This window comes from Xiphias gladius, chromosome 21 (assembly GCF_016859285.1).
Source record: "Xiphias gladius isolate SHS-SW01 ecotype Sanya breed wild chromosome 21, ASM1685928v1, whole genome shotgun sequence".
Lineage (NCBI taxonomy): Eukaryota > Metazoa > Chordata > Actinopteri > Istiophoriformes > Xiphiidae > Xiphias > Xiphias gladius.
This window is the reverse complement of record NC_053420.1, coordinates 22,106,215-22,231,407: the sequence shown is the minus strand read 5'-3', so window position 1 is coordinate 22,231,407 and position 125,193 is coordinate 22,106,215. Positions and strand designations below refer to the sequence as shown.

Below are 125,193 nucleotides of genomic sequence, written 5' to 3'. Positions count from 1 at the left end.
GTATGTATATGTATACTGGGCTACGATAAAGCCTATATGTGTGGCTTTATTAGATATTCAGATAATGTGGAATTCTGCTAAAAATCAGACCTTTTTTTTAATCAGACAATTAAAATGTATAGATTACAAGACAATATATGTTTATAGTATATTTTATTTCATAAACAAACAAATAAAATGAAAATAAATTAAGAAAAACTCAGTATTGTTTTCACTTTTAGGAAGAATAATGAAGATCAAAGCTTCCACCCACCCACAACGTTAAAAGGGTAAAAATAAAAAAGTCTACCTCACTTGGCAGTGGTATTTCAGATGGAAATTTAGTGGACCCTATTACCAGTTTCTGAAGTAGATAGATATAAGCGCACAATTTGCCTTGTGTTTTATGAGCGGCACTAAATTTGGCTTTTATCAGTGTAAGGGAAAATCCTGATGTGCTCTTCGGGTTTCACTGACATTCAGCGCTTTCGGGGCTGAAGTCCAGCCATTCTCTCGTCAAGTCTCATCTGCTCCATGCTTGACCAAACAAAGGAAGAAGCCACATGGATAACAAAAGCTGCTATCTAAACACTAAACAGAGGCCTCATGTGTAGAACAGTCGAGATAAGTAGACAGGTGATCAGGCTGTGATCAAACACGCAACATTACTTCCAAGGAGATTCTTTCCTTTAAAACAACACAACTGATTGTACTAATTATCGCCTGTCTACTCGCATTCAGAGAGATAAGAACTCATTGCTCCATCTGTATGTAAGTAACTATAAGCGGTGGTGGAACTTCAACAGATGCTTTACCATCTTAAAATAATAGCAATGACTTTTTTTTTGTATCATCATAAAATGTCGTGTGCTAACATGCAAACTAAACACATGGTTGAAAGTCACCGTGAAATGACAATAAGACATTATGACTGTGACAGCATGTGGAAAAACAAAGAATAAAATAACAAAAACTGGACTTGCCACCATAACACTAATTATGCTGATTTACAGTCATTTTTCTCCATTTTCAGATGGTCCAAACTAAGCCATGAATGCTTTTAATTCTCTGTAATTTACAGAGAAAAACAAAGTTGTATTTTAAAATTATAAATTAGGCATAAACTGAAGACTCTGGATTATAAATGTACTTTTGGCCTGTGCCAGTTACAAGGCAAACAGAACCTGGTACTAACTCGCTGCAAATGTGAAAAGGTAAGTTGGATGATTATTTATACATACAACAGGTGAAATTGATGCAAGGAGGAAAAATCTATGTCAGTATGGCCATTGAATCTTGGCAGATGCTGCAATTTCTGGGAGTGTGTTGTAATTGCAGTACTGAATAAGCAGTTGATACGTGTTTAAAAAGACTATCATCACTTTTTCCTTTCCTCGACCTTACAAAAAAAGATTATTATCTCTTGTGTCACTGTATGTAGCATGAGTAGCTGTCATGCTAATTAAGAAACAGATTTAATATTATGTTTTGTTTGCTGGTTTGTTCACTTTTTCTCATTTTAACCATTAAAAAACTTTGGAGGTTTCTTTTAAGACTGTAATCAGATAGCTTAATGTCTTTGCACAGCAGGTTTTAGCCAAGATCCAAGTTGAGAGTGACCACAAACCACCACTCAGGCTTGCCGACTTCGGGAAGTTACTGTTCGGCCTGGTTGGAGTTTCAGTGGCCAGCGATAGTGACTAAACAGTGAGGTGGAACAAGTGGTGGCCTTTGTGCAAAGAGCCAAACCCAGTGTTGTCTGAGGTTAACTGAGTTGTCTGAGTGTTGTTTGCTTGCAGCGAAGGAGGCCGTCACTATGCTGCAAATCTCATATGCTAAAGGGCTGCTATCCAGGGGAGCACCATTAGTACTCATTGTTAAGTGAGTTGCTGAAGTGCTCACCAAATTAAAGGCAGACTTATATCTTCCAAGAAGTAAATAGGTGGTTTTCCTGATCGTTCCAAAGTAAATAAGTTAGAAAACTGTTTCCATCCACTCACAGCCCAATGGTCTGGGTCCTATTTACACCACAAGCTATTTAGCCATCTTGCACCAGAACATCCATGACCATATGCACAGCTGAAAGGTATTGTACACTTAGAGAAAAACCTTGAGAGAGGCCAAATCTTGTCGAGTTGAAATAACAGAGAGAGGATTAACAATGCGTGTGGCTATGTGGTTAAATGCCCAACCTCTGACTTGATAGTTTTAACAACTTAATAATACGTACAAAAGGGCAAAAGTGAGGCTCCAATTATGGTGGGACTGGAGAAAAATACAATCTGTTTGCAGGATTGCTTTAGGACTGGAAACCATTTCAGAAACCAACCAGCATGTTAAGTGTTTTAATATCACTTTTGCTCGTTTAACAGAGTCCTTAGAAATCAGTTCATGTGTCACTGGAAGAGAGAGTAATTGCATATTAATCCCATCTGATATGTCTCATAGCCACGTAATTAAACAATTAATTCACAACACCACCTCTTATGTCCTACGCCTGCAATCAGTGGAACATTGTCAAGCTTTCATAATCCCCTCAGCCCAAATGAAACTGCACAAGGAACTGAAACCTTATATCACTCTGCGCTTTGGTCCTCACATCATCATTTCAGTGATGTGCAGACTCCTACAGGGTGCGCTCTTCATACAAGAGTGTGCACTTGATAAGACTTACAGGCCATTTAAGAAGCTTTTTAGGCCCTGTCAGGAGTCAAGTGCAAATCCTTGGCTTTTTTCCCACCAGAACTCCTCTCACTAAGTTGATCTTGAACCACTCCAAAACCACGGAGCATGCGTCATGCACCCGCCAAAACTCACTCTTGTGTCAAGACATGGAGGATTAACTTCAGACCAATAACATGCAATTAGATTTATTTTCCTCTCTTAAGCCTATTAGGCGGCAGCTGAGCAGTCAGTGGTCTTGCTTTAGCTGAATTTAATTGTGTTTCTTATGCCCAATGAGCTGTGTGCTGCGGGGGGCGGAGGAGTGGTAGAGGCCCCTGTGTCAGCCTCAAAAAGCCTCGCCTGGAGGGTTCACGAGCAGCTGAGGCGATCTCAGTTCTGGGGCAGAGCTCCACTGAGCTTCTTTGCCTAGAAGGGAGACGGGGAACTCTTCAAACTGTAAAGTGAAACTGACACTGCCCGTAATCATGTCACTTTGCGTGCTGTCCTCTTTCATGAGCTTGCTAATCCTGTTACGCTAAAATGAAGACATGACCACATCTCCCACTCTGAGGCCTTCCGCTGTTCATTTACAGGCCTTTTTTTTGCCTTTGTATACATGTAGGTTTATCCACCATTGTTGCCTGAGTGGGTCCCCTGCTGCATTTAAGAAGAAAATAAAGACAGACAAGGGAAGGCACAAGCTCGCTTCCACGGTGAATTTGGCATATATGGCCAGCAGAAAATAGCATTGTTTCTTTGGAATTTAAAGGCTGAGGACAGGTAGTGTAGTTCCATCTCTGAAGTTTGCCTTTTCTGTAATTGAACTATTTTCTAGGCAGAACTAACACCTAAATCGCTTGTGAAAAATACAACTAGCTATTAACACATGCCAGTACAGTTGGTTATTTTGTTCATATTTTTAGACCACTTAATGGTTCAAAATCGATACAACAAATGAATAAAATACATAAGTAAGCTTTCCCATCACACTTCGTGCAAGTGCAAGTACCGTGGATGTAGGGCTAATGGTTTCAGGAGTGCAGAGTTCTAGCTTACAAAGAGAGGGATCTCATTCTGGCAGACAATAACCCTTCGTACCTATTCTTCTGATCATATTCTTAGTCATAACGAATGTAAATCACCTTCAAAGCCTCGCTTCTGTACTGGCTTTCTCTTCAATTCCCCTGTCTCTTGCTCTCTGTTCAGTTACATATGTGATGTCTAACTCCTGCACAATTAAAGAATTTGAGGAATGAAAGCTCCATCCTTCCTTGTCAGGTGGATGTAATACATTTGCCAGCAAATTGAATGAATCCATAAAGAGAGTTCTTAATTATATCCTCATCCATGTGGAAAGTGCAGCAGAGGCACCTCAATGGAGACAATCAGAAGAGGAGAAAAGAGGAAGTTATTGTCTGTGGCTGGGAGCAGAGACACGAAAGGCAGAAGGATATTCAGAGATTCCTGTAGTGATTTCTCCTAAACAGCAAACACGATATATAGTATTTCACCACGCCACAAAGTCAAAAAACATGATTGCTGTATTATATTACATGGTCCAAGAACTAAGTATGCCTCTGCAATCTAGTATACAGCCCATGACACCAATCCTGGTATAACCAACCAATTGCTGGCATTAAAAGTAGACTGCTACATCCATAATGAGAGCATTGATCACTGCGAGACACATCAAGCCTCACGCAAACCAATCAGAACAAAACAAACATGTGAAGCAGCAAACTCTCATTACAACATCATCCCTCCAGACCCACACTTCAGTTTGAAAAACTTCTGGATGACTGAACAAACAAATCCCAACATTTTTAGTGTTTGGCTTTTGGGGGGCAGATTAGTAATCATATCTCTGTCCTGTTATTCTATGTCTGGGCATGGGGGGGTGGGGGGTGGGGGGTGGGGGGAGGCTTTTGCTGAAAACATAATTGGCATGGCCCCAGTGACACTGTCCATCAGATTGTGCTGTGCCTCTCCGTGTGTATTTGCAGGGCCCCTGCGATGTTTCATTAAACAAGGAGCAGGGGCCTCTCAGGAGATGTTTATGCAGCCTCTGTGGCTCCACCACACAGTGAGGAGCACGCCTTGCCATCATGGCGCGACAAAGCTATAATTAGCTATGCAACCCCTCATGTACATTTGCACAATTCTGCGTATGTGTGTATAAGTTTGTGTGTTTTGGAATGTAAAATTAAAGTTATAATAATTTTCATCAAATCTGACCACATTCGATACTATTTATCATCAACAATTTTTCAGCAATAGCCATTAAATGTATTTACAGTCTGCAATTACCTCTCTGTATAGTAGCTTTCATTGCTAGTGGCGAGGCCTGCAAATTCAGTGCTGGATTACATTTTCCTTCACATACACAACAGATTAAATAGGAAACAAAGTATGCATGTAATCGAGCACTACTGTTTGTTATTTTATCTCATTGATATCAATGATATCATTGTTTACTGTCCACTCTCCTTCAGCTATATTAATTTACTGCAAATTCGAAACTGAACATGTCTTTGTAGTTAATATTAAAAGAGTTCAGCTAGCAAAACATGGTGTGGCTTTTATTGTGAAGCAGTCACAGGAAATGCAATGTATTTGTCACAGAGGTGAGTGGTGACAGTTGTGGTTATTAACAATGCGACTACTAACAAGAAAACAGTTATTTTCGGTATTATTTGACAGTGGATCAGTTTTTAAAATTGCAGGGAGTAAAGGAACAAGAAGGAGCAGCCACAGCGAGATGTTAGATGAAGAGCTGCAGGCTACAGGCTGCACACCTCCCAACGTCTCAGCAAGGTAACCGTGTACTTTTCCTGCATCCTGCTGTTGTGTCCAAAACTACCCATGTTGTTTGCAGCTTCATATCAGATTGCGGGTGCTCAAGGCATGACAGAAAAAGTCTGATTACTGACTGACTTCGTTATCAACACAACATAATTTTGTTTGGTTGTGTTGTAAAAGAATACACCAGTTTCTCTTCTGTTGTATTTCTGAAAAAGTAGCTGCTCAAGGAGTGTTTGCTGCCCATTCAATTCTGGGACCCGTATTATTAAACCAACACCGGTAACCATGCATGTCACCAAATCAACCAGGACTGAAATTTTAAGGATTCTAACTTTAAAGAGGTGAAAAATGGAGACCTTTCATTGTGACTCACTGAGGAAAAATACTGTTGATATATGATTTGATTAGCAAGTCAAGCAAGAATTAAAACATCCCTGAAATTATCTGGGTCAATAAGTACTTGCCAAACTGCTTCTGATTTCCAAGAAGAATTTCAGGCCAAGTCAGCTGAATATCATTATGTGAGACTCTGAGAAATGTGGTTATATTGAAGTTATTCGGTGATGCTGATTTTGATTTTCATCACCTGGCCAGTGCAATCATAACTCTGAAAGCATGCCTTCCTCTAAACCATCTTAACCTGTTGAAGCAAATACAATAAATTGTAACTATATCTGCATGTCTCCAAACAGACACCCCTGAGTTTGTAATAGTTCACAGTAACAGTGGACAACAATCTGCTGGAACCAAAACCAATTACACAACTGCTACACTATGACACAGAAAACATAAACAGAGATCCAGTTGTGCATAAAAGGACTGAGGCTCCTGGTCATGGCCCTCAACTTTAACAAAGATAATCATCAGAGATATTGAATAAGGGGGATGTGAAGATAATACGAAGCATACAAGCCAGAGGAATCCACGCTGCCTTATAAGGTAACGAGTGGTGCAGAGAGAGCAAAGGAGGTAGCGAGGGCACAAAATGGTGGATAGTACCAGCTCATCCATGGGAAAACTTTCATCTACAAATGTGGAACTAGCAAGAGTTTAATAAATAATATCACATCCAAAAGACATTCCATTGAAAGTGGATCACTTGTGTCATTTGTCTGTATTTAATGATTCAAGGTCGAGCCAACTTTTCCTCAACTTTTCATTTAAAAAAAAAAAAAAAAAAAAGGGTCGATATCCTTTCCTGAATTACCCTTAATTCCACCATTCAAGTGGTTCTTATTTTCCACTAAGCCATCCAATCCTGTCCTCCTACACTGTAGTTAACAGCTAGATCCATCACTAAATAGCACACTTGTACTTCTCACTATGCTCATCTGTCCATCAAGTGAAATTTAATAATCATATTTGTGTAAGTCACCCCATAATTCCTATACACTCAACAGAAGCTAAATATATACCACTTCAGCTGGTTCCACACGTCTAGTTGTGTCTGCTAGCAATTAGTATATAGGTTTGTGCCACTCCATTGTTTGGACTGCCGGCCTCTCAGAGAGATAATGAACCATAATCGTTGAGTGACGCTATAATTGCCAAGGTGTATGGTGACACGACAGCCAACGCAATTACCCTACTTTTGACATCAATGCTCTCATTAAATGATGTCATTGAAACATGACGCTCTTCATACACATTCACACCCAATCAGTCTTGCACTTGCACATGCCTGTGCACACACACACATCACAGTCTGTAAAAGGGTTTGAAGGTATTTTGTACACATGCACTTACAAAAATCACATTTATGGGATTACAAAAAGCTATGTTTCACTCATCTTTTGTGAGAAAAAAAACTGTGCTAAAGAGTTTCCCAAGAGTTTATTAATGATTGCTGAAGTCGACAATATCGGCTTTGTTATAAAGTCACAATCAGCAGTAATACTTGGATTTTTAAAAAAAGATTTAATTAGATTATTAATATTGGAGGAGATCTGGCAAAAAAAAAGTTACTTATACATTTTTAACATTTGGAGGATGAATACTTGTCGGCTTCCATATTTGTTGCCCCTTTTTGGATACAAATTTTAACTATTTTGCAATTAAAGATTTTTTTTATTTATTTTCATGCCACAAATGTGATTAGATTTAGATTTGTCAGAGTCAATACTTCTTTAAAAGGTGTGAAACTCTTTTGATCTGTCACTAAACTTGCTATGTCCAGGCAGTAAATGGATTCGGCACGTACTAGAACAAAGGTTTCCCTTAACTTCTTAATTCAACTCTGTGAACCTTAACCCATACAATGTGACTGCAATATTCATTTCTGTTTTCACTTAAATCTGGCTTAGAACTGCATTTACAAGGTGCCTGTGCAAAGCGTACAGAAGCATTTCTTTATTAAGTGTTAGAAACTACTGGAGTTTTAGTCACCACTTAAATATATGCTGTAAAAAGGTGTCAAGCAAATAGCTTGTTACAGTTTTATTGTCACACCAAACACTATTCATCCAAATCACTTTTCTCCACTACAAGCTGAAGAAACTATAATATGAGCGGCAGTAATAATAACCCTACGTCATTCCTAAACACACACATGAAGTTCTAAAATTTGCATACATGTAATTCTAAATAATAATATTTAAAAATATTTTGTAGTTTTTGCATTTTGTAACAATATTTTTGTATGTACACATATACACTTTATGCACACTTACACACCTCCTTGAAATACTGTACTTTACTTAACCTCTCTCTCTCTTACACAAATACACACAACACTGACCATAAAGCACTGACAAATAGAACACAAGCAAAAGGCCATGGCCATAAATAAACACAAGAATTTGTAAGGTTGACTTTTGCAATTAGAACTGCAAGGGAAAATATATCTCTGAGAAACATTTTAATGAGCTTCAGCTAAGCTGCTGTGCTTTCAAAAAAGAGCACACCAATAACAGTTCATCACTCAAAAACTGATGTAGGGAAAATTCTTGTGGGTGTGAGATATTTCACTGTGTCCAGTGATGGCTCAGTAAAGAGCCTCGGGCGTCATAAAAACCTGAAGGCAATTAAAAGTGGTTATTTTTCACCCGCGTTTCTAAATTCTGTAGCAATTAATCTGCCCAATTTGATTATGAACGGCACAAATTAAACAATAAAGACCTGTCTAATGAGGGATTAATTATGGGTAGCAGGAGGGGAGTGGGACCGAGGCAACGGCCATACGTCAGTGTCTTCTGCAGACAGCACAGGGCCATAAGGAAGACAAAGAGGCTCCTCGTCCATGTGGTCCCGCGCTGATAGGGCCCCCTCATCACAGATCAGTAGATCCACAGCCCATGGAGCCCATAAACGGTTGAGCCATAATTGAAAGTGCCAAAATCAATAGTGTTGAGAGGCCTTAATTAAATTAAATATGTCTCCCATAGGAGAGGGGTGGGGTCGTGGAAGGAGGAGGGTGCCAGTGCTGCTGCCCCAGTGAGCTCACTGTGTGAGGAACCGTGACTGCAGGGGCATCTTTGGTGTGTATGCATTATGGGTATTTGACAACACCCTCAAATGATTTTGTTATAAAGTCACATGCTATGGTGACATTAAACGGGCAGTGGCAGCTGTGCTATGCTAGTGAAGATGTCTTTTTAAATGCCATAAAAAAATCACTTTTTTTCTCCTTACTTCAGAATATAAACAGCACAAATTAACATGATCTTGCAACACCCGGGGCTTCAGATTTCCTGTCCGTCTCTCATGCCAAACTACAGGGAACACAATGCAATTGAGGAAAAGTGCTTGCACTTATTGCATACACATAAAATCTCTCTGCTTTTGGTCAGCAGTTAGGCAGAGCTTTACTGTGTATTTATTGCTGGTGAACTCATTCACTCATTCGGCCATTTACTGGACGGGTTAGTACAGTTTCACTGGCCTCAATACACTACCCAATACATTATACCGAAGCCACCACAAACCACCATATTCCCCACTGTGTCGTACCAAGGAGCCACAGCAGCTCCCACATAAGTATAATTTGAACACATATTGAACATTGAGCAGATATAACTTGGAAAGTATTTTAAAACTGATCAGACTACAAGGAGAATTCTCGTTTAATTACATTTGACAAAATGTTCAATGTCTACCTTGAAAAACTTCAGATTTGTCAAACCTTTTGGCCTCCTTGATTTTCAGATTTTCTCACAACAAACAAAGGGGATGTACTGTACCTACAGTAGTGACCTGCATGGCTGAATCTGACACAAATCCTCCTGCATTCCTGCTGCAGACTACTTGATGTGGGGTTTGCTGCCTGGCCCATTAGAACCAGAGGATCTCTTGTGACTTTGGCTGATACTGCTGGCCACAAGGAAACATGGAGAGGCAAAGGACATCACCTGTATAAAAAAGCCCCAACTCCTCATCATTTCAGGCTTTGCCCACATTTAAAGGATTAGGCAGCCAGAGTCAGCAAAGGGTCACTGACAGAGTGTTCCGCTGGGTTGAGGCGGGAGGAGGACAGGGGCGGGTTAGATGGGATGGTGATGGGGGGCTACAAGAGGCTCAACCCCCTCTGGATAAACTTGAGTTGCAGACTGTTGAGACTTGTGAGATTAGGATGGAGCCAAGTCTGCTACGCTGTGATCTGAGGGACAGGGCGCGCAGCGGCTCGCTGTCCACAGTACAACCTCCCAGACAAACCCCCCGATTCTGCCCCCCTTTGTTGTTTTGGTTTGCTTTTCTTTGGCCAGATCTAAAGTAGGAGGGAGCAGCTTGAAATGATGGGCTTAAGGTTTTTGTGAAGGATGGTTTATGTGCATGGAAGGGCAAGGCAGAGATTTTGTGGTGATCTTTTAAAAATGTCTGACCCATACACTAATGTATAAATCCTTATGATTGCGTTTCAAAACCTATTTGTATCCGATGTCAGGTCACACAGATTTAATTCCCAACGCAGTTACCTACAGTTATTATTCTTGCTTATCTCGATGAAAATGGGAAATGATTATAGTGTTCCTAGGAAAATTTGATTTACTGATATTATCTTCAGAGAAAATAGTATCTGTTGAAAACCAAAAAAAAATGCATTTATTTGATATTTGGTTCAATATTACGTGATAACATGCTGGGCACTGTCAAATAAAAGAGGCGAAACGACTTTATCACATGAGGAATACTGTAATCTTCATGATCTTTTTCATTGCAACATTAAACATGCTCACAAAGGATTTAAGTGTAGAAAGGAATTATACAGTAACTATGAATAATTTAATTAAATGTGCATAGTTGTTATTGTATAATAATAATAATAATAATAATAATAATAATAATAATAATAACAACAACAAGAGGAAGAAGAAGAAAAAGAAGAAATTCAATGTATGGAAAAATAACCGGAGCAATAACATGAATAGTGTTTGCAGCCATGTTTCTATCCTAAAATAAGACTGAACACGTTTTCATTATTCCTGCAATTTGTTTTGAGTGCTGGGAAATATTGGTGACAGCGTTTTGATGCTCTACATCATTTACCTCATCATTAAGCATCTTTTTAATCCCCGCATACCCGATGATAGAAATGATTTGTTATTGTTGCTTGTTATGCGCTTATTAAGCATTTCATTTAAGACTCTATTTAGTCTCTAATCAACGAGCGCACTCGGCGTTTGAAAAAAAGCCCAAATGATCGACTTATCAAAATAAATCCCGTGATTTGTCATTAGTTAAATCAATCCATTTAGATGGCCTATATCATATTAGCCAGGCCAGTGGTTTGCAAATGATTTTAGTATGCTTCCTGTTTAATGGCGTGAAAGAAATAAAGGGCCGATAATTCAATTTCACACCAATACCTCGGGTAATTGAGATGTCTTTGATTGAACGATGGAATGTTGTAAATTTAAAAAGCCGCAGTTTTATCTAAGTTTTACAGAGGAGTGAACGGCAGGCAGAAACACTGATACCGCCGCTCACATGACGAAATTATTATTTTGATTTTAAAGTCATGGAGAGGTCAGGCTGTGGGAGTGATCCTATCTGGGGTGTGTGTGTGTGTGTGTGTGTGTGTGTGTGTGTGTGTGTATGGAGAAAAAAGGGGATGAACAATTACTTTTCGTATAGACGCAACACAAAAACCTCTCCACCAACAGAACAGTAGCTACATGTGATTTTTAGCTTTTTCTAAGGATTATGAATTTACGCCGAATCAATTTCTTTATTTTTTAAATTTTATATATGTATTTTTTTGGGGGGTTAAATTATAAATTGGTTATTTGTATACATGAAAGGAAACATGAATTAGGATAAGACTGCGAAGTCACTTAATAATAATAATGATAATAATGATAATAAAAGTAATGTATAAATTATGTAATAATGTCTAAAGTAGGCATAATTTGAATAAATATCCTGTATGAGGCAGGTATATGCCTTGCAGTTTATTTTCAAATGCTTTTATTAATCGAACAAAACTTAAAGTAATTTGATGCAACTAGTTGTTAAGAATTACACTGCGCTGAAGTGAAACTGAATTGTTCCGTCCAGTTACAGGACCGAGGCCTGGAAAGGAGCTCTGCGTGCACTCTTGAGAAATGTACTGCTTTTTGCATGCCGTTCAAAATTAATATAAAACACAAATTCAGGCCAATGAGCCACTGATTAAAGAACAGTTAAAAGTTACTAGTCGAGAAATGATGATAAAACTGAAAATAAGTAGCCAATAAGTAGCACCGTTTATTTAATGTATTTATTCCAAAATTAATTAGCAAGCTTATTACCTTAAGTGATATTCTTGCCTTAAGTATTAGGACTGTAGTTCTTCAATAACCTTAATGACAGGGGGAGGACGCGGTTGTTAAATTGGCGCATTAATATTTCAACAAACAGTGAAGCGGTCACAGGTGTGTCAGGTAGCGTTGCTGCGGTTTCAGTGCAACGCAGCCAATCAGAGCGGGGAAGCGGAACTGTTTTACAATCCGCCGCTATGCCTACAAAGTAAAGTAGTGCACCAACCGAAACACGCTCTTTGTATTTATCCTAAAGAAAACACATGCAGAGGAAAACGGGACATCGGACTTTAGGCTATCTCCGACTTTCAACGGTCGTCCGCGTTGGGCTGCATCCGAGGCAGAGCAGTGCCGGGATATCGACAATCTGAAACCATCCTGCATCGTTTCCGAGTGACTTTGTGGCGATGCCGGGCAAATATTTCTTTTTTAGAGACTCTCCTCTAACAATGAGGCCCCCCGCTGAGCTGGCGACAACCGAGCTGAAACCCCCCACCCCCCCACCCCCCCCGAACCGCAAGAGGGTTTTTATCATCACCGTGGGACACATTCATCCTGCCTGTCGGCCGGGGAAAGGTGAGGGAGATGGATGGGGAATAAAGTTCACTAAGCGCTGGATCTGACTGACTTAGAGAGTTGGATCAGTCGAAAAACATCTATTTTCTTCTTCTCCTCCTCCTTCTCTCTCCGAGCCACGTGAAGTCGCTTAATCCCCGAAGCTCCAAGTGCATTTATCACCGTCATCCGGCGTCTCTTCACACTGGGAGTCGGTTCTCTCGCGGAGCTGCCGCTTTCCGGCCGTTCGGCGGGGCTCGCGTGGCTTCCCGCTGGACTGCTCTGGGTTCAGCTCTTACTGACTCTCTGAAAGGTCAAAACTTACAAATAAAACCGGATGTTGCTACTGCATTTCTGTTTCTTTACCTTACTAAATATCTCTTATTGTTGGCTTTTTTTTTTTTTTTTTTTTTTTTAATTTACACATTCACTTAAATACTGTGCTAAACTATGGCATTTTTTCCCCCTGATTATAGCCTAATAACTTGGTATGAAAAAATAAGCAGAGTTGAAGGATAAGAGGAACACTATAATAAATACAGGCTGCTGTATTAAATATTTATTATAAAATATTTTTTTAGACACGCCAAAGCTTGAGCTTAAAGAGCTATTATAGCCTATAGCATTATTAACTGATTAGCCAAGGGATACATCGATACATTTTATTGTTCAAATGGATGTTTAAAATGGCTCAATCTTCAGCCCATATCATACAGACAGTGCAGAGTTAATCAAAATAAGTGAAGTCTCGTCTTCTGCTATGTTCTGAATGGCTGTACAGGATTTAGGATTTACTCAGGCCTATTTATATGTAATAATATTATTATATGTGATAATGCTTTTGTTTGTTTGTTTGCTTGCTTTTTGGGGGGTGGGGGGAATTAACGTAACAGTTAGTGGCTTCAGCCAACGAGGCGACGACTTTCGGACTTTGGACGCATCCACCTGCCAAAGCGACTGGACCGCTGGACCGCGGGCGGACCCGTGAGCCAGACAGTGAATGGCATCTTGAGGCTTAAACGACCGTGAGCCATTGTTGCCTGACCGGCAGCCAAGTGATCCCGATCCGCCTGATTGCGCTAATTGCTTTGAAATGGGATACATTATGTATAATTACGCGGGACCTCGGGTTGGACCGAGCCGGGCGTTTCTTTCATCTCTCTGAGGTGCACGTAACCGCGCTCTCAAATGAACTTAAAAGTCACTCAGATGTCGCTCAGATTATTTCACCAACACCTCCCGACTTCGACTGACTTCATCACTACCGACAGGGGCCTAGAGGATTTAATGTCCCGTTGCGGGCGCAAACTCCGCCAGAAATTAAAAATGTGACCAAGATGAAGGAGTTATACTCACGTGTGCGCCGTCCTTGTCCCCAGACGAAAGTCATTTACTTGCACCAAGTGCAAATATTTTGCTTAAAAGGGCCTTTTGGCATCCACGCTGCCTTTTATGTCTTTACAGTCTAAATTGACAGACCTTGCCTCAAAAGGGTTAAGACAACTTTCAGAGGAGGCAACAATGGGCCTTTGTGTGGAGTCCCTGCCTCCTGACTGGGAATCAAAGGTAGTTTATAAAGTTAAATAAAGGCCCGATGAGCCTTACAGTTGTTTTGTATCTCAGCCCGGCCCTCATTTGTTGCCTCGGGATTTAAATAAAACGGTATGGTAATCGTCTTCTCCATGGCACATCAGGCCTCTTAAAGGCCAGTGTTTGGGATGCTAATTCCCACCGACATTGTTTTCGAGGACCGCTGGCCCCTCTGCTCACAGGAGGAACAGACCGCAACAGCCAAGGCCCGCAAATCAGGTTGAACGGACGCCCGTTGCAATCGACACGATCAAATCCTCCAACCTCGATGAGAGGCGAGACGCTGGCGGAGCGTGGAGCAGGCACCATTGCTCGCGGGGCGGTTCACTCGCTGTTTCGCACGCTCTCCGCCGAGCAACGCACACTTCAGGACACCTCAGAACGCACTGGTGTGTGTGTGTGTGTGTGTGTGTGTGTGTGTGTGTGTGTGTGTGTGTGCGTGCAGGGGTTATAATAATAGTAATGACAGACCTGCATTGTTTTGAGCGTCAAACGTGCGTCTGATTTATGAGGTTATGAAAGACAACACACAGACGCAAAAAATGAGCGGGCTGTGCGTCGTTGCCGCACCGGGCCAAACAGCGCACGTCAAAGCGTCCCACGTGTGACCATTCGTGTTAGGGCAGACTCGTTTAACGAGTTGGTGCTGGAGGACAGGTTAAGTGTTTGAGCCCCGAGCGGAGACTGACTTCAGAGGGCTGTGGGAGCCCGGAGACTCCCGGTGACTTCAAAGCCTTCGGAGCAATGCCACTCGTTCCAGGTTGGAGGCTTTAAGTGTTTCCAAACACGCCGCAGCTGCACACGGAGCCTGCTACCTGCACGAACACACACACATGCACGCACACAAACACACGCACAGGGTGCGCTGCAGAGGAAATGATAAATTAAGACCTCTGTGTTAAGTTTTTCAGAAACCGAGTGGAAAATGCAGGACAACCATTAAGGAACACCTGTGGCCGCCATTTAAATATTAATGTGTCAACCGGAAGTCACTCTGTTGTTCAAGACACATTTTTTAAAGGAAGAATAACTTTTGCAGCTTTATCGCTTGATCATTCGTAATAAAAGCAACCAACATTCCAGGCCTCGTTTCTTTCATTTGTTACACCTCCTTTAAACCCCCCCCCAATCATAAAACGGGGTCTCGCGCAATCTTCCTTAAACCGTGAACGAGCGCCCTCCCGGAGCGGCAAGGCGACTTCGCCTTATCTCGTCATCCGTGTTCGCTCATACATGCAAAACAGCGAGGTCCACCTGCGTCAGCGCCGAACCGGCGTGTCACCCTGAATGTTAACCACATTGTTCCCGTGCAGGAAGCCGCTTGAGAGGAGCTTTGTTATGATTTCCCTTCCCCAAGTTGCAGCACGGCGGCCAGATGATGGGGGTAAGTGGGTTGAGAGCCCCCCCCCCCCCCGTGTATTCAACACCCCGGATAGTCCCGCACAAAGTCATAACAACAAACACCTCCTCAGACTGAGGATCGTGTGGTCTAACGTGTATCTCGGGAAACACTTGCACCGAGGAATCCTTTTTCAGCGACCGGCTCTCTGAGAGCAACTAGTGGGCGCTGACCTTTTCTTCCGAGGAGCCCGCTACTACGCCGACTGTAGCGCTCATTTGAATAGATGGAAATGGCGTGCGATCGGCTGCGAATAAGCTAATTTTTCAGGCTGAATGGCTCAGTGTCCCTGGGCCAGGGAGGGTGTGGAGGAGGAGGAGGAGGAGGCGGCGCCGCGCTCTCTCGGTGCGGGTTCGACTTCTTCAATAGTCTCCCTAAAAAAAAGTGGTGGCGCTTTGATCCGGCCGCCGCTGGCGCCTAAAAACAACATAACTTGTCTGCTCATTAGGGAGACCTGACAAATCGTGACAGATTGTTTATGCCTGGCAATTAGCGACGCAGACGCTTTTCCCTGAGAACTGACCACACCGCCAGAAAAAGGTAATGTGTTTTCATGTGTTTGAGGCTCGCGAAGCCTATTTTAAAGCTGAGATTTATTGCGGCAACGTTATTTGATGCGAGATCGTACTCTGCGCCTGCATCCAACGAGATATAATGCTCTTCCTTATACACTTAGCCCAGCGATGTGTCTGATCTCAGCGACGGTAGTGACAAAAACGCCCCCTCTTCAGGGACTGCAGATAATGATAAGGTGCAGGGGGGGTACCGCCAGGTAAATCAGTGACAGTCCCGGGTTAAATCCCTGGCTCCACGCTGCCCCCTCCCCCTTGCTCCCCCCCATTCCACATAATTTTTGACTTTAATGGATGTAGTCGGGGGGCAGGTGACTCCCCCCCCCCCCCAATCCCCCCAAGCCCGATAATTACCCCCGAACGACTGCGAAGGCCTGTGTGTTTCAATCTGATTAGAGCCCCGCAGCCATCAATAAACGGCGCGCTGCGAGGGGCTCGTCGCATAAGGAGGGGAGTCAAACGGTTGTGCAATGTTCGGGCAGTGGAAGCACGTGGCCGAAGGCATCGCGCGGGTCGAACTGAGTAGAAGTTCGGGCCAGAAAAGTTGTCAAAGATGGCGCGTAAACATGGCGAGGTATAGTAGAAATGATGCCCCCGCGCCTAGAGCCCTAATCATTTGATGTCAATACGTTGGTGGTGGGATCATCATAGGTTACACTTTGGGGTAACAGGTCGTTTTGAGGGACTTAGTTTTGGAGCTTGTTGTGTCTATGTTTATCTGAAGTTGGTTGAGTTTTAAAAAGGTAACAATTGTTAACTTTCCAACTCTGACCCCCCCCCCTTGGAGTCTCACAGGGCCCAGCCCATCTCTCCCCTGATTGGCTGCCTCTCTCTCCACGCCTGCCTTATTATAGCCTCTCACTCCAATTTGGTCACATAAACATGAGGATACCGTCACCTTAGGGCTCACCGCCGCGACTTTCTGCAACTCTTGCCACGGTACCCACGAGAGTCAACCGGTCGCGTTACCACCAGTCCCAGTCGGACCTGTATGGCCCCATCGACCGCCATGTCAGCTTTAACCGCTGGTTTGAAAACTGAAGAACTTCCTCCCCGCTCAGCTCTCGGCGGCAGAGGCGAGATGCAGACCAGTCTGAGTCCCGCGGAGGAGACCGGCAAGCCCAAAGTTGCTATTCTGCCCTTCAGCGTCGAGGCGCTGATGGCTGATAGGAAACCCAGCAGAGAGGTGTCATCGCCGGATGCCCCGTCCGTGGCCGGGACGTCCCAGGCGCTGGGGAAGAGCGCGCGGATGGGCTCTTTCGGTAGTCTGGATACTCCACTTCCTGCTTTACCCATGAGCTCTGCGTTTTCAGTGGGGGAGATCATGAACATGCAAGAAGACGTACTGATTAAACCCGAGAGCCCGGACAGTAAAGAGAGAACTTCATGGATACAGAGTCCTCGTTTTTCTCCTACGCCTCCACGTAAGTTGAAGCTATGGTGTCATTGCATTGCCTCGATTACAGACATAAATAATATCTAGGTCAGATATGTGTAATCTTATGTTCTTAGTCTTAAATATGTCAGGACTTGTGTGGAAAATGATTACTTTCATAGTCAGCGTGGTTTAAATACGAGAACTTTGTAGCCAGTCTACTTGGCTTGCGTGGGTTGCGGCATTACTCACTGTAATACCATGGTTTTAAATGAAAGCGTTTTGTCCTCTGACAGGAAGGTTGAGTCCTCCTGCCTGCCCTCTGCGAAAACACAAGACGAACAGAAAGCCCCGGACCCCCTTCACCACGTCCCAGCTGCTGGCCCTGGAGAGGAAGTTCCGCCAGAAGCAGTACCTTTCCATCGCCGAGCGCGCAGAGTTCTCCAGTTCCCTCAACTTGACGGAGACCCAGGTCAAAATCTGGTTTCAGAACAGGAGAGCCAAAGCCAAGCGGCTGCAGGAGGCAGAACTTGAAAAACTGAAAATGGCAGCTAAGCCCATGCTGCCCCCAGCTTTCGGGATTTCTTTTCCTCTCGGTGCGCACGTCCCCGCGTCCTACGCGGGGTCGCACCCGTTTCAGAGGCACTCGCTGCCGGTTTCCCCCGTGGGACTGTACGCCGCTCACGTCGGATACAGTATGTACCACCTCGCTTGACGGGGACGCAGGACGGGGGGTTGGGGGTGGGGGTGTGAAGATTACTTTCTGCGAGCCCCAAACGCGAGGTGAGGGGGACGGAGGGAGGGGGACGGGGCAGTTTGACAGGTGAGGTGACACTGTAGTAAATACAGAGGCATCCTGGCGGTGAGCTCAGTGTCACATCTTGTCAGGGGGCCAGGGCCTCCTAATAGACCCCCCCCCTCCTTCTGAGGACCTTGAAGTTGATCCACTTCTCTTGACCTCGGCAGTAAGTTCACACACCGCGAAAAGAATCCGGCTTTATTAGTCCTCCAATCTTGAGTTTTAATTCTGTCTTTGCCCGTGGACTTTGAAGTGACAATAGCAACCACGAACCTATCGATGGCAGAGATCTTAAACATAAAGATGAGTGTGAGACTAAATGACTTTGAGATGGATGATGTTGTTTTTTTTTTGCGGTGCAGAGGTGGAAAACAACTCGGTACCTGTAGGGCCTACATCACAGACTGGCGGTCAAGTGTGGACGGCAGGCTGTGTGCCACAGTTGTGTCGGCGACAGCCCCCTCCTCGCCTCTTTTACAAGCCTCTACGAGTAAGTAACAGACTGTTGCGCGGCTTGACATTTTGTCACCGACAAACTCCGGCTGGGCTTTCGTCGCATTTGTGGGCTGCTGTCACACTGCGCAAAAAAAAAAAAAAAAAAGCCCATACTTTTTCATTTTTTTTTTTTTTTGCATTCGTATCAGTGCGTAACTGTAGTGGGTCACAGAGACCAGTTTCAATGAATGCTCTTTGTGAATTTGGAGAACCACAGCATTTGTTTTTATAACAGCACTGTCTGTTGTTGGAATGATTCCCTTCGGAAGGGATATGTGTACTGTAAAATAATGTATATTTGAAGAATATCCTCATTTATATTATGAATATATTTGTGACATAACTTAACAATAAATTGTTTATTCTTTTTCATTACGAAGTTGTTCGTTTTGACTTACACTTGCATGGTGCCCGCTGCACCGAAATTAGACTGTTTGATGGTCCTTAACCGTGCTTGAAAAATAGGTTTCCTAATGTTTACTGAAAACTTAAAGAGCTGTAGAAAACTCAATATTTCCTTATCTATTTTAGGATGAAGTTTAGGGGGTCTTGGTGAGCGGGGTAACTACTCGCCTATAGCGTCTTAGTTTGGGGAAAAAGCAGAAGTGAAAAAGTATTTTCAGGCCTTGTTAAAGCAGGTTTAAAAAAAAAAAGAAAAAGGAATTATTGATTATCTTGAGAGCAGCATAGTTGAAATATTATGCTTTATGGAATTTCATTTAGATCTAAAGGCTTCATGTGACCCACTTCGTAACAATATTGACCTGTCCCGTCTCTATTTCTTCAGGTTTTCGTCAGGTATTTACATTCACACTTTCTGTGCACATGCCAGGAGGCGCGTGGTTCAGCCTCGCAGGGCTGGTGTGCGCTGCGAATGTAAACTTGACACATATTATTTTGGTGGAATGTATTGCTACAGCTGTTGCCTATTGCTTTGAAACAACTAACCTAGATTTTGTTGGCGCCAGAAGAGGGTTGTTTTTTTTTTTGGTGGGGGGGGGGGGGGCGACCCAGTTGTGCCGACTGACTTCAAAACACGCCGGTAAATATTGGAGATTGCTTCTCTGGGCTAAATAGCTTGTAAACAATCCACGGGCGTGTCATTAGGGGGTGTTTGGGGTGTAAAATGAGCCAGGCGACACCCCGTTGGAGAGAAGACAGGGTGTTAGGACCCGTGAGCCAATCTACATATAAACATATTACATTACTGGAGCGCATGAAGAAAACATCTGAACCTCCCGTGTGATGAAATGAAATGACATAATTGGGGGGGGGCATGACAGGCCACTCTACAGCCGCGTTAAAGGCTCTCTCTCGACTTCCCTGCCATTCAGGCAGGGGTTAAATTGGAGTAAAATAATTGCTGTAATGAGCAAAGGCAATCTGCCGCAGACTGAGGCCGGCTCCAGCGAGGCTGTAGCTCCAGGCAAGGCGGAACTTTTATCATTCCTAAAATGTCAACGGGGGACTGGGACGGGCAACACTTCTCCCCTCTGCGCTGCGATTTCCTCCTCTCCAGCGCCGACAAGCTGCTGTCCTTGAGGGGGGCCTGGGACTCCTCATCTATTCTCAGAGACATATCTTTTGCAATAAAACAGTTGCCAAGTTTTTGGTTTTTTTGTTTTTTAATCTCCCACTCCATGTTGTAACATTGCGTCTCCCAGTATGAAATTCATCTAAGAGAGTGTTTCCTTACAGTCTACTTTAATCCATGCGGAATGTTGCCCGACTAGAAGCCATATTTTTTTTTCTTCTTATTTGTTTAGTGTCCATTTTATCCACGAGGCATAATCCCTGACAATAAATTGAAATCACACGGATGAGAGCTCCATCTGAAAAGAAAAGAAACGTGACACAAAAGAGCCAAAGGGGATCCGTCCATTCTTTTCAACTCTTTCATTCTTTTGCCGCCCCCCCCCCCCCAACAAGTCTCTCTATCTTGCCAGAAACCACACAGAAAACACAACTCACTTGTTTATATCATCCAAAAGATCACAGGACCCTTTAACCCTTGATCTTCGAGAATGGAAAATGGGTTATTAGAATTTGCCTTAGATAAACGATTGTTAAAGACAACGGTCGCTGGATGTCTAGTAGACCTTTAACCTTTATTCAGCCCCCCCAAGACGTGTAGAGGATGCATCATTGGGCTTTTTATACGCTGAATTAACACAAGATAAGGGAGAAAATCCGTCGAGCGAACCGCCAGTAACGTACCAAAGGTTCATCTTTTCCTACTCCTCAGCAAACAGCGGTCAGAAAAGAGCCGATGTTAAATGTCAGCTCCTCTATCCTACAGCTCAGCTCACACTAATGTGAGCGGGTGTGTTTGGAGTGTACCCACCACAAATTAAAAACGCTTTCACCGCAACATCTTCCGCCAGACGTCGACTGCAAATGGATTTTTCTCCCTTAAAACTGCAGGTTGCTTCTTTCAGGACGATCTCTTCGGAGATTATCTATCCACCTCCCTTACGCTCTCCTTTTTTTCCCCCAGCACATACAAATACATTTTTAAACCTGTATGACACGTGGTCATTAATCAAATCAATTAATACATTTGCGAATATTTTTTACACAGTGGTTATAACAAATGCGTTGACGTTTTTGGTTCTTTACAAATGAACTAAATGTAGCCTTAACTCTGCACTAGACTCGATAAATGTCTGCACATTTTATTAGACTTTTATGGTGAGATATTATAGCCTATATTAATATCTTGGTTAATCAGGTATTGTCATTTTATTTAACATTATTAGACAAAGTGTTGCCAGGGTTAATCTAATTCCAGTAATAACTGACCCTTTTAGAAAAAGCTAATATCCCTTTACTAAAAAGACTAAACACATCCATCATTTCTATTTAAAATATGGGGACAAAAAAAAAACTGACCATCCACCATTCTTATGCCACAATCCATAAAATCTGTGAAAGCCCAAGTTACTTTCTCCATTTCTATCAAATACCACACCACCACCTTCTGTTCAGAGTCGGAGTAACATAACACAAGCTCTCTAAATAAAAGGGTATAAAGTTTGACACCACAAAAGTCTGCTAAACTTAAAAATTAAAACTAAACCAAAAGCCCAAATGAGCCTGGAGGGTAACTCATCACATGTCATTTGAGTTACACCTACTTGTCGCTCTTTTGGCCATTTTAAACATTTGTAGGCAGAATAAACCCCAGCAATAATAACTCTTTTTAAAGTATTTTCTCAAAAGAGAAAAAAAGGAGAGCCGTCACTGGGCCCTCTGAAATGTCGCCCATGCTCTCATCTTCATTATGGCTTATAATGAGATAATTGCTTGAAGCATTTACCTAGTGGTCTGCTTGTTATGAAAATGTCTTATATTCAAAAGGTAAGGGCAAATAAAGGGCAAGTTTTCTATTAAATTACTCATCAGATTTTTTCAAAAATCTAATTTTTCACAACATGTTAACTCTGGGTCCAAGAAGATACAAGAGAAGACCTGGGCTAAAATAAATGTGTTTGGGTGCAGGGAAATGTTTTGTCTTATTTCAATTTCCATTTAGAAAATAAATATTACTAATACCCACATTTATCTATGGCATACTGTATTAACTCGGACACACAACCAGGTCCTTGCTGTGCAACTATAGATACAGTGGGAGTCCAGCCAGTCACAACCACACTGTAAATATTACTAATAATGCAGCATGGTTGTTATAAATCAATGTTGAGTCTCAGGAGAGACAGCCATCATCACCAATTTCTTGCGGTTGCCTTTAACAAAAAGACCTATAAAAATCAGTCTCCTGCAGAAAACCAGATGTTCTCCTATAGCGAACTCACAGAAATGTTACAACAATGCCATATTTAAAAAAGGAAATGTAATAAGCTCACCAAGAAGACAGTCTTGAGAGTATCATGCAGTAAAAGTCAACATTTAAGGATGGTTTTAAATACATTATTGAGTTGGACACTGTAGTTCCAGGTAGCATGGCCCCAACAGGCCTACACATGCTGACAGCCAATGAATATCATAGGAAAACACGTGAAGTAACACTCGTTGTCGTTTATCATTAGGTTTTCACGATATACATATATACACGTATATATTTTCTGTCCGTCAACTTGAGTTATTCTGTGATGGGGATGAAAGTGTTGCCTACAAGCAGAGCCAAGTTCAGACGGATTCATTGAGGAGGAATTAAGGTTACAAACCTTCTCATTTTATACTTATATGGACCGTAGTGTCCACTAGAGGGCAATGGTGTATTTTTTTTTTTTTTTTTTTTTTTTTTAAAGTTGACCTGCGTTTGTGACCAGACTCTGGCCACTTAGGCTGAGGTTTTCTAAACCACACATATAACAATAGAGTCATCCCTCGTGAATGTATTATATAAGTACAACTGTTCATAACTGCATTTAGCTCGATGAAGAGCCCGCATTCACTCCCCCTCTGCTAATCAGAAGTCCTCGGTGACCCTCTATTGAGTAATTACTTCAGCGTGTGAATCCATGCAACACTTGTGCGTTTATAAGGTACATTTACTGTTGACAGGAGGGGCAGCTTCGGTCTGATACGTGAGAGTTTTGAATCTCAGTGTGGGTTGAAGACTATAACGCAAGCCTCCATCCACAGCCAGATTTACTGAGCAGCGTAATTACAACAAGTGTGGAGTGTGCGCCAATCATCTATTAGAAATTAAGGGGGAAACTTTTTCTTATGTGGACTAATGAGGCAACATTTCTTTTAAGATGCAATAAAAGTCCTAAATGTGATGGAAAATTGCCTGAAAACCCCATAAATAAAAACTGAATCACAAACTGCATCACCGAAACTTTAATGTAAATAGGTTTCTGATCTGTCCTTTACAAGGCAATTTATTTCAACAAAGCAGAGAATGATTACTGTCACCCTTCGGCTAAATTGTTGTGTTTTATTGTGCAGCATTTAGCATTTTTGGTGCAGTGTCACAGAACATAAAAATGTTAAATTACCTGGCCGCCCGCTGTTTAAATGTTCTGTTCTGGTTTTGCCTTAATGATAGAAAATAATTCTGCGGCCCTCTAATGATGATCAATAAGCACAGGAATTAGGCTTTATAACTGCACTGTGGGCTGATTTCTTAACAAGCCACATGCTGCTGACTAACATTTTCATTTTTTGTAGGGTAAGTTAATTAGCAGTGAGGGGTTCAGACCTGATGGTTCAGAAGTGCAAGAACTAGATTTGGCAGAAAAGGAAAAACATTCTTGTCGTAACATGGGCCAAGCAAAACTCATACTGCAAGCTGGAAAATTATTAGTAAAATGATTAGTATGTGTTATAAGATTAAAAACATCTTCTGCATGGGATTGATGGAGCTATAACAAGGTTTTTTTTTCCAGTCAGGGTCAGTGTTTGACAAATGTCAGCTGGGTGTTACATTACTCTAGATCTCCATATATTACAACAATACAATATAATATTGTGCTATTAGACATTTATGGGGGGTAAAGCTCTAGGTTTGCAGATTCAAATTCTACAACAAATTCAATAACATTAGGTTTGAAAATCCTCATGAATCCATGTGTCCTTTCATATTCGTGTATTAATGTTCATTTTGTGTGAAACTCTTACTCTCAGCGACACTGAACATTCATCAGTTCTCACCGCTAACAGTAAATTGTTGGGACCTTTTCAACAGCACAGCTGCAGATTTTACTGTGTTTAGAAAGATGTCACAATGGTCGAACTCAGGCCTCAATCCCTGTTAGCAAATTAAAAGTAGAAATAAAAACGTTACGTTTAAAATCATGCACATTTGCAGAAAATGCGTCATATGACGGTGTCATGTGGCGGCATGCCTGAATAAAGCCCAATTTAACCCTGACGACCATAGGCTGCAGTGCTTTAAAATGATAGAGATAACCAGCTGTGTTTCAATTCTGACAAAAAAAAAAAATACTACAAACAGCAGTTCTGAGATAGAGACCTTTTAAATACCTGCCTGTCAGGGGCATGACATGTTGAAAAACTTATCTTCATCTGATGTGGCAATATGGAACTATGACAACCAGCACCACCTTGTGGCAGATCAAGGCGCCGTCATACTCCTGAAGATGAACACAGTGCATAGGCAACAGTGAAAGGATGACCACTGCATGGGGGCTCTGCTTGCTAATCAGTCCTCTGAAGTGACTCGTTCTGCAGCTCCTGCATAATAACTGGTTCCTCAACGACCCTCAAGATGACTGAACGCATTTCAGTGGAACTCAACAATACTGCCCAACAGTATTTCCGCTTGCGAAAACCTGCACAATAGGCCCTTTCACATCTGAAATTTTGACCTGTCATAACAGGAAAAGTGCAGGTGTTACCAATAAAAGTAACAATGGCTTTCTTCTATTCAAGTAAGCCATGGCAGTGTAACAGCGAGCCAGCACGCACATTACCAAGACCCTTAAAGTGAAAAAGCTAAATGAGATTCAGCGATTTTTACTTTTATTATTTACACGTGTTTCCTACTGTGGCATGTTAAAATCTCCAGAAGGCAAAAATCACAAACAAATTGTAAAATTCTTGTGATTGTTTCTTCCATTAAACATATTGCTGTTTGGCAGCCGGGTCAGGGAGAGTTGTCAAACAAGTCCCTGCTGGCAACAGCACTTAGCTTTACCACATGACAATAACCTAAGCATTTGTCAAAAGTAAAGCTGGCTGAGTATTCATTGGGACAGATTACCCATCACAAGTAATTTCAAGTCTCTACAATTGAATTTTCATTCAGGTATTCATACTGCTCTGACATGGATGTATACCAGGGGCTTACGTGGCATGTGAGGAACGTGTCCTGTGTCCTTACTCAAATTCATCTAGTTTTAGTCTAAAGAATTATTCTAAAATTTTATGTCATGGCCTCATATAAACAGATGTAATTAAAATATGGATTCAGTTATATCCAGACAGTAATCCAAACGTTGAACAGTATGTGGCAGATATCAGATAAAAGGTCTCAATGAGAGATGAATGAATACTCTCATCCATTGGCAAAAAAGGGGGAAAAAAACTCTGAGAAATCAAACCTATTTTTGAAACATAAGGTGTACAGCGCATTAAGAAACTATTAGGACCCCTTCACTTTTTTCACATTTTGTTAAAATGAAAAAACCAACAAAGAATTTTAGAAATGTTAGCAAATTAATTAAAAGGAAAAACTGAAATATCACATTGACATAAGTATTGAGACCCTTTGCTATGACACTTGAAATTTAGCTCAGGTGTCTTCCATTTCTCTTGATCATCGTTGAGATGTTTCTACACCACGATTTGATTGGACATGGTTTGGAAGGGCACACACCTGTCTATATAAGGTCTCCCAACTGACAGTGCATACCAGAGCAAAAACCAAGACATGAGGTCGAAGGAACTGTCTTCAGAGATCAGGGGCAGGATTGTCTCAAGGCACAGAAAAAAATTCTGCTGCATTGAAGGCGCCCAAGAGAATAGTGGCCTCCATAATTTTTCAATGGAAGAAGTTTGGAACAACCAGGACACTTCTTCAAGCCGGCCGCCTGGCTAAACTGAGAAGTCGGGGCACAAGCGCCTTGGTAAGAGAGGTGACGTCTCCTCAGGGAAAGACACATGAAAGCCACTTGGAGTTTGCAAAAGCACCTAGAGGACTCTCAAACTGTGCGAATCAAGATTCTCTGGTCTGATGAAACCAAGATTGAACTGTGTGGCCTAAATTCTAAATGTCCTGTCTGGAGGAGCCTAGGCACCGCTCATCACCTGCCCAATACCATCCCAACAGTGAAGCATGGTGGTGGCAGCATCATGCTGTGGGGGTGTTTTTTAGTGACAGGGACAGGGAGACTGTTCATGGTTGAGGGAAAGCTGAACGGAGCAAAATACAGAGATATCCTTAATGAAAACCTGGTCTAGAGCGCTCAGGACCTCAGACTCAGACTTGAAGGTTCATCTTCCAACGGGACAATGACCCTAAGCGCACAGCCAAGACAACACAGGAGTGTCTTAGGGACAACTCTGAATGTCCTTGAGTGGCCCAGCCAGAACCCTGACATGAACCCAATCGAACATCTCCAGAGAGACCTGAAAATGACTGGTCACCAACGGTCCCCATCCAACCTGTCAGAGCTTGAGAGGATCTGCAGAGAAGAATGGCAGAAAGTCCCCAAATCCAGGTCTGCAAAGCTTGTTGTATCATACCCAGGAAGACTGGGAAGAAGAGGGCTGTAACGTCAATCTGATATTTCAGTTCTTCCTTTTTTAATAAATGAATAAAGTAAAATTCTGTTTTCACTTTGTCATTATTGGGTATTGAGTGTAGACTGATGAGGGAAAAAATGAATTTAAAAGATTTTAGCATAAGACTGCAACATAAAAAAACGGGGAAAAAGTGAAGGGGTCTGAATAGTTTCTGCAGAGGACATAAATACAATCAGGAAGGCAGAGTGTTCCCTTATGATTATTTCCAAAGCACAACATTGCACACGAAAACAATGGCAACACCACCATTATTTACTGTAAGCTATATTTCCTCATTGGGAAGGTTAATATTTCAATTTATTTTAGTCTGCTGAATGGAAAAGAAAGTGGGAACCTTAATTTATGTAAAGCCACATTGTTCACTCATGGTTCACATATTCCAGACAAAACCACCAGGTTATTTTAGTGTTTTTTTTTTTTTTTTTTAGAGAAAATATTTTCTTACTATGACTTAGGCAATGGTTACTCAAAATACAGCTGCACTTTAGTCCAGGACCAACAAACAATTAGAGTTCATACTGGCAGCAATTCTGAAAATAATGTCACAGAATAAATCAAAAAGTACACAAAAAACAGATACATAAAGTTCTATAACATAATATAAGACATACTGTGTAGAGATTGTCATTAATTATACATAAAGAACAGGCAAGTTTCTAATATGTCTATGACAGTAAGGGTTCTATTATTTCATATGCATTATGCTTAAGGCCATAAAAAATGTTAATCTTATTGAGCTTCACGCCAAGCAGCAGCAGGACTGTCATAACTTCTCTGGTTTTAAATGACAAGTAAAAACACTTTTGTGGGAATGAATTCTGAAGGAACATACTATACAACCAAAGCATTGCTTAGGACATCTGTTTCTTACATAACATTTTCAACCACCATGTTCAACCCTTCAAATGTTTACAAAATTCTGTATAGTGCTCTTTTAAGACACGTTAGTCAGACCAAGGGTTATGACAACACAACATATTTCTCTTAATGACACATGGACCTTTGATCAGCCCTGGTAAATAAGCAGCGGTTGAGGCTCGCCTCACAAGCATCTCTCATTGGTTTATTATTTCAAGGTTTTTCATCGGCAGGGTTGGGATTCAGCAAATTTCCTGTGGAAAGTTCTGCACTCCTTGCTGGAATGTAACCACACATGTTCACTAACATGAATCTGCAGCGAACACAGAGCCACCTAGGTATGGCATGAAACAGCACTGTGTGTCCTGCCAAAACCAAATGACGCATTAATACACTCTAAGGTGTGGTGTGGTTTGTGCAGGTATTTGTATGTGCTTTCTACATATGGCTGATATGTGTTTTTATGAGTGTGATGGTCCAGTGTATGCCTTTTGTCTGCTCTGCGTGTTGCTCATCTCTCCTCTTGCAGAAGCTGAAGCCTGTCCTCTGCATAGCGAGGGCTGCTGTGGCCAGTATCAATAGCTTCACAGTCATCTGTGAAAAACACCAGGTCCTGCCAATGAAAAAGAAAGACATGCGGTCAGGCCACTCATGCGTGAAAACAAGAATGTTGAGGTCAAAAACACTGCAGACTTCTGAGATCTTCTCACCCGATAACAAATTCTGGTGACGATGGTGTACAAGTTCTGGATTTTACGTTTCAGCAGCACCATTCTGGGACGCTCTCTGCAGTACTGGTCGGGATGGTTCAGCACCACGTAGAGAAAGTCACGGAGCTTGGTGGTGATGCATGAGTTCTAGAAAGTCAAAACAATTCTTTTAAAATGAATGCCAGCGTCAACGGTGTACTGCTTAACGGTATTCATAAATCTTCTAGAAAACTGTTACTTTTTAAATGCTCTTGCCTGACACTATTTACAGATTACACTCATGTAGTCAAGTAGTCATGTCAGTAAAGTAAACTTTTTTTGTATCTCATACATTCTCATTTTGGAACAACTCATCAAAAAGAAAAAAGAAAAAAAAAGTCATGGATCCCCATCCGACAAGAATTTGGCTCAGAAATAATAATAATAATAAAAAAATAAACCAAAGCATTGGTTTGATTAAATGTGTCCTGAACTAGCTTCCTGCATGTGGTGAAAGTGAAATCTTCAACTCTTCTCTAACTGGGGTCATTTTCTTCTTGGATTCTGTACTAAATTGACATCCTTAGCCTTTAATAACTAACTGGACTTCTGAGCGTTGTTATTAGTGGTCATCCCATTTTCCTGCGAACCCCTTAAAGCCACTGTCAGCACCCCTAGTGTGTCCCCGTATCATGTGCATTACCACATCGCTTTAAACTTACATGTACATCGAGGAAGATCGTAGGTAGGACTTCAGCACACGTCTTCTGCAACCCAAACATTTACATTAGAATACAAAGCAAAATGGTTTTTCATAGCCTTGTCTGCAGAGTGTGTGAGAACGCCATCGACGTCAAAGTGCTTACCGTGCGGTGGTAAGTGTGTATTTTATCCAGCAAAGCCATGACTTCTTTGCTCAGGCCGATGGCTCTGGAGTAGCAGGTCGGAGGCGCGCAGTCCGACAGCCACACAAAGCTGAGGAAACACACCAGAGTGGCCGGTCCCAGCCTCATGACGGACAGCAACACCGCGCTGGCGCCGATCGGGGATCCGCTTCCAGCCGCGTCTACAGCCAACGCCGTTCCAAATAGTAAAGAGGAGGACTTGCTGCAGTTTTAAGGATCGTGGAGAGGTAGGGGGAGAGAGAAAAAAAAAAAAAAACGATGACGTGGAAGCGCAGCAAGACCGAGTGAAGGAAACATTTGGGGTCCGCCGAGCTCTTGGAGCGCACATCAATGCCGTGTTCATGTAAGCTCCAAATACCGGGGATGATTGATCTTCTCCCGCTGAACCCACGGCCACACATTCTCGCAACTTTTCTCCCCCAAGTTTCCAAGCCACTTCTGTGGCTTGTCAGTTCCTAAAAGCGGGATATTTACGACAGCTATTAATCATCAACGGGAGTCAACCGCTGAGCATGTCAAAAGAAAAAAATCAGAGAAATTTAGGGGGGATTTGTGCTTGTAGTCGTGAGGGAGTCAACGAATGTTTGGCAATGTATACACAGCTTATTTTATCCTATCAATTTTAGCTCTTGTCCTTGAAAGCACTTTGTATTTGGACACATTTAACCTATGTATCTTGAGTGTAGAGAGGTTCAATCCTCACACCAGACCATCAAAGCACCGAACCAATACCTGCAGTTTTGGCATGGATGTTTAAGAGTGCCAAGTATTCAGCACGAAAAGACCAGAAGGGTTTATTTTAGTTTGTGAGCTTCTGAGCCTGCAGCTCTGTGGACCACCGTTTAAGAGACGCCAGGTTAAGACAGGGGTGTGGCAGTATAACCTGGGAGCCAACCACTTATGTATAACCTTGCAAATCATCCTGCCTATTAACAATTTGAAATAACCAGAATAAAAAAATAACTGGAAACAGTTATCAGCTGTCTGCTGCCTTTACTTAAAACCAAAGCCAGATGCTACATACATTTTACAGAAAATGTGCTACTTTTGCAAAACGGCAATACTACTGGTTTATTTTGTTTAGTACCATCATCATAAAAAAAAAAAAACTTTTCAAAACATAATGTTTGTAAATCTCAGGATATGTTTGTTGGGGCCACTGAGCCTTTCTTCAGATTGAGGAAATTCCTCTTCCTTTTTCTCTTGGGGACATCCACACTACCACATGTTTCAGGTGGATCCCGAAACACAAACAACCTTTCTTGAGTGGCAGGGCTGCCCAGTGCAGAGCTGGCAGAGGCTGAAGTCATGCATTCCCCCGCTGAGCTGTGAAACGTTTCATTCACTGTGTCCCCAACTTTTTCTTCTGCAGTGCCAGTCTGCTGCTGTTTAACTGTGTTTTCAGCCATGGTTGATTCATACATCGGCCGTTGTGCTTTGGTAAAACTGTCCACCTGTCCTCCTCCTGAACTCTTTCCTTTCTCCTCAACCAGCAGTGGTTCAACATCTCTTGGAAGCAGAAGACAGGATCTGGGGAGCAGTTTTTCCACCAGACTTTGCCTCTTTTCCTGGACTCTGGGAGATTTTGGACGACAAAGGAGTTGTTGTTAGTAGGAGTGGAGTGTTAAAGTGCTTACTTCATGCATGTGGTCACTGCAGCCCAGCCATGTAACTCTTCCATTGATAGGTGTATTTCACTTCAATAAAAGGATCTGTCTTTGATGGTGGTGACCACTGAACTACAAATTAGTCTTAACGTGAAGTCTTTAAATGGCAGCTGGTAGCAAAAGACAGAAACGTGTTGAACTCACCTCTCTCTTTCCACAGCGCAGCTCGGCATATTGAGCACATTTTTATGCACCATCTCTTCCCTCAGTTTGACAGGAAGAAGTCGATTAGACCCCACACCACACCTGGTCAGAAAGTCATCAGCATATTATGAGGCTGGTAATTGCAATCCAATCTCTGCACACAATGCTAGCTTTGATTAAAAAAAAAAAAAAGGGTCAGTGATCCCCTGTCTACTATAACAAGTAAAAGTAGTTTTTGGTCAGCAGGGCTTGGTAAGATGTTTAGTATTGTCGCATTCAGGGTATATCAGGAGCTCCTAATGTTTGATCAGATCCATGTGGAGGAGATGCAACACACACTGCTTCTGACCACACATTCATACACACTTTACACAATTTACAGTAAATGATCAAATTGGGAGGTAACATACCAGGGAAAATGAGGATGCCATAAACACCACAAAGCAAGAGGGCAAAGAACAGCAGTGGATGAAAGAAATGGTGGGAAATTTGAAGATGGACATTTCTTGAGATAACTGAAACTCGATATATTCACTTTTATGTCCAAATTAGCAAAGGACACTAACAAGACAAGGTTGATGTTTGTCCACAGAAAGGCAAATATGACCGCATGTTTGCATTTTTCATGAATTCAGCTCAAATCAGTAGCTAAATCAAAAAATAATCAGTAACTTACATGTACCATTTTCACACAGCAGCCTGTTCAGGTAAGGTAAGAGATCAATTTTCTGTCTTCTTCACCTTTCTGTGATCATTTATTTTCCCTTTCAATGCAGCCATTCACATAATACAATTGTTGTCTCTGACATTTCTTTCTGTTGTCAGATGCCTGCATGGCTGTAAATACAATGATGTCTGAGCAGCTCGGTCAATTAGCCTTGACTGGCCAAGTCCAACAAATCTCATGCTAAAAAAATGGAGTGTCTTTAGGAATGGCTAAATGCTATTATGAAAACAAAAAGGAAGCAGAAACAATAGCACTGAAAAGAGAAAGAAAAACGCTTCGTGCATATTGTTAAAAACTGAGCATTTTCATTCCCTTGTCCTTTGGCCAGACAGCTTCCAAAGAGACCTCATGCATGAGACATTAGTCACCAGTAAACTAATCCAAACTCAGCAGGGGACATGAGGGTTCCAGTGCATCCGGAAGAGAAGGAAATGAAATGATGAGTAAAATCATTTGCCCCTCCATCTTGGCTCAGGGAAAATGGCCCTTGTGGAACTGTGTTCAGACAGTATTTGTTATCTAAATTAAAGACAATGAGATGTCTGTGTTTCAGCCAGCTGCTGTGGAAACACTGCTCTTATTTAATCAATGACTTCACTTCAAAAACTACTTTCTTAAACCACAGAACTTGAATTGCGACATTTAAATTGTTCTATTTTTTCCAATAAAAAAGAGGGGGGAAAAAACATGAACTAGAGGACTACTGCACAACAAAAGCTTTTAGTGGTTTATTCACATTATTTGGCAACCAAGCTTAAGACTTATTTGCCAGTTGGAAGAGCCTAACAGATTTCGTATGATGATGTTAATTAAACAAAGTATATCCCATGTGCCCTATTTTCAATAAAAGAGCAATATTTTAATACTAGACTAGTACATTGTGTGGGCAGTCAACAGCCACAGTTACGCCCACTTAATTAATTTCTTTACGTAGAGTAAAATGACAACTATGACCAGGACTTTTTATGTATCACACAAAGTTCTGCCATCACTTACAGAAAGGAATTCCTGATAAAGCTCTCTACTGCTGACAGAATAAATGTTTAAGTGATCATTTCGGGATGCAAACTTAGCTAAGTGTTTGATTGTAAAGGCTTGGACTTGGCATGTGAGTACTTTCAAACAGAGAATCTTACACAACAATCTGTCAGCAATACATAATGGCATTTGTCAAATCTAAAGATTTTAAAAACAGTTTATTTAGTCCAGAATTAGTCTGTTTATGTGCATATATTCCCTTTCCTCTTTCATAGGATGCTGAACATGGTTTATTAAAAGTCTTAATGGAGAAAGACTGAAAAGAAAAATACGCTACAAATCAAATATATATTTATTGTTATTTCGGAGTCAAACACATTTGCCTACTGTGACCCCACACTATGCAAATTAGACTACAAGAGTGTTTGCCAGAGAATAAATCCTGAACCTGGTTCTTACCCTGCGTGTTCCTGCTCTGCCGACAATGAAACAGGGAGCTGTTTGGGGCAGAGGGCGTCAGTGATTGAAAGGAGTTCGCTTTCTGGCAGGGTGGGGAGGAGGAGACGCAGGGCCTCCAGGAGAACCTCAGTAGACACCTGACTCTGCTTCACCAGCTGAGATGCAAACTCCAGATCCTGAAATGACAAGCAGGGCACAGAGCCACTAAGTACAGATTTCCTCTGCTTCCACAGGCATGCACACAGAAGTGAGGATGTGCCTGCATTTTTCCATGCCATTAATATGTTTGTATCCAAGATAATAATGGAAAAACACTCTTGAATGAAGCCAAACCTGGTCACAGTTTACATAAAGTCTCTTGAGTTCCATTTGTTCTTTTAAATCTTCCATTGCTTGATCGTTGGCAATCATTTCTTGCCACCTGAAAACACCAGAGTTTCAACACTGTAAAATTTAATGGCCTGTGTCAACCCACAAAATTCCTCGTTACCTCCAAGATAAAGCTCACCTCTCAGCCAACAGTGTGATAACCTGATCACACTTGTAGAGTGCCTCCTGGAGGATGGATGTCATCCTGCATTCCTGCTGCAGCTGAAACACTCCTTCTTCCTCATTGTCCTCCTCCCTCTCATCAGAGTCCTCTCTGCGTGTTTTATGTGACTCGACTCTGGCCTGGGACATCTCCAGGCTGTCCAACTCTGTCCTCTTCTTCTGGAGCTGTTGCTCTGCTTCATCTAGGCCCTGTAGAACGAGTCCAGTTACCCATCTAATAAAAGTCTACAAAGTTTAGTACATATCTCACAGAGGAAACATGAGGATGGAAATGACAGATGTGAAAGGATTTTTTGGGAATCACACATTAGTTTGAACTTAATTATATGCCTCAAAGCCCATGAGCAGCATTCCAACCATGCAATGATACAACACAGGGGTTAATGATGAGTAGCATTGCCCACCAAGCAGTGGCTCTGTATACTCTGCGCCACGTCTTGTCTCTCCAGGCTCTTTCTCTCTCTGAGCTGCTGAATGAGCAGACTGTGCAGGGTGAGCATGGCTCTGGAGGTCTCCAAGACTTTCGTCCTCCTCTCGGCCCTCTGGTAGTGGATGGTAGCCATCTGAATTGCCAGGCTGTCTGCCTGGGTATGCAGATCATCCTCTCTCTCCCTCCGCATCTCCTCTGACACCTGCCAAAATTAAAACGGATGAGTATTGTCAACTTAAAATGCTCACTGCACTCAAAAATTAATTATATTTAATGTAACTGAGGTGACAAAACAGCTCTTCTGTCCTCCTGTCCACCTCTCCTTCACCTTGTTCATGAAACTGCTCTCCATCTCCTTCTCCTTCTCAAACAGCTGGATCCTGTCCTCAAGCCTTTTCTGGAAAAGCAGCATTTCAGATGTGTCTGTTCTCTGTCTGGCCTTGCTGAGTTCCCCCTTGGACTGAATATTTGTCTGCAAAAAAACCACGATGTCCATAAGGAGGTTGAGAAATGACTCCAACCACACTGCCTTGATGTGATTAGAAATGAAACCACTCTGTGCAGCCCATTATTATTTCTGGATAACAATGATTCAGTCATCTAGCGGCCACACAATTGAGGGTGATGGCAGTGTGGTTTGCACTGATGGTCGCCATTCTCCACTTTTTATTTATAGGAGAGAACATTAAATGCACCATTTTCTCCTGCTGTAGTTTAACTCTCATTGGTTCCTCTCTTTCGATTACCGCCAGAGTTGTAACATGAGGAGATTTAAAACAAAAATGTATTTACTTCATCAAAGCTAACACAGAGTAAAAGAAGTGGGGATAAAGACTTCTTCCCAAGAGAAAATCTTTTTATAAGAGCTACAAAAGAGATTCACAGAAAAAAAAAACATACATATTGTCATCTGATTCCAATGAAAAGCTCTAATGCTTAATTATAAAACAAGCATACAGAAATGTCAGAGGATATTTCCCATCGCTATGTTAAATGCAATGATGAAATGATGTGTGATTTGATAAATGTCTCCCACTCAGAATAATGGGTATAGTTCAACACTTGCAATGCAAAACTAAGAAACTGAACTTTTTATAGCTCTGAACCATGTAACACAAATATTGTACCAAAAGAAGTGGGCCACTGTGTCTTTCTTTAATAGTAATACCAGTCACCATAGTCAGGAAGTATCTAATTCTACACACTGGGGCTTTAAGAGCATAAAACCTGATTTACTATTGTTTGATTATGTGTTCACCATCTGTTTCTCGCCGTCCTTTCTCCAAGCTGCCAGGGAAGTGTGGAGTTTGGTCCTGGAGACAGCATGTGGCAGCACCAGGCAGCGGTCCATCACAGACAGACACTTCTGGAACTCCAGTTTCATCCTCAGCCGGTCATCTTCAGATAGAGTCAGCTGGGACGAACACAAACACCTAGGAGCGAAAGGGAAAAAAAAGAATAACCACACCAGAGTTTGACCATAAGACTTTACATTGGCTGTGTTGGAGCACTGTCGTGACCTAATAACGTGGTGTAACCTGTGTTTAAACCCCTTGAAATGAGATGACTAATGTCATTATAGAGTGTCACTAACCTGAAGAAAGCTCTGCAGTGTGCCCTGATCTCCCTCTGCTCCTGCAGTTCTCTCTCCATGTCTTCCTGCAGAGCCTCCCTGGTGCAGCTCAGGGTGCGTAAAGCTGCTTTTCCTTCTTGGTGCAACCTCTCCTGACCCTGCAAGAGAGCGCTCGCTCCTTGTCCCTGGGTCTGTCCTGCTCCTTGCCCTGGTTCTACTTGAAGAAGGGAGCGCTGTGTCCCTGGAGGCAAGGGTGTTAGCAGGGCCTGGGTTGCAGAAGGCTGGATGGCTTTGATTTCTGCGATGGCACCTTGGATCACACGCATGGTCACCTAATGAACACGTAGAGGATCAAGACAGGGAGTACATCAAATTTAATCAAGCTCGATGCTATATTTGCGTGTGGGTTTTTAAGTGATTAGGTCATGAAGCCGTGAAGAAGCCTGATGTGTACTGTTAGGGTGGCACCTTGCGGATGTCAGCAGTAGCCTCCTCATCCAGGTTGTTGATGAGCTCAGCTAGCTCCAAGCTGTGAGCCGTCAGTAAGTTCTGCCAACAGTGCAGGTTCTGAGCTACTTCTTTCCTTCCCTCCAGACCCTTGGACAGGCCCGACAGATCCCTCTGTCTCTGTTTGTGGACCGTCAGCTGGTGAAGGTAAGAACAGGAATGAATAATAATGGCATATTGACTGAGGAGATAGATAAGCAACAGGTTTTGACCACAATGGATATAGTTCATCCTGCAGTTGTTTGGAATAAGACCCTAAACTATGCCTGATCTCTTCACCATTTCAGAGATGAGCTCCCTCCTCTTCTTAATCAGGCCGCAGCGCATGGCTCTTCTCTCTTGGCTCAGTGCCTCATCCAGTCTCTGCCTTACCATCACCAGCTCTTTCTGGGCCTTCTCCTGCAGCTGGTCTATCTGCTCTACAGGCACTGTGCTCCCTCTGGTGGAGAAGAAGACAGTATGGCAGGTTAAAACATGGCTCTAGTAAAGTTTACTTATGTTTATATTTAAAGCTACCACTGAGATTCAATCATTAAAGTTTTTTTAATGCAACTATGACAGTTTTACAGTCACAGTACAGACAGTTTTTATTTTTTCTCAGTTTTATCAAATATATATTTTGTATTATATATTTCACATCACAAAAGGAACCACTTCAGTTTAAATTTTAAGATTACCAAGATGTGGAAACACTTTAGTTGTAGAGTGTAGATTAAGCACTAACCTCCTGATGTGAGTGAACCAGCTGTCCAAGTTGCTGGAGGTGCCGGAGAAGGTGTCAGAAATCAGGCTGTTGAGGCTGTGGAGGCTGTGCACCAGGAACTTCCTCTGTGCATGGCGTTCAGCCAGAACATAACGCTGATTGGCAAGGACCACATCGAGAACCTCTTCCAGCTGATCCTAGGGAAAAAAAAAAAAAAAAAAAAAATCACATTAACACATTCATTAATTAATCAGCACTTTAATATTTACAGTTAATATTTTACAACAATTGGAAATTTCTGAAAAGTATAGATGCCAAAATGCATTAACAGAGTGTGACATTCAAATGGTCATGGTTCTAACCATTCAGCAACAGTCTGAAAATCAACTTTGGTTATTCACCTGACAGGCAAAGTAATCATGCTGAAGACTTTTGGCTGTGCTTTTCTCCAACTCGCCCATCCTTGTGGCCTCCTCCAGTTCCTCCGAGAAGATCTTGTGCAGCTCCACCCGGCGCCACTCGATGATCTGCCTCTGGACCTTTGCTGAGGCTTCTTCATGTCGAACCAACAGGATGCGCTGGAGCTGACTCTGGCTCAGTTTGTGCAGCTTCTCCAGTAGGACACTGCACTGGAGGAGCTCCTAGCAACAATGCAAAAGGTTTACAGTTTAGTGACTGCATCACTCGGATCATTAACCGTCTCTTAATTCATAGTATATTTTACAGGCAAAAACGTCTTTTTTGTTTTTCTTTTAAGTGGAACTATACAAAAACAACCAATGCAAATATTTAAACAAATCATTCATAACTGTTACCTGTTGGTCTGCATGTTGACACAGCAGCTCAGCCTGGGCTTTCTCTGCTGCTTCCCTGTGGTGCTCAGCTTCCATTTCTTCCCGAGTCTCCAGGTTACACTGACCAGCCAGGGCAGCCATACGGGCCCCTCGCTCCTCTTTCAGCCGCCCCTCCATGCCCAGCAGCTGTCCGTGGAGCACACTGAGAAGCCTCTGCTGGACCTGGGCGCTGGCCTGGCCTCGGGACCTCAGGCCACCCAGCAGGGAGGATATCACGTCCTTGTAGATCTGAATCCGAGTGGCCTCCAGGTTGTTAGTGGCGCGCAGCAGTGTAGACATTTCAAGGCTTATGGGGATAAAATGCAGAGTGGGCAGAGTAAACTTGTATGTCGTGGGTTATGGTTTCGAAAACACATTAATGCATTTACACATTTGCTAATTTCTTCCTCTTGGTGGTGATCTTTAGCATTTTGCTCCATTAAAGGACATCAGACCTTATAGAAAAGAATGTAATTCCCGCGTGACTGCTCTACTCACTTCTCCAAAGCCTGGTACATGTTCTGGGGATCCTCCAGCACCATGATGTCCACCATCTTGTCTTCAAATGTTGCCTCTTCTTTAACTGTCTCGCTCAAGTTGTAGTCTGCATACTCTGGGTCTGAATCCCCCCTTTTTCTCTAAGCCAAGAAAATATATGTACAGTATATTAACATATACCTAAACTAAATCATAAACCTAAAGCAACTATCAAAATGAGTTTGAGAAAGCAGTTAATTTGAGAAAGCAAATTAACTTGTTATTTATAACAATAACAAACACAAATATGAAAAATTGTATGACATTTGACTACAGTCTGTCATTACCATTAAGTACAACAAAGCACATAGATTTTTAAGTTTGTTCTACCTTTTGCTGAAGAAGGTTCAGCCTGGTTCTGAGGCCTATCAGGTTCATTGCCAGAAACCCAAGCGACAACAGCACCAAAGTGACAAAGAACCCAGAAACAAATCCAGCAAAATGGACACCGTGGTTAGGATAGATCTGAAATGGTGAGCAGAAACATCAGATGTCCCTTTGAATCGGTTTCGTGAACATGATAGATTACAAATTGAAAACATCACAACAAAACATGTGATGCCTAAAGCTGCTGGTGTGTTTCCAGTAGAGGAGCAGTACAGGATCATTGTAAGTGCCCTCAACTTACCCTGTCAGTGGAATTCACCCTCAGTGTTAGATTAGCTGTTAACGGACCAAACATACTGACGTCGTTCTGTGGAGTCCAGAAAACAAACTTAATAAGGTAATAAGACAGAAAATTATCTTATTTTGCTACATATTAATGACGTGAAATTAAAAGCAATTGTTATACGATTCACAAAGTTGGCAATTTGTGGAAGTGAATTTTCAAGTTAAAAAAAAGAGGAAAAATGGGGTCGCAGACAATACCTGTGAGGCATTAGAGAAGGTGAGAAAAGCTGGAAGGTCCAGGACTTCACTCTTATGACTCCTTATGTGAGCAGTATAATTGACAACAATCAGAGAGCCAGCTGAAGGGTAAAAAACAATAAAATGTATTTTAGATACAGCATGTAGAAAATTGAAAAAAAGAAAAAAACCCTCAAAATTTCAAACCAGTCATGTTTGGGTTAAATATCATCTTTTCAAGATTCAGATTCCCAGACATACCAGACAGTGAATCGATGGCAAATGTCTGGTAGCCTCTTTCCACCACCCTGCCTTCGGTTTTTAGGGGGACTATTCCAGAAAGGGAGTCCCGGATAGCCACTTGAGATAGGTTGGTACCACCGACTGGGCCCATGTTGTGAATCAGCAGGAAGAATGTCAGCTGGGGGGGATCAGTGTCGAGCTTCACCTGGGGACCATGTGATTGAGGAGAAGAATGAACCAGGTGGTCGAGCAATATATGTTGGCATTAAATGCATACAGATAAACTGGGTTGTATTCAAACAATATGTTGATGTACCTGTGCACACTTGTGAAATTTGACCCCAAATGCAGATGGAGGTGCCACTCTCTGAACCTGCAGAAACATTCAAGGCACTATATAGTTAGTTATTTCCAACATGATCATCCAACCATTCTGAAATATTCAGTTTTAAGAATGTTTTTTAATAATGTAGAAACCCACCTGAGGCAAAGTGTGGCCCAGGTTGTACCTAGTGAGTGTGCTTCTGTGGACCCGGAGGTGCAAGATGTTTGACATGTAGGTAAATGATGAGTACAAGGAGTGTCCCCATGGGCCAGCAGGAGCTGAAGAAGAGAGCGGGCCATCTGCAGCAAACACAATGGGCCCTTTGATTTCCATTGTATCTGTCAGGTCTAATACTGCGTTTGAACTGCCTGAGTAAAGTATAGTAACTGAGGCTGAAACTGGCAATAAATAAATAGCAATTCTTTACCTATAGATGATCTTCAGATCATCGGTAGGTATACAGCATTGTCAAATGTGTATAACCCGTATTCTGCCATCAATAAGTTATATGTACAATTATTAAACTCCTCTTTACACAACAAATAATTGTGTAATTTACTGTATTGATGTACAAAGTTAAGAGAAAAGAACAAACCATCCATCCTAAACAGTGTCAGCTCTGCTGTTCTCCCACCAGGGTCATGTTGCATTATATGGATACCAGAGACACTCTGACAATGGAAAACGGGGCAGTCAGTACTTAATATGTCAACTCTTTATTTCAAAAAAAAAAAAAAAAAAAAGAAGTGAAATAGCTTTATCAAATGGCAGCCTAAAGGCATGCATTTACAAGGTACCTCTCAAAGCCTAAGAAACATCTGTTAAGGCCTGATTACAGAATACAAATAACTATAATAATTCTAAAATAAGGTTACAACAAAATAAATAATATCAATGTAATTTTCAGGATACACATCAGAACTGGGAAATGGGATGTGTAGCTGTAGGAACAGATCTACCAGAAAGGCTACACCTTCGTCAAAAGAGACACTGGCGGCAAGAGTTACACCAGGTCTGGGTTCTTGGAAAAAGTTGGAGAACTATTGATTTTAACCACTGGGATACTCACCTCCTGTTTCTCCGAGAGAGGAGGTGGTGGTGGTAAGGTTGTGTACCATGATGTATCCTGAGACGTACCGTTATAGCACGGCTGGGGTCCAGCACTGTACTCCGACACACCGACACGCCGCGTCTCACGCCGGGTTACATCGTGACACCGGCGGGAATATAACGGAGGTGGGAACAAACATGACACTGGGATATTCAAGATAAATGACAGTATCGTGACCCTCGCCGCGACAAAGTGTACCTGAAGCATTCGTAAGTTGGTGTGCCGCTCTCTCGGGAGAGCCGCTAGCTAACTGGCTGCATTGTGTCTGGATGTTGTTAAAATCCACTGCGAAGAAAACATTCCTACGGCTTTTTCTTGAGAAACATTAGCTGTAGCAGCGTCTCTGTCGAACAACAACATCTTACTCGTATTTAAATATTTCAGGAAAAACTACAGACGCCGTTTCAAATGTTTATACACGGACGCGAGTTCCATAATCGCCGTCGCAGCTCCACTTCGGAACAACATTTCCAAAACTTCGGAAGAACGAGCACCCTCTCGAGGAGTGTTAACGTAAACAAAGTACACACGTTTGTTTCCGGCTGTGGCTTTCAAATTAAAAGAGCATACGCGAGACCGCAGAATGGTTGGAACGGTGGGTATGCAAAATTAAAAAACTAGAAATAAACCAAAAAAACGCGTTTTAGTCAAAATTTGCTGTCTGTATTTGCGTCGGTGTTATCACGGATGGAACTTCCATCATTTTCTACCACGGATCATATTATTGTGCTTTAATACTGAAGGCAAATTAATCTGTTTTCCTGGCCTCGTAGCTGATGCCTTGACGCAGCTCGAGCCTCCTCTTAAATCTCTGTCTACCCATTGGCGGAAATATGCACCAGGTTTGTCGTTTTGGAAAAGTTTTTTTTTTTTTTCCCGAAAGAGGGGTTCTTTTGGAAATCGTAGCGTGATAAAGTTTAAAAATGTGAACCGAGTTAAAGAGAACAAAATATTTAAAAAAAAACAACAACATGTGAACTCAAAACTTCAGCGTCAACAACCGGGAGCTAAGTTACTTACCTCGAGGAGATGCTTTTTGCTGTCGTTAACATCAGTTAGATGTGGCCTGTTGCTGCAAGGCCTGCCGTGCAAAGAGCCTAACATACTCAGGATTCCCACCGTTTGATGAATTGGCGGTGGCATGGCAGGGCAGGAGCAGATAGCCGGATGCGGAGTCGATGTAATGGTCCTTTTCGCCGAGTCGTTGTACGTATACACAGAGCTGTTGACGGTGGCTACAGTGTGTGGAGGGTTGTCGGGACTGCTAGCTGCTGCTCTTCTGTATGTCTTCTGCCTGAAGCCTCTGCTGTTGACGAGACAAGTAAGCAAATCCAATGCAACAGCTCTCTTCCCTCTATCCACTCAAATCTCTGTCTTGATCCCTCATCAGGAAAAGGTTACATTCCATCTTTGAATTCCCATTACCTTGTAATCATCCCACCAGGGTTACAATGCAAGGAGGCTGCTTGAACCTGATGACGGGGAGTTAGACAACAACCAGAGTGACTGTGTCAGCAACAGCAGAAAGGATGCTGCAAGTGGTACCACCAATGAAAAAGTATTACTCTCTCTAATATCAATTATGTTGTAGCGTTATCCAGGTGGAAGGGATAGTTACATCAAACTTATTCTGGTAAAGTGATGGTTAAGTGCCGGAAATGACAGTAGTGACGGTTGTACACATTTTTTTATGCTTACTTATTAACTTCCCACTAACCATTGAAGTCTGTTTACCCGTTGACCAGGAGAAGAAGCAGCCACCCATGAACAGTGATGTGGCTGCGTTTGCATCCAGAGCAAAGGTGGTTTATCCCATTAATCAAAAATACAGAGTAAGTCTGTGCATACATATTGGTATAATGTAGTTAAATGTGAGTAGACTTAGCAAACTAACATGCCACAATCCAAGTGCATTTGGAGTTCAGTAAGGTGTATGATGATCACAAACTGCATGCTACTGAATATAGTCTATGTACAGCTAGTTCAAATATACTGTTGTGTCTGCAATTATCTGTACTTGCCGATAAGGCTGTGTATTAAAAAGCTTTCTTGCAAACTTTCGCTGCATCTGTTAGCCTTTAGCAGACGGTGCATCCAACCCATCGCTACATGAACACTCCAAGTTGGCAGCAATGCCTAATGAGGAGTCATCTTCCTCCACGGACAGAGAGTCTCTGAGCCAAGAGCAGGACAACGATGATAGCAGTCAGTTTATCTCCTCCTCGCTGGTCCCCAAGAGCCTGCAAAACCAGAGCTTCACCAGGGTATCTCACTACCCTCACACCCTGACACTAGCAGGGTACGGGTCTCTGGTCTATAAACGTTAAGCAATAACCATATGCCTTAATCTTACAGCAAGTATGCAGAAACCAGAGTTTGCCGATATTGATAATAGTCTTGCTATCTCTGCAGTTTTGAAGGTAGAATCAGCCTTTACTGTCTGGCCCTGCAGGATATACAACAACATTGCTCTCAGCTTCAGGAAGAAAAATATCTGGTGAGTGTCATTTGTTTTATTTCATGCTAATCATGTGTATGTGATGTTCTAACTGTTTGTGTTACTCTGTATTTCTTCATATTGCCACTATAGATTTTTCTTCAAATGGTGAAAATAATATTCAGCTGCCGGTTTCCAAAAGACAAAAATGATGCTGACTTCTGCAAGAATATTCTTCAAATGCAGGAAAAGGTAGAGCCAAATGGCTGTTACTGACAAATGGCTTTTTGTATTCATCATATGTTCTATGTTGTGAAATGAACTGGTGTTTTTTGCACTTACATGCATAATGCATTCTTTTTGCAGTTCTTGATTTACTCTGCATTGGAACACTGACATTTAGATATGAATCCACGGGGAAGTATATGTTGTCATTTGTCATTTTAGGAACTAAAGGAGCTTAAGAAGCAGTTGAAATTAGGCCAGCCTGCCAGCGAGAAGAACAATGATGCTCCCTGTACGTTGGAGGAGATTGAGAGAGCTCAGAAAGATCTCCTTGAACGTGGCCTTCAAATGGTAAAACCGAAGAGAAAAACCCATAAAGCAAATTATTTCACAGTTACACAAATTCTAATAATCTACTACGTCTAATAGAACACCTTTGTTTGTGGTGATAGTTCAGTTGGGAAAATGAATGTCTCTTCACAGTCCAAAGGTTTCAGCAAACATGTGGAGGACTTGTGTCAGCATCTACTGAAGAGGACCAGCAATTTCTCTCCGGATGAAGCCCAGGATGTGATTCTGTCTCTCATCAAAACTCTTTTGTTAGTAGAGAACCACCTGGTGAACACACAAGAGGAAGACCTAAAAGTAAGCAATACTTGGTTGGCATACCATTTATTTGACATCTCATCCCTTGTGTCATCGTTAAAGTATAACATGTTTCATACCTCTTAGAGAATACAGCAGAAGCTGCTGTGGTGGGAGGAACTGACAGGGCTTCTTCAATCCCAACCTGCCATGCTAAAGCGGGAAGTGTCTCTGAGGCAGGGCTTGATAGCCACAACACTGGAACAGTTGACGAGTGACGACATCTTGACCTTTAGCCACATGGAAAAGATACTTTCAGAAGTTCAGGCCACTCTGACCGAAGGCCTTCAACGGTGCACCGAGGGTAAGACACCCAAACTGAAAATGGTTTCAGTTTCATCTAAGAAAATTCACCACAAGGTACTATCAGGTCAAAAAAGACAAAAAAAAAACAGGAGACGGTTGGCATTTATAGTGAATATTTTATGGTGAGCATTTTACGGGTTAGGAAGGTGATTGCAAAAGTGAAAAAAGAAAAAAAAAATAGTGTAGTACCCAACTTAGCCCAAGACTGACCATGGTGTGGGAATGTGTTAGATTATACTCAACTAGTTTCTGGTGGCAGGTAGCAGTGGACAATGCCTAGCCTAGTTTTCAAACTTAATTGACGTACTCTCTCAAAATAGACCATTTTCTGGGGATCCTGTTTAGCTCCTTAAATAAGGTCAGCACTGAATATCATTCTAATACTGCATCCCAGACATCTATGAGTGTAAGACTTTACAAAGACTCTTACTGCTGTCGTGCTGTTTAACCAAAGACACAAAAAACTGTTAAAATTAACAGCATTGCTACTGGAAATGTACTTTGCCTGACTTGGTTTATTTTACTGTTCTGTTTGTTTTATTATTTTTTGGAGATCTGGCTAAGCATGAATGTGGTGACTTTACCTCATATCTTATGTTATCTATATTTTGTATCCAAGGACAAGTGGAGACTTTAAAAAGTTTTATTTTTTATTATTAATTGACTATTTACAACATCAATAATAAAAGTCATATTTTTTACTCAAAGAGTTGGTGTAACATTGATTAGGACAGAGTTGTCATTTACTACAAGAACAGTCCATATTAATCATCATTTGTATGATAGTCAGTCAGCTGGCTTAGCAAGTATTTTAAAAATTACGCAACTATTCAATCTAAAAGTTCAATTTCAACGTTGCAGAGTGCACACGGAAGACAAAGGAGCTGGTGAATGACAAGTGCAGCAAAGTAGAGGCCAAGCGGAAGAAGCTTCTGAGGAGTCAGACCAAGGAAAAGACCCGCACCCTGGAACTGAGACAGACTCACGGTGACCTACAGCGGCTCAGCAAGGTCAGAGAACATTTTGCCTCCCTTACGTTGATATGTAGATCAGAAATTACTGTTACATAAGAAATAGGCCAAGCAACTGGCTGGAGATTCCTGCAGTTAATTAATTTTTAGGTGTGATGCAGACATGAGACCTTTTCTGGTTTATAATTGTCATTGTTGGTGCCTGAATCTCTTCTCTTCTCTTAGCTTTAATATTAGTGGTTACATATGTAGCAAAAAAAGACAGACAAGATAGAAGCACATAAAGCCCATGTAAGTCCTCTGGTATCTAAATCTGAACTGTGACCTCTCCTCCAGCTGTACCAGGAGCTGCTGATGAAACACAGGCAGCAGATTTCTGATTTGGAGCTGCAGCAGGAGAACAGGGTGGCTGAAGCTCTCTGTGACATTTGGAGGGTAAAAGATTGAATGTTACATTTTGTATTGTGGGGATGCTTGTTTGCGTGTGTGTGTATATATCCGCTGTTCTTACCTAAAATCCTGCATCTTCAGAAACTTCGTACCTCCTGGTCAAAGAAGCTTGGGGAGCTAGCCAAAGACATCTTTCTCGCCTCGGTCCCTGCCCAGTCAAAACTCTCTGCTGAGCACTGTGAGAGGCTGTGGTTGGATCTGGAGCAGAAGTTGGCTGCACAGCTGCAGCAGGCAGAGTGCACTATCAAGCTGCAACTGGAGGACATGAGGGCTCAGCTGGACAAAGATGGACAGGTACACACCATGTGGTGGAGCAGATACATTGTATCTTCTTCTTTTAATCTTCATTTTAACTTCTATATTTATGCTTGGCAGCTCGATTCTTTCAGTATTTCATATTTGTTTTTTAACATTGTTTTTATTTTGCTTAAATCTAAGTCCAGGGGTAATTTGTACGAGTTTAATTATTCTAAATGCTTTTCATTGTTTCTAACTGAGCCTCTTTTTCTGTAGGTGTGGAGTGAGGAGATGGCTCTGGTGCAGTCCTGTCTCAAACATCTAAATGAGCAACAGATGAAGATCCTCCAAGCCATGGTGGCCAGACAGAGCTACACACTCAACAGGTGTGTAGGAAAGCGTGTCATAAAGTATTCATGGCGTATTTCGGTTTTGAAAGACGTGGTTAGAATAAAACTAAATTTGCACTGCAACAGATTTCCAATACACATACAGTAAGTGGGCATATTCACTTAGTGTATGTCTGAATCCATTTTTATGAAGTGCTGTAAAATAATGCGATATGATCCTGTCCTCAGTCAAGTGGGAATGCTGATAGAGAAGAAACATGAGCACCTGTTGTTGTCGGTGCAGAGGTGTTTTGTGGTCAGGCACTTCTGTCTGCACATGCTGAAGGAGATGAGGCTGTCCAAGCTGAAGGCGCTCTCTCAGACTGATTTCAGAGCCGTGCTAATGGAAGGCCCCAGTAAAAACCAGTCCTGTGTCAGTTCAACTCTCAAGGTGGGAAAAAGGCACACGTGTAAATGCAGTGTTTTGACTGACCACTGAGTCTGAGAATTCATTACTGAATCTTTCAGTTTATTGAGAATTTGACTTTGAGTGCCTCTAAGCACCCCTTTGAAGCATCCTCAATAGATTTACACCTACACTAAAAACGCTGCAGCATGGTTGACTGAAAGAACTGTCGGGGCTCAAATGCTCTTGCCTCTTTCCAGTCGCAGAGTAGCAGTGCCAGCCTAGCAGAGAGGCATCTGGGTCCAGAGAGTCAGCTGGTGGGCCACAGCTTCCAGCAGGAGTTCCTTTCTGAACTGGAAACAGGAATGGAGCTTCTTCAGAGCCATGCACAGCTGGTGCTTGGCAACACCCTCAGCCACGCCATCCAACAGATGATGGAGACCCCACCCTCTCCGAAACAGGACGGCAGCTTGAAGGTAGGGTTTGAGTTAAAGTTATTTGTTTGTGAAGATTAAAAAGAATCTCTCCTAAATGACCTTCCCGTTGTGGGTTTCTTAGATTAGTTAAGTAAATTACCACTTTTGTTTTATTTTTTGTTTTGTTTTTTCTCATTAGCACCACCTGATAGAGGCGGCGTCAGAGAGCGTATACGTGACCAAAGATTCTCTCACCGCACTGGTCCAAAGCTACTATTCCCACCTACAGGACGTTGCCACAAAACTACAGCAGGATCAGTCAAACATCAACCTTGGTGAGATGACAGTCACAACGTGTGCACACGTTCACATCTGCATAAATCCGGATTTTAGTGTTAATACTCTTTGTCGAGACAAATGCTGTATGAATTTGGTGTTACGTTTTCCACGACTGGATGCTATAATTACTGTGTTTCATTAGTAAGTCATAGGAAACATGTTAGTTATGGTTAAATGATTACCAGGAATTTGTTAGACCTGTGTTAGTGACCATGGATTGTTGATTTACCAAATGAATAAACCTGTAGTAGTTATAGCCCCTGTGGTTGCTACCTTGTTATTTTAACTGTTAAGGCAGTGTGAGGAGACAGTAGCTGTGTCCGAAATCCTTGATACATACTAATTCTATACAGTATGTACTACATACTAATTTGCATATTATACTGTTTAACAAGTTTGTATATCAAAATATCAACATACTTTACCATTTTATGCTAATATACTAATAAAATACTGCAGGCAATATACAATATATACAGTACAAATACAATATGAGTGATGTTGGTTGACCATCAAACTGCGACTTTGGAAGTTACTGCCAATTAAACTTCACAAACAGACATCAAAATGTCTATTTCTACTAAATTTAGTCTGCATTATGTTTGATTTGAGAAAAATGTATTTTATCACTTTTCTAGTGTGAACACACTACATATTAAAAACCTGGTTTGAATCAGTACGTAGTATGGATTTAGGACATGTTGACAGTTTTGAGCAGACAGAAGACTCCAAGTTACAAAAATACTTTGCGTTAACTTCAGTGTTGTGAACTTCTTCAAAAGTTAAAGAGAAGCAAGAGAGCAGCAGTCAGCTGAACAGAGCCTTGCAGAGGGAGCTGGTGAACTGGGGCAAAAAACCCACCTCCGCTGAGTTTCAACAGAGGTACAACAACCCTGACAGTGCTGGTATTTTTTTATGGGGACTGCCAAGTTAAGTTTACATTAAATGAGCATAATTTTTCTTTTCAGAGTTTTTCTATGTTTTTGTGTGTATTAGGGTCGAACTTCACAAAAGGAGGGTGTTGGAGCTGTGTGATCTGGACCAGGAGACGGTATATGAGGAACTGAGGCGGAAGAAAGTGGCCCAAGATCAAACCATGGAAAGGATCAAAAAACAGTTATTGGTTAGTATGCTTCTAGTCTACTGTATTTCTCCACTTGATGGTAGGTTTATGAATATATTTACAATCCTGCACGGTTATTTTCTGTAAGCACTGTGTTGCTGTGGCCATTAGGAGGCAGAAGAAAGCTTCATAAATGAGCTGGCAGACTTGGCCCGGGTTTCTCTCCACAGTCCAGAACCAGAACCCAGTGGGGAAGAGGACAACGTTGGTAAGCAACCTTAGCTCAGAGATTGAAAATACATTATGTATGCTGAATGCCACTCTTGTGTTTGCTGACCTTCGGGATGTTTTATTTCAACAGGTGATCAGAGTACCACAATACTGGACCTGCTAGCCCTGAACCCAGCATTAGATCCAGCATTGAATCCTTCACTAACTCCAACTATTGTAACTCAAGTGGTGAAATCAAAACCAAAGAAGAAAATACAACAAGAGTCCCATCTCAGCTGAACTCTCAACACAGTAATGTTCATGTATTCATATAGAAGTGTCTTGTAAAAATCTTCTCTTATTTTTATAGTTGTTCTTCCCGTATAAAGTAATACCACTACTTGTCTGCTGGGATCAGTTTTGTTATTGTGAATGTACCTCCCTTTAAATGTTTCTAGAAGTGTTTTGCTTTAAGTCGGTTACTAAAATGTTGCAATAATGACAAAAGCAATCAGTTTTTCCAATTAATCTATGTTATTGTAAATGCTATGTACCATCAAATAATGCAAGTCTGAAATAAGATAACAAAGCAAATATCTTTTGAATGCATCATTCAGCTTCTGTACTTTTTTCACCTGGTATACAAAAGTGTCGTGCTACAGACCTGAAAAAACTGCATTATTGTCCTACATCTAAACCCACATTGCTTTTCATACCACGGCTCATTCACTGCATTGATTCCCCCTGACTGCTGAGCACACGGGATGATGGATGCGCTCTTCAGTAACTTGTCAGATGAATTACAGATGTCCATTCTGATTGTAGCAGAGTGCTACTACTCAACGATGAAAGCCTCGGCCTTCTCCTGCTCTAATGGGGTTTTAAGTACAACCCTTTATGGATGATAATGCAGAGTAATGGTGAAGAGTCTGGGCGGGGGGGGTGCCTGAAGTCTGGCAGACACTTGTGTGTCTAGGCAGCAATCTAGCAGGCATTTCACCCTAGAGCATATGGTTTACTGTCAGTTTGGAGTTTTAGGAGTATCAATTAACAAACATCAATTTTTAATCTGTCCTTTATTCCTACATTCACCTTGCGCACATAACCAATTACTGCTGTGGCACCCTGAGAAAATATGCTCCCGGTCCTGCGCCACTCATACACTCTTGCCAAGAGTGTGTCTCTCCTCCGTTGTATGTATTAGAAATGTGGGTGCACTGTTGACTTTGCACTGTCATAGCTGATCTGTGGTGAGGGGAAACCGTTTGGATGTATTTTGAGGTCCCTTAGGGGACTGCAGGGACTTGTGTGAAGATGACCTGATTTTCTAATTTTCTCCTCTCCTGCCTGGGCTGTGGGTTAGTCGCTGCTACAAACAGAGAAGCCCACGAAAGGAGTGTGACAGTATGAGCCGACCCGGATCTCTTTGGAGTATGGCCTCGCTTTTGGCATAAAACTGGATTTTTATTTGTCAGCGTTGATGGGAGCAGGCGTGGTTGTAATTCTCTTTCGGTAGATTCAGGTAAGTGGCTTCTGGGCTCACCTCCGCTTAAGCTACACCTTTAGTGAATTGTTTACAACCCAAATTAGGTTTGAAACATTGTCATGACAGTAGTGATGTCCCGGCTGATACACAGACACAAAAGGGGACTCGCATTACAGACTTTTGCACTTTTTTTTTTTTTTAAAGAAAATTCCCTGCCCTGATCCTCTCTTCAGATCGTTTTCAAATGCGAACCGATTACTCGGGATAAAGTCACTGAAGGCGTGTTAGTATTCCCATCGACACATCCCGCTTTTGCTCGGTGAAGTGGCAGATGTTGCCTTGAAGCGGTTAATAGAAATGAGTGGATTAAAAATGTCCAATGAGGTAAAGATGTGCGCAGTGTGACGGCGTCATCAGATCAGATGATCGTTTATTTTAGGGCCAAAAATAAGGTCGCCGTGCAAATGCCCGTTCAAAGGGCCCTTTCCATCTCAACTGAAAACTAAACGGTCTGACTGTCACATATTTTCGACCAGTTTCATGCTGACTATGAAACAGCATCAAATCTGAACACTGTTGATTTTGTAACTAAGTGAAACTCGTAATTTAGTGAAGAACTGAAGTCAATTTTGATATAAAACGTTTGATGTATTATTAATAGTTTTATTACTATTGTTAACATTCAATATAATGATAGCAATTTTGATGATCTATAAGATAAAATAAGACAAATACAATATATCAATACATAATAGTATCCAAATAATGCTTTGTTACTATTGCTTTATTATTCCTATTAACATGTTAGATTTATATACATTTTATATAACATGCTTCAAACTTTTACTATATTATTATTATTATTATTATTATTATTATTATTATATTTTCATTAAATTTTGAAAAAAAGATGTGTTTTCTTTCTCAGAGAAAGAGCTGGAAACTTTTATTTACATCTGGTGTTGAAAATTTACATGCAGGTATCACAATAAATATGGGACTTAAATTTTACCTGCAATCATGTTTATGTCTTTTTATACTGCATTATGTCTCTTAAAGGCTTTGTATGTGTTATGTAAAGCACTTTGAATTATCTTGTTATCGAAAGGTGTTATACAAATAAACTTGCTTTGCCTTGCTAACTGCCTTGTTTTCCCTCAGGTGAGCAGCCATGGCTAACCTTCAGCAGGAATACCCCGGGGTCCTTCTGGGGATCCTGGATGAGCTGGCCAATATGCGCCAGTGGCTGACCTTCCAGGACCTTTGTCGCATGGTCAGCACACGCTTTGACCTAGAGCACCTCATCGAGCTCAGGAGTTTGCTTTTTGCTGCTGCCAGCCGGGACCCCTGTTTCCCAGCCACTCTCTTCAGAGACCGGGTTTCCACCAGAGGCCAGGGGCTATCACCCATAGGTGTCGCTGCTGACATTGTAACTATCTTCAGTCTTATTCAGATGACTGGTGGCCCCCCTGATGACAGTCAGCCAATGAGAGCCCAGACAATCCTCCCCGTCGACCAGTCCCCAGGCCCCAGTTTGCCTGGAATCCACCAGCTGAACATTTCTGGTCGAGAAACAGCACACGCCTACTCTGATTCCGGTGGTGGGCCTATGGACCAGCACTTGCTGTTTCCTAAATCGAATTACTCAGCCCGCAAGCGAGCAAGTCTTCCCCCTGATCCCATCTCACTTGTGTCCTCCCCTCCAATCAGGGCAAGGGCTGTGTCTTTCGACTTGCCTCACACAACACTCTTGTACCCTAGCGGTCAAATCCCCGACGAGGTCATGAAGAATATCTACCTGCCTTTGGAGACGGACAGTGAGTCTAGTGGAGATTCTGCACCCGTGGAGGTCTTTGAATCTGAACAGGGATCATCTGTTGACCAGAAGAGAAACATCTTTAGGAAGGACTTCCATAATCAACCGCCTCTAATACCCCAGGTGACCATCAGCAGTGAGTCTCCTAGTCCCAACAAGGGGCAGAAAGGCTTTAAAAATCACAGCTTTGAAATGATCCCAAATCCTTACCCATCACCAACAACAGTCCACCAATCGCCAGAGCAGCGGGCGAAACATGAAAGTCTTGATGACCTACAGGACTCAACTTATTTCGGACCTGGGTCAGTCCCAGAGTGGTCACCTCGACACCTCCAGCTTCCCAGGACCCAGAGGCCCATCTGGGGCAACAAGAGTCACAGTCTAGAGGACCGGATAAGCTTGGGTAGCGTTGAGATGGGAATGGAATCACAAGGGGGGCAACTTCCAAGACGATCAACCCCTGCTATCAGTAATTTAGGGTCCTCAGGAGGTGAGATTGGAGATAGTGGACTGCCAACTGGAGGTGATGGAGTCAAGGCTCAGGGAACCCAGACAGACACTCCGGACCCCCGGCGCCTCCGTAGCCTGGTCCACGCGGATCGTCTCTCCTTCATGACCTCATTGGATGACCCTGAGATTGGTGAGGATGACATAAGTGCCATCTTTCGTTTCTTAGATGACATAAGCATGTGTGGTTCCACGGGAGTCCTTCACCCCAGTGATGGATCAGGGGCCATCAACCACGACACCCCTGAGGCAAGACGTGGACGCTTAGGTCAACTCCAAAGGCTTTTCCACTCTTTGGAGAGCAGTGACGATGGGCTGAAGGCCAGTGTCTGTAAGCTGCTGCTCCGTATGAGCCAAATAGAAAGACAACTGGAGTCATTGAATGATGTAAAGGCTGAGATTTCCCAGGTGCTGTCTGCTCTGCACCGACTGGATGAAAAGATCCAGCAGCCTATTGGTGGTGGTGGACAAGGCAGCAGTGGACGATGGCTTGAGCCTCTCAGCGGTGTCTCATCCTTTATGAGCCACCCTGTAACTCCTTCTGAGTCATCAGAGCCTCAACCTCTGTCTGTATCGGGGCATTTGTTTCCAGGTACCAGCACTAGTAGTCTGGATTGGAGCCGATGGAAGACGCCATTGGAGCAAACAGAAAGCAGCAAAGGCCAGGCCGATTCTAAGGGGGGGAAAGAAGGGAAGAAGGATGCATCATCTCGTCGGGCCTCCAAAACGCAGTCTGAAGAGAAAAGTGTCTCTGATTCCAAACAGCCGAATGTTTCTAATTCTGCAAGAGACTGGACAGTGTCATTCTCAAAAAGTAAAAATGGCAAAGCCCCACACGGAAAAATTGGACAGGTAGAGTAATTCTACTTTGTACATTTATTCTATATTTTCCTTGATGCTTGAAGAAATAATGATGGGATATTGGTTTAAATCTTTACAGTACATACTGTTTGGTCATGGCTGCAAAGAAACACAGCTAATTCTTTCAAATTCATATGCATGTTTGGTGGTGGTATTTAGTTAAATTAACAATGTCAACTATGCCTCTCAAATCTTTTTAAAAGGTAAAAATAGGTGTTGTATATAAAATCTACATTTTGGCCCATTTTCCTTCTAGGCAGATCAGTCAGGCAGCACAACTAACCTGCTCTCCCGAAAGTCCTCCACTCTGATGGAACAAGTGTTTAACTCATCCCTGTTCCGCCACAAAGACAGCAGTCTGACAGGTGGGCTAACCTCTGGGAGGATCATGGATGCCAGAGTGGCTGAAGGGAAGGGAAGGCCCATATGGACTGTAGACGACAGAGAGACACAAATCTCCCCTTTGGACTTACGGGTAAGAATAATTGACTTGTAAAGGGCTACAATAGTTAAAAGCATTTAATTATGTTATGCTTCCTGTAATATTTCCTAAATTAAGTTAGTGGTTTTAATCTATAAACGATGAAATCTGCCATGCTTTCTGCATTTTTCTTTCTTTTTTTAAGATATGCTTTTTATTCCTGGGGATAACTGGCCTAACAGTCTGTACATGCATTATGCAGCCTCAAGGAAAGTGGGGCTAGCAAAATACAACTAAGCGTTACAAGTTAGTCATGCATAGTAGGAAAGAGTTAACAACATTTGAATACGTTAGATTGTGATTTGTATTCAGTCCATTTGAGTTTATATCTGCTCTAAAACTCTGCAAATGTAATGTTCCTTAGGCCCAGGAGTCTCTTAACCCCAACAATATGGAGTTCTGGATGGACGACATCTACACCCCAGGCTACGATGCTCTGCTCAGGCGTAAAGAGGCTGACCTGCGCCGGGCCAAGGTCTGCAAACTGATAGCTCTCATTGCCACTGCAGTAGCTATCGTTCTCATCATTGTCATTCCTATTTGCACCATGGCCTCATGAAGACCCTCACAGACAGTCCACAGTGCTGTCCGTTTTCATTCAATTTAATTTATTGATTTTTCAGAGGCTATGTGCTGTATCCAGGAACTTGCACGCCATTCCCATTGAGATTAGTAAATGAGAGTGTGACATAAGGACCCTAAAGCTGTATCAGTAATCAGTAAACGTACAGCACCTCCTCACCCTTCTCTGCATGCAGCACCATTATTCATGACTTCAGAAAAACAAGAGGAACTGTAGCTTACTTTGAAATCACGCTGAGTCACTCCCTCATGCACTTACAACAAATTGTAATTAATCTCCCATGCTGAACAATTTGTTTTTTGATTATTTAAAGTCATTTATTAAATGATTTATGTTCTTAATCATTTCAGGTGGCGGTAAGAGGAAATAATTACGACTGAAGATTTTAAATAATTCTAAAATAACTGTGAGAGTATATGTTGAAACTAATAATACTGAGCCAATGCAAAAGTTTCAATTTCTTTTTATTCTCTAATTTCTTCTGCTCTTTTCTGAGAAACAACACTGTTACAAAAGCATTGTGAATCAGCTTCAGCCTTGAGCGCTGCCTGACTCCTTTTTGCTGTTCCCTTGAAAAAACTACAGGGCTTATTTCACTTCTGTGTAAAATAATAGGTTTATCAGTACATTAGACTTTTACATCTACAGTTTATAAATAGTGATGTATTCTGCCAACAGGAGGATTTTTTATTTTCTTTTAGTTTGAATGTACTTGTACTTCCTTTAAGCAACAAGATATACTGCTCAAGCTTAAATCAATAAAAAAAATATTTTTCTAGAGTTCCCTCACATTTTTCAAACTGGAAAATGTGAGCTGTTTAATCCACTCATGAATGTGTTTGGGTTGTGGGGCAGGGTGTTTACCAAGTGTCAGGTTTCAAGAAATGGAAGATAAAAAGGTTGTTGATGCCGATGATGATTTGACCCTCTAGCAGTGAAGGAAAGAGGGAGCCCTTTCCAGTAAACACTCTCTAAGTGGGAGATTCCACTTGTAATTCAATTGATGGGATGTTTGGAGTGCACCCATGCACATTACCTTTTCTCTTTACTCACTTGGCCAGAGCTTTCCCATATACCTGCAGACTTACTGAGTACCAACAGATTCATCTGATGTCCTTTCACAGATGATTAAAGCAGTTTTTTCCTGTGGTGTGAAATTCCATTTTGTAAAAACATCCCGATATCTCCGACTCCTGGTGCCAGTCTATAAAATCCATGGGGGGTTGACACAAAATATGTACACCTGTAAAACATAATGGAATCCAACACAGTACCTCCAATACTACCTTTGTAAAGCTTGAAAAGTTCAGTTTTTGTTGAGACTGTGAGGGGAGGTGTTGATTGAACAAGGTTGCATATCAGTAGCCACAGCCTCAAAATAACAAGTTAATTAAACACCTGACACTTTACAAAAAGGTAAAATTGTAAGCCTCACAATACTGCTGTTGCAGGGCTCGTGTATTTGATTGCATGACATTTTTAAGGTGTTTGTACTTTGTCCACTCACTCAACTTTGCTAGATATTGATGATTTTGTTTCTGTTCAACAATTGATAAGCAATTTTCTCCATTTATGATTTTTGCACCAAAGTGCAAAGAAACTATGCATATCACAGGGAAAAACTATATCAAAATGCTTGTTTTTGTTTTTGTCAGACCTTTAATCTTTACTTTGCTTTTTGTACAAGATATGCACAGGATGTATAGCGGGTGTGTTCTGCTTCAGTGCATCCTCCTAAGTAGAAGTATATCTGCCAAGTGATCCCCATGAGGCTGTTTGTGGATCCATTACCCTTCCAGTGGTGCCACTGATGAACCCTGTAGTCAGCACAATTCGCAGGTGCTTCCTCTGAAACTATTGTGCATTAGAGACTCCTGATACTTTTTTCATCCCTGAAATTTGGACCTTGTTTTTGCAATATCCATGCACCTTTTAGACAGACAAATGAAAATCTGTGAACTCATTATTCAGGTGAACACTGAATAAAAAAACTGCACATAAATGAAATAAAATGTGCAGGTAATTACAGTACAAGTTACCAGTATGCAATGCTTTATATGATTGTGAGGGTGTACGTTGACCTATGTTGCCTGTCTGAATAAACTCAACAAAGTGGTAACAGGCCTTTTACAGTATGTTCATTTATCTGATAAATAATAAATTAAGACCTAATTGTACTATGTTATAAACATGCACTTAAAACATTAATGTGAATGAAAAAAGGTCTCTTGAAAGGAACTGCGCTATTTTGCAAATTATTTATTTCCCATCTTTCTCTTGGTAAAGTGCTTGTTTGATTATACTTTCAGATCGCAGTAATAGTCCACTCAGCTTAAGAAAGGGCAAAGAGTGGTTGGTGTAAAAAGAGAATTCAAGCAGTTAAATGATCCATAACTGGAGGAAATGTACATATAGAGATGAATAATTGATCAAGACGGAGGGCGCATATTGACTGACAGATCCTATTATCTCAAATCAGATCTAATGGTGGTATTCAGCAGACACACACACACACACACACACACACACACACACACACACACGCACACACACACACACACACACACACACACACACACACACACACAAACACACACACACAACGTTCTGAGGGCAAGTGTAATGCTAAATCTGACAACCAATGTACTACAAAACATCATACAGGCACACACAATTCAGTTGTTTAAAAAAATCCAATGTGCTTGGACACATAAATCTAAATAGTTTGCAAATGATTTTGTATGTGTGTGTGTGTGTGTGTGTGTGTGTCTGACTGGGTTACCCTCATTGAATATTGCACAGTAGAGCTGCTGCTGCATCCAGATATGCCATCCGTGGCTGATTAATGACGCTGTTGTGTGCATCTTATGTGCCAGGCCCACAACAAAAGGACACAGTCACTGACTGTTTCAGAGGATTTTCGGATTTCACAGAGACTGAACTGTAGTGCACGCTTTGATACACAGTAAGGACAGCAGGAGGTACAGATACTGGACTGACTCACCTCAAGAAAAACTGCCTTTTATTTATTGTGAAAAAAAGGTACAGTTAACAAGTTAGAAGCAGATATTTGAAAGAAAGGGACTTCAAGCACAGATCTGATTTCAAAAACCTCCAGAGACTGTTCAATCTACAGACCCAGACCAACTGGTCACTGACTTTGAACTAGAGATTCCTATTTAAATTTTTGTGTTGTCTTTCCATACAAGTGATGAAGAAATACACTGGGTCATTACAATGTATTAATGTATAATGGAGGTCATCCATAATGAAATGGATTACTCCAGATTCTTTACATGGTTATATAGAAGTTTATTAACTAATAATGAATTGGACAATAAAAAAGAGAGATTAATAAAATAATTTACAAATATATATGTTAACTGAGTCAGTGGGTCAAATAAAAAAATGTTTGTTTGCATGAGAATGTAAAATCTATACTTAAAATCTATTTTTTAAATTGACCTACTTATTGATTATATAATATATAATAAATGAGTAGATAATTTATTAATTAATAAAATGTTGCCTTAATTTATGTTTATATCATACAGTGAAATTTCAGTTAATGTTTCTTGGTATAAGTATTTTTAAGACTCCTGAGGTACACTGTAATAATTATATATACATATACATATATAATGTCATATAATAAACGTGTCTTGAATATTGCAGATATGACACATTATCTCATAAGGCTACCTTCTAGCGAATTATGCTGAGACACCTCTAACCACCTCAGTGACTCCTGTGGGATGCTTGGAGTCCTGTTTTTGGGGACCCGAGGAAATTTATCTCCAAAACCCGGCCGCAGTTACAACTCAGGATGTATGGGGGGCGATAGAGCGCTCGGTCTACCGCCACACAACGCGACGAGGAAGAAAACCGGCGCTGATTTTGAACTTTGAAGAAGAATGTGCAAACTTTATCACGCAGGTGTGGCTCTGCTGCTGCTGCCGCCTCCGCCGCCGCCGCCGCCGCCGCCGCCGGTGGAGTGGGAATAAACCAGTTAACCTCCGCTCTCAACATCGGATGGTGTTACATTACATATCAGCCGCACTTTCACGGGAAAAAAAAAAAAATTATACAGGTCGGTGTTGTTTTTTCCTTTGACCAACGCAACGATGGGAAGCTAAGTCGTGTCATTAACATGCTAATGCTAATGTTAGCGTGCCAATAGCTTCATCACAGGCGCAGAAACCGATAAAACAGGCGTTACATTAATTTTGTCAGTAAGCCTGTGAGTCGGTTTGAGCACAGTGTAGATAAGGTTATGCCTAACACTGAAACACAAGTAACATTAAAATATGTTACGTTTTTTTTTTTTTTGTTCGTACTATAATATAGTCATCGTTTAATTTCTTTGAGGGCTAACCTACTGACATGAATTGTGTATTTACTGCTCATTCAGTGCTAACTGCAATGTAAAACGCGACCAAAATAGCAATAAGTAACATTGGCATGATCATCCGTAACATAACATAACATAACGTTCACAATGTCATCTCCCTACTAATCTAACTAGGTTTGGCTTTAACATAGCTGCAGGAAGACACGATGGAGTCGCCTGTGGTGAACCTGTACAACCAGTTCCAGAGTCTCAGAGCCCAGCTGGACGGTCTGAATGAGGGCATTGAACCGCGTAAGTTATTTCCACAGTTGGTTTTGGTATTTGCCACCTCTTTAGAAGCCTGTCAGTGAAACACGAAGGAGTTTAAGTGCTTGTGTAGCGTTACTATCGTTAAACCATTCTGCTGTGGCATGGTGCTGTCGTTAGTAGTAGTAATAAGCGGGGTGCGTTTTTTATACTGTTTCCATCCCAAAGTCTGTTAGTTGGTGCAACGAATTATTAACCACACTTTACAACAGAACACTCTTGTCTTTTTGTGCCGTCTTAAGGTAATTTGCATCACTGCCACTGTAATGAAAGGATTTTTGGAGACCTTAATACACATAACCACCACAAGGAAAAACACAATATTGGTGCCCAGCAGCAATACATTTTGTTTTCTTCCATTGCCTTATTCAGAGTTCCTCCAGATGGCAGTGAACTTCGAGGAGTGCCGTAAGAAGTGGCTGCAGGCAGGTGAAGAGCTGGTTTCATGTAAAGAGATGCTGGCTAAAACAGAAACCGAGAGAGGAGCCCTGGAGGTCAAACTGAAGCACGCTCGCAACCAGGTGGATGTGGAGATCCGCCGGCGGCAGAAGGCTGAGACAGTCTATGAGAAGCTGGTTAGTGCAAGAGAGTTTATAGGTTACACAGCCTCTTATTTACTTCCATTATTGTGCATGATCTACTGTACATAGCAAAAGAGAAAAGGAAAGAAGATAGATTCTTAATCTTTAAGTAATGCAATGGTCACTTTTCTTGGCAAAACTCACCTCATAGGTCAATATCTAAACTTAATGTAATTTTTGTCCAACTAGTAACTGTTCATTATAACTACATAATCTCTGTTTATGCATTTGTCTGTGGGTATTTTGTGTTCATATCCACCTGCTGCTTTGTGGGTGTAACAGGAACGTCAGCTACAGCTGATCCGGGAGCTGCTGATTTCAGAGACCAACGGTAACAGTGTCCACCTGAGCGAGGAGCAGCGTTCAGCCCTGGCCTTCCTCAGTGCCCACTCCCAGGCAGCACAGGCTGCTAAAGGCAACCTCGACTCTAGCCGAAGGTCAGACCCACCTAATCTGGTTCTGAAACAGCTGGAGGTGTACCCCCCCCCCCAGAGAGTACAGATCAGACAGCAATGATTTTAGGTGTTCAACTAACCAGGATGCCTTGTCTCTTCTTGAGCTTTCTGTTATCTTGAGGGTACTGTACTGAAGCACTTCATTTAGCTAGTCAATATACTGTCCGTATATTGTATTGTAATGTATAGAGTTGCAGCATACATACTGTACACTGTGGAGGACAGATTCAACATGTGAAATATTAGTTTCTATATTAAAGCTTTTATAATTCACCAGAGCATTGTGTGATTCTGCAACTAGTCATGGAAAGAGGAAGAACGTCAGACAGGAAGATTAAATGCTGACTTTAATTTATTTTGCAGGTTAACTACCATTGATGAATCAGCTTCTTTGCTGTCAGACATCAGCTATGACCATACGGACGACTCTTTGGTATTTTTATATGTATATATACATTTTTGTATATATATAAACATGTAAATAGTGGGACAACAGTGTTTGGTAAAGGACACCAATAATGACTTGACTTTGTAAGTACTGTGGTCTTTCTCCACTTTTCCTGTAGGACTGGGATTCCTCTGTGATGAAGACTGTGAGACTGCGGAAACGGCAGAAACGAGTGAGCGATGCCTTAACTTAAAATTTTCTTTGCCTGCATTAATGATGATGTCATTTTCATCATTTGTCTCAGGTTAGGCGTAAAGGCAGTTAGGGGTCTCAGTCATGTTTTGTATTCACCAGCACAAGTTTGACTTGCTATGTCTTCCATATTTTTTGCATTGGCCAATCCATGAGAAAGTATCTTTAATAGTTACATTTAAATCCCCAGCGTTCCTCCAGAAAACTCCCTGAGGTTCCTCCACAGGCCGTGAAAAAACCTCGCTCCACTGGACGCACATCAGATAGGGTAATGTTGAACTTTGCAGCTAAATGTGCTATATAACACTAACACCTGAATAACAGAAATATAAAATAGCTATCAAGAAAAAGTAAACCTCAGTCATGATTTTTTTTCCAAACAAACTCAAATGTACATCAGTTTGCTGAAAAGAGCGTTAAATATCTTTCTTTATTTGATTCAGATGAATGAGTCCATCGTGGCCAAAACTACCATCCTTGTGCCTGTAAATGGTGGTACTGTCGAGGCAGTCTCCACCATTGAAACTGTGCCGTACTGGACACGCAGCAGAAAGAAGAGTGGTGAGAATCTTGTATATTTTTTTTATTATTATTATTATTATTTATTTTATTTTTTTAAATCTTGTTTACGGGACCTGACAACAAAAAATAACACTGATTCTGACCGTAAAACAATGTGCGGTTGTGTGCACAGTTGCTCCGGCGTGGGGTGATACAACCACCACTGACCAATCTGAGACTGCCAGTGAGGCTCCCAGCACACCAGTCTCAGATTTTCCAGCCCAACTCCGAACTCCCAAAGCTAATGGAGGAGGAAAGAAGCACCACTTCATCCCCAAAACAGTAAGACTGTATACTTATTGTTGTGAGAGAGAGAGATGATTTGGACTCTATATCTATCTGCATCAGCACTGCAGGCTGGTTCATCTTGTTGAAGTGTAATCTACTCAACCTGGGCACTGTGTTCCGTCTATCACTAAGGTGATCAAGTCTGAATTCTGTGTGCCATGTGGAAGAAGAACAAAGTTTGGCAAGATGTACCTTCGCTGCCAGGACTGCAGGGTTGTGACCCATCCAGAGTGTCGTGACCGCTGTCCCTTGCCCTGTAATCCCACAGCTATTAGCACTCCCATCAAAAACACGGAGGTACATTTTTCTCATTGCTTCATTACACATTTCCTCTTCATAATTTTCTGTTACTTTTATGTTACCTACATAAAAACAGACGTGTTCTGTTTGTAGGCCACCCTGGCCGACTTTGCTCCAGTCACGTCCCCAAAGATCCCAGCCTTGGTTATCTACTGCATTAAGGAGATTGAACACAGAGGCCTACATGAGGTGAGACAGACTTTATTCAAGTCCTTGTTCACTTGTCACCTTCATGCTAATGCTCTGATCCTTTCCCTTGAGCAATTATAATAGATAATTCCTTCTCTTAGTAGTTATCTCATTCAGTAGTAATACAGTATCACAGGCAGACAGACAATGAGAGTTGGTTTCTTTTATCTTTTCCTCGCTGCAGGTTGGCCTGTACAGACTCTCTGGCCACGAGCGCTTGGTGAAAGAGCTGAAGGAGAAGCTGATTAGAGGAAAAACTCTACCTCCGCTTAACAAAGTACAAGACATCAACGTCATTACAGGTGTCCTCAAAGACTTCCTCAGGAACCTTCCAGAGCCACTGCTCACCTTCCACCTCAACAAAGCCTTCCTGGAAGCAGCTGGTGTGTTTCCGAGACGTGCAGAATGGTTTACAGAGGATTGCTGTATCTAAAATGTTCTTTAATGGTCTCAATGTTTTGTACCATTTTTCTTTTAATATCAAGTATTTGAATTGAGTAATTAAAGCACCTCTTTTGGATAGAGGGAACAGCCATATACATGACCAGTGTAAATGTTTTTGTAGAAATCCAGGATGATGGCAACAGTCTGGCCGTGTTGTACCAGACCATTAGTGAGCTGCCTCAACCCAACCGAGACACTCTGGCCTGCCTGATGATTCATCTGCAAAAGTAATTTTCATTACAATTCAAAAAGGCTTGTTTTAGCATGTTCTTATGCTAGAATCAAGCATCTTGTAACCAGCTACATCTCTGCAGAGCAGGTCAGCTCGCACTGTTGAAAAGACTGTGAAATTTCATTTGCCACTCCTTTCTTTCCCCAGGGTGTCTCAGAGTGTAGATACAAAAATGGATGTGAACAACTTGGCTAGGGTCTTTGGCCCAACCCTTGTGGGTCATGCTGTTCCCAACCCAGACCCTATGACCATCCTGCACGACACAAGTAGACAACCAAGGGTAAAGAGAATGAGAAAACAGAATAAGTGCTATGATTATACATAAAGTTATTGAGCCCTAGTCCAGTGTTTGTAAAGTAGCACATAATTTTTCCGTCTCAACTGTATATGGCCATGTGTGCCTTTTGTTCACTGTGAGAACAATGTTTTTGTTCTTTTGAAATGGTTTTGACCAAAGATCATGTTGGTTCTGTCTCCAGGTGATAGAGCGCTTGCTCGGTATTCCAGCAAGCTACTGGAGCCAGTTTGCCTATCCAGATAACACAGCAATGGACAATGCTCACCAGTTTGATACTCCAGACCACAAAGGTAAATCACTGAAAGCTATGTTGAAATAAACATGATGAAGGTACTTCCAAAATTAATAGCATGACTTTAAGACAATGTGTTGGATTGTATTTTAGAAGAACTGTTTGTTAGTAGTGAGCAAGATATGATAAATAAGAGATTTGAGCCTTTGTAAATAACAGAACTGGCTGTATTGCTCTTTAATTTATCTCTAGTGAGCATATTGGGACCAGTGACCACTCCAGAGCACCAGATGATGTCTAAAACACCGTCGTCTAGCTCACTGTCCCAGCGCATGAAGCAGACCCTCTCCAGCACCACTATGTAAGTTCACTCTCACATTCTGCTCATACCTAACGGAAACAGGTCTGCATTCTTAATGTCGCTTAGCTTTATCCAGGATAATATTAGCCATATCAAATTATCATGTAAGTTCTTTCACAGCTAGTTTTTTTTTCTCTTGAGAGCAAAATGAGAATTGATTTGTGAATCTTGGATAACGTTATCTTTGATAGCTGTATCCAATATGGACAATGAAAATATTGATCAGCACTCATAGCACTGGCTCAGCATAAATCTGGGAGCCCCCACACAGAGAAACGTCATTCTGTATTATCTTTTTAAAAAATTTCACATTTCTCCTACAGCTCATTGAGAGTTTGTCATTTCTAAAGGGGACTATGAAATGAAAATCATTCCCTTGTGCATGTGAAATTAGTATTTTAAAATAAAAATTATCATAGATTTTATTGTTGTGTGGACATTGCACTGTGTGTTTGTGCGTGCGTGCGTGTGTGGAGAGAGAGGTTACATTATCCAAGCAGTAATTTGTGTATTTTATACAGGAAAAATATGTTGTTAAAAGCCCTGTTGTTATAGTTAGGCAGAGCTAGACTGGGAATGCATGAATTTACCAAAATGTCAGTCCAGCACAGGCTGTTCACACCCACACAGACCTGAGAATCTGATCTAATAAAGCCACTAAATGAAAACACCTGTCTGTCTGGGCTGACCCAAGGGTACGTAGCGCCGCTAAAATAAGGTTACTATACTGTATGTCTTAATCTTTACTATTACCAAAAAAATAAGTGCCATGTAGGTCTCTTACGTTAATGGAAAAAGATTAAGAATCACAGTATTCATCAGAAAAAATGTTTTAGGAATAGTTGACATACTTATATCCTTTTTGCCCAGAGTTAGGTGTCTGTACCCTCAATATGAAGCCTGTGGGCGCTTACCTTAGCTTAGCCTATTTTAATATGAAGACCGGAAGCAACTGGAAGCTTTAGAGGTTCTGGTAGGTGGATTTTTTAAAACCAGGCTACCTGTTTTCCTCGTTTCCAGTATTTATGCTAAGTTAAGCTTGTCTCACCAGCATATTTTGAGATTAAAGAATAGTTTTACCAATGACAGCTCCAGAGAAATTTTAAGCTCTTAACAGAAAAATACAACCTGAAGTCAAATCATCAACAATCAAGTTAAGGGTTAGTTGTTCACATATGAAGACTGCATTCCCATGTTAACCTATAAACATTCATCGTCAGTTGTGCTTGCAGTTGTGTTTGCTAAAATTACAATTAATAAACTTAAAATATTACTGTCCCCACCCCACCCCCCACCCCCCATCCTTAGATTTGGGAGCAAGAGCAAAGCAACCGACTCTAACAGACAGTGCAACTTCTTCGCTTCTCCACAGCTGAAGTAATGAAAGAGATTTAAAAAAAAACCTCACCCATGTTGTACTTTGGGGTTACTTACTGCAATACCTGAATATATATTCACATAATCATGTGGGGAAACTACTGTGCAATTTTAGCATGTAATATTTTTATTACTGATTTTTATTCTAGTGTTTTAACCAAGACTTTCTATCCAGATTTTTTTCTTTGAAAAGATTCCTGCACATGAGTGTTGAAGGTTTTTTTTTTTGTTTGTTTGTTTTTTTTTTTTTTTTTTTTGTTTTTGTTTTTTTCATCATCTTTGATTACTAATGATTTAATATTGACCAAAACTGTGGTCACACCTATGTGATTGTAAATGGTTTACCTCTTAACCAGGTTTAACCAAACATTCTTTACCAATTCAAGGATCATTGTTTTCTGTTAACACTTGGCATTGATGTTCCTAAGCTATGTAGTCATGGGTGTTTATCCATCTTTTAACCTGTGGTTGTAACCACCGCGACAGGGATGCACAAACACACGTGAGACACACAGCTGGATTGGACAAAGAGAAAAGAAGTCGTGTTATTGGCCAGTCTCTCTTTGTCTTACGGCTTTGGTTGCCTTGTCATTGTCTTGGAAATTGATGTTGGTTTCCTGATCAAACATTTTGTTTTATATGTATGTTGATTGTGCTGTATGATGTAACTATCATGTCTTATGTACTATATAATACTGTAATGTAAACCCTAATACTAAATGGGAATAATGTTTTTGCACCTTGTATCTAACACTGAGGATAAGCATTTTCTACCTGGGAATACTCACCAGTAGAGGCTGCTGTTGCACCACTTTTGATATGCAAACCTTAACCAATGAAGATGATCTGCTGTATATTATGCACATAACCAATCAAAGTTACTGACACTGCTTTTATTATCAACGTATCATTAGCAATCCTGTAAATTATTCCTGACATAGGACGGTGGAGTCAATATTTTCTCTATCCCAAACCAGAGAACTGAGACTCACATCTATGTGGTCATAACAAAATAGAATCTGGAGCTTCTTTAATTTATGAATGTGAAAACTGATTTGCATGCACTGTCACTGCCTGAAGTATTTGTATCCACAGTAGTTTTCTTGTACAGTTACATCACCAGTAATGCACAAGAAACAACCCTTCCTCTGCTGCTCTCGCTAACACTATTACAAAGTCCAGATTTTAGCGTGAGGACAATACTGGTACAAGTATTTGTATTTTGGGGGAAATGTTCCTACTGATTGACGGTATTTTCTCACTAAAACCAAATCTAGCTGTGTTTTGCTTGTGAGTAAGGAATGTGCATTGTTTGAGGTTTAGACTCCCGTAACACTGCTTTGTTTTATGTTTTTTATACATTGTACATTTTATTCCATTATGTGATTCTGGTTCTCTAATGAAATGTTATCTGACTGATGCAGTTACTTTCACTTTTAAGATCTTGGGGACAGAATATTAATGTTCGTTCCCTTTGTCTTAGCTCAATTAAGATCGCACAAGTCCATCGTTGAGCTAAAAATAAAGCATCAAAAGACTGGTTCTTTTGTCTTGGTGGGTGTTGTTCATGCATGAGATGGGCATGTGGGGTGAGGAACCCTGCTGAAATGAGGTCCTGGAGCATGTGAGGCAAACACATAGGATGTGTGGGTTTTACCAGCAATTCAACCTAAAAAAAAAAAACCCCTCTTACACCTGGATATGGATTAGTGTTACCCTATTAACTGTGAGTATGTTAATGCTGTATTCATGTAGCCTAAAACGTTAATTCATGTTTAACACTCTTCATCTTCATTTCCCTGCTCTAAATTGAATGTTGGTCATTATTATTCAAGCTCTTCAGTGAAAGAGCAGAAGCATGCCAGTTATTCCAAAGCCGACATGGCACTGAATGATAATGCAATTTGGCTCATTGTTCCAATAGTCATTACAGCTATTTCCATAATCTATTGGGCTGAGTGGGCAGGCGATGAGGTCCAACATTATTATGAATTAAAGCAGGGATCATTTATACATCTTATAGTTATTCCATTAACAGCTACTGTGGAGAGAGCTAAGCTCAGGCTGAACCCATTGACATACATTTTATATGGCCTCATTCAATACAGAGCTTCAGCAACACATTAGGCCCTTTGAGATCTAATCCGAGCTGTTTGGGGGGGGGGGGCATGAAAATATAGTGTGCAGAGACCATCCAAATGAGTTGGTTCTCGCTTCCTTTCTTTCTCACTGTCTCACATGCACACAGAGCCATGGATGACTGCAGAGAAGACCCTCCGAAAATGTTTGAATTTCAAATCAACATTAATAGTTCATCAGCCTGAAATAAGGTCTCCCGTGTGTCGATCCATCCTCTCATCGGGGGATTGTGTGTTTATGCTGTACGGTGCAGCTTACGCTTGGCGGCTGCAGACATCAAACAGCTGGCTGTGTATAGTGTGTCTCTGTAGCTCTATATTCCAGCATGCCCCAGTGTGCTGTGATAGAGCTCCACTCTGCTGTGGGACCAATGAGGGCCAAATGAGTAACTAGTCCAATTAAGAGCTCTTAAATAAATTACAATGTAAGCTAGTAAACACACAACAACAACAGCACTCTTTAATTCCTCTATTTATACAGTGAACTGCAGATAGTGATGCTAAAAGAAACAACAGTGCTATTACCATCGCTGGAAGCTGAATACAATCAATACATTATTCAGTTCATAAGGTTTAGCTATCGTTGGTATTGACTGATTGAAAATACATTCTATACATGACAAGCTCTTGCTGAGCAGCATGTAGCGGGTGTCTGCAGCACTGCCTGTTTGAGGTCAGGGCCAACAATGTCAGCACCTCAGAGATGTCAACTCAATAACTGCCAATCAAATCCACCCATCTGATTGTGTATCTGATCGATATGTTTGTTAAAGTAAAAAGCCATGTCAACCACTAGACAAATGGTTTTTGCCATCTTATTTGACTACTTAGTTGCATAAAACACAGCTTTACATATTTTGTCACTTGCTGGAGGGCATTTCTCTGTTGCTGCTCACAAGTTTGCAAGATTTACTGGTGGATCAGGCCGGGCGTTTTGCAGTTTGCTTTTCAAATCACATTAAAATGGGCTGGAGAAAAGGAGCAGTTAGCGAGGTTTAGGGAACAAAAGTGCAATGCTGCAAATGATGACCAGGACCAACATGCTGCTTCCTTAGCAGCCTAAGCATGTGCTTGAAAAGTGGTCCTCCAGATTTGTTTCTGACACTATTTTCAGTGAATTATGTGACAGATTGTGTGATCAATATGCTTTCCATTTGGTGAATTAAACATACAACACTGAAATACCCAAATATGTTCTGCATTTAAAACCCTGAAAAACAAGACAAGAGTCATTGTCCAATCTACACCCACCTGTGACTTTTTTAACTGGCTTCTTGGCTTTCAATGCTCTTACTCTCTCACTCTCTCTCTTCTTCGGCTTCATCCCTCATTCCTTCTTTTTTTCCCCTCCCCCGTCTGCTCCCTCTCCTATCCTCCTCTGAATCAAACCGCCGTCTTAGCCGGCTACCATGCGTGGTCGATACCTTATTACCAAAGAGAAATCAATTATCTCGACCAAGCAGCAGGGGAAAGAGGCAATAATGAAAGAATGCTCCTCCTTCCTAGACAATGGCCATGGTCATTAAATATGAATTTATCATTGGCTGAGGAGATGTATGGAGCGAGATGTGGGTCCTGAATTCACGCTCTCTTTACAGCATAAGTTCTAAGTCTGGTTATGAGTGTAAACTAAATGGGTAACAGGTTGTCGGGCTGATGATGTTAAATGTCCTAAAGCTTAAGCAGGGATTTGATTATTTCAGTCACCGTCATCTGGATGCAACTGAAACGCACACATGATGAAGGCTGTCTGCAAATGACAAGAGGGTCTACTTACATCTTAAGATGACACACCTTTCAACCAAATGACTGGCCTCAGAGGGGATAGTGAAGGACAACGAAATGCTAAAAATTGTTTAGCATTTGTAAGGAGCAGTGTATACGGAATGATAGTTGCATGAGATGCCACCACATTCACAGGCAGTATAGGCTCTCATCAGTTTGATGTTTGAGCGCCATTCACAGGTGACAGAGGAGATGACAGTGATGGCTGACGGGGGTGGGCATGCCCACCATACCTGGTCTAATGAGCCGTTCTGATGACTTGTCTGACAGCTGCTGCTAGAAGAGGGGGAAAAAATCCACACCACTACCATCACCACAGCCAGAGGAAAAGAAAAAGTTCAAATGAGAGAGAGAGCGATAGAGGGAGGAATATGGAGCAGAGAGGGGAAACTGTGTAATTCAGGCTTGCTTTTAAGGCAGCAGTAAATTTCATTTTAATGGGGAACCACAAGCAGTAGCAGGCACTCAGCAGTCTGTTGTGTTTGATGCCAAATTGTGCAGAATAAACAGATTTGCTGTGCAGCTGGTCCGAACACACACTTTCTCTCTGTCTGTCTCTCTCTAACTTGCTCTGTTCCTCCTTTTCCGCCCCTGACCTGATGATGGCGTTACATAAAAAGTTAATGTGTGTACTAAATTTCATGGCAATCCAGCCAATAGTGTTTGAGACATTTCAATCAAAACCACAATTGTCGGTAGCGCTAGTGTCACTATTGGAAAAGTCAGATGATCACCATAGTCGCTATGATCCATCTTCTGGGGAGCATGACCGTCTGTACAAAATTTAATGGAAATCCATTTAATAGTAATTGAGATATTTCAGTCTGGACCCAAGTGGCAGGTGGACCAACAGACATAGCACAATTTTGCTAGCGTAGCTAAATGTAATTCTTCAAAGAATAGCCTTCTTCAGTGATGGGTTTTCTGCCGGCAGAGTGACGTCATGGCCTGTCTGCAGCATACTGAAGGCACTCATGGGTGCATGATCCACGTGCACACCCTTGACTGCTGCCATTGTTTCGATGATTTATGTATTGTTTTTAGAAAGCAAGCTCTCACATGTGCATGCAGACACACACACACACACTAAAATAGCTGTATGCATGCAGCTGGGTGTTTGTGGGCATCCTCCCGCATAAGTGCACCTGAATTTGTGTAATTTAATGTGAATGTGTGTGCACAGCTGACTGATATGGAATACTGTGAGAGAGGCTTGTGCATGAATGGCTGAATGTTTCCAGTGAATGTGTGCAGTGACCATGTATGCAGGTATGTGTGTGCCTGTGCCTCTGAGTTGGGGATTGTTTTTTCTGCATGGATGGACACAGCTATAAATACTGTGGATATCTGTATCTATCTATCTATCTATCTATCTATCTATCTATCTATCTATCTATCTGTATTTATATGTATATTTATATGTATGTATGTATATGTATATATGTGTGTGATATATATATATATGTATATGTGTGTGTGTGTGTGTGTGTGTGTGTGTGTGTGTGTGTGTGTGTGTGTGTGTGTACTCAAATCTTCTAAACCACACACCCCCACACCCCAAATTTGATCTCAGTACTTCTTCTGTGAAAAACGCTACACCACGGGCATTATCAACTGGTTTCGCCAGTTTAGCTCAGCAGCATTGGTGAAGGCATCATTAAGTAATCTGCTGTTCATAATCTGGGCCTCCTCTCATGATGCTTCCCCACATCAAAAAGGCAACAGGCGCTCTTAAACAAGCTTTATCTCAACCCCTAGCATCAGAAATGAAAAGGCCTCCGGTCACTGTGCCGCTACACGTCAAGATCATTTGCAGAATTTCAGATCAGTTTTTTAAACATTTTCCATTACGCAAACTGCCAGTGAAAGCCCCACCAAAATATTTTAAACGAGCACATTTTTCTAGCACGTCCTGTAATTTTCATTTTGGCCGCTAGAATGCACTGTTGCACCCTGTAATCCACCTCGGGGTCACGAAGCAGCTCTTCTGCAGCCGAACACACCCATTAATTTCACCCATCTCCACAACTCTATCATGTACAGTTCCCCCGTGGTTGTTAGGATATTGGAGCAGTACAGTATTGTCAGTATTTGTATCATTTGCCCCACTGAAGCTTTAATTTGAACTGATAAAGTTTTGCTTTGTCTGTGGCAGCCTGCTCAGGTGACAGGTATTAACATCATCTTCCCCTGGATTACACTCTCTAGGGAAAATATTAAATTGGATGGATCAGAGTTCATACATAAATGTAAGCTGAACACGTACCACTATATGTAAGATCCGAATCACACATGTAATTCACATGTCCATGGTTTCATCGTAACTGTAAAGTTGACAGCTGTTTGTATCATTCTCCTTTTATCACACCCTGCGTGCGTTAGTTGATGCCTGTCACTAATATTCTATTGTCAATTTTCCCTTTAAAATGCAGGGAAAAGTGTGTGTGCAAGTAATAACGTGATTTGCCTATGAATGTGCTGTACTGTGTTGTGCCATTCAACACATTTAATAATTCATTTTATTTGAAACATATCTACAAAATTGTGTTTCAAACTTTACTTTCAGTTCAGTTTGTTGTGATGCCTGAACACATGGTTCATTTTTAGGGACAGTTCCTAAATTTGTACCACTCAGATTAATGTTTTTAAGGAGTCAAATGAAAGTTGTTCCCTTTTTGTCATAATATAGGCATGGTCAAAGAGCTTTTTCCTCCTCCCATTTACATGCAGGATAATGGTAAAATGGAGCAATGTTTCATGACAATATTATACAAAAAAATGATTTAGTCTAACATTTTTGTGTGTTTGTAGATTTGAAAGGGTTTATGAGATGAAGATTTTCCGATGCTTTGAAATCATGGCTGTATATTTGTACCAAAAGGCTGTGAGACACCACCTACAGCTTTTGTAAATTGTCAATAGTCTAACACTGGAATTTCGGACATAATAACCAACTCTCTTTTGAGATCCACCTTTCTGCACAGTCTTCACTGATAGAATCTCATGTGTTCAAATGGAAATCACTGCCATTCAAAATGCTAAATTCAACCCGCCATTTATATCACTGACTCCTCACGTGGCCAAACACCTGCTGCTTTTCAGTTAGTGATCCCTTAAGGAATAAAAGGGGCAAAGGTATATCAATGCAATTTCCATTAGTCCATACCTCTTTTATACAAGCACTGGAGGAAGCATGTGCAGATGTAGCTGCTGAAGGATATACGAGGCTGGATTCCTCGTGCCATGATACTTACCCTGCTGTTTGTTAAAAGAGAGCGTTGCCTGTGATGTCAGATTGAAACAAAAGACAGGATGCAGCCTAATTTTCCTTTTCTTTTTTTTTTTCTTTTCTTTGTTTTTTATGGTTCATGCAGAGTGGCTGGTTTCTTTTTATCAAGCACCTCTATTAAATTCAGTTGTTTACGAAAGAAAAAAGAACTGTATTTTTATTGGGGTTTTTTATTTTTTTATTTTGTTTATTTGAGTATAAAAATACACAGTAATTGCAGTAAGTGTTTGCACAGTCTACTGGGTCATAGCCAACTAATACAGTCACATACTATACAGTAACCTGTTACTGTAATACAAACAATTATATATGTTGTCCACCCATCACAGAGCAAATCAGAATCCACTCACTTCTTGTCGTGTCTTTTGGCCATTGTTCTGAATGCAGTGGTTGAGTTTTGTGTGGACATCTGTGAGTTTTGAGAAATGAGTCATACTTTCAGAAAATGTGGGTTTATCCGATATTACAATATACAATATTGATCAATGGATAATTCTTGTGTAAATGTGAACTTTTTTTAGCTGGTGGTGGCATTAGCTGAGCAGTCATACATTGAAAGGTGAATGATGAAATATTTTAAATTTGGCCACTATTGTGTCTTTCTAGAGGGTGACATATATAAAGCCCTAACTCTAATCTATGTATTTCCTCAAATCAAATACCAACTTCCTTCATTGAGACACATGATGAAATACCTCAAAGCATTAATATATCAGTCAGTGTAGAGACTGAATTCAAGCCCAAACCTTCTCACAGTAGATCACCATGGCACAAGATTCGGAGCTTTCTGACTACACCACTATACATGAGCTTCGGGGAACTGAAACCAACAGTGTTAACAATGAACCGTCAGGCAAGAGCAGTAAGTAAATAGAGACTAGAAAATAATTTTTTACGTGAATTCAGCTATATTTGGACATTTTCTGTAATTCCTTCTTGTGTTTGCATTGTTGTCATAAATTAAAAAAAGAAAACCAAACATATGATAAATTTCTGAATCCATCAAGGTGTCTACTTTGTTTATGTGAAGAAATGAAGTGTGTATGATATTTTTACAAAGCATGGCTCACCATTTTGTTCTATTTGACACAAAACTATTTGTCAGTGACATGTGGTAATTTTGTGACAGTTTCATTATCGTAGGGCCTTGCTTTCAACCAAAATGGCATATTTCAAAGAACATATTTAAACTTATTTCTTCTTTTTCTTAACCTTAAATAGTATGTGTCTAAACTTACTTGATACTATGTATTAACCGATTATGATGGTTTATGATAGCTCAATGGATTATTACATCAACAGACAGGCTTTGGCCCTATAGGCTAGGCTGTTGATTATGATGTTAAATTGATTAAAGAGTCCAACATATTTTCAAAAATATCTAATTTATTTAAAATATTTTGTAGAATTAAACCATCTTTTCATCAATTCATCACTTCATCAACCCAAGGTACATAAATTCATCAACCGATCATTGACTTCTTTTTTTGAATGGTGCATTCATCTAGCCTATTCATCAGCCTGGCCATTAATTCATCAAATTATTTCGAACATTCATATCTGTTCATCAACTCGTTAAATTTGTAATCACAAAGACACAATTTGGGCGATTGGAATCAATTTGAAGTCCGTCTATAAATCATTAAAAAGTCAAACTCTGTGTACATAAAAGTTGGCTGTAGACTATGATGGCATTTGTTGCTGAGATCATCATCATACAAGAGCTTCAATTTAAGGAAGTTTTGCAGGAAACATTAAAAGACTAATCATCTTACATCAATGTGTGATCAGATTTTGGCAGAAGTTAGAAAGAAGTGTCATTATCCTGGATTACAGAATGATGTGTATGTGTGACGCCAACAGAAGGAAGACTCCTCAGAAGTGGGATTTTAATTCTAGCAGTGTTGTGTGTCGTACAGGCCACTCTTAATGTCTCGCTGCGCCTTGCCTGTAAGTTACGTACAACAATATTTTTTCTCACTAATATAATATAAGCCATAGCACACTGGCAATCAGTGTTGTAATACTGTAAGTTCCTCAGTTGAGTGTTTTGCAACCAAAACCCGAAATCTTTTGTTTTTTTCCAGTGTATGCAAAAGGAAATACAGATCAGCTTCCTTTCAGTTCCTCCATAATAACAGACTCGTGCCAGATTGACCAGTCTCAACAGAATCCAACCCAGGTATGTTCATGCTGCAACAACCTGTTGAGGGAATATGAAGCCCTCAAAAAAGAGAGAGACCTCCTAAAGAGCTGGATCATTCAACTGACTGGAAACAAGCCTAAAGAGAATGACTTCCCAAACTCTGGGTCTGGTTCACTGGAGGAATTCCTTGATCTGCAGAGAAGCTGAAGTTGAAGTTCAGCGCAGACCACATTCAAGCATTAGGAACATGACTCAGGGCTGCAGGCATGCAACAGCGATTTGTGCACCATTGGGTTTGCCTTTTTAACATCTGATCAGCTAAAAGGATAGTATGCTAGTAGTCAAATTGTTTGTGCCATCATCAAATGTTGCCTAGATGCTCCTTTAAATCAGGAGGCATCAACTATTTTCACGTTGTGGACCCTTGGGTGCATAGGGCCTACCATATTTTAACGAGACATCATATATTTTGGTGGCCTTGTAGCGTCTTTCAGCTAATTGTTTTGATTTTATTCGGTTTCAGTCGCATGGGTCTCATCAGTGTGGTTTCCAGTCACATCAGAAAGATGTTCTGCTATTATACACCGATCAGGCACAACATTAAAACCAGATACCGGTTTTGCCACTGAAAACTGGCTAAATGGCATCTGACTTCCCTATGCAGACCCTTTTCTGTGTTCGTGTTCAGATCATTAAAACAATAATGGGAAAACCTGCAATACTGTTGATATTTCCATTTCATTTCAACAATATTGGAATTCAAAATTCAAGAATTCAGATAAATATTAGTGAATTCTTTTCATGATCCTTATAAGATTCAATATTTTTTTGATTTTTGTAATTCTCTTGCTAAACCAGTGAACACACTGTGTTTGCAATTTACCCAATAAAACCACAGAATTGCAGTCACACTTGGGTGCATTTTTATGCCATATATCAACCAATTAGTATGACTGTACGAAGAGCATATATAGGAAGGAATCAAGATAACTACAATGACAGCTCAGAGTCGTTACTCATGACAGAAACATACTTTTTAATTGATGTTGGTTGAAAGCTGGATTTTGTACACGCTGGAGAGGCTGTCTTAATCCGATCCAAACCTTTTTGAGACAACAGATAGATAGGCCTACACACAAATTACTACAGGACAATGTACAGAGTATAGGAAACCACCTGGAAAACTCACATTGCTCATAATAAAATTAGAAAAAATGATATGCCTGTTGAAGGTGACAGCGACCAGGACAGTGGGTTGTAAAGCAACAGTAAAATAATAATAATAATAATAATACTAATAATAATAATAATAATAATAATAATAATAATAATAATAATAATAATAATAATAATAATGCAAATACAAATACACCTCAGCCACCTGAGTTTGGGGTTGCTGCTGCACCCTCAGCACCTCTACTTCTCGCTGCTCTGGCTGAGCGATGTCTCAGTGTGGAAACTCCTCAGGACCAGCTTTGTCTTGTGTGCATGGTACACCAACAAACAGCGGTCAGTAACTTTCCTCAGTAATCCAAATGGCCTTTCAGTTTCATTGGACACACTAATTGTTAATCAGTTTATTTATTGAAATCTTGATAATTAATTTCGGGAGGTGGAGAGGTGCGTAATGGGGGGTCATGCAATGCACCATGGGGGGGCATTGCACCTCAATTAATTTTTTTCACTACATCAGCAGGCTGGGTAACTTTCTCACAGAGGTACTGACACATCAGTCTTTGTCGTAACCGGGAGAAGTGAAACAGATTAAAATCCTGGCTAAGACAATTTTTGTGGTTTTAACTGGACCCACATCCTGTTAAGGAATTTACAGTCGGTAAATTCCCTAACAAACCTTTACCCTGACCAGTCTAGCAGTGTCTGCCACGCAACATATTCCGTGGGTAGTTTTAAGACACACCATGTTAGGACGAAAGGTACAATGTAAAAAAAAAAAATCTCATCAACTTTTATATCTGATGTATCTGTCTATAGACCGCACACTTCCCAAAAAAAGCCCCTGCTGTAACTACTTAATTCGAATTATAAAAAAACGAGATTTTGCTATTCTCTTTCTGTATGAAAGGCAACTTGCGTCGTTTGGGAAATGGCACTCAGTGAGCGGAGTTCTGGGGAGCTTTCATGTCAAAAAATGATTCTGGTTAGAGTTTTTCCGCATGTTCTTTGTGTTGTCCAAGCTTTATACATGGATATAAATTAGTAGGACAATAAAAAAATCAGGATTTCACGTTGCAAATCTGAGGTTCGTGGCCCTGAAATGTGGTTTTACTCACGACTAATATAAAAATCCTTCTGTGTGTGTGTTTTTACACCAATGCACAAGTATCAGCAGTCAATTAATTCAACTTTGTCTACGAACTTCTTTGAGATCAGAGGGTCTTTCTTTGCTGATAGGTTTGTCAAAGGTAAAGTGACAGAAATGAGAGCTGCAGGGCATTCACTCATCATTTCTCATTAACACTGTGGGCTTTGTTTTAATTAGCTGTTGTGACTGACACCTGTGTTCCTGTGACACTGTATTCAAGCCTTGCGTTATCCTCCTTCCCAGCTGTTACTCGCCAATCATCCCAAAGTTGTCTGTTGTCTCTATCTCTCAGAATAGAACCACATGTAGAAAGCTGCCTTCACTGTTTGGTGGACCTCGGTAGCAGCAAAGGCTAAATGTTCGATTTTCTTCTTTTTTTTGCTTAATGACTTGGCCAAACGAAAACTGAATGACGTGTCCACGGAAAATTTTTGTCTTTATGTGCTGGCCTTTAATTGAGTTGAAACATTGGTAAAGTCTGTATTTGTTTGTATTTTCAATATAACAGGAAAATTTAGCTGTTGGCAGCTTTATGGTAGTATACGTAAAAGAGTTTTTTAAATGCATAATAAGAAGCAATCACCTTAACTAAATGTAGTACTAAAATAAAACAAACTTGTGACAATGCACTTCAAACACCATGAACACACAGCACTAAAAACAATAAAGTAAATGTTATACAACTTCATCTGCTTTTGTGAGTTTTTTGTGATCAAATTTTGGTCTCCTTGCTAGAGTGTTAATTAAGAGTAATTAGAGTTAGGGTCATAATTAGCATACCAAACATAAAAAAAATATACACATATATATAATATATATATATATATAGGTCTGCACAGTAATGTAAACATTCATATTCAGATATTCACATACATTGTATTTATATGTTTGTGCCCATATATACCTGAAAACATTACAGAGAGTCTGCTCTGTCATACATCTGCCCCTGCAAAAACCGCTTTACCCAACCCAATCTTATCATTCCCCCACTTCCATTTACTGGAATCCCAGTAAATGGAAAGAATTAAACAAACAAACAAATTTTTAACAACACTAGGTCAAGACGTGGTACACGATTGGACCGCACATGGTCAATGTGCAAAATCAAGGATGTAGTTGAAAACTGTTGTAGAACTGCTGTAAACAACTACTTTCAGTGGAAATTAGCTACAGCCTGCCGGAAAAGTCACTGAGTGTCGCTAGCTGACGTAATGCGCTAATTAGAATATTCATGATGTCATTGAATCGTATTTGCATTCTGCCTAGTGTCAGCCGGTGTCAGCCCTGTATGATCGCTTCTCTCTTAGTCTCTGTGCTCACATATATAGTAATTCAGTGTAGCCGAATTCCCAATAAAGCAGTTCTAATTGACATGTTTCTCTGTTTCTGTTGTCAGACAATGGAACAAGTATGAAATAGTGACTGAAACACAGCTCACTAAGACTACAGGCTAACAAGCAGTCACTTCTCGGCCATTTCCAAGCTGCCGCCCTGCACTGCTAAAAACCTATTTTTATAACTGCACGTCGTCTGACAAAATCACCACACACATAAGTTGAACACAGTGGCTGTGCCGTGATTTCAGCTATATTTACTTGTAAAATGATCACTAAGAGAGAAAGTTAGAAGCTCATTCAAGTCTGTGTCAGCTGCTGTGTCGTCAATTGAATGAGATGCATAGAGAGGTGTGCCTGCGGAGGAAAAGCCAGACGTTGCGCTCGCAGGACAACACTGGTGACTCTCATCTACGGAAAGTACCCAAGGTTTGTACAAAAAGTCGCTAGATTTGTCACTAGGTGCTTTTGTGAAGAAAAGTTGCTAAAGGGGTGTGAAAAGTCCTTAAATCTAGCAACAAAGGCGCTAAGTGGCAAAGCTGCCTGTAAATTCCCCCCTGATGACATATTAGACACTGTTTGTGCCAATAAATTTTGAGAGACCAATGGCCAATGGGGAAATTCAAACACTCGGCCGGCCAACCAATGGTTTCATTTGGTTTATTCATCACTCATTCCCATTTATAGGGCTTGACAGTAACGCTGCAGAAACACTATAATAGTTTGACCAAACCTCCACACAAAAGGAGCAGGCCCCATTACAGACTGAGACCCACACTTGTCAGCAGGGTGAGACACGAGTGCAGTGCCTAAGTATAAACAGAGGCCCAGCCAGATTTCAGACTGTGATCCTGTGCAAACACAGCAAGCTGACTGTTAGCCACTGCCATGCGATCCAAGTCCCTCTGAGGGTGAGGAGAACGCCTACAGATGGTCAAGCATTCCGAAATGACGCATGACAGTCCGGATTTAAATGCTGCTGACAGGATTGTGTATATCCTTGTGTGCTCAGTACATGCGCACGCAAACTTGGAGCCACACATGTGCTGTACAAACAAGTACAGCTCTGCTGCATATATCAGATGTAAAATGCCATGTCAAACACACAGCTATACGGGGTAAAGATATGGTATAGAGGGGGGGGCAACTCTCACAATTATAGGCTAGCTAATGAAACAGAAAGGAAAATCTGACAATACCACTTCTAAGTCAGTTATCTTTACATGATAACATAATAACATAACTCAGAGAATATACTGACTGATCAGGCTCTACTTGACTGTTTGCTAAACCCCCGTCCCTGAAAAGTGATTGTACGAAAATGTTCATCTCAACCCTGCAATACCTGACCCTTGCAGCCACTTTCTTTTCATGCCTCCTACATGGATGATCAATTTGCGATGATGTTGACTTTTTATCTGACACCTCAGTCAGGCCTCAGTCTTAGGCCTCTGCAATATATCATGTATGTAACAGAACATATGCATATTTAAGACCCCTTTTACTGGCTTCGCATTTTAAAAAGAATCCACACATTGGCATTAGCATTATCTTAACCTACAGTAGCCAGGGGCATTAGTTATTTCGGCCGACAAAGTCACTGGCTGGAAATGAGACGCCTGCTTTCGTTTATTTGTGTTTGAAAGTTTCAAAATTATTGCAAATCTCATACGGTGAATCAGCCACCACTATCACTGTCAACTGCGAAGCGTGACAGGAACAGCACCAGTAACTAATAGTGGCGGGGCAGATTGATTTCTGACTAAAACAATCACTGCATGAAAGTTGAATTTAATTATTACATGATTATTTATTCCCACTGGAACGTACTGTAGAATAAAACAGTAAGTGTTTCACTAATACTCAGAGTGGAGGAGGGTTGTAACACAGCTTACACACTCCCACACAGTTATTATGTCTGTACAGTTGAACTATGTCTCAGTGGGAAATACGAGAGAATAAGGGAGTCTCACACATTATATTTTTAGCTATTCTTACATAATTTTTCATAGAAAGAACTCAACCAAATCAACTGACAGATTCTCAAATTGCATTTTGGGGGATGGAGATAATTAAAAATTCAAACGCCATCTTATTGTACTGGAATTTGCCTCAGCATGTGTATTTACTAAACATCAGCAGTTATTTATGATGGGAGAGTGTGCATTGACTTGTTTTGTTTCTTGGTGGGAGAAGAGGAAGCAGCCAGATTTGGGTTTTTAGTATATTTAATTGACACCTACACAATAATATCCCAGGCTACCATTAAAATAGAGCCAACCAACAGCAGTAGCTGAATTCTGTTAGGAATTTATTACGAATGGGGGCTTGCTGTTTTTTGAGTAAAAGTTTTGGTAAGCCCTGACAAACTATTTCCTAACCAAATCATTAAAAAATCCGATATCCTGCATGTACTTAAATAGTACAGTCCATAGCATGTCAGTATAATAATTGGGTGAAAATGGAGCAGAAAAATGGAGCAGAGGGGTGAAAAGTTTGATCTAAGGTTAGGGAGGTGTCTGGATTTTTATCTCTCTAAGACAATGTACGATCACATTTTTTCTCCTACAAAATCTCTGTGGAACTATCTTCTCTCTTTCTTCTAAATGTCAAAATGCTTAAGTGAAACTCTAACTGGACCATTTGTGGCCTTGCCCTGCCTGTGATGCTTGTGTAATTGTAAGCTGTAGACAGCAGAGAGTATACTGCATGGAGCTTAATGAACAAAATGAGATCTCTCTGTAGAATAAAAGTACAGCAGGCAGGGTCAGAGTTCAACACCAGCCTTTCAGTTGCTAATTGGCTGAGCTTGTGATCTCTCCCGGAAGGTCCCGTCGTCAGAGCCTTCAACTTCCTGCTTTCAGCCCTCTTCCTGTGACAGCTTCAAGCCAACAACTGACCCAAATCTACTGAATGACTTGTCATAACTGAGCTTTAAACAGAACGCATTTCCCAGTCTCCTATATAAATGGTTTAGGGGCCTTACTTGTCTTCCCAAGTAAACTTCCTCTTCCCGTTCTTCTCTATATAATTACTCTGCAAAAGTGAAAGCTTAAACTAAACAGGTTTGACCTTTGCAGTTCCCTCCACAGCTCTAAAAAAACCGCCAGAAAAATGATGGTTCGCACACCCACAGTACGAGATTAATCTTGGCTTATGTTGGGCTCCTTTCTTTCTTCACTGAAAACCGGGAGCTGACAAGAGGTGCAGAGCTAATCTTCCCACAGTCAGGTTGCAGGGACAAGCTAGAGATAAGACGGGGCTATAGATAAGGCTGGGGACCCCTGCAGCAGAACCATGAGCTGCGAGGGGGAGATCCTTGAACCTGATACAAAATGAAAGGAAGAGGCTCTGGAGCTCTGGGGCCAAAGCTCCCAGAAAATTAATTATAACAACGCCCCCCCACAGGGCCATCTTCAACACCTGATGACATTCTGCTCGCCATTCTGGAGACAACAACAAGCTGGCATGGTTTGTGTGTCCACAGACAGGGTTAAGTAGAAATCTTATGTTGGAGAAATCAAGTTAGCAGGAACTTGCACAACGTGAATGTCGATAAGGAAAACACACCACTGTGAATCTCTCTCATTTTTTCTTTTGCTCTGTTCGTCTCTTACTGACATTACGTTGTTCCTTTCCTCCACATAAGCTTGACACTGACATGTAACACTCACAAAATTCATTTAAATTTTTCTTTCTAGTCTCAATTATGTTTCGCTCTAGTCTCTACAATACACAGTGTATACAGTATGTACCATTTTGCTGCTCCAGAGTAAACAAGACAGAGTCAGACATCAATAAAAACTCTGAAGAATTGGGCAGCTCTGTCAAGCTCCCTGGTAAGTGAATGACAAACCCTTAGAAACCACAATAGTGGAAGGAGGTTGTGTACTAGAACAGAGTCTTTACCAGTATCCTGACACCTTATATCACACACATTGACACAAAATCTCACCGGTCCAGCCTTTTGTGCTGTACTGAACACCAAACCATCATTGAATCTGACATCTTATTGTAACCCTGCTGTGTTTGGCAATAACCTGTCAGGGAGCGGAGTGCCATATTAGGTCATTATTTTATTACCCTGAATGTTCACACTTGCCTTGTTAAGCTCCCCCCCTAAAACTAGCTGCCACTCTGACTTTGCAGGCGGCTTGCGTGTACTTGCTGCAGTGTTCATGCAAGTCCCACAGGGGCTTATTAGAGGGAATGGTAGGGCCTCTCACAACCTCAGCACACTCTCACTGGTTCCCCTCACAACAGCCAGCGGAGAAAAGGGGAGAGAGGTTCAATATTACCAGGCTCACGTCGCCCCGGAGTTCAGACACATTCTCACTGCAGTCGCTCTGCAGCATTGAGCAGAAAGGTCACTGGCGTGTTTGAAATTCTGTTTTCAAACATTCTAATCATACAGTGGATAGTTTTATTCACATTCATGGCCATCAAGCATTTACTGTCTAAGGCTATATGAGGTGGGGGGACAGAATGGACAAGCAATTGGGATGACATAACAACCAAGGTCCCAAGGCCACAGAGATGCCCAAAGGAATGGCTAACTGACTGTGGTGCGTTGATGCCTTTCAGCACATGTTGAAAGGACATTTACCCACCATTCTGCTTGTTCAGAGCTAGCAAGGAGCTGAAACCGGAATATTCTAATCTGTAGTCAGACAAGTTATCCTCTGTGCCACTATCCCCATAGATAGGAGCAAATTTTGATCCTTGATCATCGATTGTTGATCGTTGATCGTGCTGCCAGATTGAACTTCTGTCATTTCTCAACTGAGAGATTACAGTCTATTTACATCATTATATTGTGTATTAATAAACAGTAGTCTAGTCTCTGTATTTTAGCAGTGTGGCTAAAATACATACAGTTTAACAAAATTTGCTGAATATGTTGATATCACAAGACCAGCAAAGTGGGAATAAAAATAAGATAAGAGATACAATTCAACACAGTTATGTCCTGGTTGAATTTGGTTTTTGATTTATTAAATTTTAACACAAACCCTCAAAATGGCTACTTCTGGTGCACCAAGTAGCCATTTTCCAGGTGTTGTGTTTTTCCCAAGAGAAGCAAACTGCACACTGCAAAAATGCAAGAAGATGGAAAAAGATTTACCATTTCACTGAGACAATTATATTTTGATATATACCAATAGCATATAATTGTGTGGCCCTCTTTAGTTCGGCCCACCGAAAGTTAACTAACTAGAGGATAAGGCTTCTTAATGACCTTGATAAATTCAAGTATTTGGAGTTTGAGTTGGATAATTAGACTATGATGGACTATTAGGTCTATTTGAAATCCATGCATGTTAATATAATGGGGGCCAGTGGATGTCAATCTGCTGCAAGTAGCCCTGACGGCAAGCTGGAAGATAAGACACGGACACTTTTTAGGGCACAGTGTTAAACACAAATATGGTTCGGATGAGGATTAGGTTGCTACTTTTCCATCTCAAGTCTCAAGTCAATTCAAGAATTCTACTGCGGGAGCAAAAACAGTTAATGCATGTTCTCAGGAGGGGGTCTCACACAGCATCTCTTTTCATTATTATCTAAATAATATGTGTTCATTGACTTTAATTCGGCTGTCTGGAATATGGAAACTGTGATTCCTAAATTCAGTTTGTTTTGATTGGTACTGATTATGTAAATTTAAAACTGCTTGTATTATTTTTCTCTCCTTACCCCTCTCCCTTATCACTTCTTTAAGTTTTGACGAGGCTGGCATCATTGGAAATGCAGATCATGGGAATTTTGACAGGAAACTCTGAGGTAGCTGTGAGCATTTCCCTTGTCTAGATAATGGGGTTTAAATGGGATATTCAGCTGTGTGCATTCTACTTAATTGGACATCAAACACTGCATGTACGTGAGAGATTAGGCTTCTGAGGATATGTCAGAATAGAGGAGACTACCATATTTGCTCTCTATCAGATACTTTGTTCTACATCTGTATTATTGGACAAGAAAAGCTTCTAATTCAATTTCTCACTTTAATTTACTAGGAGAGGATTAAAAAGAACTCCTCAGAGATGCTGCAGGATTATGCTATAGCACTTTCCTGCTGGTAGGTTTTTACGTGTCCTAGGAATGGGCCATGCTGATAGCTCTTACAGCTGGTGGAATGTGTATAGGATACTTAGGAAGGTTGCTGACAACCAGACAAAGAAAATACTTTTCATTTCTATACTGGTATATAATTCAACAATGACCTAATCTGAGCACCTTTTTTTTTAGAAAATAATGGGAGTTTTATTCGTTTTTCACTGCTAAATATTGTATTTATACACCTCAGATCATGTCTAATCATTGCAATGTGTAAGTAAAGGAGTTTAGATACCAAGAGACAATGATATTATGCAATGCCCCAAGCTGACATTTTGACCCGATGCTTAAGCTACAGAAAAGCTCTTCCAAAATGAAAAAGGTTCATCCTTTGTCAAGCATGAGTATCATCAGTACATTTTGTTGCAATCTGGCCATTAGATTTTAAGATTTCTAAAAATATGATTTATCCTCTAGGGACCACAAATATGGTCCAGACTGAAATTCAGTATCTCAGCAACCATTAGCTGGATTCAGGATCCCCAGGAGACTGAATCCTGCTGACTATGGTTCACCAGCGGGTTGACATTTCTGGCTTTTACTGAAGTATCTTACCGACAACAGGATGGATCACCGTGAAATTGGAAAGTGTATGCAATACTTTGATTTATGACTAAATGACTGCAAAACTAATGGCATTCTCATCAGCCTCACCTGTACTTTGTGTTTGGTGCTAATTAGCAAATGTTAGCATGCTAACACACAAAACTAGTTAACTAAACTAACATGCTAAACTTTCACTAAATGGTGAAAATAATACATGAAACATACCTATTAGACATCAGAGCATGTTAACCTACTGACCTGTGCATTTACCTCAAAACACATCTATGCATAAGTAGCTACCACCCCGCAGAGCTGCTAGCATGTCTGTAGACTAATCTTGTTAAATTCCAAATAATCATCATCACCCTCTGTGTTGTTGCAGGTACAGCTATCTAACATAAAAATTCAGTATTAGTGTATTCAGTTTATGCCTAATACATACATGCTGTACATACAAACCACATGTATGAAAGTTTGTTCCAACAGGCATACACTGGTAGTGGATACAATAATAGCTACAAATATGCAATGTTTTTTAATGTATTTTTACGTCAAAAATACCATGACGTTGAATCACCACTTGTGCACCTCTCAAAGCACAAGTCTCAAAAAATATTAAACATAACAATAAGCAATGTACTGTAAGTTTCAGCAAGGTAAGATTTTTGCAGGGTTATTGTTTTGGGTTTCATTATATTATGCATGTTTTCATATTCTTGTGTCCACCCCCCTGTAGATGCTTCTTTATTTGATAGAAACATTAGGCCACACCTGCACATACACACACTCCCTTATCTCTACAGTATATTGTTCAGTCTTCCGTAACAAGTAGACATAAGTGCATGGAAACGCACACACACACACACACACACACCTTTCTTTGCTGATCCTTTCTAGAAAAGTGTCTAAACTTTTCCCATTCCCGTTTCCACAGGGCCCCATATCTCACTGGAAGGGAGAGAAATAAGCAGCAGCGTGCTGCCTATGCCAGCCTGTCGGATTTGAAGTTTATTAAGTATATCAAACCAGGGCCGGCCCCCTCAGGGAACATTTGCAATCCAAAGCTCTGCCTGCTTTTGCTTCCGCCAGCATCAAGCTGTCACAAACACTCCACTTAATTTGCAAAGCAGTGCACAGAGGGGGGAAAAATAAGAAAATAGGAAACAAGTGTCATTTTCCACCATGTGTGAGTACACCATTTGCATCTAAAATCAATTTGATGAAAATTGTTGGTTTTTGCTCTTGGGGAGAGCTGATGCATTGGGTTGTTAAATAGAGCTAGGTTTACAGTTTGTTCTGTTGTATAAAGTAGCCTCAAAATGAGGACTCCACATTTCTAAAAGAGCTATATTCTGTTTTAGATTACATTTACCAGGAGAAATACACAATTCAATGCTTGCCTGTGCTGTGTAGCAGAAACAATATATGTCCAATATCTCTTTCTAATACCCAGCCATAAAAACGCTTATCTTAGTGGTTAGGATGTGTTTCATTCCTGGTACTGTATTGAGCTTTATTGACTGATTGATTTTGAACTACTCATGGCCAGCCAAGCAAACATCAGCTGCAGTGAATTTTGAGCTGACACCCCCACAGCCACTACCAATAGCATCACCACTGTCCTACACACTCACAAGCTGCTCGCCTCTCAACTCAAAAAACTGACGGACCGTCTCCGCTCCACACTCCCAGACCAGATATGCAATTTATCAGCTGGAAAACATGCAGGAGGGCTAAAGGTGGAAGAGCCTTCTATCTGGTCTCGCTACACCAGCCCCTGCTCAGTATGCTCCACCTGGGCTCATTTCACCCTCCAGCGGACAGAAGAGTATATATGGGCCCCTCAGTAAAAGACCTGAAGCGCTCCCACCCATATTCTTTCCACCTCTCCTCGCCTCCTTGCCTGAGGGGGAGATCAGACTGACAGGGCCAACAGGACAGGGAGTTATGGTGCTCCCAGCTTGTGTGTATGTGCATGATTGTGTGGCTGTTATTACCACTGTGCGTTCATGTGTTAATGCAGGATTTGTCTGTCACATTGTACGCTACATACACTTACAATGTTCAACAAGCAAGTGTAACACGTCCTCTCTGAGAGAACGTGTTACAGTGAGATAATACAACTTTTAAGAAGGAAAATGGATTACTCTCGCTCCAGAATTAAACAATTCATTACCGCCTTTCTTTTTATAACTATAGACTAATTACATTAGCCATGATGGTTATGTCATAAGTCTGTCGTGCTGCTTTCATAGTCCAAATGAATGGACTTACTGTGGAAGATCTGAGCCATTTTCAAATTGGTTCTGGGAACCTTTAAGGCAAATGTATAAGCCTGTAGAGCATAAGTGATGCAATGGCTTGAGGTTATAGCTCTGACACAGGTGATGGTCGTACAGGCTGGTCCCACTACCAAGATGTTATTAATGTGAGAGGATGAATGTCCTACAAGCTACAGTAGTTTGTGGTGTCTTTTATCAAATACTAATTCAACTTCTGTCTCTCCCTTTTTTTTTCTCCTTACTGATTTTGCCAACCTCTCTTTTGTGAGCCACATGAGAGCTCACTAGACAATGTGCTTTTACCAAAGCTTGGCCTTGTACTCAGCTGCTACAGCCTCCATCTCCAGGAGTTACTAATTGTGTGTCCTGCATCTAATGCTGTATACCACTAATACATAGCACACTTTCTTTTCTCCCTGGTTGTTTCTCAGAGCTATGTGCTTTTTAGCATAGTGCTATATGCACGGCTCTAGGGATGGTAATATCGGTCTATCAGTGGGTCAGTCCATCAGTTCTGATATATCTCAACAACTATTAGATGGATTGCCATGAAATTCTGTGCAGACCTTCATGATCTCTAGAGGAATCTCTATATGAATTCTACTGACTTTGGCGCTCCCTTGACTTTTCTTCTAGTGCCCCAATGAGGTTGACATTTATGGTTTTGAGGCTGGTTTCTCAACAACTACTGGATGGATTGCTGTGAAATTAGGTACAGTCACTCATGTCCTCTGCACGATTATTTAAATTAAGTTTGGTGATCCTCTGACTTTTGATCTAACACTATCATCATGTTAAAAAAAAAATTCAGTTTTTGACCAAGCACTTGCAAAACTAATGTCATTCCCATCAGCCTCAGCAAATTAGCAAATGTTGGCATGCTAACACACTAAACTAAGCTGGTGAACATGGTAAACATCAGTATGTTAGCAATGTCATTGTGAACCATGTTGCCATGCTAGCATTAGCATTTGGTTCAATGCACTTGCTGTGCCTACGTCTATTGTCACAGGACCACTAGCGCAGCATGATAGCAAACGCAACTAAACCGGAGAAAGTTGTTTTGTTAAAAGTCATTTTTGTGAACCATATGGTAGCTATATAGAACTGGCCAATGAATATAACTCTTTGCTTTTTAGCGGACGTGAAAGAGTCCTCCTTCTTTGAGCAATTCTCTGTCTCTCTCATACATACAAAACACTCAATTTCTTACAAAGCCCAAAGCATCATTCAACAGACCACAGTTTTAGTCTGCCTATTGGCTCCAATAGCAAAGAGATGTAAGAATTCACAATGACATACCTCCCTCAGATCTTTCAATAACACAAGTGGATTCTCCCTGTCTTACAATGTCAGACCCTTAACCAGGTTCAAAAAAACACACACGCACATGAACACAGATCTGTCTTCTGAAAATTTACAAAGTCTCATTGGAGCTATGCATGTAATGAAGAGAGTGTGTGCCTGAAGCCACAGCCAGCACTGGATGAAAAAAAAAAAAGAAAAAAAGCAAACTGTCAGCTTTGCTGGATATTCCTTTGGTTTTGTTTTATTTCAGAAATGTTGAATGGAGAACGGCAATGTGGAAAATCTGGCATTATATCAAAGGAAAGGCTATATGAATATGTGGACAAGTGCATCTGCATATAAATACTGTGGATTTTAACGGTTTTGTAGCTGTTGCATGCTTCGAGGGTTAAAAAAAAAAAAGGTTTAGGGTCACCAAAGAAGATGAAAACAGGTGTATTGCAATCATTTCACTTGCTTAAAGCCTGGATATGTTTTTCAAAGATGGGCAAATTTAAGCCATACTACGTCAACAAATATTTTATATATAATGCATTTCTCATATAATGTGATATGTATGTTAAACATTTGTAAATTCACATATTAACGGTGCTGTTCCAATTGATCTACAACGCAAGATGAGAGGAACTATTTGCATATGGCAAAATCTGCGTACAGCATTCATACATAAGTAAGTGCAAGCTGTGTCTACTGCTTCTCTTTTAGTTAGCAACCCAAGGCAAGGGTTAGCCCCCTAGCAGGTTTATGCATGCAGAGGACGTGCTAATGCTTTTGAAGCAAAATTATGCACCGCTTTAAAATTTTAACACCTACAAAGCTAACAGCATACGGTATGCAGCAACATGTGGTGGAGTGTTGACTATGGAGGGCTTTGGTTTGAGGATAGATGTTACACAGCTGGGACTGGCAGAGCTTAATTAACCTCCAGTGAGTAACATTCATTTAGTGACACATTTATTTTCATCTTCAGCAGTTAAAAATAGAATAGCTATACATCTGTTTCTGTTAGTGTTGCTATCATGAAAACTGAATGATAACATACAATAACATACAATGTAAAGTTTATGTGTATATATATAGCTAGAAGCTAGAAGGGAATTCACCCAATACAAAATAATACACATATTACTGGACAACACTAAAACTCAACAGAATGGGTTTAATAAATAGAAATTTGTGTTGGAAATGTCAGGAAGACACAGGCACCTTGATACACTTCATGTGGGAATGCCCAATTAACCAACCCTGCTGGAGAACAATTTTGGAATATTTGAGCAATTGGATGGGAAGGACATAACCATTATCTCCAAGACTTTTTTTATTAGGGGACTGAACCCAAATACACAACATATCGGGTGAAGAACTTTCGTTTATCATGGTAGGCATCACAGTGGCTACTAGGACAATACTTAGACACTGGAAAACACCCAAATCTCCAGTATTAAAAGAAACACAAACACCATGGTTAAAACCGCTTCATATGAGTGTATGCTTAACAGGACTAAAGACAGAAACAAGAGTAAAGCACCAGTTTGGGAACTTTTTTGGACTTGCTGTATATATATCACACTGGTAAGCCTGTATTCTTCCTAGTCATGTTATTATCACAATGTTCCTTACACTATTGATGTTATTTTTTTGTTTTTTTTCTTTTTGGCTTATACCACAGATGTTATAGGTATTGTAAGCAACAAGAAATTTCTCACAATGACACACAAAGTACTGTCATGTGCCAAAGATAAAAGCAATAAAAAAAATGTGTGATTTATAAAAAAAAAACAAACGCACTCAGTCATCATGCACCACGGGAAAACCCCTGACCCCTACCTAGAAAAAAAAAATGCGTTGACTTGAAAGACGAGACATCTCTAACCAACATGCTGTTTAGAGTGGCAAGCCGAGCCAGCTGCTTGGAGCCGAGGCCTCGTTGGCAGCACCACCACTTGTATTAATGTGCAACCATCACTCTCCCCTGCATCTAAATGTTTCATTACAGCCTAGGCGCAGACACAATTTCGCGGCCTATATGGGGTCGCTCACCAGCAAGCGTGCTCTCTTAAGGGAAAAGTAAAGCATGACAAATTGAAATAAATGAGAGTGGGAGAGAAGAGGAGACGTGGTGAGGGAGGAGGACGACGAGGCCTTTTCTCCATATGGCCTCACAGGCAGGATAAGTCAAGTATTTTTTCTAATATCTCTCGGCTTCTGTCTTGAGGCATTCAAACTTCTTCACCTCTTCCTCTCTGTCATTTATCCATTTGTATTAGTGATGACCTGCTTTTGTTTCCAGTTGTTCTACTATTGATGTATGGCACTTTTTACAAGATTAGAGGCACAAAACTGAAAATGGTCCAAAAATTAAATCTGTGTGCACCCAACATCATTCATGGCCCTTAAGATGCTTAAGATTTCAAAATATGACCATTTTCTGCTTCATACATGCAAGCACCTTGCCAGGGTTATCTGATACAATAGAGTCAGTCCAATAAACGGGGGATTTTATCTTTTCATACAGTAAACATATGATGCTAGTGCTAAACCACGTGGGATATACACAATGATAAATTGTATTATACATCCTTGATCAGTGCTATCAGCTTTTCTATATCTGCTAAAGGGCTTTGACCCTGGGAACTTCAAGGAAATGACAACTCAATTCTGATAATCTGACCAATTATTTAGCAGACTCATGACTGTGAGAGAACAATCTGTTCAGCCCTCAGGTCAGTCTCTGGAGACGATCTAATAAAAGTGGATTTATGAAACTGAAAGAGCATCCGCGATGTTTTTATAAATTTAAATACTATGTCATATCCTGAGATTTATGATACTGTGGCATAAAAAGCTAGATATTTTCCAAAACAGAGACACATGGGTTAAAAAAGAAAAGAGGGGGAATAAGCTCTGTTTGAGTTTGGTTTGTATCATCGGAAGCAAAGAGGTTGAAGAGAAACTAAAAGAGGCAGTGTTTTTTGAGGCGAATTTCAAGTCAGTATGTGGCATTTGGTTTGCACGTGTGCAAGTACACAAGCATGTGATCAAGACACACACACACACACACACACACACACACACGTGTGTGAGCCCCCCCCTTCCATAACCTCACTCAAACCCCCATGGCCTAGAAGCCTGTAGCCCGTCGTATCAGTGAAGCAACACCGATATTCCACCACGGCAGGTGTGTTGCCGTAGCAACATGGCCCTTTCATCTCCTGATTCCTCATTGGGTATGCATATTCGGTTTGGTGCCCTCATCTCCACTTCGCCCACCCTAACCCCAATCCCCCAGCCAGTCAATCACATGTTCGTCTCATTTCTCTCCTCTGATTGGCTTGTTCTTCTCATGCCCCCCTTCAAAGTATTGATCTTCATACATGGCTGACTGCCGCATGACAATAAGCAGAGAATCACCTGTGCTGCTGTCAATGCATGAGAAAGAAAGACAGAGAAAGAGAGGCAGGGAGTGGAAAGCACACCTGATGCATGTTTGAGTACCACACCAGTGAGGCTCAGGAGGCGCTTGAACGCGGCGCTTCTCGAAAATGATGCCCTCGTGGAGAATGGGGATCAGATATAGAGAAGAGGCTTATGGATTTTTTTCTTTCCATCCTCACTTTTCAAAAAGAAAAAAAAATACAGAGCTTTCCTGCAACTGAAAGCCATGGTAAAGCTGGACAGAGAAACACTGACAAGACATGAGGACAGTAAAGAAATGGTCAAGTGATAGTTTGTATGAGTTCTTCTGAAACCTCACTCGATCTAAGACTGTTGTGTGACAGAAGGGTAAGAATGTAGTATTGTATGTAGCTGATATTTTTGACAGGTATGAACACTTATCTGATGCAATACTGTGGTTTGACTGATCGATTATATATGCCTTGCAGTGCTCATCTGTACGTGCCTCTGCAGGTTTCTTATCCCTGGGTCTGTAATTTTTTCTTTTTTTTTTCTGCTGGTCTTCTTCAGGGGATCCCAGGGCAGTCAGAGGTATTGACTTCCTCGTCTCTCTTCTCCCAGCCTTCGAGCTCAGGTTGTCTGCTCCGCTGAGCTCCAAAGGCCTGTTGCAGTAGTGTGGGAGGTGATATGCGGAAAACTAAGTCCTGATTATCTGGTCAGTTAGCTCCTCTTATCTCCCGACTCGTCTCATCACTGACAGCAACCTTGGTGTGTGGATAGTCAGGCGGAAGATCTTTCAGCAGCTTCTATTGGAAATCCTTCTGCTGATAACTATGTGCTCTGAAGGCAGCAGGTTGGTCTTGGAGGCTGCCTATTAGTTCAGTAACTGTTGGTCTGACCTGCTGTATGACAGTGATTGACACTGCTTGCACAGTGGTAGCAATTCAGTTGGTTAAATATGCAGGGCAAATCTAATGACTGGAAAGCTACAGCAGGTTATGAGCTATTTTACTTTATCCAACTTCTTCAGATCAGCTCTATTTTAGCACCTCGAAGTCATTTCTCGTTTCCGCTTTTTTTCTGCAAAAAAAAAAAAACTCTAAAAAACCACTGTACACTTCCTGTCCAGCACCAAATGACAGACAAAGTTAGCAACTAGCTGGTGAACACAGCAGAGCATTTTGTATTTTAAGAGTCAGGCATTTAAACTCAGAAGCTAGCGGAGAGTAAAACAGAGTTTAAATGAGATTGAATATTAGTGCCATGTCTAACTATACTGTCCCCAAATGGCCAAAAAAAGCAGGTTTAAAGTTCAGTGGGTTTTAATGGTTTTTGTCAAAAGCAAGGCAAGCTGGCTGGCAACTGTTAACTGTAATTGGATTTAGTTTTAGGCCTAGAAGGCTTAACTCCTTTCAGTTTCACTTGTTTTGCTATTTTTATAGTGTTGTGTTGAAATTGCTGAGAGCAGTGGTATTGGGGTAGTAGTCGGTCGGCAGTGTGCACGGCACTTCCTCATCCCATCTGTGTACATACACATGCTTTAATGGTCTGTGAATTTTTAGTTGGTTTTAATAACTTTTTTTCGGGTTTTAATTATTTTTTTGAAGGGTATAGATTTAATATATGTTACGTTTGCTATGGCACATCCAAAAACAAAAAAAACGTATTGGTTTTGCAAAGAAAGACTTTGTCTGATGCATCTCAACATGGCTGACTCCGTCTAAATAATAATATTCCAAAGTTTTATTAAGTTCCACATCTGTCAATTGATCTAGACATGAAAGGTATAATAGTTATAAATGTGCTTGTAATACAGTTTTTTCATAATACCATATCATTAACATTACTGAAAAAAGAGAATGAAATCCCCAAATACCACAGACATGTTTATGCAACTATCAGTGGGTTTAGAGTGCTTGTCAGTATTTATCGCACCCAAGAAATTGGCCTGGGTATGATGATAATGTATTTTATTTATCTAATATGTCTGTGGGTTAAATTCTAATTACTTTGCAAGCTTTCCACTTTGCAACAGAATTAATTAGTTGAAAAGTATTTATCTGGAAGCTTGTCTTGCCTTTGATACTGAGGCTAATAAACTTTGTATTTACATCATGAGTCAACATGCTTTCATTACTGATGTTTGACTATTTGAATCCAATATTTTCTCACATCTTTCTTCATAAAACCTTAATAACATCACTGTTATCTCTGTCCACATTCCCTTCATCTTCAGCAAAAGAGAAAGGAACCTCAAACACCTCCTTCTCTACCCACAGTCCCCCTCTGACTGATCTGACTACAGATGTATCTGGGTTGGATCACAGAGTGGAAAAAAAATGGATTTGTCGACACACACTGGCTCTGGCATTTTGAGACAACAATAGACACAGATATATCAGAGACGGGAAGAAGTGCTTTGTTCCATCTATCTCTGGTCCAAATAATCTGATCAAAAGTGCACAACAGAAAAGGAGTCTGTTGGTTCTATCATAGACGAGCTAAATTTGATTCACAGCAGGGTTTCTGAAAGGAAAGAAAAAAAATACAGCTAATTTGCAGAGCTCCAGAGGTAAGGGTGTGCACACGTAACATCTGCACCAAAAACACAGACACAAACTGAAACTGTGTTAAAGGTTCAAGAGTCACGTTTCATTTTTATTTTTCATCTTTAATTTTGAACTTTGCATTTATGCACTTCCTCACACTGTCTCTGTCTGTTTTTTTTCTTGCTCTGTCTGTTTTTCTCCCTCTTCCTCTCTTTTTCTGTCTGCACCACCTGGCTGCTTGTCGTTGATGGATGGGTCAATTTGGCAAAGCCCTAGTAGATCATAACATGTTAGTCCAAGTGATGTGGCATGGCATCTCTTAATACGATATCCAGTATCACCCTACACATACACAAACACACTGAGCCACACGTGATGGTTTGCTCAAGGATTTGTCGGGTGCACATACGATTAATGAAAATAAAAATACCATCTCCCTCTCTCCATCCTTTCCCTTTCTCTTGCCTTGGATGACATTAGGCCTCACCTAATATTCATACATTTTCAAATATTTTCTGTTTGGTGCCGCATGTAAATCTGTGTAACCAGAGGCAGAGTGAAATTGGATGTGTTGTCATCTCCCAGATTTGCTGGGAGAGTTGTGGAATTATTTCTTGTCCCCGAGCATGAATCAGTTCTTATGGTCTAACACAGGGGCACTGTCCGTCTACAGTGTATTTCTACAGTATTGAGGCGTACAGTCATTAAAGGAAAATTCTGATATTTTTAAAACCTTCTTATGCTTTTTGGTTAGAAAAACACTGTGCCAATATGAGCACTCTGCTAGAAAGAGTCCAAAAAGAGGACCCAAAATCGAGACAAAATGATTGATAAGTTCGCAATTTTGGTAAACATGCTTATTAATTTCTTTTTTCCCTGAGAGTACGATGAGAAGATTGATTCAACTGTCATATCTGTGCGTTAAGTCTGAAGCTACAACCAGAAGGTGATTAGCTTAGTTTAGCATTAAGACTGGAAGTAAGTGGAAGAAGCTAGCTTAGCAGTGTCCAAAGTACACCTACCTGCACCTCTAAAGATGACTAAATAACATGTTATATTTCATGTGTCCAATCACAAAGGAGAATCCAATCCAAGGGCAAATGGTTCCTTTGCCTTCACCTCCGCCTGTAGGTCCTTAAAGGTGTAGTAGGCGCAGGCTCTCCTGTGACCCAAGTTGGTTTTCATACATACACAGCACATTAATGTTTACCAAATTTTTTCGACAGCATCACCAAATATAATTAAACCCGCCCTCAATCAGATTAAAGACATGGTCAAAATTCATACTAGTAACTTCAGCATCACCAACAGTGTGGGAACATTGAGCTCCAAGTTTTACACAGAGTTTTCTGCTTTGTATTTGTACACAGATATCACACAGTCTTTTTGTAACCTCATCCCTGAATGTTGGGAATGTTGGGTCTCTGTAAATATAACTATAAAGAGTACGGTCTAGACCTGCTCTACATTTAAAGTGCCCTGAGATAACCTCTGTTATGATTTGGCGCTATATCAATAAAATTGAATTGAATTGAATTGATGTCATTTGTTCACAGATTTTATTCAGTCTTTTTTTTTTTTTTTTACAGATACAAATCTTTTCTACACATACACAAACTCTGGAGTTATTTGTGAACATCATTTTACAAGCTCAGTCTTTTGACCCTAACTTGTGCCCATACCTTTGGATTTCTCTTTTTCTCTCTGGCTGTAATTATTAGGATGCTCCTAAAAAACCCTCAGAGACACAAAGAAAGAGAAAGATTTGAAACATTTACTCACACGGGGTGCCATGGTAACCATTTGGTTATAAATTAATGTCTCTTTGTTGTGCAGCTGCTGAGTAGAAAGAGGAACTTGCCGCTGAAAGACCGTTCATTGCACCGCTGGATGAATTCTAATAATCTGTATCTTTTTCTTCTGTTTTTTATCCAGTATGCTTCAAGCCCCCCACGCACTCCGCTCTCCCTCGCTCATTCAGCTTTGAAAAAAGGGTCAAAGAGCCGTCTCATGAAAGGGTCATTTGTGAGTCTAAATGGGGAAGTAGACTTGCTCCTTTCCTTAATGGGGCTCGCTTCAGCAGAAGCATTTTGGGGGAACCATGGAAAGGGTTTTGTTCCTAAATGGAGCTAGATGAAAGGGGGCTATGAAATCAAGGAACTTTCTTTCCTGTTGGTGGGTGGTGCCTGTGGAGGTGATTGAATGTGCTAAGAGCCACTTCAGAACAGAGAAAAGACTGTTCACATGTTGTGTTCAATCACTTATGGAAATAAAACAAAGATGAACAACAGGAGGGGCAACTCATACAAGTATTTTGTACTGAAAATATTTGCCACAAAATATGAAAATACTGCTTTAATAGAACATACCTATTACAAAGAGATATGAGTAACCTGCTTTTACACCATTGTACATGGATACATGATCATAGCAATCACCACACTGACAAAGTTCCTATACTCATATCATTACTACAAAATCATTTACTCATTTACAAAAATACACATAAATACACAAACACATCCACACACACCAACAGCTCCTCAGGCAACAATAATCAATTAGAATATCCTGGCAAAGGCTGGCTGCACCATATAAATGATTTGATACAAATGAGCTTTTCCTAATTAAACGGTCTAATTTGCTAAAAGGGGTGTGAGAGGGAGGTTGGCGCTGGAGCCAGCTGAAATGCACCGCTAAAACAAAACGCCCCAGGTGCAGTTGAAGATGATAAATGTGAGTAAAGCTGTGTATTTTTGAAATGAGCTGTTACAGAGAACATGACATCTGCATTTGTGGTTTATAGGAGTGATTTATTTCCTGCAAACTCTATTGTAAGGCTGAAAGAGATGCTTTCATCATTCTGTAGAAAAACCAGCCACAGACAGTTCAAACCCTGTTTGTGTCTGACGTCAGCGAGATTGCTTGCAGTATTTCCTCAGCAAAACATGAAGACAATCAATTCAATCTGTTTTGCTTCTAAAGTTTCCACAGTTTCATTTTTTTCCTACTAGTGTTATATATTTACGATACTGTAGTTATAGTTGTATTTTTCATTGTTGAAACAGAAATTTTCTTTTACTTTTGACTGTGCCATATTCTACGGTGATTTCCATGTTTCCTGGTTTTGTGCTAAGCTAGGCTCACACCAAACATATACACAGAGAATAAATCTGTCAATTTTCCACATAGTTGCAAAACCTGCTGAACTCACATTGGTTTTATTGGGGTATTGTTGTTGTCATTATTTTTAGCATACTGTTTCTGTCCTATGAAATAAGGTAAGGACAACAAGCACCTATCACATGCATCTCTTCATCTAACCACTTTACTTGTTGCTTTAGAGTTGCTGAGCAGAACATGAATGAAAAAACAAACCACTTAACCTTAGCACATAATCCTCAGACTGAACTTAAACATACTGAATCTCTATTCTTGTTAACTGAATCAGTCAATTTCTGCCTCCTTATATAAGGAGGCAGAAATTGACTGATTCAGTTAACAAGAATAGAGATATATATATATATATAGAGATATATATATGCGCATCGGCCCCAATTTAAGCACAACCGAGGTACCAGACCATATGAAACGTGTAAAGTGGACAGTAGTCTCTTGAATGTAATTAATGTTCTGCCAGTGAGCTTTTAGCAGCAATACATTTTAGCATATCAGTCAGCAGGAGATACACAGCAGCAATGGAGTAAAGGGTATACACTATGACCAGTCATCCAATTGAGAGAGAGAGAGAGAGAGAGAGAGAAGTATATTAGTACAACTAATGAGGACTAGTCATAGTATCAGGGGTATGACGTGTGGGCTGCCAGGTGCTGTGATAGAGAAGGGCCTAGAGGGCACCGCTAGAAATTTTAATAATAAAGAGATCCCCAGTGAGAATGATGCATGCGTGTGTGTTTGTGTCTTTGCGTGTTCGTATATGTGCATGCCTGTGTGTGTGTGTTTGTGTCCGCACGTTTATTTGTTTGTGTGTGTTTGTGTATATATATGTGTGTGGGTGTGTGTGTGTGTGTGTGCGTGTGTGCATAGAGCCTGGAATAAATTCTATATCAGCTCCAACTCCCTTTCATGATTAGTTGTCCTTCCTCTCCTCCATCTGTCCCGCCTTCCTCCTTCATTCAGTATCCCTTCTGTCTCCTTTAAGACCAGAGGATGGACAGAAATGAGAGAGAGTGGGAAAAGCAATCAAGAAATATATGATATATGATATATGAAACAGGCCACATAAATGAGGGACAATACTGGCAGTACACATACACCGATTAGCCACAATGGTGTGACTGAACGGTGTATATACATACATTCAGAATATATAAAAATATATCCAGGTCGATGTAAGGTCAATTCAGTTATATTCGGAAAGTTATTAGTAATTCCTTCTTGTGATTGAATTCTTGTCATCAATAAAATAACTGAACATATGATACATTTCTGAACTCATCAAGGTGTCTACTTTGTTTATGTAAAGAAATGAAGTGTGTATGATATTTTTACAAAGCATGGCTCACCATTTTGTTCTATTTGACACAAAACTATTTTTCAGTGACATGTGGTAATTTTGTGACAGTTTCATTATCGTAGGGCCTTGCTTTCAACCAAAATGGCATATTTCAAAGAACATATTTAAACTTATTTCTTCTTTTTCTTAACCTTAAATAGTATATGTCTAAACTTAATCGATAATATTATTAGCCGGTTATGATGGTTTATGATAGCTCAATGGATTATTACATCAACAGACAGGCTTTGGCCCTATAGGATAGGCTGTTGATTATGATGTTAAATTGATTAAAGAGTCCAACATATTTTCAAAAATATCTAATTTATTTAAAATATTTTGTAGAATTAAACCATCTTTTCATCAATTCATCACTTCTTTTTTTAAATGATGCATTCATCCAGCCTATTCATCAGCCTGGCCATTAATTCATCAATCTATTTTGAACAAATTCATATCTGCTCATCAACACGTTAAAAAATTTGGGCAATTGTAATCAATTTTAAGTCTGTTTAATTTTATACCCTTATATTAAAATTGAGCTGAAGCATATGTCATTTCTCTTACCTCTTGCTTTTTGGGGTCAACTTCCTGTTTGATGCTGATAACAACCACCCAGGTGATGTCAATGGAATTATGTCATGTGACTTTGGTCATATACTTCCACAGCAAGGGCTCAGCACCAATTGTTTTGACATACACTTTTCAGGCCAGAAGTACAATGCTGTTTTCTTATGCTGGCCCAGTTTACCTGATGTCCCAGTATACCTGAATTCACCCTACATATCACTCATCACAGATATCATATCAAGGTTAATGCTAAGGGTGTGTGTGTGTGTGTGTGTGTTGTGAGCTATAACGATGCAGTATCAGCATGTGACAAAAGTAGTTTTTCACAGTGTTTCACCTTCAGAGAAATAAATAACATCAGCGACATAATTATAGGATTGCTTTTTCTGATTATCCGTTAATTTTTTGCCTCCATCTCTTATTAATCACTGTCTGTCTCACACCACCACTGTCTTGTATGTTGTTCTCTGGGATAAAGGGGCTGATTAACATTCAAACACATGACCCTTTAAACCTGCAGTGCCGAACTTTTGTCTCCCCCTTCTGGCGGTGAGAGTAATTACACAAACACTGTTGAGTACAGAGAAATTTCCGCAGTTCCAAGACAATAATTAATTATTTAGGTAGAGTAAATTTATTAGCTACATAGCCTACTCCAAATATTTTACAACTGGCAACCCGTCCAAAAGCAGTAAGGTGCCATCCAATTCTTCCATTAGTCCCTTCTCTTCTTCGAGCGCTCTCCAGTGAAGAAAAGCCACGCCAATGGAGATCCCTGTTTGTCCTCACCATCTATCACTTTCTTCTTTAAGACTGTAATCCTTCTTCTGAACGCAGAGTTTTTTTTTAAATCTGGAGCACCAGAAACTCTTCTTGGACACTTCCTAGGGTTTTCCGCCATAGGCTCTGCGATACTCCTATATGCTGTAGCCTACTCCATCTACGTCGCTGCGGTTGCTACCTCTTCAACTCTGGCAAACTTGCTTGTTGACGTAAAACTAATCGCTACCTGTGCACGGCATTGGAATGTCACCACAGACACCAGGTTTAAAACTCTGGTATACTGTGAAATAGAGAGAGTTTTACGTGGTGTTGATAGGCTTAATCAGCATTAACTTTTCTGGCAAGGGCTTGAATGTAACGGACGTTAATTTATATGTGAAAGTCCTGCACCCTAGCTTTAAAAGAGAAGGGGAAAAATTCATACACATTACCTCTCAGCTCAAGTACAGTTTGGTTGCTAATTGTGAATTAACATCACTTTTTCCTAATGTTAGGAACTTGACAGTCTAAACCTCCATAGAATGATGAATGATATATTATATTTTAAAGTTCACCCAGCTTGGTTTCTGTGTCATAATATGTAAACAAACGCTTTCCTCATACCCCTTACAACATCACACAATCCCTCATACCCCCCAACATGTGAGTTCTTAAAATGGGTGGCATTCACCTTTAAAGTAATTTAAAGAATTTGTACTGTGATGACCAGTAACCGTTCAAAAGAACTTAAAACAAAAACTTTAACCTAAATGTAACCAGTGGGAGTGTCCTTGTTACTTTCACTCAGACATTGCTAACATTTTTCTGTTCACTTTTGCGCTATCCTCTAATCTCGTATTGTGGGCACTTACTGCTAAATTCCATATTTAAAGTGAGACTGTGCAACTTTTGAAAGAAAAAAAAAATCTTTTTACAGATGAAAAGTTGGATTCAGAGGCAATAACGCACAAATCCAGAACTATAGTATATTGTTGTGTTTGGGAATCTGGGAGCCATCTTTAAAGGAAATTCGCCTTTGAGATGTTTGGAGACCATGTCGTTGGCCCAACACATACTTATAAAAGGACAAGATTTATGGTACTTTTTCAAAACCCAGAGCCCTGGATCATTTCTGTATGCAACAATTTTTAAAAGTCAACTTTTACTGCACTCCTCATTCCTTCAATTGCAGCCTACATCACACCAGCCACTTGTCTCATATTCTCTGTCTGACATGCTTTAAAAGCCTGTCACCCGCTCTACACATTGAGGTCAGTCTTCAGAAATCAGAATGGCACGAAGAGGCCCTGAGAGGAGTGTGCACCTTCTTTTGCTCCACTCATCCTCCCCCATTATCCCTCTCCTGCTTGGTTCACCCCAGAGGTGCACTGAATGATGGGAAATGCGGTGTATTTATGACAGATCTGGGTTGACTTCTCCCTGTCACCTCCCCGTGTCTCCTGCTGCAGAGGAGCAGCAAGCAGTTTTCTTGGGCTTATATGCATCAAAAAATGTAAACATCTGTCTTCTGACTTAAAGACATAGTTAGAGTTATTGCCATTGAATGCAGACATGCTGGCTCTTTTGCATGATCTCTTTCCTTGTGTCTCTCAAACACAGATACCTCTGACACTGCTACCTTTCTTTCCCTTCCTTCTCTCTTTGTCGCTTTATATCCTCTACATCACACTTTCAAATACTCTCCTCATCTCCCTCAGTATCAATAAATAAGTCATGGGCAGCTCGAGCAGACTAAATCAGCCACTATGTAAACATGGCTGCTAATCCATCGGCAGTCCGCCTAACTCCCACTCCCTTATGTCCTCCTCTTCACTTTATCTAGCGGCATTCACCAGGGAGCTTCTGATCAGTCAAGAGAGGAGAGCAATCTCTCTCTATGTGTTTTCACTGTCTGCCGTTTTCAATAACCTGCTACACGCAGAGAGACGTGTGAAACACACAGGAACAGAGGAAGACACAAGCACAAGATGGATGCATGTCTCTATGAGTGGATGCAAGCCTAAGTTATTTTACACATATGATGGATGTCTGTCTAACACTGGAAGAAGAGTCTGGGTGAGACATACACATATTATGCACAGTAGGGTGCAAGAGTGAGGGGAGGGCACAGTTTAAGGGGCCCAGTCACACCAGAAAACAGTGGTACTTAAGTAAATTACATTTACTTACAGTGCATCATGAGAAACTTGTAGTAGTATTTCCATTTGATGCTAGTTTATACTTTTACTTAATTATATTTCACAAGCAGGTACTGTATGTTTTACTCCACTACATTTATCTGACACCTACAGTTATTGTAGTTACTTTGTCGATTAAGAATTGGAAAACCTATAATATAGAGGCCCTTTGGCTTGAATAAGCAAGACACAGGGAGTTTCAAAAGGTTGCCTTTGTAGTTTCTTTCTCCCTCTTTAAATTTACCACCATGAAAACTATAGTAGGATAAACAAAAGAAATACAATATCTGTCTGTAGTTTTACTACTCACACATAAATCATCTATGAGACCAATTGACAATATGATGCATTATAGCAAGCTCACGAAACATGCCTCTAAACTGTTACGACAAGTGTGAAACAAAACAATATTAATGTAATGTAAATTATCTCTTTTTCTTGCATGAACATAAATCACACCTCTCATAGTAATGCATACAATCAATGTTTCCAAACCTTGTTCCGCTTACCAAGGGCACAAGTTTAAAAGTTTAGGTCATCATCCCTTCCTGCTAGCATGCTCTCTAGCTCGTCTTGTGCTTCCCAGTTTGGAGCTCTTCCACAATGCATAAAAAATAACTTTACGCCGGGAGAAGAAGATGGAAATCTCCCAAAATGCACCAGGAGAAAAAGCGAGAGGTCTCCCAAAATAATTGTGGAAAAGCCAGAAGGGGGAGCTGTAACACTACATCATCTGGCATTATAACCCATGTAAACAATCACTGCATCAGGCAATATCCAAGTGATTTAGCAGTCATTTACATATAGTCAATCAATTATAAATTGTGAGTGTGATACATTGTTATAGAGTAAACTAAACTACTAAATTATAACATAGCTGCAGACTTAGCTGCACATCAACCAGCTACATCCTAAAATGCTTCTTGCACATTAATGAATCAGTAATAAGAATCCTAAAATATAACATATAATAATATAACACTAAGGGATACATTCAAATACTTTTATGTTTGTTATATTTTGCCAATAATACTTTAAGGTGCTATTTGTAAGTTTTTTCTACATCGTGCTACATAGTCAACGTTAGGATTAACAGCTGTTTACTTACCAAGCGTCAGCCATCGTTTCCAAGACAAGAGGTTAGAATACGCCCTCTGGGCAGCGCTACGTCTGCATCATGTTGAACGGAGGGCAGACTGTACGCTACAGTGACTCACTATTGGAAAGTGTTATTATGAGATGGGTCCAGCCAGGGCTAGCTGGTTGTAAGTAGAAAAAAAGAAGTGAGTGAAATAGAACAAATCAAGAGGTAACACTGGTGTTGGTTTCCAACACTGGGGACAGCTCTTGGTGATGAAAGGAATGAAGGAACATCAGCTAATGCTACTGTTGGTTATGTAGCCATAGCAAAAACTTAAATATAGTGCCTTTAAATTCTACTTCTTTTATTTAAGTAGAATTTTAAGGACAGGATTTTAACTTGTAATATTTTATTTATTTTCCGGAATTGAACCACAGATATTAAAGGAAGAATAAGCGATCCTGGAGAAAGACTTGATATTTGAACAGCAGAACAAATACGCCGTTCTCTTCGGGGCTCCCTCAGCGCCACTTTGCCAAATTCAGGGACACACATTGCCAAGGCAACGACACCAGGCAGAATCAAGAGTGTCCTGTACGGCGTGGAAGTTGACACTCTTTCTCAAAGCTGAAGCAAAACAAACCTTATACTATAAAACATCAAAGAAAAAGACATGCGCACAGACACAGCTTCCAAAACACAATGGAGTAAAAACTAGCAAAAGTTAATTGTTCAGATTGTTTTTACAAAACTACAGTGACAGAAGAGAGGGTTGTATATTTGTAGCTAAGCTAACAAGGAAGGCAATGGTACCTGGCATAACATTTCAAATTTTTCATCAATCCATATAATCCCACTGTGTTATCAAACTTCTGTTTTTAGGTCAAACACGTTTATGGACAAAAAACATGATATATAACTGTAGCTAGGGTTGCTGCTGAGAAGCTAACATGCAGAGAGGACGATGCGGTTTCCCAGCGCCATTACACCAGCTGCAGACAGCGATACTCACAACTCTCCTGCTACTATAGCTAACATCACACCAACCACATATCTTGACAAACTAGAAAGTAAACTGAATGTCTGTGGGCAAGTAATTTAAAGTTACCGGACACACAAATTTAACACAGATAAACTGCTTGCTTACTTACCAGCTATCACAAACATTAACAAATGAGACAAAACAATAATGACCTATTGGCTCTGTGAAAAATAGCAAAACTAATTTTACCCATCTATCAAGCAGAAACAGAGCAATCTCCTCATCCATCTTCTCATTTCAAGTCTCGGGTGGAAAGCCTCACCTATGTTAACGCAGCTCTTTGCTCTTCCCTGACCTTTGTCAGTTTTTGCTCTTCTGGCCTTGTTCTCTTTGGCTGTTCCTCAGCCATCTCTCTTTCTTGACAGTGGGATTATGCTGTGGAGTATACACGGCGGTAGACTTTCCTTCCGTGCACTCGCCTTAACGTCACTGGCGGTCTCTCCTCTGCTGTCCCAATCAATCCCATTCAAAACTCCACACTGTCTGGCGGAAAAGGCTAGACTACTCTTTCTCCTTCCCCTGGTGATCCTTAAATTGGCATTACTCATTAGCATATGCCAGATTTACCATCTCTCACTCCCACTGCCCCCTTTCCCCCATCTCCCCTCTTCTCCCTCTTCTTTCCCTTGTCCTGTGCAAGAGCACCAACGCCCCCTGTTGCTGATTAGCTAGAATAGTGTTGTGTGGCTCGGTCCGAGTAACTTTGTTTGTTTCCCATTTAGAGAGCCATGGCTGTGTAGGAACACCGGATTTTTTTTTCAGCATACCCACAGACCAGACAGCTAGCAGACTGTGAGGAAATATTCACTGAATTTGACAAAAAGTGCTAACTATACCTTTACCTGACTGAAAAATACAGGATTTTCTGTGCACACAGAAACTACCTATAGAATGATTCCTAGTGCCCAATTTTTCTTTTTCTGTCCTAAAACTGTAACATTTTCCCTGCAGTATTTCCCAAGGCGTGTATTGATTTTCCACAGGTTATAGCTTAACCAAGCCTACTAGACAACACAAAGAGTGCAACAGGACATAAAGTTCAAAATGGATTATCCCACAGAAACTGAACTAACAAGACACAGAGGATTTGTTTTAGCCTCACAAATTGTTCCATGCTGAAGACATAAACATGCATGGTGAATCAGACCTTCTAAAATGAACTGCATTAGTTGCTGTGTGGAAAGGACAGAGGAAAAGAGGGTCAAAGTACAAGGCTTTCATTTTTTTTGCCTTTATTCTTCCTCTGTATTAAGGAGGAGGGGTAGATGAATCTAAGATAGAGGAGTAGTATAATATAGGTGCTAGAGCAGAAAAGAAGCAATTAAAACACAACTGCTTAATTTTCAGGGAACTAATCTTCAGCAGCCGCCTTCATTCAAAACATGTTTTCGTCTAAAGAAACAGTGACAATTGCATATCTGATTGCACAGTGGGCTCAGCAAAGAGAGATATAGTGAAAGGACAGAAATGAGAGGAGAGATACATGCTGAGAAACAAAACCAAGTTCTTTTCACATGACAGCATGCTCTTCACAGAGATGGGGAGCATTGCAAGTATGACAATTATGCTATAATATTCTGTCTTCCATTTGCTGTACCTACATGTTAGCATGAGTTATGTTATTTGGCTGTATTACACAGCAGTGTTGGGCAAGTGTGTGTGTGTGTGTGTGTGTGTGTGTGTGTGTGTGTGTGTGTGTGTGTGTGTGTGTGTGTGTGTGTGTGTGTGTGTGTGTGTGTGAGAGCGAGAGAGAAAGAGAAAGAGAGAGTACATGTGCTAAAAGCAACAAGGTGCATTTCTGAGTTATGAAATTCAAACGAGAGGGCAGAGGAATATGTCTCCTTTTCATTATGACACACTGCTCTGGAGTTTGCATATCCTATGGCTTAAAGCCAGCCCAGACTCTTCCTCTGTCTCCAACTCTAAATAACCAAATGCATTATTCAAAGACACCCAACGCTCTCTCTTGTCTTAAATATTAAACTTTGAGAATTGATTTATCTTTCAAAATTCATCCCAACCAAAAAAGTCATTCCTGTCCAAACACTTGATTTCTCACACAGATGAATGAGCCTCAGTGGAAGTGAGATGGTTTGGAGGAGGAGGAGGGGTAGAGGGTGGGGGGGGTGTAAGAATTACCTGAGGGCAGATGTAGGGCATTTCTAAAATCGGGCATCAAAAAAGGAATTCTGCAGATGTTGCTTGGCACATGAACTGACTGGTGTAGGAAATACATGGTCACTTCAATGACTGGGAAAAGGGAAAATGCATAACTTGAAATGTCTGAAATTGGAGCAGGAGATCTGGGCACGAATAGAAAATCTCTCAGTTTGAGATACAAGTCAGATTTTTCCCACTGCTGGCATAAAAAATATGGTGAAGAATCCACCAGGCCAGAAGCACTTAACCTGCCTGTTGCAGCAGTGGTCTCTTTAATGAAATGTGTCATGCAAATACTATATTCTTGACAGTTAATCATGAGTAGGCTATCTGTCTATGTTGTCTCATTGGCTACAGCTGGTCCCTTCTTTGTTTGCAACTGTTTGATGTTCAGATAATTTATCTACTAGCCAAATTACCTTTCGCTAAAACCCTCCTCCCTAGACAGGCATTTTCTAATCATAGCTTAGTAACTGCAGCTAGTCATGGCAAGCCAGTCAAGCTTTCGATTTTTCAACATGCGGAAAGGGTGTACATGGGGTTAGATACTTGGTATCAAAAGAGTTTGTGAATGTGGTGTCTTTTTTAGCAAACCAAAAACACAAGAGCAAAAATGTAAGGAATGGATTAAACAGTGTTGTCTGCTCTGACATAAAATGCAAATTTTAACACGTCCCTCTGACTAACTACTTAATTACCAGCTTACTAACTACACTAGTACCACAGTAGTAACCTTTACGTGATTTCCAAAGCCAAAAAGCATCTCACTTGTTAACTATATATTTTGTAGGATTAGGTTACATTAGAAAACTCCTTGTTCAGGACTGGAAAATCCACTGCATGGAAGCCAAGATGCTACTACATTAGAACTTGCTCTACCTTCAGAACAGAAAAGCTGTGGGTCGTAAAACCAAAACAATGAGTTAAAAGACATTATAAGACTCTGTAGCACCCAGAAGAACTGTAGAATCGGGTGATAATCCTCTGCTGGTTCATAAGTACAAGCAACCCACAAGCAACACGTAGCCATTTTATCAATTGTTAACAAAAATATTGATTATCAACTTTAAAGAGTGATGATGCACAAGGATAAATCCATGCATTATTAGATAAGCCTGAAGAATTCTAAAGGAGAACTGCATTGTACAATAAATTACCAGGGTGAGTGTGATTTTTTCAGTTGCCATATCTGCATTGCACGCTGCTTTTTCTATGTATCTTGTTCTTCAAAAATCTGATTGGGCAAGCTTTTCTATTTCATATCAGAGAAAAACAGGGGATTGAGAGGAGGCAAAGAATATTACTCTTCTATCAAGAGCTATCAAGTGAACAAACTAGGGCTTGTTAGCCAGGCTGTGTAATCTCAGCTGGATGATTTAGATGAGACTTTACAACAAAACAGGGAACTGCAGGTCTAAAAGAGAGCACCAAAATTGTCTTGTTTTTGTCTCTCTTCATAGGCTGGCAATGAATTGGTCATCTTCCACCGGAGTTGCAATCATTGCCTCTACAGAAAATTATATTCAAAATTCACTCAGTATTTTCCCCTATTTGAGTCAGGCATTTTCATAACCATGCATTCACTTGTTTGCAGAGCACTCGAGTTTGGTATATGTAAAGGTAGTTAAAACACACCTTACTAAATAGAGACAAATTAGCTGAAGCATTGAAAAGTGAGTGCTAAAGCTGGAACATTATGACATTAGCATGCTCCTTCAGGGAAATGATCCACCTAGATTAGAGACTCTCTGCTGCTTTTGGCTGAATAAGATTTTTGGCCCATCTTCAAATAAATTACACTGATGTTACCTCGGAGAGCCTTAAAGAGAGATTGGAGACACAGCCAGTTTTCATCTGAACATTTATTAAGGATATACTGCTTTGATTTCATTATCTTCACAATGAAAATCACTGTCTTGGTAGTGTATTGCAGCCTAACATGAATGAACATGAAAAGAAACTGTTGTATTATATATGGTCACTGTACCATGGCAGCATTCATCTCTCTTTCTTTATTTGGACTTGGTGTAAATAATGACCAAAATACCCATGGTCGTTTTTCTTCATTTCCTCTCTCCCTCTCTGCCTCTCTCACTCACTCTCTATCTGATTCCATGCACTGATGAAGATAGTGAGATTAGCTTTTCCTATTGTTTGCCTCCTCACTCAGACAAATGCACTCATCTTAGACCTGGAGGTCAGGCTCTGTAAGCTGCTAATTGTTAAGCACACTGATTCCAGAGCAGCTGGTATTAAGAATACTTGGATAAACTGAAAGATTCTCACCCACTTTAAAAATGAAATACTTCTGTATGAACTCATGTGATGTAGTCTGGAAGAGTGATTATTGTATCCTGTAGCAGGCTTAAGTCAAACTCAAGTCAATAATATCCCCAAGGTATGTCTCTAATAAAGGTACTATCATTTAAACTGGGATGGTGGATTTGTAATAGAGTTGCCTTCCAGAAGCTCTTCTGGGGAATTTGAAAATTATTGTAACACAGAGTTGAGGAATGCTAGTCAGTGTGAGGTTTTTTTCCAGACCTGAGGCGGTTTCTCTCAAGAGTTAGGTACATTTGGTTAAGTCATGTAGCGTTTGTCATAATCAGGCAGTAGTCTTGGGTCCATTTCAGCAGAGCCTGATACAGTCAGTGATGTGATGACATTTTTTTTCCCCACAGTCTTGAAACTTGATGCATGTAGGTTAATGTTTTACGTCAGCATTACGCATCACTACAATATGGTAGCTGGAAAGAAGATGTTTTTGTGTCCAGGTGATAATGTATGTCTACTTGAAATCTGATAAGTATTAATCAGTCATGCAAATCTCTCATAATTAAATCTCAACTAATTAGCAAGATTATTATGTTTAGGTAAGTAAAATTAAATTAAATTAAATTAAATTTTATTTATAAAATGCCAAATCATCACAGAAGTTATCTCGAGCACTTTTCATATAGAGCAAATCTAGACTGTACTCTTTATAGTTATATTTACAGAGACCCAACATTCCCCCATGAGCAAACACTTGGTGACAGTGGCAAGAAAGAACTCCCTTTTAATAGGTAGAAACCTTGAACAGAATCTGGCTCTAAGAATCAGACTAAACAAAATAATAATAAGAAGAACTGAAGCAGTGGGTGTTGAGCAAGATCATGGGGGCAGTAGGTGGTTTGCAGTTACAGATCAAGACATTGCAGCTCCAGAGGCAGAAATAACCTGCAGAAGGCAACATGAGGAGAGAGGAGAGAGATGAGAAAGCACAAAACTACAGGAGAGAGCAGCCAAATTAGTAACAAGCAATGATGGGATATGAATGCGAATGGATGGAAAGGGAGAGGAGGAGAGAGGAGAGAGGAGCATCATGGGAAGTCCACTGGTGGTCTAGGCCCATAGCAGCATAACTAGTCTTTATTAACTGGCTATGTACCACAGTCCTTTAAAGAAGTTATAATTAAATTTCTTCTTAAAAAGCTTACTCTTGATCGAGGTGTTTTAGCCAACTATAGACCCCTATCTAACCTTCCCTTTCTCTCTAAGATTCTTGAGAAAACTGTCACTCAGCAGTTGTGTGACTTTTTACGTAAAAATAGTTTATGTTAGTATTTTCAGTCACGATTAAACAATTAAGATTAAATAATTTAGTTAACAATAGAGTCAAGTTTTAATGTCAGCATCTTGAAATTGATCTCAAAATTAAACCGTGCATCCAAGTTAAACCTGCACTAATTGATATTTTTACAACAAAAATGGGTCAAATAACTATGTATAATGTGAAAGGCGTCATTCATAATGACAAACCCACAGAGATAATGTTTTTTCTTTAATGTTTTGGTTCACTCTCACCACTCTCATCAACCTCATTTCCAGACGCAGCAGGCAGCTGTTTTCAGTGAGAACATGCTGAGAAAACCTCTTTATGCTTCTAGACCAGCACCAAATAACAAACAGACTAAGTTAGCAACTAACCGGTTGAACACATGGAGCATTTAGCAGCTAAAGAGACATATGTATTGGACTTACATTCACTGGGTGGCCAGAGACACAGCTCCAAATAAAAGATAAAGTTGCTCCATGTCTGTTAGATGTGGACATAGGCAACTGTTTGCCATATTACCTTTGATAATATGTCAACATTGTGTTCACAGAATGCTGGGCTGCCCCAAAGAAGCCAAGCTTTTGGTGCTAGTTTATTGTCACTAATCTGACACTTATACACCTTGTAGACCTACAATTGAGAATCCATATAGAGAATTGTAAATGTGTGTCTACATTTAAAAATGAGTGCTCACAAATAATTGAATGCTGATTTAAGTTTAAGTAAGGGCTTGGAAACAAGAAGCCTGAATGCACACTTAGGTAAATAGGTAATATTAGCAGTATCCAACTATGGTGTAAAATTCTGATCTCTGTGCAGATAAGTAGGAGACTGAGATACTCTGCCTTTGCTCTTACTATCTCTCATTATCCATTTTCTCCCTTCAATACTGGAAAAAGTCCATCTGATTCTTAATTAAAATCAAAACCTCCCAGTTGATTGACCTTGATTCATGTACCAAGGAAAATTGACTGGTAAGGGCACTAATAAGCACATTTGTGTCTGGCCATCACAGAAACCACAGCTCAGTAAAGTGCCTTTTAAATACACTTTAACCTATCTATCATTCCGTCATCCTCAAAGAGAAAACTTCCCCAACTCTGACTCCCTGTGGATCTTTCAAAAATGGTGCTTACATAACACACACAGACACACACACACACACACACACACACACACACACACACACACACACATACACACACACACACACACACACGCACACACGCACGCACACACGCACACAAACAGACACACATGCAGTCACACTTGCTGTGTTTCTGCCTCTCTCTTTTGCTCTCTCTCTCTCTCTCTCTGGAGCGCCAGTGTATTTTCTCTTTGATAAAAGCACCTAAATGATGAATCGTACAGCATTCCTGCGTCTCCCAGTGCCACTCCAACTGACAAAACATAAAGTGCCTCGTCCTGCTCCACTCTGTCACCGCACATCTTTTGATTAGTGCACACAGCTAGACACCTGAGTGCATAAAGGATATCTGCTTTTTCCATAAATTACGCATCAGGGGTTGACAAACCAGTTTTGTGTGTCACCCAATCATAGCACCCCAGGATTTCAGCTAAAGAAAGAGTCATGTTTGACATGCCATTGCTGTGCTTTTCATTAGGAAAAAAGGGTCACAGACAGGCATACATTCAGTGGAGACAGCGAGACAGTTATCACAAAACTCATTATTGCATTTTTAATCTTAAACCATTCAACACTCTGCAGGAGTCGACATGTTTTTATCATAAAATGTTTTCATTATGTAATTCTTCCAGGAGTTGGTTAGGGGAACATAAACCTATCAGAGTTTTTTTCTTTGTATCAGTTTTTCATAATGTTATTATGAAATCATTGGACAAAAAGTTTGAAAAGCTGCCAACTTCACTGCCCTTGGAAGAAACTGTGTTCTGCAACAGACACATTGCATTGGATTAAAGGATTATGATGAACCAAGCCTATGTAGTATCTGAAATTGGCATTTGTGTTATATGTGTGGTCTTGATATACCATATTGGATTTGATGTGACACCAGATCTAGTTAGAGGGGAAACTCATGAGATAAGATAAGAAGAAAGGAATGTGGGATTTACTCCTTTAATTTCTCCCTGAGGGTGAAGCTGTTGAGATGTTTCCTCCTACCTCTGATATTTTGTTGTGACGTTGGAACTTAAATGGGTTTGGCAACATAATGCAAACACCTTGTGGAGAAGGTATTACAGTAACTAGGACTCTGAAGGGGCTTTATCATAATTAAAACAGCATACAACTTGTCAGCTATAAAAACATTCTGACATTCAGGTAGTCAGTATGTGAGTTTTAAGGCAAATGACAACAGCTCACAGAAATCCAAAGAAGCCAAATTATCAGTGCCCAAAAGTCACAAGCATTGCAGCTTCGTAAAGCTAGCTTTGCTAGTTGGGGTCTGGTAAGGCTAAGGAGGTGTTTGCTTGGGGCAGGCATCATTTTCAACAGAATGTGCAGTAAATGACTGACAGTTCTTTCCCTCACTGAAACACCCAGTTGAGTTTATTTTAATCTTTTACATGTAATTCTTGTCCCACAAGAAAAAACATAGCCTCTGTTCTAGAAATGTTGTCAACTCTCTTCTAAAACTCTCATCCAAATTGTCTTCTGAATAAATTTGAAGCAACACATTAGTCATGCAGTAGCTGAATCCTGCTTCATTTTAAATCTGCATAACTACTTTAAATAGCTGTCAGGAGGTCCAGGGGTTTTGAGAGGTGGTGAGTCATGTCATTATCTATACCACTCCCATTAGTTCACTGATTGAGATGCTTTACTAGGCCTTTACTGCAGCCGCCTTCAGTTGTTGCTTGCTTGTGGGTCTTTCTGCCTTCAGTTTTGTCATTGTATCTGTATCTTATTCATCACCATATACTGTATAGTGTGGCTGTACATAAATATCCAAATTTAGTTTATGCATATAGACATAGCCCCAGAGCACTGCCCATTAAGATGAACCTTGAAAAGCCAGTGCAGGTTTGCTCATCAATTTTATAAATTATACAATCCAAATCAAGTGCTGCTGAACTGAACAGCTGGTATCCTCCACCATTAACACAGACATAAATAACAGTATAAACATAAATGAATATTAATGCATAATTATTAGCATTAGCTTTGTTGCTAAGGTCCCAGTGGGCAGCCCTATTAGCTTCAGCCACACACTGGGCTTCTGGATCAAGACTTATCATTGCAGCCTCTGCAGATTCAGGTGAATAGCGTGTCCTCTGAGAAAACAGTCTTTTCTGTCTGAGTCCTGACAACAGCTTGCGAGTCTTGACGGAACAGCTTGTGAATGGCCATGTTCGGTGCTTTGTAGATGCTGCCACCTTTCCTAAACATACGGATGAAAAGCAAGCTATCATCAGCAATCGTTGGCGAGGAGTTAAAATGCTTAGAGGATCTAAGGCTTTATATTTAATATATAATTCTGCAGAACGAAGAGAAGTCAAAGCAGTAAGTTATTTAAGTGGCACACCAGTAAAAAAGTCTGACCTCCTCTATTGTAATGCATCTGAGTTTTCAGGGATGCAAACTGATGAGGGGATAAAGATACCGGATGGGTTGTGGTGGGGTAGGGTGGGGGGTGACATTAATAAGTTGATTTCACAACCACTACAACTAAAAGAAAAACTGTCACAAGGTAATTCCAACTCAGCTTGTGTTGTTTTCAGTGAGCTTAGCATTTGCACCCCTCTACAAAACAAATCCAAAAGAAAATTGTTTAATTATATCATGATGACAGTATTAGCTTTGCTAATATTAGCTTAGCATTAAGAAAATGGAGCCATCAGGGGCTAATGTTAATGTTGAGTTGGCGCTCTGTCTGAGGACCTCAACTTATGTTGTAATTGTCGGCAAAATGGTAATGTTAGTAACATTAAATGAGTTGTACCAGACCCCTAATGTGAGTAACGTTATACAAGTGGAATTTGGAACAACTACGCTAGCTAACATTAGACTCCATGGAAATAACGTTAACACCAAACGTTACATCTAAATTGTGATGGCTATCTAAATCAAAAACAACACAAAACTAAAAAACTCACTAAAACTGCAATTTTCGCCAAAAGATGAAAAATTTGCACCACTTTTTAAAAATTAGTTAAGGAGATAAGATGCAATCAGGCAGAAGAGATAGATGTTTGCTTCTTAACTTATTTTGCTACATTGTTGTGTTTCTTTGATTACACCAGCAAAACTATTCCTCATAACATCACCCAAACTGTTCTTCACCGCACTCAGTCATTTGTGGTAAGTTTCTTAAATGCCTTGTGATTAATTCAAATCATTGTGAGTGTGCTTTATGTACACGATTTGATTGAAACTTGCATTGCATTTGCATAATTACAGCGACGTAGAGTAGGGTTTATTGTTGCAATCCAATCCTGACCACTCAGAGTTGGAGCTTTGCATTTTCAAGGGGGCTAATATGAAATCACACAAATGTATTGTGTACAGTGTTCTCAATTAAAGACAATTACAGATTGGCCTTTCAGAGACACAAAAGCCTATTTTAGCCTACTATTGTTCAGCATGAATAGTTTGTGGTTGTTTTATAATGCTAAATGGGAGAATACTGATGGGGGATACAGTGAATGATGAGGGAAAAAAAGATAAACAAGGGAAAAAAATAGAAATTATTGCTCTAAGAAAACTTCCCATCATAAGTTTAGTAGTGACTGTGATTTAGTATTCTTAGATATTTCAGGCCTTTTAGAGACCTCCAAGCACGTATTAGTATGTATGGCATGCTACAAATGCTTTTAAAGGACCATACCAGTAGTTTTACATATTGTTTGCTATAATGTTGTATATGTAACATCACAACTAACCAATGTGCAACCCATATTACTTACACTTTTTCTATGATTCCTTGCAGTCATTGGTTTCCATTTGTTTCCGTACAGTATGAAAATCATTTAGCAGACATTTGAAACTTGCTTGAGTTGTGTAATCCCTTACAGTTGTTTTTTTTTTTTTTTTTTTTGTCAAAGTTCCCTTATTTCTGTGTGGTAATGCAGTGCAAATTTTTACATTCAACCTGCACTTAAATTACATTACTATGTAGGGATGGGCAATATGGATAAAATTCTCTATCATGGCACATGTAATTTCATATCATGAGATCGATATAATACATTTTTCAGAAGAATCAAGTAAGAAATTGTTCATGAATAAAAAGGACAGACACCAATTTGTTTTTGGCTAACCCTGAAAATGCCTTTGAATCAAAAATATTTTGCCACATCAATGCAGAAATCCACTATATCCACTCCAGTAGGAATAAGTAAGTCTCATAAAAGGGGGGTCCCATTTACAAACATACGAGGATGGTCATCAGCAGTATACAAATCACGATTACACATTGTCATAATAGCTTATATATGGACATTTTCAATATCTTGAAACAAAGCAGCTTGCTGGAAACCTGTATAATTACTGTTTAGAGATTAATATGTGACAGACATCCTTTCATTGCGTACCTTTCTTTTCACCACATGCCACTTATGACGGACATCTGTCACCTCTGGCTAGCTAACATGATACCTATTCCAGTTAGAAACAGCGGCTATAGCAGTGATAATGCTAAACAAGGCTATAAACAAAGTTAGCTCCACAGTAAAGTCAATAGTATTTTGAAATGTACTCACACAGTAAATAATTTTATTCTTAAATACTGAGGAATCTCAGATAGGGAAAGCTTGAAAATACATAAATCCTTAAAGGAATTTTGCACTGGCACCTTTAGCACCACTAATCTGTTTTAAAATTCTCTTACAGACAACCAATAGATGCAGCATGCACTGATAACATGTTTTTGAAGTCCTTATCTAGTTTCCACACCATCAAAGTAGTGTCTGGTTCTATATGAGCTGCAGCTCAGGTGTGTCCCAGGTTACTCAGTGAGTGCCAGCAGCCTCCCAAAACCCTCCCCATCCCGAGCACTGGAGGTGAGCCCAGTGTTATAGTCTTTGTCGGGTAGATAAAAAGGTAGGATGTCCAGCGCATCATACATTTTCAGGCATCATCAGTCCCACTAGTGTAGCATGATTTTTCACCTGTATGCTAATTATTGACAATACTTGAGAAGGAACAGGAGACAACACTTACAGGTGGAGTGAGGACTCTTAATGATGTTAAATACTATGAGAGATTTCTATACAGTAGCTCTGACCATTGTGAAAATGAAGCTTCTTTCTAACCTACTAGACCTCCCCATCTTTCCTTCCCTTCTTCTTAGCTCCTAGCAAAGAAACCAAGATTAGGGTAACAACTGTAAAAACAGAGGCAGTATTGCCCCCAAGGTGGAAATGCAAAGGTTTATCTAGAGGCAACTCATCAAAAACAACCTTTTAATCATCGAGATCAGCTACAGAGGAGGATATCACCCCAGCTTACCTTTCATTTAAGACAGGATATCAGATGACGCTGATACGGAGCCTTTTCTCATCATACACAATGTCTGCAGGTCTCTTCTCCTATCTGAAATATATCCTGAGTTGAGGTCAGAGATAACTCAAACTCTCCAGAGCCACATGAAGATTGATAGTGGGAGAATTTTGGTTTGTGGCAAATTCAGTTACACATACATGTTCAGGCAATGCAGCTTCTTTCTAATTCATACCAGACCTTCCTGATCCGAATATCCATATGCTTTGTAATTTGTGACTGATACTGCTCCTCTTTGTAAATTGTTTTGTTCTGTCTGTCTGTTTTCCTCTTTCTCTTTATCATTGTGTGTTTTCGCTTATAATATTCCCTCTCTCATTTGTCTTTTTTTTGTCGCAAAGCAAATGGCATCTTCAGCCTACATAGACAGATTCCTCCATTATTTTGAAAACAATCTCTGGCATCCAACATCATGAGTGAGCACAAACACCCTATTCTTCTCCTCCTCTATCTCCCTTTTTCTGTTACTTCTCATCTGTGCTCTCTCCCCTTTCCCTCTAATGCTGTTGAATAATGGAGAAACTGCATGCAGTAGTCATGCTGTCACTCAGCCAGTGAGAAGCAGGGGGCCTGCGGTGAATACATATTTGTGTGTGTGTGTGTGTGTGTGTGTGTGTGTGTGCGTGCGTGCGTGCGTGCGTGCGTGCGTGCGTGCGTGTGTGTGTTTGTGTGTGTGTGTGTGTGTGTGTGTGTGTGTGTGTGTGTGTGTTATCCGTCTGTATGCTGAAGATTAGCCTTGAGGGCACACACACATGCATTTACACTTCATACACTCACATACTGTATATGCACACAGATCATGCAATCAGATGTAACAACACTGCCTCTTCATATCCTCCGTGTGTAACTGTTACATTTTCTCTCTTTTATTTAGAAAATGTTGGAGTTAGCAACAAATACCCCTCTATGATGCAACCAACTCACTGTCTGATAGACACAAACCTCATTTAATAGTAATGTAAGTATTGCATATGGTAGCACTAGCTACATAATTATGAGTGGTTCCCTTATAACAAGGACACAAAGATCACAAATCAGGGTCAAAAAGAATATGGGAAAGGGAGCCACAAGCGGCTAACAGGATGATGAAATCCATGGTACTGCAGGGCAGGCATGCAATTATTTTGCATCTGATAATCTGCCATTCTCATGGCAAGGCTTGGGGGGCCCTGCTGCTAAAAACAGCTGGTAGGTGGACTTTAGACAGATTGGCAAGAATACACACTGCAATAACCAGTGCTGGCCTCTCCACACAGTTCCCTATTTAGTTAGCAAGATTGCTAGGTTGTTGATAGTCTCTAGACATCACTTTTAACTCAGAGATTGCAACCACGTGAATGCAAAATCCGGGGTTACCTACTAGCTGAGCCATACAGAATAGAAAGTGCACATGTGCCTACCTTGTATGCAGCCTGTTGCAGTTGCTCCTGTTTGTTTTCTTATTTTTCCAAATATCTAGCTCTCTTTTTTTGACATACTTGTTTAAATATCTAATAGTAACTTAAGCTGCAACCTCTCTAAACATGCTAGTATAGAGAGTTCTGGTTTTTTTTCACAGGAAATGTTTTGTTTTTTTAATTCGGCTACTCTTCTTTTTTGAACGGCTCCATTCATCAACACTACCGTTGCATAGGAATGCATTGTATTGTTTACACCAGGGACCAGCTGATCACGCTGAAGCCGGCTAGTGACCAGAAAAACTGACATCCCTGCAGAAATCAGGAGGAGGACACACAGAGGATGTAGAGGAGGAATGAAGTGACAAGGGGAGAGAGCTGGGTTCAGACAACAGAGATTGATGGAGAAGAAGAGATATAAGCTGTATCTCCCTTCTATCATCATAGGCAATTTAAGATTGCTGGACAACAATATCGACGAGCTTCTTGCCCTAGTGAGGAATGGGAGGGACTTCTGTGAGTGCAGTGTTATGTGTTTCCCAGAGACGTGGCAACAGGAAGATAGTGCAGCCCCAGTGTTACCATCGACAGCTTTCAGACAGTTCAGGTGGACAGGAATAATTCTGAAAGTGAAAAGAAAAGAGGCAGTGGGCTTGCTGCTTTTATTTACAACAGATGGTGCCACCCTGGTCACATTAATATAAAGGAACGTTTCTGCAGCCCAGACATTGAACTGTTAGCCATGGGGCTATGTCCATACTACATTCACGGGAGGTTCTCACATGCCATCTTGGTTTATATCCCCCCCTCCGCTAACCTGGCAACCACGTGTGATGTCATCAACTCCGTTACTGCGAAAATCCAGACTCTTCACCCCTCTGCTTTCCTCATGATCTCTGGACTTCAAACAAGTGAAACAGGACTCCCCACTTTCACTCAATTTGTGGACTGAACTTCTAGAGGAGACAGGACCCTGGACCTGCTGTATGCTAATGTTAAAGAGGCCTACAGTGCCATCGCCCTCCCCCCACTTGGAAGATCAGACCACAACCTGGTCAACCTTCAGTCTAAGTACAGACCACTGGTCATGCATCAAACCGCCCCCATCGAGATCATGGGGAGGTTGTCTAAGGAGACATACACTACTCTGCAAGACTGCTTTTGCTCATGCCAAATGGTGAGTACATACAGTAGATGGACTGACAGACTGTTACATCAACTTCTGTGTGGACACCTCTGTTCCGGTCAAAACTTTCCGCTGTTTTCCCAACAACAAGCCCTGGGATACCTAAGACATCAAAGCACTCCTGAATGAGAAGAAGAGAGCGTTAAAGTAAGGGGACAGGGAGACAGTAAAGAGGCTCCAGAACCACCTGTCATTGAATATCAGAGAAGGAAAGGAAGCCTATAGGAGTAAGTAGGAGCAGAGACTGCAGCAGAAATACACCAGGCAGGTCTGGAGAGTTATGAGGACCATCACTGGTTACAAGCCCAGCAGTCAGATCAACTAACTGAATTGTTTCTTCAATAGATTTGACATGCAGCCTCAAAATAACCACTTTGATCAACAACTACCTAGGAACAACGACACCTCCAACTCGCTGACCATCTCTGCTTACCAGGTGTAGAGGACGCTCCACCCAGTAAAGGCTGCTGGTCTCGACGGCATCAGGACAAGGGTGCTCAAGACCTGCTCCCACCAGCTGTGTGTCATACTCCAGCACCACTTTAACCTCAGTATACGTCTGGAGAAGGTCCCTGTGTTGTGGCAGACATTCTGCTTTGTTGTGGTACTGAAGAAGGCCCATCCCAGTGCCACCAGCAACTACGAGCCGGTAGCATTGACCTCATACATCACAAAGGCTTTTGAAAAACTGGTCCGGGATTTCCTCCTGCCATTGGTCAAGCCTTCATTGGACACCTTCCAGTTTGCCTAGCAACCAGATCTCGGAGCGGATGATGCCATCATATACCTGCTCCACTGTGCCTGCACGCACCTGGACAGGCCAGAGGGCATGACTAGAATCGGGCTGGAGCTGGACCCTCTGCATGTAGTCGTGGAGAGGAGGATGTTGTCAAAACTCCTCTCCATCATGGTCAACATTTCCCACCCTCTATAAAGTGCTCTGGTTAGACAGAAGACACTAAGAATGACTAAGTGCCCCATTTAACGCCACAGGAGGTCTTTCCTTCCTGTGGCCATCCAGTTATACAATTCCTCACCTTTCTGCACATCTCCATCAGTACTCTGCTGGTAAACTACTGTTGACCCACATTACTCTTTTCATTCATTTTGCAGATGCACATTACAGGTAATTTATTGTTAAGTTACTGTTAATCTACTTTGCACGCTCCCATTTTTGTACTTCTGTCCGTACTGCGATTCTTTCTTGTACATTAATTTTTACTTTTTGCACTTTTGCATTTGAACATTTTTCTATTCGCTTACTGTGTATTTATTATTACTATTTTATAGTAGTTTTCATAGAAGTTTATACTTTTTTACTCATTTACTTTTTCTTTCCTAACTAAGTGTTGAGCAGTTGTAACAAAGCAATTTCCCTGTGGGGATCATTATTAAGTTATTCTGATTCTGATTCTGATTCTGAGAATGTCAAAAAGAGGGAAGAATACAAAATGGTATTGATCCAACAAGGGGCTCATGTAAACGGATGGTAGGGGAAACTAATCTCTCTCTGTCTCTTCCTTGCTCTCTTCATCCTTTCTCTAGCTCTCTCTTTTCCCAGTCTAGTGCCCGTCACAGCTGGGAAGGGGCTTTTGCTTGCCTTTGGCCCAATTAGCCAGGGCTTAAAGCGCAAAGCATGTTGAGTTGAATAGGTCCAAGCTTGGTTTAGTCTAGTTCAGCATGGCTTGGCTTTGGCTTGGCTCGAGTTCCTGCTTTGAGCTGCTATGCAATTATAATTAAGGTTGTCCTCTGACAGACACACACACAAAGAGGAATAATTCTCCAGTCAAAAAATTCTGCTTCTCACATTTTAGCATAGACTTTCTCTCCCTCTCTGTCTCTCTTGCTATCTCTTCTATGTACAAACACATATACACACACATTCTCCCCCACAGCACATGGTTTGGGCTCAGCGATCTGGCATAGCTTCACAAAGACTCAAAACTCCCAGAAGGAAAAGGGGAACAATACCATTTCCTCCCTCTCTTTAATAGCCCCATCCTTTCTGCTCCCCTAAACCTCCCTGACTCCCCCACTCCAGCCCCCCCTCAACTTTTTATCTGTCTCTTACTGTCTCGCTGTCTCTCTCTCCTTTGCTCTGTAATCGCTGTCACTTTGTTCTGTGAATTCATTAAGCCCTATTCTATATCGCCACTGTCAAGGATCAATGGTTGCCATCGGAACAGCTCCCAGCATGCATTGCCATGCATGGCCATTTTTAATGAGGGCCAGTTCCATCTGTCCTGCATAAAGAAAAAGAAAACTCAATTTAAGTACCAAAGTCTCACAGAGATGTTATCATAATGGTCTTTTATCTGTCTGAACATGATAAATTTAATTTAATGCCAAAAAATTATTATCAACTAATATCTGCTTTGGGTTCCTTTGGGGGGAAACGATATAACTCCTGGTGTTTGATTCATCTATTTGCACCTTATTCCATCCAGAAAATATCCCCAGGTGTATCTAATATGTTTTTTTTTATGATAGGACGCCAAATCAGTGCCTTGGCTGGATTATGAGAGAGGGTTAGAGGAGTGGTGCATCAGGATTTAACCAAACATACAAAAAATAGGACCTCAAACTACCTACACAGTAGCAGTAATTTCAGATGCAACGCTGTACTTCTAAACAGTAAAAATCCATCTTATTAACTGACTGTGTGGAGGCAGAGGAGCTGCAGCCCAGACTGGTTTAAAGTAAGGAAGAAGCAAACAGAAATAGTGGAGGAGGAATTAGAATATGAAACCTGCACAGACAACATTTCATAAGCATGATTTCCAAAGGCAGCTCATCATGGCTGACCCAGTAGAGATGGACAGATTATGGGCCAGTTTGTCAGTGCAATCCATTGTCTCCACTGCACAGTGAGGTCCACATGCAGATAGGCCTCTAATGGCTTGGCTAATTTTTGCACACAGACACAAATAAACACACACTCATGGACCCACAGAAAGACACATGCAGAGACTAAATCAAGCACACACACACAGACACACACACACACACAACCAACAGATAATTGGGCAGGAAACCTTCATCTAAATCAAAGATTCTGTGCCAGCTGAATTCCAGCCTAGTCCACCAATGAGCCTCTGGATTGTGAAAAATGTATGAAAGAAAACGGAAAAAAAGCCACAATGACAAATCACCAATGTTTGGTCCAAGGAGAGAGAAAGATTTGTTGGAGACGCAGTGTGATGCATAATGAAAATAGATGCTGGTGCCGAGGCTTTCCGGGCAAGCTGTTGGTCTCCATTTAAAATCAATCCTGTCAATGCATCATAAGTTATTTTGACAGGGAGCAAGAGGCACTTCACGAAACACCAGTTTAATGATGTCTTTAACCTGCTGGTAATTGACCTCCGAATTGAAAGGGAGAAACAGTATTAAAAGCCTGGGGCAGGCGATTATAGTTCTCTGCTAGTTGTGCCTGCTATACATCATTTCTGATCAGACCTGGGTCAGCATAAACCAAAGCGTTTTGCTTCCTCTTGTAAAAAAAAAACAGAGGTCTGCGTACAGAAGCGAATAGCTCCATTGCTGGATGGAGCGGTGGAGTCTGTGCTAGATTGGATTTATGTACTGTGTATACTGCTGCCTTGTGTTTTCACACCCTGCTGTACATCAGAAAGCCACAGCGTGTGCCAGGTTGGGTTGTTTCTACCCTAGATATGAAGGAAAAAAAAGGATTAGAAACCTTATTATTTTGTGAATTTTGAGAGTTTGAGATAGCTGGATCTTTGGCGATGTATTAAAATTCTTGCAGCATGCCCAACCAAGCCTGTGATAAACTATAGCTTCTGCAAGAAGAACAGTACACTGTAGAGGCTTTTAATGTATAACTAACTGTACTTGTCACTTTCTCTCTTTTAGTCAAATTAAAGAGACAGATTTACATACATAGACTTACAGTACACATGCACAGTAAAATTTACAACCACCATCAGATGGCTGAACACACTGACTTAAATACATACCATCTGGCTGCATTAGCAATCCAAATGACATCTGATTTATGCCTGAGCTTAGGGAGCGAGGCATTAGTCTGCTATCAATTTACTATCAATTTGTCAAGTTGTTCAAATTTTCACCATAAATCTAATCATACTCATTCACATTTGAGTTGTGAACAACCGCCAGAACTCCACCTACAGTGCTGTAACCTCATGCTGCCAGTTCTATCAACAACATGCAGCTCTGCATAGCCAGCACCATAGAGAAATCAGCTGCTCGTGTACACCAACCATAGCCAGCAGCAGCTTGCAGCAGCATCAGCGCTAGCTAATGTCCACAGAATACAGAACCTGCTCCAGTTTAATTAAGTCTGGAACGAACCATCCAGCAATCCTGAGCCACCAACCTAAGTCTCGGATGTCTCCAGCTGCCTTAAACCCCACATCCCACCACCCTGCCAGCCCACTAAATGGAGGTAGAATCAGGCATGGGTGGATGTAAGCATGTCATTGAGTTTTTATTATGCTGCAGAAGGAGATCAATCTGGGGCCGCCAGAAAATAAATAGAGACGCCTGTGTGCAGGGGACTTTGGCACTCAGGGTAGGGTGGCGTGTGACAGAGCAAAGGGTGTGTGTTCGATTGTAATTATGGTCATGCTTTGAGCCCTCCTCAAGAGTCAGAGGGTGGAGGTGTGTGGGGTTTGATTGAGGATGGGGTGGAATATGGGATGATGGGAGAGGTGGAGTGTAAGCATGTGTCCGTATGCTGCTGGGATGGTGGGAATCTCCAAAAGGAATTTTCACCTTGGCCAAATCTCCCCGCTGCATCAGGATGTTGTCCAATGTTGAGCGGAGTGACGAAGACCGACAACACAGACACAGATGAATAGAATGAGAGGCATCACGACTGTCTGACTCTGTCTGCCAGAAAACAAATAAGAAATTAAGCAGTTATGAGCATTGACAAAAACATGACATACTAATCAACCAGCCAATGATACAAGTTGCTGGGTGGTGATAGTGTAACGTTTTAAAAATTTCCTCTTTATATCCTCTTCCTCCCAAGAGTGAAAATGGAGTAAATATTTTGACACTGCAACACTCAATGGTGCTAAAGCTACTGATAATAACAACATCAAACTAATGACATTTGGATATGTCGAGAGTAGGGATTTAAGCATCCTGACATTCAAAAACACACTTGACATTTCCTTCAATGTGCTGGGTTACAAGCTGCTTTATGTAATGAGTCAATGCCATTTCAGAGACATTAGAGATAGATAAAGATTTTTTTAAAAAAGGCTATCTGACCAGACACACACCAAACACACTACCAATACAACAGCTTCAGAATAAC

General features: G+C 40.8%; 6 protein-coding genes across 6 annotated transcripts; 4 read left to right on the top strand and 2 right to left on the bottom strand.

Moving 5' to 3' along the window:
• Nucleotides 1-17,229: 17,229 nt before the first annotated feature.
• On the top strand, nt 17,230-18,385 carry msx1a (muscle segment homeobox 1a). Its single transcript, XM_040115895.1, has 2 exons — nt 17,230-17,719; nt 17,967-18,385. Exons 1-2 carry the CDS (start codon nt 17,287-17,289, stop codon nt 18,383-18,385), a joined length of 852 nt encoding a protein of 283 aa, XP_039971829.1. The 5' UTR covers nt 17,230-17,286.
• A 9,279-nt stretch (nt 18,386-27,664) lies between these two features.
• On the bottom strand, nt 27,665-31,459 carry LOC120807108 (cytokine-like protein 1). Its single transcript, XM_040158803.1, has 5 exons — nt 31,292-31,459; nt 29,616-29,856; nt 29,472-29,516; nt 28,771-28,917; nt 27,665-28,673 (listed from the first exon to the last, which is right to left on the bottom strand). Exons 1-5 carry the CDS (start codon nt 31,333-31,335, stop codon nt 28,572-28,574), a joined length of 579 nt encoding a protein of 192 aa, XP_040014737.1. The 5' UTR covers nt 31,336-31,459; the 3' UTR covers nt 27,665-28,571.
• On the bottom strand, nt 29,932-41,817 carry LOC120807105 (limbin-like). The gene is made up of 24 exons (XM_040158801.1): nt 41,251-41,817; nt 40,777-40,852; nt 40,338-40,480; nt 40,173-40,229; nt 39,875-40,061; nt 39,635-39,735; nt 39,393-39,458; nt 39,095-39,229; nt 38,726-38,865; nt 38,210-38,534; nt 37,796-38,035; nt 37,416-37,591; nt 36,971-37,130; nt 36,653-36,829; nt 36,206-36,516; nt 35,870-36,044; nt 34,940-35,083; nt 34,586-34,813; nt 34,138-34,370; nt 33,963-34,050; nt 33,630-33,805; nt 31,466-31,567; nt 30,387-31,229; nt 29,932-30,109 (listed from the first exon to the last, which is right to left on the bottom strand). Exons 1-23 carry the CDS (start codon nt 41,497-41,499, stop codon nt 30,791-30,793), a joined length of 4,128 nt encoding a protein of 1,375 aa, XP_040014735.1. The 5' UTR covers nt 41,500-41,817; the 3' UTR covers nt 29,932-30,109; nt 30,387-30,790.
• A 246-nt stretch (nt 41,818-42,063) lies between these two features.
• LOC120807106 (ellis-van Creveld syndrome protein) lies at nt 42,064-49,914 on the top strand. The gene is made up of 20 exons (XM_040158802.1): nt 42,064-42,613; nt 42,737-42,850; nt 43,038-43,124; nt 43,368-43,591; nt 43,705-43,789; nt 43,883-43,981; nt 44,177-44,305; nt 44,438-44,599; nt 44,687-44,903; nt 45,767-45,915; nt 46,213-46,311; nt 46,408-46,620; nt 46,840-46,949; nt 47,142-47,343; nt 47,559-47,774; nt 47,914-48,049; nt 48,836-48,935; nt 49,050-49,176; nt 49,288-49,384; nt 49,478-49,914. Exons 1-20 carry the CDS (start codon nt 42,434-42,436, stop codon nt 49,624-49,626), a joined length of 2,895 nt encoding a protein of 964 aa, XP_040014736.1. The 5' UTR covers nt 42,064-42,433; the 3' UTR covers nt 49,627-49,914.
• A 2,069-nt stretch (nt 49,915-51,983) lies between these two features.
• LOC120783381 (major intrinsically disordered Notch2-binding receptor 1-like) lies at nt 51,984-55,036 on the top strand. Its single transcript, XM_040116346.1, has 3 exons — nt 51,984-53,987; nt 54,253-54,471; nt 54,842-55,036. Exons 1-3 carry the CDS (start codon nt 51,984-51,986, stop codon nt 55,034-55,036), a joined length of 2,418 nt encoding a protein of 805 aa, XP_039972280.1.
• Nucleotides 55,037-58,989: 3,953 nt separating this feature from the next.
• On the top strand, nt 58,990-65,691 carry LOC120782901 (rac GTPase-activating protein 1-like). The gene is made up of 17 exons (XM_040115454.1): nt 58,990-59,150; nt 59,586-59,702; nt 60,090-60,292; nt 60,581-60,735; nt 61,117-61,186; nt 61,320-61,373; nt 61,584-61,661; nt 61,837-61,954; nt 62,088-62,236; nt 62,375-62,539; nt 62,636-62,731; nt 62,916-63,114; nt 63,297-63,402; nt 63,555-63,687; nt 63,887-63,995; nt 64,190-64,298; nt 65,607-65,691. The coding sequence occupies exons 2-17, from the start codon at nt 59,618-59,620 to the stop codon at nt 65,677-65,679; spliced, it is 1,902 nt and encodes a 633-aa protein (XP_039971388.1). The 5' UTR covers nt 58,990-59,150; nt 59,586-59,617; the 3' UTR covers nt 65,680-65,691.
• Nucleotides 65,692-125,193: the final 59,502 nt, after the last annotated feature.

Bases quoted from the DNA above. Each gene is read 5' to 3' on its own strand.
- LOC120807105 (XM_040158801.1), bottom strand. From the start codon at position 41,499: ATGCTTCAGGTACACTTTGTCGCGGCGAGGGTCACGATACTGTCATTT. The intron at 40,481-40,776 runs GTTTGTTCTTTT...TGTTTGCTGCAG, and splicing joins GACACTGTTTAGGATGGATG to ATGGCCCGCTCTCTTCTTCA. The intron at 39,230-39,392 runs GTAAGTTGAGGG...TCACCATTTCAG, and splicing joins GGGTGAATTCCACTGACAGG to ATCTATCCTAACCACGGTGT.
- LOC120783381 (XM_040116346.1), top strand. From the start codon at position 51,984: ATGGCTAACCTTCAGCAGGAATACCCCGGGGTCCTTCTGGGGATCCTG. The intron at 53,988-54,252 runs GTAGAGTAATTC...TTTTCCTTCTAG, and splicing joins CACACGGAAAAATTGGACAG to GCAGATCAGTCAGGCAGCAC. The intron at 54,472-54,841 runs GTAAGAATAATT...AATGTTCCTTAG, and splicing joins TCTCCCCTTTGGACTTACGG to GCCCAGGAGTCTCTTAACCC.
- LOC120782901 (XM_040115454.1), top strand. From the start codon at position 59,618: ATGGAGTCGCCTGTGGTGAACCTGTACAACCAGTTCCAGAGTCTCAGA. The intron at 61,187-61,319 runs GTATTTTTATAT...CTTTTCCTGTAG, and splicing joins ACCATACGGACGACTCTTTG to GACTGGGATTCCTCTGTGAT. The intron at 63,688-63,886 runs GTAAAGAGAATG...TTCTGTCTCCAG, and splicing joins ACACAAGTAGACAACCAAGG to GTGATAGAGCGCTTGCTCGG.
- LOC120807108 (XM_040158803.1), bottom strand. From the start codon at position 31,335: ATGGAAGAGTTACATGGCTGGGCTGCAGTGACCACATGCATGAA. The intron at 29,517-29,615 runs GTAAGCACTTTG...TTTGGGTTGCAG, and splicing joins TACACACTTACCACCGCACG to AAGACGTGTGCTGAAGTCCT. The intron at 28,674-28,770 runs GTGAGAAGATCT...TTTCATTGGCAG, and splicing joins TCACCAGAATTTGTTATCGG to GACCTGGTGTTTTTCACAGA.
- LOC120807106 (XM_040158802.1), top strand. From the start codon at position 42,434: ATGGCAGGGCAGGAGCAGATAGCCGGATGCGGAGTCGATGTAATGGTC. The intron at 46,950-47,141 runs GTGTGTAGGAAA...TCCTGTCCTCAG, and splicing joins CAGAGCTACACACTCAACAG to TCAAGTGGGAATGCTGATAG. The intron at 48,050-48,835 runs GTGAGATGACAG...CTTCTTCAAAAG, and splicing joins TCAGTCAAACATCAACCTTG to TTAAAGAGAAGCAAGAGAGC.
- msx1a (XM_040115895.1), top strand. From the start codon at position 17,287: ATGGCCCCATCGACCGCCATGTCAGCTTTAACCGCTGGTTTGAAAACT. The intron at 17,720-17,966 runs GTAAGTTGAAGC...GTCCTCTGACAG, and splicing joins TTTTTCTCCTACGCCTCCAC to GAAGGTTGAGTCCTCCTGCC.